The sequence below is a fragment of the Uloborus diversus genome, chromosome 5 (assembly GCF_026930045.1).
Source record: "Uloborus diversus isolate 005 chromosome 5, Udiv.v.3.1, whole genome shotgun sequence".
Lineage (NCBI taxonomy): Eukaryota > Metazoa > Arthropoda > Arachnida > Araneae > Uloboridae > Uloborus > Uloborus diversus.
This window is the reverse complement of record NC_072735.1, coordinates 161658989-161803167: the sequence shown is the minus strand read 5'-3', so window position 1 is coordinate 161803167 and position 144179 is coordinate 161658989. Positions and strand designations below refer to the sequence as shown.

Sequence of the window (144179 nt, the reverse complement as noted above, 5' to 3'; positions counted from 1 at the left end):
CGCCGTAAAAAGTTACATAAGCCTGACAGTTCTCTTCCGGAATTCTTTAGAAATATAAGTCCCAAAATCGTATTTTAAGCATTGTTTGATAACGATGGGCCTAAGAGCAGGCGGGGGTTCAGTGTGCCTCACGAACTGTGTTTTTGAAACTGAAGTCAATTTCAGGCTAGTTTGGGCAGGAAGCTATGGCTCCACGGAACCGTCTAAAAACGAAATTTTCAGGTATAGTGATTGCGTTGGAGAAAAGGGGGATCAGGGGTCTTTCCTCAAAATGATTCCTCAAAATCTTTCCCTGATGTTTGAAAAACGCAATTTTAGTTTGTTTTTCAATACGTTAAGTGAGAGGGGGTGGAATTAGGGGCTTCTCTAAAGACGCTAATTGAGACTCTCTTTGGTAGTAATGTTTGCGAATGGATTTCGGGGTCCTCCACTGCAAAAATTTCGAAAAATGCCAAAGCAATTTTGTATGACGTTTGATGATAGGAAGGGCTGTCGTCTGAAAACACGTTTTGGATTTTGGACCCAACATTTTTAGGCTATGTTTGATTAAGTTAAGGTGGAAGAGGTGAATCAGAGACTTAATTCGGTCCTTAAGATCGATGGTTCAACCAGCGAAATTTTCCGAAAGTAAAGTCCTAGAAACGCAATTTTAAACTTTCTTTAGTTTCGTCAAGGAGGTCATGGGATCCTTTTGGACCTTCGTTTTGGAGCTACAATTAAATTTGCTTTCCGGGGCAAGGGCCCTGTCCTCCTGTCTGATCTGAAACCGGGCAGTTCATTCAAGATTTTAATCAGAAAAATTGTCGTAAAGGGGGGAAAAGTACAACATTTTAGTTCGTCATTCATATATGTTACTCTCAAGGGAGTCGCAATTTTCCACTTTCTCTCCACGCATCCACGATTGTTAAACATAGAGTTTTTTACATAGTTTGTTGTTTGAAATGCTTGCGAGAGTATCTAATCAGTATAGCTTTTTTTTTAATAAATAAAATATGTCTTCATTTTCAGGTCTATAAAAGCTGGGGGGGGGGGGGGAAACATTAGTGGCCGCCCTCGGTGCTCCTTTTAGACGGTACCATTTCATGCTTCAGAAGGGGGCCTTTCCCCTCTCCTGTATCCATGCCTAATTACTGGTTCTCTCACAAACTTTGCAACCAAATGAAGCATGTGTGATAAGAGTAGATATTAATGGACAATGAACCAACACAATGTTCCCTAACATTCTATTTTTCTTAAACTATGCTATGCTGTCGGGAAATCGACACATACTTTGACAATTGAACATTTAAAATCAGCATATTTATTCTATTTATTATAAGTTATCTTGTGAGAAATTCCTGAGGAATTTTGCTTGATTATAAGAACTATATGATGCGGCCAGCGGTCGCACCTTGCTTTGGCCGCCCTTGTGCGGCGCACACTCTGCACACCTGCTAGGATCGGCCCTGAGTATGAAAATGTTCTTTTAATATATTTTAATAATGAAGACTCATAAAAATTAATGTTTATTGATCTTCCATTATTCATGCATGAGACTTCTTTTATTATATTGGGATAAAGTTCTTTGAAAGGTAAAAATTTGGCATTACATTTTTTTTATAAGAGCACAGAGTTACATGAATATTTTTTTTTTTTTTCATATTTTTATATATTTTCTTTTCTTGCTCTGACTGCATAGTCTATCGGGGATACTTGCATGATGACATTCATTTATGAGTACAGGTGATTAAAACCTAGATTCTATCGGGGATGCAAAAAGTGTACAGATATTAGCGCAATTTTATGCCTACTCTAAATGTTCTTGGAATGCTTTAGTTTTTTTTTTCCCCCTCGTCATTTAAATATTCTAGCGTTAAAATTGATATACACTATGCATCGCTTCAATGGTACATAATATATCTCAATGAATCTTAATCAAGGCCGTATCCAGAAAATTTTTTCGGGAGGGGCCCGGATTAGCACATTGCCCACACACACACACACACACATATAGTATACAGGGTGAGTTCGATCGAATCTGCCATACGAAAGGGGGTGATAGATGAGCCCAAGTGGAGCATAGAACCACCCATTATCGTGTCCAATCCTTAACCGTAACCGAGTTTTGGTAAATTTAAGGAAAATGAGTAAAAAAAACAAAATTCTGAGAAAACGGCCGATTTCTGAAACTTTTGTAGGACATACAAGGAAAATAAGTACATATTTGGAAAGAGCAGACTAAATCCTACAAAATGATACCTTTCGCATTAAGATAGTCGCATTTTACCGAGAGCTACAAGCTTTGAAACATTGGACACACTCAGAATTAAAATGGTGCCAACATTTTTAATCGACATTTTCAAAAACAACCGTAAGAGCTACAATCGGGCAAATCTACCAAAAACTGGCCCATTCCATTAGCTTTCAGATGATACAACAACAAATCATATTGGGCTTCATGTTCAGCTGAAATTCAGGCTTTTGTTTGAAACAGTGTAAAAATCTGCATTCGTTAAAAAAAGGAAAACCAGTGAAGAGTCGCACTTTTCTGTTTTGAATTTTCTGTTTCACGATAGCATGTTGCTTTCTTTGTTTAAGAAAATCATATTTTTATATAAAAATAATAGTTTTAACAGTTTAATAAAAAGAAAAAACACACGAGATAACGATTCGTAGAAATAAAATAAGCATTACTTTCCCGTGCTTTTCACAAAGGGAAAATCAAGAACAAAAAATGTTACACCAACTTCAATTAGTACATTTAATAAACCTTCAAAATTTGCAATAGCTGCTGAAATTGGTCACCGCCACACCTGATACACGCTCTTGCCCTTTTGCGAACGGAAACAACCGTTGCTCTTAAAGAAATTTCATTCCTTAGTTTCCTACTGCTTCAGCAAGCCGGTCGCTCAATCCTTGCAAACTTGCTACTTCTGTTTTGTAAACTTCTTGTTTTAAGAATCCCCAAACAAAGAAGTCCACTGGCGTCAGGTCTGGGGATCTAGGGGGGCAAGGGATGGGGCCCATACAACCAATCCATTGGGGATAGTGTTCAGTTAGAAATTCCCGAACGGCATTTGAAGAATGTGCAAGGGCTCCATCGTGTTGGAAAATGATTTCCGCTCTCTCCTGAACAGGAATAGAATCAAGAAGGACAGGCAAATGATGTTCAATGAACTCTAAATATGAACTTCCTGCATTATAAGACCTTAAAACGTATACAGACCCATCAAAAGACTTCCGATTACGATTTATGATTGTGAAAAATATCGTCTGAAAATAAAAAGCATTTGTTTAACAAAACAATTAATGATAAAAACTAAACAGAATTATTCATTTGTCATAATATTTTATGTATCGTTTGCTTCTTTCTGATATTTTGTAAATGTGTTTTGAAAATTGCTAGAATTATGATTCTTTTTACAGTAAGTCAGTAGAGAGTGTGTTTTTAGTTTTTGAAAGTTTTCGTTAAAGTTTCTAAAGATAAGTTGCTATATTCTTTTCTCGATTTTTGGGTATGTCTCGATTTTTTAACGAAGAGTATGCTGATATGCATTTCGTGTACGGATTTTGTGATGGTAATGCTCGCAGAGCCGAGAAAGAATACCGTCTCCGTTACCCAAATCGTTCTGCACCTAGTCGAGCTGTGTTTGCCTCTATACATCGAAAGCTCAGAGAGACAGGTTCATTTGGTACGTTGTTCGAGAGGGGCCAGGATCACCGTTCTGCCGATGTTGAGGAGTATGTGCTGGACCGAGTAGTGGAAAACCAAAGTGTGAGTTCACGCTCGATTGCTATAGAAGGTGGACTATCACAACGTAAAGTGATGAAAACATTGCACCAAAACAAGTATCACCCGTATCATTTTACTCTAGTACAAGAACTGCGCAATTCAAATTTAGAAAAGCGGGTAACATTTTGCAGATGGCTACTAGCCCGAGACACTGAAGATCACCATTTTCTAAGAAAGATATTGTGGACAGATGAGTCGTTGTTCACTAGAGGGGGCATCATATATTTGCATAACTGGCATCATTATACTGAACATAATCTTTTCTTAACCCAAAACTCATCATTCCAAACTCGATTCAGCATAAATGTTTGGATTGGCGTAATAGGAGATCATTTAATTGGTCCGTATGTGTTTCGAGGTAACCTAAAAGGAAACACATATTTAGAGTTCATTGAACATCATTTGCCTGACCTTCTTGATGCTATTCCTGTTCAGGAGAGGGCAGAAATCATTTTCCAACACGATGGAGCCCCTGCACATTCTTCAAATGCCGTTCGGGAATTTCCAACTGAACAGTATCCCCAATGGATTGGTCGTATGGGCCCCATCCCTTGGCCCCCTAGATCCCCAGACCTGACGCCAGTGGACTTCTTTGTTTAGGGATTCTTAACACAAGAAGTTTACAAAACAGAAGTAGCAAGTTTGAAAGAATTGAGCGACCGGCTTGTTGAAGCAGTAGGGAAACTAAGGAATGAAATTTCTCTAAGAGCAATGGTTGTTTCCGTTCGCAAAAGGGCAAGAGCGTGTATCAGATGTGGCGGCGACCAATTTCAGCAGCTATTGTAAATTTTGCAGGTTTATTAAATGTACTAATCGATGTTGGTGTAACATTTTTTTGTTATTGATTTTCCTTTGTCAAAAGCACGGGAAAGTAATGCTTCTTTTATTTCTACGAATCGTTATCTCATGTGTTTTTTCTCTAAATTAAATGTTAAAACTATTATTTTTATATAAAAATATCATTTTCTTTAACAAAGAAAGCAACATGCTATCGTGAAACAGAAAATTCAAAACAGAAAAGTGCGACTCTTTGCTGGTTTTCCTTTTTTAACGAATGCAGATTTTTACACTGTTTCAAACAAAAGCCTGACTTTCAGCTGAACTTGAAGCCCAATATGATTTGTTGTTGTATCATCTGAAAGCCAATAAAATGGGCCAGTTTTTGGTAGATTTGCCCGATTGTAGCTCTTACGGTTGTTTTTGAAAATGTCGATTAAAAACGTTGGCACCATTTTAATTCTGAGTGTGTCCAATGTTTCAAAGCTTGTAGCTCTCGGTAAAATGCGACTATCTTAATGCGAAAGGTATCATTTTGTAGGATTTAGTCTGCTCTTTCCAAATATGTACTTATTTTCTTTGTAGGTCCTACAGGAATTTCAGAAATCAGTCGTTTTCTCAGAATTTTGTTTTTTTTACTCATTTTCCTTAAATTTACCAAAACTCGGTTACGGTTAAGGATTGGACACGATAATGGGTGGTTCTATGCTCCGCTTGGGCTCTTCTATCACCCCCTTTCGTATGGCAGATTCGATCGAACTCACCCTGTATATAGACACACCAAACGCATAAAAATGTTAACATAGAAGACTTTTTGTTTCGATTTTTAATGATTCCACTGTTTGGACTGTTGTTATTTTAATTTCTTATTATTTTTCTTATTCACCTTGTAGTGATAAGGATAACAGGAGAGTGTCCCTTTAAGTCGGATGTAGAACATCCATAATTTCAGGGGGTCCGGGGGGTTTTCCCCCGAGAAATTTTAGAAAAAAAAAATCTTTATTTTGAGGCCTTATATTAGGTAATTGAGACTACAAAAATATGAAAAAAAAATAGGCAAACAAAGTCTTTTAAAAGTTATACATTCTTTTGCAAATCAAGATCAAACAAAATAAAAATTGCTTGTTCGACAAATCATAAGCACTTCGTCATCTGCTCATATCGGCTTTTAGTGAAGTTTGTTTTTGATACTCCTCCTACCCCCATTTTTTTTTCATTAAATGCCCTACAGTATGAAAATTGTACAAAATAGTATAAAAGAAATGGTGTAGACATTCAGAAAATAAGAACGGAAGAGTAATATTCTGGCGATTTGGACAATTCATACTTTATTTTCTTGATAAGATACAAAATTGAAGAACTTTTCAAGGAGTTTCAAAAACTTAAATAATTTTCAAAGACTCTCGAACAGTTGAAATTATTTGAAGCTCTTTATTCACTTTTCAGAAGTTGATTGCAGTCTTACAAAATGATTATAACTTTGTAAGACACACCCGTTTTAAGTTAAAAATAAATGCAACGAAATATTTCTCGAAACAAACTTTTTTTTTTCAATCACAAGTAGTGCAGAAAATGAAAGAGAGTAGAGTAAGTGTTTTTTTTTTTTTTTCTCATACTACAGGTATTAACAGTATGCAGTAGAAGTAAGAAAAAAAAAAAAAACAAGCAATAACAAAAGAACTTCCATGATACTGAATTCGGCATTAAATAAATGCAAGACAAGAAACATATCAGTCACAAAAATGATCTTGAAAATTATGCTACAAAAACGCGAGAATCGTGATTTTTGCATTTTTTACTCAGGATGTATCAATTAGCTGAATTTGGCACATCTTGGTAACAAGATACTCGCCTAATCGGAAACTAGGAGCCCAACCTTTGGGGAGTCCCCGGCTCGAAATCAGTACAGTGTAAGTTTTATAAGAGTTTTAGGGGGAGGAGGGCAGGGTCGCTCACAGAGGGGAGAAGGGACACCTGTTGGCCCGGGCCCGAGCTTAAATGGGGCCCAATATTTTTAAACCTAGGGTTGAAAATATGGGTAAACAATATGGTGGGAGCCCAAAAAAAGCATTTGGGACAGCCCCAAAATTTCTGTGCACGCCTCTGGAGGAGGAAGAGCACAGAAGTCAGTTCGGTAGACTTGAAAAGTCTACCGAACTGACAAAGGGCCTGCCTTAACCCTGGACTGCCCTGAATTGAATTGGGAAAGAGAGCAGGAAGTCCTAATTAAAGGTCCAAATTTCAAGTGTGCCTTGCAGCTAATGAGAACTAGAACTGCTTTTTCTGTATTTCTTCAAAATATCATAAATTTTGAATAGTAACAAAATTAAGAATAAAAAAAAAACTTTCATCATTTTTTTTTCTGACATTCGGATTTCGGGGGGGGGGGGGGGGCCGGGCCCGTCAGGCCCCCCCTCTGGATACGGTCCTGATCTTAATCAAGCAAGTTAGGTAGTAAATGAAGTTTTGGTTGACATAATGTTTCTAGACTATTTCGAAAATGTAAAATACTGAAAAATAATGATTACTGAATGAATAAAAAAAGAGCTACTTGGTTTTTTAATCCATGTAATTTTAGAAAAAGTTAGTTGGTCTGCCTTGTATATTTATATGTACCTAATAGAAAAGTTGCATTGATTTAAAAAAAAAAAAAAAGAAAAAAGAAAATTAAAAAAAAAAAAGAAAAGAAAGAAAGAAAGAAAGAAAAAGTATTTAGCAAACTTGCATTACCTTAAAAAATATAAGTTTTTTCATTTATTAAATTTGTAATTCATCTATAAAGCTTTGCTTTGCATCAATTAGATTTCACTCTTTGCAATAATGTGTAAAATTGGGAGAAAACGATGAAGTTTTTCAAAAAAAAAAAAAAAAAAAACATTTTTGAAATAACCACATGGATTTTTTTTAAACAACCACTTGGTTTAAACCATGGTTTAAACCAAACAACCCTGCTATCATTATTTTAAGAAGCTAAATATCCAGAAAAACTGACAGAAAGACGCAATTATCGTGTGATATTTGACTCACCTTAAGCTCATGAAATCCTTTATTTGTGTAACTGCTCTAAGAAATTGTTTCATATTTTTTCTAAGTTTTAAATTTCACAAAAATCGGGAGAAAAATAAGTTGCCTGCGCGAAGTCCTAATTCAATAGGTGGCGCTCTTACACTGTGACGTCAATAGAGAATCTTTATACATTTATCGCTACGGGCGAATCTTTTGATCAGTTGCCGTGTATCTTTCGTGATGAACGACGTTAGACTTGAGGCTCCTTTGAATTTCGGTAGTAAAGAAAGTTTAAGTCAATTATTTGAAACTATGCCTGCTATTAATAGTAATCCATTCTGTAGTGCCGTGAGGTAAGTAATTTTTTTTATTCAAACTTTTTTTGGGAAGGAAAAAAATATGCGAAATTACGTGCGTCGTTTGCTGCGAGAAACGTCACCAAGGGCAAAAGGATAATATTCGATCGATATTTTTTTTCCCTCATATCAAATGAGAGAAACTGGCCTTAAAATAAAGTTATTTTGTGCTTCATTTTAATTTGTAAGAAAACTTTGCATGTATCTTTCTTTGATCTTGATAGACGTGTTATTTCTGCATTCGAAGGTCTTGTGACGTCACTGTTCAATGACCGACTTTTAATTCTAGAAATATAATTTCTGGAAAATCAACTGCTTTATGAATAAGGCTTAGCAGACATCGGTTTTTACATCCTTCGCCTAGTCAGAAGCTTTTTTAACTTCCGAGCGATGAATCTTCTATAAATTAAATTTATAGAACCAGATTTATGTTTGCATTCTTTGATTTTTTGTAAACAAAAATGTCTGATCAATTTACTTTGTCATTAATTCTCTGGAAGATAAGGACAAGTAAATGTTTGTTTACTCTATTATTAATTTTAATTCTGCGCATGAATGTATGTTGACTGGCACAGAATTTTTTTATTTAAAGTAAACAATACTAATTTGTGTTTGATTTATTTATCCTACTTCGGTTTGAAGCAATTTAATATCAAGTTTACGTTCGAAGAAATCTGAAACTAAATGTCCTTTTTCCCGATCTTTTACTTTAGATATTGTACATATTGTTTTTTTTTTCCTCTAGTCTTCGACATTGCGTTTTAACTAAGTGCTTTGTATATTATGTTTCGAATTTGCTTAGTATTTCTTGTTTTACTAGCTCTTTTGAAAAAATATTTTGGCAGATGTAAATGAGTTTGGTTTGCATTTTCAAAACCAAAAATAATACTTTTGCTTTTATTTTTTGATTGTGTGTTATAAAATTGTTACTTTTAAAGAACTTTTTAATGTTTCAAAATTTTGACTTTAATTAAATAAGACACTTACGTGAGTGAAAAAAACTTGAAATTCATTGTAGTAAATTAACTTCATTCGTTGTAATGCCACGGAAATATTAGTGGAAATAATAAGAGTTCGTTGCTTGAGGGAGGGGGGGGGGTACCTAAATGAGCTTACATTTATTGTTATGAAATGAACTTAGTTTGTTTTGAAATGAACTTAAGTTTATTGTTTTGAAATGAACTTAAGTTTATTGTTTTGAAATGAACTTAGTTTATTGTTATGAAATGAACTTAGTTTATTGTTATGAAATAAACTTAGTTTATTGTTATGAAATAAACTTAGTTTATTGTTATGAAATAAACTTAGTTTATTGTTATGAAATAAACTTAGTTTATTGTTATGAAGTAAACTTAGTTTATTGTTATGAAGTAAACTTAGTTTATTGTTATGAAGTAAACTTAGTTTATTGTTATGAAGTAAACTTAGTTTATTGTTATGAAGTAAACTTAGTTTATTGTTATGAAGTAAACTTAGTTTATTGTTATGAAGTAAACTTAGTTTATTGTTATGAAGTAAACTTAGTTTATTGTTATGAAGTAAACTTAGTTTATTGTTATGAAGTAAACTTAGTTTATTGTTATGAAGTAAACTTAGTTTATTGTTATGAAGTAAACTTAGTTTATTGTTATGAAGTAAACTTAGTTTATTGTTATGAAGTAAACTTAGTTTATTGTTATGAAGTAAACTTAGTTTATTGTTATGAAGTAAACTTAGTTTATTGTTATGAAGTAAACTTAGTTTATTGTTATGAAGTAAACTTAGTTTATTGTTATGAAGTAAACTCAGTTTATTGTTATGAAGTAAACTCAGTTTGTAAATTGCAATAAAATAGACTCCTGAGGACTTGGAAAGTCAAAAAATATATCAATTGTAAAGGGGAAAATATAAATTAGCTAATGAATATTGATATACTTTTTGCTAAATAAGTGTTAAGATCTCAATTCTATTCCTATTAAATCTAGAATGAAATTTTAATGCAATCTCTAATTTTGTACTTTGTGTTGCAGCATGAAGCCGCAGACGTACTCTATATCCATTGGTACAGGGTCTCTGTGGTGTTCCTGATGTGCCCCATGCCGCCAACGTGTTGCTATTAAATGCAGAGGGCAGCGGTGTGGGGAAGTTTAAAGAGCCCCCTGTGACTGATGCAGTCTCAGTGAAGGTAAATATCTAATATGAGGGTCGTTCCATGTCAAATCAACCACAAAAATGGGATTTTAACACCCACCGTCTCGGAATTTGATCAAACTTCGTATACTTCATCCCTTTATGGTTACAAGCAACCCCCTAATTTTTTTTATTTCAGTATCAATGCGTTTTGATTTTACAGCCTTTTGAAATTTGGAGATTTTACATTTTTTGTCATTTTCGAGACATTCAAACTGAGATGTGGTTGTTTACAAAAAAAATTATTTCTTGGTAACTAATGCTATAATCTTTTTGAAAATTTTTACACAAAATAGAAAGACTTTGAACATGTTGATAAAAAATATTTCAATAATCTTAGCTTGTACAAAATTTTTTTAAAAAATTAGAAAATTGAAAATTTTGAATTTTTTTTTCAAAAAAAAGATGTCAGCAAAAAACTGAATTTCAACAAAAGGGTCAGTTTTAAAAATCATGATTTTTTTAAAAAATGATCATGAATATGTACTCTAACTTATCCAATGAAAAACATTAGGGGACTTTAAGGGATTCTGCCCCCCTCCCCCCAATTCTGGAAAAAAAGCATAAAACATCGTACAATCTCTTCCATATTCTTTAAAACAGAATTGTCAACAATTATGACAAAAATTCAAATATAATGTGTTGAATATGGAACTCAAATATAAAAAAAATATACTTAAGCTTCTATTTTATTTGAAATAGTTTAAAATTTGTCAAGTCAACCACAAAAATGGGATTTCAACACCTACCATCTAGATTTTGATGAAACTTGGTATACTTCTTTATTTTGTGGTTAAAAGCAACGCCTTAGTTTCTTTTGTTTCAATCTCAATGTATTTTAATTTTATAGACTTTTGAAATTTTTAGATTTTGCAGTTTTTTGTCATTTTCAAAGACACTAACTAAGCTGTTGTTAATGGGGGAAAAAATGTTTCTCAGCAACTAATAATATTACCTTCTTGAAAATTTTCAAAAAAAAAAAAATGTTAAGACTGAATATTTTTATAAAAAATATTATAATAATCTTAGTTTATACAAAGAATTTTTTAAAAATCAAAAAGTTAAAACATTTTGATTTTTTTTTTTTGGTCAAAAAAACCATTGTTGAAATTCTAAATTTTTAACATCAGGGTCAGTTTTAAAAATCATGATTTAAAGAAAAAATGATCATGAGTGTGTGCTTTAACTTTTCCTATGAAAAAAGTTATGGGTCTTTTAGGGATTCTGTCCCCTCCCCCCTAGAAACAACGAAAGCATCATAGAGAAAAGTTTTTCCATGTCTTTGAAACGAGTTCCCAGCAATTATTTAAAAAATTTAAATATAAAGTGTAATAAATATTGAACTCAAACATATAAATTTAATATTCAAGCTATTTTTTTATTTGAAATAGTTAAAAATTATTACAATTATATTAAATATAGACATTCTGAAAATAAGATATCATGAAATTCAAAAGTTGCAGACAACAATATCTGCATATGGATTACTGCATTTTAGTCCAGACAAGTTAAAACAAAAGTAAAGTCTTTACACCAATTCATAATCATGCAGTTACTAGTACTTTCAGGATCCACCCTCCCCCCCCCCCTTACGTTTGAGAAAAATTGCTATCGTGGAACTGCTTTTCCATTATAGTTTTACTGCTATACAATGACAAATTCATCTTTTTAATTTCTTGAAATTACATTTAACACCCCTTAAAAATTAATGGCCTGATTGTTTAGTAATAATATGACTAAATAAAGTAAATTACCTTTCCCCCTCCCCTCAAAGCAAATGAAAAAATAAATTAGTATTTATGCACCTCTCGTATTCAATGGATTTTTATATTTTTTAATGACAATTGGAAAACAAATTATTATTTGCATGGAATTTTTTTTTGTCCAGATTCCCCCCCCCCCCCCTCCAGTTTAATGACATAACTTGCAACTTTTCCTCAACTTACTGGGGTTCCAAAATTTTGTATCACTTATGCTTATTAATGCTTAACATTCGCATTATGAAAATTAATTTCAGTAAATGAATTTTCTATTATTTTTGTTTTCTTCCTTTTTAAAAACAATAATAGATTTGAATATCTTGTGAGGAATAAATACATAATTGTTGAAAAGAGATAAAAGCTTCTTGTTAGTCAGGTCTGCTAAAAAAACAAGTCCTGCTCACACTTATTTAGAAAACAAGTAATGGTGCCTTCTTTCTCTACACGCCTCCCATGGAGTACATTTTATCCTACCCTATCAGAATTGCACTAACAGCACAGTGGTTGCCGACTCCCCTGGATAAAAGATAGAATTCTCAGAAAGAACTTTTCTAAAATTTTGAGAAAAGGTCAATATGAAAGAATGAATTGAACTAGAATAACAATTAGATGTTGACTTATAGGAGTTCTAGCAAAATGTGTGACAAGCTAGAAAGCTTTTCAACCATTGAAGTTAGCATTGGGCAGACCCTAAGAATAATAAATGTCGAGTTACCTGGATTATCAGTGTGTCCAGTTACTGAAGTTTCACTGTATTTAAACTGGAATTATACATAATGTTTATAAATCATTTGTAGAAAATAAAAAGTGGCTTAAAAGAACATACTGCCCTTGACAAAACTAATGCAGCAGTTAAAAGAGGGATCAAGAAAAAGAAAGTGTATTTTAAATAAAAAGTAGTTACCGATCTCGATCTCACGGTCATAATATAAACAACTAACTATAAACGTAAACCATACAGCTTGCTAATCAGCTGTCATCTAATACCAGCTGTTCCTTTTTGGGGGCTAGTAAAGCAACCAAAGTTAGGGAGGTAACAGGCAAATATATTAAAAAGAAAACAAAACATCTAACAAAATTACTAGTGAAATGTAAAATAAAAATACCTGTCATTTGTACAAATGCCAGGTTATTAGGATCCATTTATGATCATAGAAACACTCAAGATAACAAAACACACTTTTAGGGTCAAATGAGATCATGGGCGCATATAGCAAAGTCGCAAGGGGGGGAGAGGGCTCAAATATTTTCCCCGTAGTTTAGCTGGATATTTTCCAGGTAGAAAACAATTTCAGGACAGATTAGAGTCATTAAAATTAGACATTTTTAATAACTTATTCATTAAAAGGTTTGGAGAAGAAATATTTTTACATTTGTGCAAAGATAAAAGTACTAAAAGCAAGGAAGTTCTAATTTGAAAAAGGGGGGCTCGAGCCCCCCCTTGCCCCCCTATATGGACGCCCTTGAATGAGATTGTTGCAAAGCCTTAATTATAAACATTTTGGGCAACGGTAACCATTTTAAACTCATACCCAAAAAATTGCTATGTTAAACCAAATCCAAGTTTCAGTTTGATATTGCATTCGATTAATGAATCAAGTTAAAAGCTCTGAGCTGGTATTTATAGGCTTTTTAATACTTTGTATAAACTGCCTAATTATAAATTAGAATTAGATAAAAAGTTTTAATTTCTATGTTGCCCTAAGTTTTACAATAATTTTTAGAATGCATAAATTGTTGAAGGAAAATTTCAAATTTTGCGATATCTTATTTTTATTGTTTATTATTAATTAATTTAATTAATTATTTACAATTCAAAAAAATCTTGAGTATTTAAATGTTTACGTTTAAGTTCAAACACCAATGTATTTCAATATTTAAATTTTCTTTAATGCAATTATTAACTTAGCTTGTAATATTGTGATCAACTTTTTCTCATTAATCAAAATAAGGGGCAGGGGGGCAGAATCCCTCAAAGTCCCCTAAAGATTTTCATTTTATATATTAGCACACATGTTAATGATCATTAAAAAAAATATATAAATTATTTTAATTTAGACCCTCATGCCAAAATTTTAAAATTTTTACTATCATTTTTTTATTGAAAAAATTTAAAAATTTTCAGTTTGTTAATTTTTTTAAATTACTGAACATAAATTTAGATTTTTGACATATTTTTTTCTGAAATACTTGAATTCTTAATATTTAATATAAAAATTTTCCAGATTTTTTTATCTTTAGTTATTGAGAAATAATTTTTTTTGCAAACAGCTGCTGTTCATTCTCAGAGAACTGTAAATGACAACTAACACAAAATCGCAAAACTTTGAAGGGCCAAAAAATAAAAACTATTTTTAATAGAGAAGAAATACTTTAGGAGGTTACTTAGGACTATGAAAAATAGAAGTATACAAAGTTTCATTAGAATCTGAGATGGTGGGTGTTGGGGTGTGGTTGAACTGACATGGAATGACCCATGAGCTAGCCCTGAATTTTTCTATGAAGTGTTTTCATCAGGGTTTCCACTACGGTCGCATTTTTCGCATAATGCGAAAACACTATCTGAATTGCGAAAATAAAGCAATGCATTTTCACTTTTTTGCTCAAATAAAAAATAAATTAGTTTTTTAAATAAAGAAGAAATGTATGATCCTAGAGAGGAAGCGTGCATGGCGATAATCAACTTAATCTTTTTTAAATCTTAGCTAAGATGTTTAAACTACAATTAAGTTCAATAACTATTAGTCTTATCCAGCATTATGTCCCCCCAAAAACTGCTTTATTAGGACGAGGGGACTGCAACGTTCAAAAAACCAATCATGTTTTCTTTTTTCATTTTATGTTTTAAAAAAATTGCTGTTGTACTTATTTCTTCAAGGATGTCACAAATGAAATATGAATTTTATTTTCAATTGGAGATGAAACACACTGAGGCATATATAAATATATGAGAATGTGTAACATTTTAGCATTTTGCTAACATTTTTCCATCAATTTTAGCTTTTATGCTAAAGAACTTTTGAACCCAGATTAAACCCTGGTTTTCATTTAAAATTTCTTATTTTAAAGTAATGTTTCATGATTCACATTTAAGACATGAAATGAAAATTCATTTTCAAAAGAACACTCATTCAAATAGGGGGTCTGAGGGTGAATGTTTTTCAATACAGTAGAAGACCATTATGGTACACAATTTGAGGACTAAAGGTTTTGCATTATATAGGTTTTATCATTATATGGATGATTTTATAAATGTAGAAAATAGTATTCAAAATAGATCGATATTTATACATTGAAATAAGTTTTATTACTGTGAATCTTAATGCTTAAAATTTAATGTAAATACTAATTATTTAAAAGCTTTGCTTGATGGTGAGACAGCAAAAATCTGGTATAAAATTTAACTTCCCAAGGAATTGTTATATTTGAAAGCACAATAAAGTACTTTTTTAACTGAAAAACTTATTGTTCAGTTCTGAGAAGTTGTGTATTTTATAGGTCTGCGTTGTAAGGTACAGTATGTTACAAAAATGCAGATTTAGCCTATGGTAGCTTAGGGGCTAGGATCATGATCTCATTACCCCCGTCCCTGGACTTCTTGTTTGAAACAGTCTCAGCTGAAAAATGATCATAACTCCTTTCAACTAATATATCAATTTTTTCTGTTAGTTGTTTATTTGGTATTGACTGTAAGAAAAATTATTTTGAAAATATATTAGTATCTGGGCATTTTAAGATTACATTGAACTTGCATACTGTCAAAAGAGATCCGTGAAAGTCACAGGGCTACCTACCTGGGGAGGGGGTGTTCTTGGTGCAGCCTGCACCGTTGAAATTTTTAGGGAGTGTTTTGAGGGGTAGTTTTTATTTTTTATGAGGGGAGCACCTTTAATGTTGAGGCATTGGGCACCCCTGAAAGTCATGATTGGGAAATGCCGCAGTGGTGCACAACATAGTTCTTTTTGCAGTAGTTAGAAAGTTATTATTTTGTTTTAAAATTTTCTTTTTCTAAAAATAAAACTCAGATAGAAAAATAACTTTAAGAATGCTTTGAAAAAGTCTACTGACTAGATAAAGACTCTACTTTTTCCCCCTGTATAATTAGGTTTGCCATGCTGGGCTTTAAATCGATAAAAATTTAGAAGGAAATTTGCACAAAAATGATAGTTCACATGTATTAAATAATATTTGCAGTGCAAAAAAAAAAAAAATTCATGGTTTTTGTGTGCGTCTTGTATACAGGATATCATTGTTTCCAATTTTCCTTTTTTTTAACTGTTTCACTCAAATTTTAACTCTTATCTATTGGTATAAAATAGAAGAAACTCTTATAAGTAATATGGAGTTATCCAAAATTAAGAAATAGTACTTCAATTAAAAACGTTATACAAAATGAAATATTTATTCAATTTCATTTCAAATTTATCCTGTCATTCTGGGTAACTTTCACCATGTGAGAAATAGGATGTAATAAATTATTTTATTAAAGTACAAACAATAAATTGGAATATTTTAATATTTTATAGTTTTTATTGAAACTATTATTTCATAGCATTTTGAGATTTCTTTAAATTTATTCTGTGTAGAAAATTAACATGTAGAACAGGAGATTTCAAGAACTTGAAACCTGCATTCAAGAGTAGCTTTCTAAAAGTAACTTTAGAATTATTGTATTTACACCTACAGTTAGTTAGCTGTGTTGCCAAACTATTTTATGAAGTAAAAAGTGGAAATCTTATTATAACCTTGCCAGTTATATAGACATTGGGCTTTCTAGTTTCTTTTGAATTCAAGAATATGAAGCGTTTTAAGTTAATCCATACAATTCCAAATTACCCTAAATTGCTGCATTGGCAAAATGTATGAATACCAACATCGGTTAGAATGTTAATACTTTTGAAAATAGAGGTTTTGTACATTGCTATTATTTATATAAATGAGATTATTTCTTAAAATTACAAAAAGTTCTAAAAAATTAAAATTAAATTTTCAGTTTAGCTTTCAAATGGTGTATGATGATAAGCTTGAAACTTAATTTAAAGAAAAAAAATATTAAACTGCTGAGATGTTATTAAAAGTAGAAACCCCCTCATGCCTGTAATAAATATTTAAAGTTTCAAATATATTTTAGAAAGAAAGAAAATATAAATAGCAGTAAAATGTTATTTTTCTCATGCTGCTTGGGAAATATTTCTTTGATAAAGAGTATATTAATAATGAAGGTTTTAGATCATTTTGCTGATTATTGTTAGATTTGATCTGTCTCACTTCTATTAATATTTATGTTTTTATAGTGGGATGAAGTGACAAAACAGTCTGTCAATGAGGCCGCGGTGTTGGTTTTCAACTTCCAACTCACGGACTCGAAAGTGCAACAATGGAACTCTATCTTGTGGAAACGGAGGCTTTATGTCACTGTACCAGACAGTGGCATGACCGATGGATCAAAGGAATCGTAAGGCTTTGATTTTTCTTTTTCAGTTTCCGAAATTATAATTAAATTGGGTATGTGTTTACATTCCCAGCCAGGCATGGAAATAATTAATAAAAAGATACTTTTCCAAAGAAAAACAAACATGAATTTTGTTGAAAACCGCAGTATCCTTCACGTGTATGCCACATGATCTTCTTAGGGGCCATCCACAAATGTCGCACTTTGAGGGGAAAAGGGGTTTGTGGAAGTGTGACGTCTGTGACAAGGTTGGGTAACTAGAAATGAGGCATCACACAGTTTTTGATGGAAATATGTTTGAAAAATATCCTGACATACGACAAGTGAGGTGAAATGACATGTTTTGACTAAGGGAGGGGAGGGTCAAAATGTCAATAAAAGAAAAAGTAATTTATGCACTGCCCCCTCATACACTGGACTGAGCCACAGTGAAGCGTGGCAGGGCTTAGTATGTTTGCAAACATTCAGCTAGTGAAGTACAATGCTAACAAATCAAAATGTTGCTTTAAATTTCAAAGTTCAGTGAACTTGGAATTAAATATTACTTTTATTCCAAGTCAGAATTTGAATTAGTTGAATCAATGCTGCTAGGAGATCTGGAAAATCAAATCTTGAACTTTTGTTAACTTTCATGCGCAAGGGATTAAAGACTGATTTGACTTGTTAGCATGTTTGTGAAATTTCGAGCAAGGAACGCCACTGGTAGTTACTAACAGAACTTCTCAATAGTAAAAATTTTCTGCACATATTTCTGTGGAGAGAAATAAAACTTAGCCAGAATACATTTAAAGTTTTATCTTTGTATGCTCTAAGAAAGTATAACTATTAGAGAACCCTATTTATTTGTAAAAAAATACTGCTCCATTTTTTCAATTGATTTTTTCGGAAAAAAAACGAACTGTTTTTCCCACTGCTTCAAAATTTCTGGAAATTTTAAATATTTGAATGCAAATTTGAGATGTAATCTATGTACTTAATCAATATTAATTCTGCTTATATTAGATCTGCCGATTCCGAATAATTCTAATTGTTAGAAACCTCTTTCATTATCTGCCAAATAATTTGGACTTGCTCCTCAAAAATTTTGTTTTTTCCCTTTTAATCTTGAAACATAATGCAGATTTTAACTCTTTAACATTTTTGATAAAAAAAAAAAACCTTATGGTTTGCCTTTATAGCTTAAAATTTTTAGGTTTGTCTTTTGTTCAAAATAAAAAGGCTTACTTAACAGCTTTAACTTTTGGTAGTTGGATTTTTAAATAAAATTAAGGCACTATAATTTGTATTTAACTTTGAAAAATGCATCTGAATCATCCTCCTTGCTCCATGCAATAGTGTTATTATTATTGTTGTTATTATTAGAGTTTTCAATTCGTTGGACATTTTGAATTTTAGCTTGAAATGTTACATTCTAATTTTTAGATTTTTGACTCTCTTGGAATTTGCTGAAGATGATTTACAATGCTCACATGTCATTGTATGTTTCGGAAAAAGCAGACCAGATAAAGGTATGGTTGCCTGTTTTGATGATGCATATTTGAATTTAGCTTACAGAGCCGATTTTTTTAAATATGTTTGGGAATATGAATGAAGAAATTAAGTATTATATAGAGTTAGCCTATTTATTCTTTCAAATTCAGACCTGAAATTATACATATTTTAGAACAATCAAAGTTCAGTGGAAAGTTAGTGTATGTCACATACCTGCCAAGCCTTCCGGATTTCCCGGAAGTTTTACGGATTTTTGTCCTTTTCCGTTTTTCCGGTTATGAGCAAAATCTTCCGGATTTTTCACGTTTTGTAGGAAAAAAATTGTATCTCGCCAATTTTGGCGCTAACGATTCTTTTGTGGAATGCGGCACCCCGTTTTAGGCCAAGTAGCCAAGGAAAGGTTGCCGTAGGAGAATGGCACGAGAAGAAGTGAGGCAAGATTATGACGTCACGGAGTGATACAGCGCATGACTTCATCGGGATCCAATCAAAGCAAGCGTCGCGCCTGGCAACTAGGGGCACAATTTCGGCGCCGATTATCTTCTCGTTCTCTCAGTTCGAGCTGTTTTTGCTTTGTTCTTTTTTTAAAATGAGTACCAAATGTTATTTCCAAACTTTTAACGAAAGCAATAAAAGTAATATTTACTAAACGAAAGTAAGTTCAATTGATATGAAATTCATAACTAATATATTGTTAAATGTAAAGAGGATAGGGGTCCTGTTTGATTTTATTTTGCGTTAAAATCTTGTGGATAAAAATTAAAAAATCTTCCGGATTTTTTGATTTTTTTTTCTCGGAGGTTGGCAGGTATGATGTCGGTATTTATTAATATTGGGGGGAAAAAAATAAGTCTTGAGTGTATTTTAAAGTAGTCAATGGAACTAAGCTTACAATGCTGCTTATATCCTGAAGCTTTGCAACATTTTATCGTTAAAAACCCTTGTTACCAGGGGTTAATTTCGCTGCATGTAGCCTACAGATTGGCTTAAATTTAATCACTCCTTTTCCCAGAAGCAGAAAACTACCTCGACTTTATAACGCAAATTAAAGCCTCTTGAGTTTGCAAGATCTGATGCAAAGATGTCTTAACAAAATCTCCACCCCCATAAAATAATCACAAATTGTTAAAAAGTTATTGTAAGAGAGTTAGGGTTAAGTGAAATGGTTCAAATAACTTATCCTTTTCAAAATGAACAATGCAGCTCATTAGAAAAGATCCTTTAATTTTAGAATAAAACTTGCATTGAAAAATTATTTTAGTAGATATGTACCTTTAAAAAGAAATTTTAAAAGATCACCTTTTTTTGTCATAAGTTAAAGTGAAAAATAAAATGTACCTATTGAAATATTTGATTATTAGCACTATCTTTGCTCAAATTAATGAACAGATGAAACTAGAAATGAATAAATTCACTAGAAAAATGAGTGACTAAAATAATGATTGAATGAGAAAATAAGTGAATGAATGAATAACTAAATGAATATGCAAGTGATTTTAAAAATGATTGCATAATTAAATGAACTGTTTCATTTTGCCCTGTACGCACTTGGCTAACTGTACAAAATATTTTAAATAAAAAAATGCGTAATATTCTGTAAATATTGCACAGATTATTAGTAGGTTTCAGTTTAGTATTTAAAGTTTTTATAAGATCATTCTATTATTATACAAATAATTTGGGAGTTGCAGAAAGATATAATTGAGTATCAGTTTTTAAAAATTGCTTGCATTATCATAAACATTTTCCCAATTGGAATAGACTGTGTTACTACAAAGTTAAAATATTACCAGATAGGTGGTATTAAAAATTGTAAATGTTTCGCTTTGCTCCACATTTCCGTTTATTTATACTTTAAAAATGAAGTTCACTAGGTCCAACACTGGATCCTCATAACCCTTTATCATTTTACCTTTTAAAAAGATCAAAGTTAATTTCAAATTCTGACAGCTTAATAGTTTTTTATGCTTATTGTTTTGCAATGTCTTTGTCAATAATTGCTTTTAGAGAATTATTTCTATGTTTATAATTGATGTATAGTGAACCAAACACCTAAAGAAAATGTTCGCATTTAAGTGATTTCAAGTGTTTATAAAAACTTAAAATATGTAGTTTTTTGGCTGCTATAATTATTTGGAACAAGTAGAGGTTTGTAGCGATGTAATCAATTTTCAACAAAAACCAAATATCGCTCTTGATAAAGTACTCAAAACCCACCAGAACAAGACTCATTTTCGCATAATGCTATTTGAAATGCAATATGAATGAAAGTCCGAAATGTATTCCTTTTTGTAAAGATTTGAGATTTTTTCAATGAAAAAAGTTTAGAAAATTATATTAAAATAGCATGGAAGATTTAAGAGAATTAATAGGTTTAGTTAGAGCATTTTTGGTTTGCTAAATCCATTTGTAGTTATGTAAAGTAGGTAGTTCAACTGTCTTGTCTTTATTAATAGTATATTTACAGTATTTGCATCTCATGATCATTCTTTTGTCATATTTAATTTAACAGATTATTTTTTTAAATCTCTGAAGCATGTTTTGAATTAGATTCTAACCCAAAGGTTCTGGTTTTATTCTACTGCTATTAATTCTAGTACATATAATATAGTGACTGTTTGTATACTTTTCAATAATTACCTTTATACATTTATTGGGAGAGCTTTTTCTCTTACATCCAACGAATTTCAAATTATTGTTTAGGAATCACGTGGACCAAGTATGTAAAAATTTTGATGCAGCAACAGTTTACTTAAAATTAAATTTTCTTTCCAGTTGCATTAGTGCGCACTTTCATGTTCCTCGGTTTCTCCATGTTGGCCCCAGGACATAAGCTTGCTCCCAGCAATGCAAGTGAAGATACAATGTGCATGATCTACATCATCGAAGAGGGCTAAATTGTCACTTTACTGCCATCTCACGGGAGTGTTTGGAAGTCATCTATTTACTATTCTTGGACTTTGACACCTCTTAAAAGAAGGGGCTCTTGAATTTCCCCATACTTAACTTTCCAAAGTACTTTGGCTTTTCTCTTTCCCCCTTTTAAAACTTTGTGCTAAAAGAAGTTGGCGGCTTTTGTGTATCATTTGAGCATTTTAATGCAGACTTACAGGAATATGTTGCATTTTGCTTGTAAATTTGAAGCTTGCTTTAATTTTTTCTGTGTGAACTTGTCTCGTATAATTTGGGGACCAAGTCTGGCATATGCTTTTTTTTCCTTTCCCTAATCCTTTACAAGCCCCTGTTCTTTGGAGAATTGCATTCTGTATTTGTAGTTTAACATGTTTCGCTTGTAGTTTTTAAACTTTAATAAATGTAGTTACTGTTCATTCCAACATAGATGTTTTGTGTCTATTAGCATTCATAGATTTGTGAATTGTGGTAGTTAAGTGTAATTTTTTAAAACACTTTGCATAATATTGTTTAAAGTTTCTGTAATAAAACAATTTTTTTGAAATTTGTTGTTTATGTATTGCACCTGTTTTATCTTCATAAAAAAAGTGGTGTTATAACAGTATTTTTTCCAAAAAAAACTTAGCGAATCTTTTTCCTGCAAAAATGTAGGAAGTTTAATTTTCAAAGAATTATTTCAAATAGTCACTGAATCTAAAATTACCTGAAGAAAATCCATGTTCAGAGAATTTTAAGGCAACTGGTACAGATTTTTTTTTTTTTTTTTTGCATAGTTAAAAGCCTTCATCATTCTTTTTCACTGATTTTAATATTTTAACTCATTAAAAGGATTTACAGGTGTCCCTTGAAAACAGGGTTAATTTGTACTGCGTAATGTAAACACATAGCCGATTACAAAAATGTGCTAGAGATGAGCCAAGCTGAGAGAAAAACACATACCAGCTAAAAAATTGTAACTTAAATTAACATTTTACATAAATTTCCCTATACTTACATTGAAACTTCGTCAATCTGAAATACCCCTGGCATATACAAATTGAATTTCCCCGTAGGCGCTAATGTTAAGTTTTTTTGAACTGTTCAGAATTGAACAAAAAATAGTTCAAATCAAAAAGTGAAATATGAGAATGAGGTGTCCTCGCCGAGATCTTTCGAACAAAAAAAAGTTTGTTCGAATCGGACTATTTATTCAATAGTTATTAGGGGGGGACATACAGACCGACAGACATTTTTTCCCATCTCAATACCCTACTTTCCAATTTTTAATTTTTCAATATTTATTTATTTTATTTATTTCTGACTTTTTTTTGTTTTTTGCGATATTTTTAAGATGCATTAAGCCTTCTTTCATGCTTTTTTCTTCTTTTTCTGACTTTTACTGGGAAAGTAGGCTAAAAATTCAAACAAAGTCATAATACATATTAAAAGGACATCAGATTTTCTATCAATGAAAAGGTCGCTTTCCAGTAATTCTTCCAGGGGTCTTTTATAGACTCAACTCTTGAATATCATCTTGTGTCACTCAGAGATGGTTAAGTAAAGAGCCTCACGATGTACTTGTTGATGTGAAAGTATTTTTTTGATGTCCGATGTTTTTCAAAAATAGCAGATGAAAGCATATTTCCATGAAAGCATCGAGTTGCTAAAATGTATTTCTAGTACAAGGCATCAATGAACACTTAACAGCTAAACATTAAGTTATAATATGAGCATAAAAATTATTGTAAAATGACATGGAGTTTACGCATAAAAAGGCGCAGTCTCAATACTGTACGGGCATCTCATTCCATTTGCACCATCGTAACATACTCGCAGGTTATCTAAATTGAATTTACCCATTTTTTTTTATTATTCTTAGTGAAAATTTTAGGGGTGCAACCGCCCCCTCTCGCCCCCCCCCCCTATTTGCCACCCCTGGGTACCATCGTTCTTCTGGGGGCCTTAACTAGTTAGTATTCTATGGTATTGTATCTAGGGAAGGGGGAGGGCACTGCTGTTGTAAGAAACAAAAACAATGCTAGATCGTGTTAATTGTCAAAATGAAAATATGTACTAGTTATTGGATTTTCAAAATTTTGATTGAAACATTTATTCGTGACTTTTCTTTTGCACTGCCTTTTAACACGTTGCGTTTCCTTTCTTTTTTTTTTTTTTTTCATTTTAATAAATTCGAAACAAATGACTCACTTGTCCCTCTCAAGGTTGCCGCCAAATACAAAAATAGAAATGGCGTGTTCAGAACTTTTCCTGAGATCGTGAGCTCATCTCTGTTGATCCCGAAGACTTTATAAGACAAATGGGAAAGAGTAAGTGTCAAAATACTTCGTGAAAAATAACATATCGAGAGAGTGAGGGGAAAAAAAGAGGAAATTTAGCGTTTTATAAAATCGATTGTACCGGATTTAAGTTTTCTTTTTTTAGGATTATCAGTAAAATGACCACGAAAACGAACTAAGGGGCAGTCCATATGATGTCGCGCTTTGAGGGGAGGAGGGGGTTTGGGGAATTTTTAAAAAGGGGTGGGAGGGGGTAACAAGAAGTGTGACGTTACGCATTTTTTGAAAAGAACATGTTATTAAAATAGCTTGACATGCAGGCTCGCGCCAAGCCTGATCGGCGCCGTCGTGCAAATGTCTTTTGAGCGCCTTAATGCAGTAACATTCGAACAAAATATAGTTAACACGTGGGATGAGGTTTTGTAGACAAATGTAATATGGGAAAAAAATACGTTTGGCATTTAATTTATCAAAAGAAAAACAATCTGTAAATCTTTAATTTTGGATCACAGTATACGTTTTTTCTTCCCATCCCGAAGTTATTTCGAGTGAGGGCGGATATAAGGGAGGGGCTATCGAAATTGGTTTTTAAATCTTAACTTTTTCTCTTGGGGGGGGGGGGAAACCTCGCATTGAGCTGCTGTTAAAAAAAAGAGATGGCCAGTTTCAGTTAAAGAATTTTAACCCACAATAAAAAAAAAAAAAAAAAAAAAAATCTTGGAATTTGATTGAAATAATTATTGCTTTTTTAAGTCTAATAAGTACTTCAAAAAAAGTAGGGGGGGGGACGTCTATTATGCAGCTTAAATTTCTAGTATTTGATATATTATTCAGAAAAAAAGAAAGATGTCTATTTCTGGACTTGGTATTGATCAATGTTTAGTTTGTTTCTGAAGAAAATGTAGAAAATTGTGAAAAGTCACTTTACGGAGATAGTGGGTTTGTTCAAGTATGCCTGCCCGACAAAAAGCGAGCGGGTTTTTTTCGGGGTGTGCCCGGTTTGACGAACCCTGCCTTTGATATGCTAATGCGTTTTTGGAAAAAGAAAACATTAAGTCAAAAATTCTACAATACGGAACCGTTACAAAAGGCATTGAATTTAATTTTCAGCAAGTCACCGCTCTATAGCCATATATATATATATATATATATATATATATATATATATATATGCCTTATCTCAGGCAGAAATACAGGAAATACACCTCCAGCTCAGTCACTTTCCTATCCCGGGCTGACAAGTACTAATAAGCGCGACAATGCAGTCCTCGGTTGGAATGACTGAACTGGCGGTGTATTTCATGTATTAAATTTAATATCGAAAACAAATACATAGTCTCTCCAAAGCATTTTTAAAAATTTAATACACGAATAGTTAAATAAAAGGAGGAGGAGGAGAATCGTGTAACTATAGTCAATTCGTTACTTTTCTAAACTGAAAAGCTAACCTAAATAATAGGCAAATGTGCTTACCGTACTTTTTTATATGCGATAACAAGAAGCAGTGGAATTACTATGAATTAAAAATTACGAAAAGATTATAATTGCACAAATTATAATACAAGATATTCACCGCACGAACTAAAATGGTGTATAGCAAATTTCTTGCGCCTCGTATGCTCAACCTTGTGTACTATAGAATAGCAATACCGAAATAGCATTCGTGGCTAATGTATACATTTCTTAGTATCAAGTACTTTCAGCGTAAAAGCTTGCGCTTTTGAACAACATGTTTAGATACTACAAGGCTATAATTTTTCCTTTTAGATTCTCAGCGAGACCGATTGATTTTTTCAATGAGCAGTGTATAATTTCACCGCCCCCATTAAATATAATAAATAATTCTTTTTTTTTTTTTAATTTTTGGTTTGAGGGTGTTTATTTTTCCCCAATTCATTTAGAGCTTTTTTGATCAGTAGCGCTTGGCGCTTTTTTGACTCTGGCGCCGTCGTGCGCAGCACGACCTTGCACATAGGGACGGCGCGGCCCTGGTCTAACATATGACAAAGGGGGAGGGCGACACTTTGGTGAAAAACGTGACATTGTGTGAAAAAGAATGGGGAGGGGTAAGAAGTGGAACATCATTTATGAACAGGAATTTGTAACGACAACATTCTCTGCTCTGAAAGAGGAATGAATGTTTATGATTTCACTTGATTTTTTGAGCAATCACGATTGCTAATTGTTTTCATTTGACCGTCCTTAATGTTCGGTTCCTTTTTCAACACCACCGTCCTCCCCCCCCCCTGGCGCGGCTCCTCCCGGTAGTCGCTGCTCCTGGTCGGTGGCGTCCATGTCCTATACACACAGGCACGCTAATACACATTCACACACATACACACACCGCGCCTTTACACACCTACACACACGCCAATGTGCATACACACAGCTCTATGCACACACACAAACCTACACATACACAACTATACACACGTAACCGCCCAAGAGGAGGGACAGGAACCGTTTCTAGAAACAAGCGAGTGGGAGTTACCAATGAGTAGGGTCCTGTCGCAACTCGTGATTGCGAAAAACATAATTTTAATTCAAAATTTCAGAATTCAAATTAATTTCTGAGTGTCGCCAAAAACGACTTTAATTCACCCGAGCATTATTATGAACCTCAACCTTTACATATCTCGCTTTGCTCATCTGCTAATCGAAAACCCTCCTAAATTTAATAGATCTGTGATCAGTATAAGCATTCGTCGTTGTTTCCAGAATATTTGAAGAATTGCATCAAAATTAACTGAGACATTCAATACGTAGGTATAGTGATTGTAATACCGAACCCGGTATTTTGAGCAACTTGGCAATTTCATAATACCGGTATTTGCTGAGGTAAAATACCGGTATTTTCAGAATTAGCAAAAAATAATAAATCATTTCAATTAAATAATTTTCAATTAAAATATAAGTAGATTTTTAATAAGTTCAAATGCATATTGAAGCCCAGTGCCTCAGTGGTAGCATTTTGCGCTTCCACGCCACAGGCCAGTGTTTTTTTTTCTGGACAGCCCCTAATTTGTTATTCGGAAATTGTTTTCCACAATATGGAACTTCCTTTCTTTATTATGCTAAAAGTAGGGGATGCTATCATCAATGTCGATATTTTCGGACCATGGATGTTTTTGCTACCGATGTTGATGTTTTGCATTCAGTGTCCATATGAAAAATGATCAAATAAGCCTTTTGCTGTAATATGATTTAAAGTGAAAAACCAACGTGACTGAAGCACTTAATTCTCAAGAAAATACAGCATATAGCTATTTCAAGACTACAAAAAATAAATAAATATATATTTTTTTTAATGCCAGAATTAAAAGTGCAAATGAGCTTCTCGATTTTTATTTACCACAGTTGCTATTTAAAATGAGCATAACTCACTTCCGTTTGTCCAATTTCTCCATTTCACACTTTTCCCCCTCAGCACAAATCAAGTTTTCGTAATGTAGGTCAAGTCATTTCTAGAGACGAACTGCTAACTTCACTTGGTGTATCCAACCTTGAGCTAAATTTTAAATTGTTTTGCCCCAAGTATCTTTATTAAAGACTTCCAAGTCGTACGGAAACTTGTTTTGTAACGACAACGACAACGTTCTCTGGTCTGAAAGAGGAACGAATGTTTATGTTTTCACTTGATTCCCCCCCCCCCTAAGTTGACAAATCTTAGAAGAATGTGTCAAAACCTTTTTTTTTTCCTTTAGGTTAATTCCATTTCTAACTGCAAAAATGGGAAGGAAAGTTTCAAACAGAGCAGTGAAGCGTTGATAAATTGTGAACCCCTGAGGCTCACAATCAATCAACGTTTTACTGCTCACAATAATTGAGCCTCAGATTAAATATGTATTAGAATTTTTTTTTTTTTTTTTAAAGTTTTTTTTTTTTTTTTCTTTTGTCGTTGCTGCGAATAGTGAGTTTGTCGAACAGTAAAAGATTTATACACTGAACTTAAATTTTGGGAAGGGGGAATTTCGCAATGTACCGAATGATAAAATACGAATATATGTACTGTACACATTCCACGCCTGCATAACGTCTGATGAGAATAGACATTACTCATCAATAAAGAAGAACTTTAAAAATTAAAAAATCAAATTAATCGCGATGTTGCAATTCTGTCTCCAAATCTACCAGCAAAATACGCCGAATAAGGAGACTAAGAAAACGGGACATTCTTGCGTCCCGACACAATGTGCGAGGAAAACGGGACGAGCTGGCTAAAAACGGGACATATGGTCAACTTAGCCATACCCCCCCCCCCCTCGCTCCCTCGTTAGCACCCTTTGTTTTATTTAAGGGAAAAAAAAATTGTTATACCTACAGTGTGAGTGCCAATTCGCAACTCCAATAAACTATAGGGGGCGCTGCAGCCACTGTCTAATGGCGGATTAAAAAGGTAAAACAAACAAATGTCGTAACTTATAACTTGTTTTGACGCTTTCTGAATGACAGTAATTTTTCATCGTTTTTGTGGGAAGCTTTCTTTTCTATTCTTCTGAAATTACATTACACCATAAACTGTCTGAAGCCTGTAATCCACGTCAAAGAAAACACGTGGAATGGAATGTTTTATCTCTTTTGGTAGTATTGTTAATCGCCGCAAGGTAGCGTATTCGAGCTCTGGAGTTGCGAATTTTCTCTTGTATAATTATGTATTTTTCTAAAATTTAAGCATCAAACTAAATTTTTGTGAACTCTCCCATACATGAGAGCCATAAATAAGAACCAGTACATATTTGCTCTTAAGCATGTTACAAACATTTCTCTTCTGTCACATATTTTCAACCGAACATATCCAGAGTGAACAATTCGTCCATGAAAATTGGCAGCACAGAGAGGTCAAAAAACTTGCTAACCTTCCATATTCTTTTTTTTCCTCTGCGACCTTGTAACTCAGGTGCACCCAAAAATTCAAAAGAAGAAAAAGAATCGGTGCAAGTCGAGAACGGGGATTCTATTTATATTTTTTGACGTCATTATCTCCTGTGTTTTTCTCGATGGCGGAGCTCGAAAGAAATGAAAATTGTACTGGAATTTGCCCCCAGCAGTTGTGTCCGCAAGATGTTCTTAAGTCGCTTAGTTCTCTTATTCTTGCCAACAAAGTCTTTGATGATGTCTGGCATCTCATCAGTTGTAGACCAAACAACATCAAAAAGTCATTACTGAATGCGTTCTATCGTTACCTGCTTTTTTCGCGAAAGATATTATCTTGTGTGTGTTTTTCTTGGCCTACTGTTTAATAATAAATAAGTAAATACTGAGTGCAAAGCGGTGTGGTTCAACCTTTATAGTTACCGGCCAATCAAACTTCAGCATAAGAATGTGAGCGTATGATCAGGAGCGCCCCGATGAGAAGGTCACTGTGACCTCCCAAAAATATCCTGATTCTGCAAATTTTGTCTGAGATTCGACAAATTTGGAGACAACATTGTAAAATTGCAATTTTCTAGAAAAAAAAAGACCTGTAATGATGCAATTCTCATATTTTATCATTCGGTAAAATTCGGAACTTCATTCGGCAAATTGAAAATTTCCCTTCTGGGGCATTCCACGGTATTTTTGACATTATGTAGAGTCCGTAACGTGACTTTTTTTTGCCATAACTTTTTAATTTACCGTTTGATTTGCAAATTATTTTAATTTGAGCTGGTGTGTTGGTAGGAAAAGATCAAAATAAAATAATATGCTAATCAAACAGTAAATTAAAAAGTTATGGCAAAAAAGGTCACGTTACGGACTCTACATAAATGTCAAAAATACCCTGGAATGCCCCTTCTTCCAAAAATTTAGGTTCGGAGAGCCCCTGAGCAGGGGCCTGCACAGAAATTTTGGGGCTCGCCGTCACATATGACTTTTTTGCCACCCCCCCCCCACCATAGTGTTTACCCCTACGTCTCTTCATATTTCAGTCCTCATTTTAAAAACCTCCTGCCCATCCTCGGGCCCGGGCGAACAGGTGTCCCCCCCCCCCACGTGCACGCCCCTGCCCCTGAGCCTGACACGTTCCAGAAACAAATCGGATTGCATACTTTTATCAAAATTAGAAAAGAACTTAAACATAATACTAACTTAATTCCAGCTCATTTTACAGTCTAGAAATCAAATTAATGATTAGATTGGTACTTCTTTTCTGATATAAGTTTATCTAACTGTTAACTTATGAATGACCGTTTGAGGAGAAATGAAAATTGTACTGCTTAGGAGAAATTTAAAAAAAAAATCGAGTAGTATTATTATCTAAAAACTCTAAGTAGTTATGTGGGGAGGGATTTGCTCTAGTGAAATATTTATCGTTTGCAAAATTCAGTCTCAAAAATGGATGTTGCAAAATTTGCAGAACGAACCATTTTTCAAAAATTGCAATCGAGAAAACAGTCATCATCAGCAAAATTAAGTTTCTTTATTGCTTAAAAACAAAATTTTTTAAATATTACATCATGTTCACGCATGAAGATGTAGTGTCGGTTAATGATGTTCCCATCAATGTATCTGAGAGTATACTCCCAGTAATACATTACACACAATGTGTGTATGCGATCATGTACATAATATGTCATAATATGAAAATTTTTGAAGCTTGAGGGTATACGCTATATGTCGAAAAAAAATTTGAGAATATACGGCGTATATGGAGTACACCCTATGGGAACACCACTGGTGTCGGTGCCCGCATAAGAGTTTTTGTTATTGGATCATGATGCAAAATGTATGGTTCGTTTACCTATTATGTGACATAGTGAGTATTTTTACATTGCAGTTCTGCGAATTGATTTATCACGATTTGTCTCTATATGCCTATTTGTGCGTGAGCGAATGACGCACCAACATGAATCTATCTGACTTGTAAATAATCAAGAAATTCTGTTTCCGCAGCTGTAGATCCTACATTTAAAGTCTTGTGTGTTTTACTGTACGTTGTTGAAAGATTTTCTTGCATAAGTTTTTGACAGCAGCAAAAAGCACAAAACCGTTTACTAATAATCTTTTCAGTAGTGACTGCTGTATTGAACCGACTTTCATCAAAGATTTCTTTCTCCGATTGGAAAAGGAACCTGATCTCGATATATAGTAATACTTATTGAAAATTGGTAGTAAAGTTTAGCCATTCTTTTTTGTACGACCTGCATAAGACGACTTTTAAATTTGAATGAAACAAATTTTATTCAAAATTTGTCGATAACTAAAATTGGGCTGCGGAGTCGAAGGAAAAATGACGCTTCCGACTCCAGAATTTTTTTATCCTTAGACTCTGACTCCGACTCCTTTACCCCAAAATTAGCCCGACTCTGACTCCGCAGCACTGCAGAATTGTGAACACGGAGAAAAATTACCGATTCTGCCTTTTGAAATTTTAAAGCCTTCGACTCCTTTAACCCTGAAACCAGTCGTACTCTCTGACTCCGACTTCGCAACAAGGGCGCCCATATGAAGGGGGGGGGGGGGGGCAAGTGGGGGCTCAAGCCCCCCTTTGAAATTAGAAGTTCCTTGCTTTTAGTACTTTGTTCTTTGCAAAAATGTAAAAACATTTCTTCTCCAGCAATTAATGAATAAGTTATTGTAAATGTCAAATTTTAATGACTCAAAATCTGTACTGAAATCGGTTTGCATGGGGAAAATATCCTGCTAAACCATGGGGAAACTATCTGAGCCCCCCTTCCTTAAAATTTTGCATATGGGCGCCCTGCTTCGCAGCCCTGATTTAGAACATTTGTAATAAATATACTTAGGAGCCCATATGGTGGGGGGGAGGGGGGGGGGGCAAGTTGGGACTCAAGCCCAAACTTTAGAAATCGAAATTTATTTGCTTTTAGTACGTTTTTCTTTGCAAAAATGTAAATACATTTCTTCTCCAGCCATTAATGAATAAGTTATTGAAAATGTCAAATTTTAATAACTCTAGAAATCGGTTGCCATGAGGAAAATATCTGCCCCCCCCCCCCCCGCCCCCAAATTTTGCATAAGAGCGCCCATGTAAATATATTAAACTATTCTTCACCAAAGCTAGCCAAATTCTAAACTATTTGAAAATTGAAAGCAAAATAATATTCAAGATAAACACTGAATTTTATTCATTAATTATAATAACATAAAAACATCATATAGAATTATGGTCACTCGATCACACATACCCCATGTTACTTTTTCAACTAATCATCATAATTAAAGTTTCAAAGACTTAATTGAAAACGATGAAAGAAAAAGCTAAGGAACAACGATTCTGGAGTTGGAAGAGGAAGAGATCAAGAGTTTGGGGGCTTCTTTATTAAGTTTCTGTACAGTATAAGTTTTGAACGTTTGGGGGGTTTGTAAGCACTAAACGTTTAATATTAACACTATTGGAAAATCGATAATTCTATTGGAAAATTGATGATTAAAGGCGAAAAAATATTGATATGATTGTTTTTTTTTTTCCCCAGCTGACATATTGGTTAATTTTGGTTGGAGAAATCGCGGTTAAACAGGGTGCAAAATGAAAATACATTTCCCGCGATGAGTAAAACATTTCAGAATCTAAGGTTAAAAGTGTTTTGCATATAAATCTGAAAGGCATTTCCTCTAAAACTTCCAATCAGTATCATTAGCATTAGCAGTTTATTTCAACGCAAAAAATACGCAAGCGCCTTTGTTTTCTTGTTTTTTTCTTCCAACAAGTCGATTCGAAAAGTTGCAGTGAATAAGCAGATCGTCGGAGAGAAGTTTAATAAAAGATTATTTTAATCTATAGATATGGACGCATATGTATCGTCTGTGATTAGTGCAAGTTTAAAAATTAAAAAAAAAAATCTATTCAGTTTCAAAAATTTAAATCACAAAATTCATTTCAGTGTCTGTGATTATTTTCTCCAAAAGTAATGTGAATTTAAATGCTTCAGTAATATTAAATCATTACGCTCAAAAATTGTAAACACATTTTTATACCTGTACCTACCGCACAGCTAAATTCCAATTATTTCCCGGAATTTCAACATCAAACGACGCTTGCGCCTTAATAATAGTGTTCCTCTAGTGACTTAATAATAGCTACGGTCAAGTCATGAGAATTTAAAAGTTTGTTTATTTGTCTGAAGTGAAACTTGTGATTGCCTTCCTTTATTCCTTTAACATTTACCGAACCTAATTTACAAAGAATCTTTTAAGGTAGCATTGGATTTTGCATTCATTTGTGTTTTCACTTTTACGTCTAAGAGAAGGGTGTAAGTTTGACCTCTTGTACGTTTTCGAAATTCAAATGCCGCTGCACTTTTGCAGTTACTCTGTGTATCTTTGCCATACCCGCTGGTCGGTTTCTACACTAAACATAAAAAGAATAATAATGACAATAATAATATGTTAAAAGAAATGAGTAACAAAAAGCCATTTCTATCCAAAAATAATCTTCTGCTTTTCTTTTCGCGCTCGAGTTTCGAAATAAGCAACAAAAAATCGTTTCATTCTGAAAATAATAGTCAGGTCTTTCTTTTTTTTATTTAATTCTAAATTCAATCCATGACCTTTCTCAAATTTATTTTTGTGAATAATTTTGGATGAATTACGCGGTTGAAATAATTTTTGTTCTCAGAAAAGCAAAGTGTTTATCCAGCGATTCTTTTCAGTCCATTGATCCTTGCAAAGCAACTTTTTTTTTTTTTTTTGCTCATTTTCATATATTAATTTATTCTATTTTTCATTCTTGCACTATTGACAGAGCGAAATAGAATGGACTACGAAACAAGACACACACACACACAAAGAGAGGCTTCGCTAAATTATTTTTTTTACGATTGTTCTAGAATCATCTTTGAATAATGAGACGATTTGCATAATTTTTGTTCAAAACTAAGAGAAATGTGCATCGAGTCGTATCCTTAGAATTTTCTAATTCGCTTAGTAGGTGAAGATTACAAATGGGTGAGAAACGCCCCCCCCCCCTTACCCTCATTCTTCTTGCGCTATTTTATCAATTAATTTAACATCAAGTAGTAGAAGTTTTTGTGCAGAAACGATATGTGAACGTTTATCGTAGTGACGCACAAAAAATCAAAATACAACTCGAATATTTCTTTATCTCGAAGTTTGCATCGGGTACCAAATTTTGGAGAATGTAGTAGAAACTTCCCCTTAACTCGAACTACCAATAACTCGAACGTTTTAGTCAGTCTCTTCGGTCCTCGAGTTATCGAGAGTTGACTTTATAGGGTTTAGAATGAGAATTGAGTTTGCCACCACTTCTCCCGCGCCATGTGATAGCACGTAGGAATCCTAAGGTTTCATGTTAAAAATAAGCGAGATGAAGGTGAAAAATATTGAATTTTCGATATTTTTAAGGGAGAGGGAATAAAGGGCGTGAACTCAATGAAATTTTATTAAAAACTACATAACCAAGCCCACTTAAAATGTAAAACGTTAGTTTTTTTTAAAGTAAAGGGGAACATTGCCCCCTTCACCCTAACCCTGAAAGAAAACACCTGGTTCAAGGGGTAGTCTTATGCCGTTGATGTGATTAAAAATTCGAAGTATTGCAGCTTAGGTATGTAGCTACTGTGTCACTCGTATTTAAGGAATTTTATATAAAATTCTCAAAATTCAGACTTCTTGCCAGAGCAGAAAAAATAACTCACAGGCTTGATATGTTACGCAGTAGTTTGTGTTAGAAAGTTAAAAAAAATACCGCACTAAGGATTAAAGTTCAGCGGAATTATTTTGTAAATTTTCTCTTTATTTTGTTTTTTTAAAAATCTCAAAAATTAGAGTCTCTTGCCAGAGCAGAAGACATTAACTCAGAGTCACGAAATTTTGTACAGCAATTCGTGTTAGGGGGTCATAATTTTTTCCGCACTAAGTCTAAAAACTCTGCAGAATTTCAATTTTTTCGGCCCACTCTAATGCTGTAGCTGGAAAAATTAAATAACTTAAACTTTTGACATGCTGAAATGGAACCTGCGATTTTTGGAATAAAAAAATATATTTTACCAGTCGGCAACTGAGAAATATCTTATAAAATGAACTATAATTGCTGAATGCATCTAAACCTGAATAAAGTTTTTCAATTCATTTTTCATAAGCATATTTTCTTACTTTTAGATAAATTTAGTTATCTTTCCTTCAAAGACTAGAACTGATATAATGAAACAAAACGAATGTAAGTGAGTATGTCGTACAGAGAGATCACCTACAACTTTTTTAAATGAACGAAGTCGTTCAAATGGACGAGTCAAATGAACGGATCAAAAGGATGAACGATCCTCTGATGAACGGATCAGTAAAAAAATTACAAACTTCATAACAAAATATTAAGAAAATCTTGACTATAGTTCAACACGAGTTAGTATTAAATTCAACACTAAAGAGCGCCAAAGGCACTGTCCGCAGTGTTTTTTAATTGGTTTAGTATGGAGTACAAACACAAATATGTATTAACAGAAATATTTACAAATTAATTTTACACAAGTATTAAAAATTTTACACAGAACAATTATTGGACTGTTTGACTCCAGAAAAAAAAAAAAAAAAACCACAATAACTCGCATTGAAACATTCAATAGTATAAAAATTACAATACAAAATCCCTCCCGGTTGGCAAGTCAGTATATTTTATCAGCTAAAAATTAATTGCTGATAGAATGTCATTATTTTGTATATATTCATTGACCCCTTGTTTATATTTTTTAAAGTTCTTCTCATTCCTAACATCTTCCGTTAGTTCATTAAACAGCCGCGGTGCCAAGTAAAAGAATTGCTTTTTAATAATCGTTTTATTTGGTTTTATAACTTTATATTGTTTACCTGAAATTCGAGTATTATATTGTTTTTCATTAATTTCAAACCAGTTATTGTTGTTATGCAAAAAATACAATATTCTCTGTGCATATATTTCTCTGATATTATAGATTTTCTCTGACTTTTGTAAAATACTATCGTTTTTATTAAGTTCTTGTTTAGATCCATAAATTATTTTCAAAATTTTTGCATAAGTTCTATTTAAATTTTTAAGATTTGTTTCATAATCACCTCCCCATGCACAAATACCATACGTAATTATTGAGTTTATCCAAGCATAAAATAAACATCTAAGAAACTTTTTCCCAACTATATTTCTCAATAGATAGAGCCAATGTATTCTACCTCTTAATTTCTTCACAAGTTTATCAGTATGGCATTTCCATTTTAAATTTTCACTAAAAGTTATACCTAAATAATTTATATTTTCGACTCTTTCTATGGTAGGGCAGTTACAGTTATTTGTGCAGTCCAGTGGTTGGAAGTAGCGCGCTACAAGTAGCGACGCTACTGTAGTAGCTACATTTTTGAGTAGTTTGTAGTGTAGCGCACTACTTTTAAAAAAAAGTAGTGTAGTGAGTAGTTAACTACAAAAAAATAGTAGTTTGTAGCGATTTCAGGAAACTACTTTTAACTAAACTGAAAAAAAAAAAAAAAAAAAACCAAAAAAAAAAAATCAAGTTTCAAACGAATTTGACTGGCGCAAATTTTACACAAGTACATCAGTGAATGCAATGAGAAATAAGACTCATAAAAATACGAGCTGACCTCAGGCATCTCATTTTGACCCCATACGTTCTATCTGTTCGACGCCATTAGTTTGTTTGCCGTCGTAATTTTCTTTATTTCACCAATATTTATATTGAAAAAAGCACTTATTTTCGCGAAAATGAAGATATCAGTGATTTCGCGAGTTGAAATTTGGTGAATTTTATATGAACAGACCGAAGATTGAAAAGCAAAAATATTTTAGCGAGGCTTAAATTTTCGACAGTATTCACCAAATGAAAAGAAGCTACTGAAACTATTATAGAAAAGGATTAAAATGAACTGTTTTGGAGGACTTAATGCGAGCATTACAGTGTATGAGAGTATGATAAAAATCGAATGTTGATTTTTCAAGTCGCACACTCTCTTATATTTTATCCTTTTACGTCAAAAAAAAAAAAAAAAATCATATAATTTGAACAACGGCAACAAGTGCCGATTATGTCTGAAAGTGTGAACCAGCACTTGTATAGTGCTAGACCAAATTAAAATAAAATGTTTTGTTAGAAACTCAACAATTCTGTTGATAAAACGTTGCTCCTACACCCCATATATGCACCACAAAAATATTTATTCAAATTAAAAACCATTTAGATATCCCACACGTGGCCTAACATTTATAGTTTCTTCAAAAAATTAAGTTTTTGATACATATCATCAGATATGTAAGATTTTATGAAATTATCAAGCTGAAAAATATAAACAGTAAAGTAGAAAAGTAGGTAATTACGTTAAAAAGAAATTTTTGCTTTCCTGCAATTTTTAAGTCTCCCACATAGTACTCAAAGATATGGATTTTTTCCAGGTTGAGTTAAATTTTTCATTTAAAATATATAATTTTTTATTATTCGTTTGTTATTGTTGATCTGTAAATGTGTTCGCCAGTAATTTTTGAACTTGATATTCTATTAAAATTTATATGTAATTTTTTAAAATATAACTGAAAAATAAAAAAAAACAATTTTTTAAATAAAATTATAAATTTTAGGTCAAGTGTGACATATCTAATTTTTTTTTTTAATTTGAATAAATGTTCTTGTGGTACATGTGGGGTGTTGGGAAAAGGGCAGCGTTTTTTCTACAGAAATTTCGAGTTTCTAAAAAAAGCTTTTTTTTTTCGATTTGGCCTAGCATACAAGTACTGTTTTACACTTTCAGGTGCAAGTCGGCACGGGTTGCCGTTGTGCAAATTTTATGAAACTTTTCTTCACAATTGTTTTGACATAAGATGAAAAATACAAGAGTGTACGCGACTTGAAAAATCGACTTTCATTTTTTGAGGGACAACCTATTGTGTATGCTTTTTATTTACTTATTTTTTGGAAAGTAGCGAAGTAGCGACTACATTTCAAAAGTAGTTTGTAGTTGCTACATTTTGAAAAAAGTAGTTGTAGTTGTAGTTAACTACATTTGTAACAAAGTAGTTGTAGTTGTAGTTCGCTACAAAAAAAATGTAGTTTTTCCAACCACTGGTGCAGTCACATGTTGGTTCGTGATATTTTATGCCTAAATCAATTTTATTAATTCCATTCTTTTTTAAATCAAACTTTATGTATTTTGTTTTATTTATATTAAGAGATAACATATTGTCAGTTAACCATTTATTTATAGCAGTTAAATCAAGTTCCATTTGTTTTTTTATATCATTAATGCTCTTTGCAGAATATGTTAATGCTGTATCATCTGCATATAGAGTAATTGTACCGTATAATTTAATGTATGACATGTCATTAATATATATTAAAAAAAGTAATGGACCTAAAATTGATCCCTGAGGGACTCCCGTTTTTGTTGTTTTATATTTGCTTATACAGTTATTTAGTTTTGTTGCTTGTTTTCTGTCCGTGAGATAGGATAATATCCATTTGTAAGGTATTCCTCTTATTCCAGCATTGTATAACTTTTTTATCAAAATCTTTATGCTTACACTGTCAAATGCTTTACGTAAATCCAAAAATACTGCTGAAGTTTCATAGATTTCGTTAATGTTCGCATAAATTTCACCTGCTAATTTTAATACAGCTTTTTCAGTATTTCTGTTTTGCCTAAATCCGTATTGTGCGTTATGGAAAAAATCATATTTTTCTAAGAAATTCATCAACTGAGAGCTATAACATTTTTCCAATAATTTTGAGAATATTGGTAGAACTGAGATAGGTCTGAAATTATTACAGTCATCTTTAGCACCTGATTTGTGTATCGGTGTAATTATTGCTTTTTTTAGATCTTCTATGAATTCCCCTCTTTGTAGACTAATATTGATGATTTTTGTCACAATTTCTATATGATAATTAGCAATTATCTTAAGTGCATTACTTGTAATTCCGTCATGTCCCGGTGTTTTGTCATTTTGCATATTATCGATAATATTTTTAACCTTACTTATTTCCATTGGGTAAATATACAAAGAATTTGTTTGGTGTGTTATGTTGTTATCATAGTTTGATGCTTTATCGCCGTTTATTTCCACACAACAATTTATAAAAAAGTCATTAAATTTTTCAACTAGTTCATTGCTATTATCTACATCGATGGAATTCTTATTCTTAATCCCTGTAATATCTTTAATAATATTCCATTGCTTTCTTCCATCTTTTCCAGCATGGACAAATTTTTTATGAAAAAAATCCTCTTTTTCTTTTTTAATCAACTTTTTTAATTGTTTATTGTATTCTTTATAATTATTTTTATATTTCTTATTATAAGGAAATTGTTTTGTTTTTTTATATAATTTTTCTTTTTTATTGATCATATTTACTAACTTTTGTGTAATCCATTGTTTTTTTAATTTATTAGCTTTTTTTTATCTTCTTGTTTTTTTTCCATGAATTCCTTAATTTTACTGATAAAAGTGTTATAAATCTCATTTATCTCCATGTTTTTCATCTATTAAGCTAGAGAAATTAATTTCTTTAATATCCTGTTCAAAAGTTCTATAATCGATGCATGTTTTAATTATTTGCTCGCTACTCCGATTACGTTTCAAATGTTTTTCTAATAATTTTTTGTTATCAATTTTTACTAGTAATGCATAGTGATCAGTTATTGTTGTTTTATGTACTGCAGCTGTTACTGCTCTATCTATTCTGTAATTACATTTATAAAAGACATGATCAATACAGGATGAGCTTAGGTCATTACACCTAGTTGGTATATCAACATATTGCTTGAAACCCATAGTGTACATAGTATTAATATAATCATTTGTTGTCGTGTTATTCTGTAAAGTATCAATGTTTATGTCACCAATATACAAAATGTTTTTACATACAATTCGTTTTACCTTTTGTTCAAGTTCTAATATATAATCATTTATACTACATTCAATAGCCCTGTAAATAAAAACTATAAAAAAATCAAGTTCCTTATTATACAAGTATAATGCCTCAGCAGTATTCATTAAAATACTCTGATCAGAAAAGTAGTATTTCTTTTTAATATAAGCTATGACTCCCCCTGATCTATTTCTTTCTCTTGTATTATAAAGTTTGTTATACCCCTTAAGATTATAATTATCAATTTCACATTCCTTAATCCATATTTCACTTAATAACAAAATATCTATATCCATATTTTCAATTGTTATCAAGAGTTCATCTAAATTTTGCCTTATGCTCCTTATGTTCAGATGATAAATGTTTAATACCGCTGTATTGAATTCATCACAACTAGTTGCTGCAAATTTAAGAATCAATTCTAATTATGAATTCGAAGTGTTGTAATGATTGATTTGTGAAATCATTGACAGGAGATATAACCTTCAAGCTGACAGTCGTTACCTAGGAAATAAAATCTGTTCCGTATTTGCTATCAGCATTCTTTTTTTTTCCCTGCATCTTTTTCAGCACCTGGTTTTGCTGAGTGAGAAACTTAAATCCGTCTTTGCGTCGTTGAATAATTATTAGAAAGCTTTCGTCAGTTATTCCCGGTTGTAGCCGGTGGTGTTGTGTCACCGCGAAAGAAGCCGTTTGCGCAGTTGGCACAGCTTCCCACAACAGAGAATCGCGCCAGTTGGCTTCTTTTTGTTGACGTCTGTGACGAGCTGGAACCAGCTTTGTTTGAAGAATAGAAGTTTTGTTAACGCTTTTACTCATGCATTTAGACTAGTCGAAGATGGAATATTTGCTGGGGAAAAGTTCAAATAGTTTTCGCATTAAGGAGCGTTAAGTTTTAAATACACTGTTTCTCGTCTTGTAAGAATAAATAAATCAAACAGTGACGCAACAATGAAAGAGCAAGGGGGCTAAAAAGCAGGCTCTAAATTTTGTGTGAACTTTCTCCAATTCCATGCATAATATGCAAAATTTATGATGACGATGAAACGATGAATGATAATTACAGGAGCACCTCCCTTGGTTGCGTTAATAAGTTGCGCCAAGAATTTTATCAATTGACATCAGAGCCCAATTAAGATATCGAGGGGCCCTAGGCCAAATACTTTTTTCGGGATTCTGTATTCAAACTTTACAATTTTAGCCATCGGCTAAAACGATTTTTGCCATAGACAGAAGTAATTTCAGCCATTTAGGCGGCTCTATATAGCAGGGACTCTACGCAACGGCCAACGGCCCAGTTTGCCTATTCAGTAATTAAGACGTGACTGAGATAAAGAGAAACAATAGTACTATAGCAGTTATCCTCATATATAAAACTAGCAAAAATACCCGGCGTTGCCTGGGTCAGTAATAATTATGAGAAAAAATCATTACTTGCTTTTGTTTTCTGGATTAAGTGAAAGAATTTAAAACACATCTTTTTGACGTGATTAAAAATCGAGTTTCTTCCTTACCCATAAAAGTAAAATAGCAATAAGTATAAAGAACAAAATAGTATTGATTTAGAAACGAAAGCACTATATTTAAGCATATACAAATTTCCAAAACATGAAATTATTCTTCTCATGTTTAAAAAGATTAATCTGTTGACACTTTTTTTTTTAACATGGAGTCTAAAACCTTCTCTGTATTGCTATTGAAGTTGCTCGTAATCCCCTTGTACTTGCTTTAGTTATTTTGGGAAATTTCAATCATTGTGGGCTCTTGGTGCGATTTTACCGAATTTGCGGGAATCGTTTTGGGATACCTTCGATGATGCTCCCTCCTTCTTTCCTTACTTTGTAAAACGATATGATATTAATTTTCGTTACAAAGATATTATCGCCAGGTGCTGAGATACTTTTGGTCACCATAAAATGGTGCTAAAGAGTTTCATCCGAAATGTTTCCAAAATAGGTAGTAAAATTTGGCGATTGTTTGAAATTGTGCAAAAAGGAAAATTAATGGAAGTTTTTGTGCTGTTTATGGATTTGCCTAATTTATTTGCTGAATTATTTAGCCACAGTAAAGAAAGTTTTTTAAAGATTCTTTGATTGGCGATATTTTGTTTACATGGTGCAAGCTGAGAAACATTATGACGTAGTCTTCGGCTTCAAAAACAGCGACGTTGAAAAAAAACTGCCAAATGCATCAGCTACGGAAATTTTTCTGCAAAAATTTTGGCTATCTGCTGGTTGATTGGATAATGAGTATGTGTTCAATCAGCATAAATAATAATAAAAATCATTAATTACATTAAAGTTCCGTTTAAATGGAAAATGATCAGCCAAATCATATATTATTTGCCAATCTTGTGCAAAAATCTTACTTCGAGATTTGACTTGAGAAAAGCCTTGAACAGTCACGAAAAGCAAAGATAGTCAATAATACAACAATTGTCGCTATCGACAGGGAGTTGAGATGATACACTGAATACTGTATTGAGTTTAGGAAAGCCTTCGAACATGGATCTAAAAAGCTCATAACTCGTTTTTTATTCTACTTAGAAATTTCGAATAGGTGCCATCTTCAGCAGAAAAATCAGAACTTTCGATGGACATATAATGTAAATATGTGCAAGTATTTTTTCACCCCTATATTAGAGAATTTATACAAAAATTGTATTTTATTGCTCCCCTAAGGGGGTTTTGCGCCCCATAACGGGACGAAAACTACCGTATGTGTTATTCTGATGCATAAGCTACATTATTGTAAAGTTTCATCAAAATCCGTTCAATAGTTTTTGCGTGAAAGAGTAACAAACATCCATACATCCATACAGACAAACTTTCGCATATATAATAGTAGTAAGATAGCCAATGATTGAGTAACACGCGAGTTTCAACGAGGAAACTCCCGCCACGGCATGTTAATTTGACCCGTCATACCTTGACGGGCGATTTTCTAGTTTTAAGAGATTTTTGTTTTCGTTGCGAAAATGGGTAGGTGATGTTGGTTACCTCCAAAATCCCCGACAAAATCAACTAACCTCTATTCGTACAAATTGCTCTGATTCTTGAGTCTGGTTCCTTCTACTTTCTTTTAGTAAGCTTTTTCGTAAACGAAGATACCTCTGAACTAAAACATTTTGTAACTACATACGTATAGTTATGGTTATATAATTCTTATTTTGCTGATGTTGTAAGCAGACAGTATGCTGATTTGTATGGGTTTCCTTCGCTATTTTGGACCCCATCCATTGATTTTTATTCACACGAAAAGTCATACGAAAAGAATGTTTGAAAACTATACCATCTAAAAACTCAATTTACAAAAAAAGTTTTTTTTTTGTAGTATTTAATTAACATCACCACTAGTAAAAGCCCCAACAGGTGATGAGACCGTTTAAATGGAGTCCTCAAAATTACCCGAATCTTTTGGTACCTGTGTCGAACCCTAACTCTTTTCTGGTTTGTTTAAAGGATGGTTTTGAAAAACATAACTTCACTTGAGATGCGAAGGAGACAACAAGCAATCCTTGATTGCTAAGAAAGAACTGTCTTATAAAGCCCTAACATGGGCGCCCATACGCAAAATTGTTAGGGGGACTCAGATATTTTCCCCATAGTTTAGTAGGATATTTTCCCTCAGGACAGATTAGAGTCATTAAAATTTGACATTTTTAATAACTTATTCATTAATGGCTGTAGAAGAAATGTTTTTACATTTTTGCAAAAAAAAAAGTACTAAAAGCAAGGAAGTTTTAATTTCTAATGGGGGGGGGGGGGCTCGAGCCCCCTTGCCCCCCTATATGGGCGCCCTTGAGCCCTAACACCTCAAAAGAGAGAGAGAGAGAGAGAGAAAGACAGAAAAAATATGCTTATTTTTCTCACAAAAAATTCTTTGGTTGTGTTTTTGAATGTATGGACATAGACATGTCATGTTAATGCTATAGGAACATGCTATAGGAATCCGTACCATTGATCATTTTAGTTTCGATGGATGTTATGGTATGAATGTTTAGAATAGTCTCTATACGACTTACATTTTGGCACTATACAATGAGAATTATTACTATCTAGTAACCAAGGGTGTGCACAGAAATTTTGGGACCCGTCACAAATGACGCCCCCCTCCATATTGTTTGTCTTTATATTTCACCCCTAATAGTTTTAAAAATATCCCCTTCAGGCTCGGGCCCGGGTCAACAGGTGCCCCTTCTCCCCCCCCCCCCCCGCCCATGCACACGCCCCTGCTTGTAACCAGTGGTTCTCCATATACACCGTATACTCTCAAACATTTTGTAAACTTATAGCGCAAAATTTTTCGTATTATGACATATTTTTTTGTGTATGATCGCATACACATGTTGTGCACAATGGATTACTGGGAGTATACCGACAAAAAAAAATTGATGGGAACGTCACTGCTAGTAACATAAAGACAATAAAGAAAACGAGAATTCGAGACATCAAAAAGTCCAATGATTAATATCGTTCATGGCACAAGAAACAATTGAAATTGCTTTTTTTTTTTTTGCAAATCGAAAGACGATTGTTTATTGAAAAGCAGTTCGTGCTTCAAACAAAAGATGGCTATTGTTCTGAAAGAGGCTACGACTGTAATGCACAGTAATATTTTGGTTTTTGAAAGCTTTTGATAGAACTGTGAATGGACTAATAAATTAAATTTTGAAATTGGAAAAACCACAAAATACAGTCATTCAGGGCAGGGTATCATTGACCCACAGTTTCTCTATTTTTGCCTGCCCCTGCCCCACTCATGCTTTGACAGAAATTTTACATCTATTGGCATAAAACTGAAGAAAAAAATCCTGAAGTATTGTACAGTTATCCAAAATTAAGAAATGATAACTGGAAACCATTTAAAATGTAATATTAACTTGGTTCTACGCTGTCCTGTCCTGCTTCATAGGTTAGAGTTACTTTGAACCGTGTGAGAAATGTGAAGTAAAACAAATTAATAAGAGTAATGCAACTTTGACCCAGAAGATTTAAATTCTTATGTGATTAAAATATCTTTATTTTTATTGCACAACATCACAAGATTTTTACAATGCACTTTTTGCATAGCTACAAGAGTCTCCAACCTTTCTTACTCAGTGCGCAAATGTAAATTCTTGGAGGCGAGGAGGGCCAACCCATTGAACTACAATACTAGTATTTCAGTTCAGATGGTCTAGTTCAGCCCATTTTCTTTTTTTTTTAATAGTTTTTTTTTTCAGAAGTTGGCCCAGGGTTTGATTACAGCGCAGACCCAGTAGGCCTGGGCCTAGATCTCCATCTTCCTAATGGGCCCCACGATTTTGCGAAACTTGGTGCATAGCATTGAAGAATCATGTATTTTCAAGAAAATAGCAAAAAACCAATGATTTATTGTTTGGGAAAAAGCTCTTTTTCCCAATCAATACTTCATTAGTATTTATCTTATCTAGATGGTTCTTTTTTTTTCATAAATAAACTGACTAATGAACCGAAGATGTCTCTGAAAAAGAAAATGTTTGATAAATGATCAAATGATAAAAAATTTTGTCCCGTTAGTGTCCGCATTTGAGGGGTTTTACTTATAAGAAAGCAGTGGTGATTCTAGGCGTGGGCAAACAATGCGATTTGCACAGAGCCCGCAATCTAGTACCGTCACTTCGGAAAAGTTAAACATTATTTTGCATGACCATTGACCAATGACCAGTAGCGTAACTAGGGGTTGGAAAGAGTGGCTCTTGCCAGGGGCGCAGCAGTCAAGGGGGGGGGGGGCAGCATTTCGACTGATTAAAAAAAAAATTTTATAGATTTTTTTTTTTTGGATCATAGAATTTGGAAAATGCTTTTAAAAAATTTAAAAGAAAACTCTCAAGAAAAAGAGCTAGAAGGGGTATATAGATCTATACATACACATAACATCTACTGAGAAGGGACATTGGGCATCACTGAAAACAATTGTAAAAAAGAAAATAAGAAAAAAAAAAAACAATGCTGCTTCTTATTTGTCAAATAAATTAATCAAAATGTTTAAAAAAATATTTTTTTGGAGGTCACAATGACCTCCGGTGACTTTCTATGTGGGTGACCCTGGGGAGGGGGTGGGGGCGCAATTTCTTTAGTTCGCCAGGGGCGCTAACCCCATAGTTACGCTACTGCCACTGACCTAAAGTGATAGAATAGAGAAGTAGTCTCCAAATTATTGTGGGGGGGGGGGCCTTGGTGGGCTTCACTTATAGTTAGTCGAGCCCTGCGCTTGCCCGTTTACTGGGTGGTTTCGTATGCCCATTTAACTGGTTTCTCGTTGTGCAGGTAATACTACTTCTATGGGGACCACTTACGGGTTTTTACTCTCTCCTACATCATTTGCACAGACAACAAACAAACATGCAATTTATTTTACAATTTTTATGCGTCTCATTTTTGGTTTCTCGTATTTATAATCACAGGTTGTGATTTTTGTGGCATTAACGATTCCATGTTTTTTCCTCATCCCTAATTTACAATGGGAACATCTAGAAAACCAGTGTGAAAATATTTTCCAGTATTTTCTGTGAAGTATTTATCTGTAGCAAAGAGCGTTTTCCTAAACAATGGCAAGCATCCGCCTGGAACAAGTTTCGTCTGATAAGTTATCGTTGCCCACGGAAAGTCAAGAACGAAAGACAGCGCACGATACCTTTGAGCATTGGACGTTATCTACGAAATAAATAGAAACCCTTTTTCCTGTCACACTTGAATTGATAATGAACTGCATTTGTAAACTTCTCTTACCTGTTGATGGTGTTTTTTTTCTTTGTTTTCTACCTCTTCTAGCTAGATGTATCTGAAGGTTACTAAATTTGTAAACGTTGTTAAAAATGAAATATTTTCGCTCTTGTTTAGGTTTCCGATGCACCACGTGACACCTGGAGTATGTAGCTGGTTTATAGTGCACCCCAGAATTGTTGGCGCTCGTCCTTGAGCGAGTCCATTGCAAAACCGGTTGAAAGCGAGAGAAGAATACGTTGATATAATCAAGCCAGATGTGGATACGGAGGGGTGTCATGCCATCCCCTTTAAATCCGTCGGTTTAAATTCAGAAAATTTTCATAATTGAAGTCTTAAAAACGCGATTGTAGGCCATGTTTTGTTACATAAAGGGAAAGAATTAGAATTAAAGAGACAGGCCAGGTATTTTTCATAAACTGCAGGTTTAAAAACGCACTTTTGGGTGATCTTTGGTAATTTAAGAACAAGAGAGGTTCGGGACCCTGTGCGGAATATTTTCGAAGTTAAAGTCTTAAAAGCGTGACTGTAGGCGTTAAATACGCACTTTTAGACGATCTTTGTTCAACGAAACGGAAGTGAGGTTGTCAGAAGTGGAAGAATCACCCCTAACAACTTTTCAAAATTGTAGCTTTAAAATTGCACTTTTAAAGCATATTTGGTGATGTTAGGTACCAACAAGAGGTTCAGGCCCCTCCTCCAAAAAATTTCCAAATTTGAAGTCGTAAACCCATAAATCAAGTAGTATAATTATATACACAACTCCGTAGCGGCAGACGTAGTCTACGAGGAAGTAACCATTGGTTTCCCGCGAATGCAACGCTGTTTGCATCCTCGTATGCTACGGCAAAAGTTGTTTGCGCACGTGCGCTTTTCGGACGCTTGCCCGTTTACTAGATGGTCTCGGTTGCCCGTGAAGCCGGTTTCTCGTTGTGTAGCTAGTTAATACTGCATTTAGGCTGAATACGTAATTGAGCAGCCCATCTTAATAACGAAAGGGAAAAAATAGGGTTCGGTAAATCTTCCCCAGCTATTTTTTGAAAGTGTAGTTTTAAAAACGCAGTTTTAGATGACCATGTTTGGGGAGGAATGGTTCGCATTTGAAGGCCTTTGATGACGATGGAGAAGATGGAGTTTATTTTAAATTTATAATGTCAAGCGCAAATGCCCTTTCAGCCCCCTCTTAATCAATAATAATAAAAGCATCAAAGATTTAGAAATAAATAAACATTTAAATCTCAATAGTCGTTTTCGTCAAAAATAAAGTCCCTTTTTTTGTACGATAAGAAAAATGTTCAAAACATCATGTTTTTTTTAGTCAAATCTAATCATTTTATCAGTCTATCAATTTTCAGTTCCTCATTCAACGTTTGGGTTGCAAGCAAAAATAATTCTTATTCGTTTACACTGATGGCTCCCCCCCCCCCCCTTTCTTAAATTAAACTATGGCGCACACTATTTATGGGCCCTCAAATGGCAAAAAATGTTTTAATCAATGGCTAATTGTAAAGCTTGAATACAGGGGCCCCCCAAAAACTATTTGCCCTGTCATTGAGAAAGAAAAGTCTTTCACTGAGTTGGCAAGAGTGGCTCTCGCCAGGGGCGCAGCAGCCAGGGAGGGGGCGGCATTTCAAATGAAAAAACTCGCAAGAAAAAGAGCTAGAGACACATACACAACATTTACTGAGAAGGAACATTGGGCATCATTGAAAACAACTAAAAAAAAATTAATTTGAATTTTGACATCTTGTATTCAAATTATATTTTTCGCAATCTCGAATGTGTGTGTGTGTGTGTGTGTGTATGCGTGTGTGTATGCGTGTGTGTATGCAGGGTCTGATTACCGCACAGGCAACTAGGCCTGGGCCTGGGGGCCCATCTTCTTCAGGTGCCCCGATTTTTTAAAAACTTATGCATAGCACTAAAACAACTTGCATTTTTGTGAAAATAATGAAAATTAATTAGTGATTAATTGAAAACATACCTCTTTTAAATAATGTTAACCATAATTTTGCATTGACTTAAAGTGATAGAATAGAGGGGGGCCTCCAAAGCATTGTGGGCCTTGAGCCTCACATTTAGTCAGTTGGGCCCTGTGTGTATGTAGGTGTGTGTGTTTGTACGTGTGTGTGTGGCGCAGGCATGATTGTGCGTGCTTGTGTCTGTATGCAGGCATGATTGTGTGTGTGCGTATGTGTGTGTGTGTGTCTGTGTATGTATGTGTGTGTTTGTGTCTCTGTGCAGGAATGATTGTGTGGGTGTGTATGTGTGTTTGTGTCTGTATGCAGGCATGATTGTGTGGGTTCGTATGTGTGAGTGTGTGTGTGTGTGTGTGTGTGTATAAAGGCATGATTATGTGGGTGCGTATGTGTGTGTGTGTGTGTGTGTGTGTTTGTATCTGTGTGCAGGCATGATTTTGTGGGTGCGTTTGAGTGTGTGTAGGTGTGTGTGTAGGATATGGACGCAACCTGTAGATGGTTTTCGCTATAGGAATAATGAGAATGCTGCTTTCCCACGTGGCACGTTCCCCTCGGGGAGGGCGCAATTTCTTTGTTCGTCAGGTGCACTAGACCCCATAGTTACGCTACTGTTCACTATTTGTAAGCTCTTCAGTGCAATATTGAAAGAAGGGACGAATTGTGCTACCATAAGGATCGCCATAAGGAAGCCGTCCATGAGGACAGCTTCGAATGGAGCAGTAGCATTTCTGTTTTCAGATTTAACTTTCAACAAAGTGGATTATCTTTCAAAAAGCACAAATGAAACATATTGCTTATTTTAGATTTTTTTTTTCGTTTTTATTACTTCCCACGAAAAACGTAAAATAAGGGAAATTCATAAATGAGGAACTTTAATCCGGGTTGAATAACATTATTAGTATGCGGAAAAACTGGGACCTGATGGGAAAAACATATATTCGGGGGACGTAAAATCGGGGCCTCACTGTATTATTTTTATCGTTAAAACATGTAGTAACTGTCTCGTTTTCATCAATACAGCCCTATAACCCAAACCCGAAGAATTTCAAACAAAATCTCAAAAACTCATGCAGAGGCGTAGGAACTATATAAAAGTAGGGGGAGCTGGGGCTCATGATAGGGATCCAAGGGACAGAAGCAGTAGCACCACCAGATTTTTTTTGGGATTGGAGCACTTGAAAAAAAATTTCTTATTTGAAATGATTGTCGATCCTTTCGTCTTCCTCTCTCTTTTCCAGTAATGTTTCCAATCATATCTAATATATAAATTCAGGCAGTCAGAAGCAAAGGGATGTAAGTGGACTTCAAGTTTTGAGTAAAACGTATCAAGTAAGCCTTCATTGATTTTTTTTCTAAATCATGCTGTACAGCAGCACCTACCAGGGCTATTAGTACAATCTCTTGCCCCAAGACAGAGGAGAGGTCCCTCTACTATTTGAACTGGTTATCTCCAAATTTTTAATTTTGCCACTTACATCTTTTTGTTTCTCACTGCCTCAATTGTATATGGAGAGAATGAGGTAATAAAACTTCTGGTTTTTGGAAGGGGGTCGGTCAGTTCTCGAAGATGCGCACGTATCAATAGGGGGGTCCTGGGGCTTTAGCCCCAGAAAATTTCTGAAATCTTAGTTCTAAAAACGTAGTTTTAGACGGTCTTTGGTAGTGTTAAGGAGAGAAAAAGTTGGAATGCCCTCCCTGGAAAATTTTCGAATTTATGTCTTTAAAACGCGAATTCAGACCATATTTATGACGTTAGGAAAAATGATATGACTCAGGGATTGTCCTCGATCGATTTACATCTCTTTCCCAATATTTCAAAATTGAAGTTCTAAAAACGCAATTGAAGACAGTCTTGAATGATGTCAGGGAAAGGGGGAGGTTCTAGGGCTCTCTGGAATTTTTTAGAAACTGAAGTCTTAGAGAGCGTTCCTCAATGAGGTTATTGGAAAAGATTCCTTCTCCTTAAAGTTTTAGAAATTGTAGTTTTAAAAACTGAATTTTCAACCTTCTTTTTTGATATCAGAAAGAAGAGTTTCGGGGGTCGCTCTCCGAAAATTATTCGAGATAGATCATATTTGTTAATGTTAGAGGCATAGCAATGTTTTGAAATTGAAGGGAATATTATATAATCTATCATATTGTGGAGGTCAAGGTATTCAGTCATGGGTTCTCTTCCGGGAATTTTCAGGAAATAGCTCTCTAAAAACAAATGTTGCAAGGCTTTTTAAAATTTTAGGAGGTAGGGGAGGGCTTCTGCAGCGTAGCATTTAGAAGATTTTCTTTTATGAGAACTAGAAACAGAGGAATAAGTAGAGAAACAGTGCGCCTGAAATGTGTTTAAATAAAATGTTCGTTGTATAGTTCAGATAAATGTTAGTAAAAGTACTTCAGAAAAACTATGAAATATTGTTGGTGCTTTTTTCTAACAATAATAAGTGAAAAGGAAAATTTTTAATCGTAAAAATGGATATGAAAAAGTTTCCCAGAACCTCAAATATTTTGAGGGGTGCTCGAGTGCCCTCTTCCACATGCATTTTTTTTAGCATGAAAACATAGCTGTGACAAAAAAACCCCTTAATTTTGAGAAAGCAAAAAAGAAGAATAAATGTAACTTCATAAAGTCTAAATGTTCAAAAAAAATTTTGTTTTCAATAAACTCGCACTGTTTTTAACATCGTAACAGTGTTTACAATTATTTATTAGTGTTACAAGTTTTTTTTAAAAATATTCTAATGAAGATTTCACCGATTTTGATTAGTGAGAATTTTTGTTTCTGTGTCGTAGTACCTTAGAATTCTTTAAATTATATTTATCTTTGCAAATTTTTAACTTCATGAAAAAATTAATCCCTCAGGGTTTTAGATATAACAAAATAATGGAGAAAAAGTTTTTTTTTTTTTTTTTTTTTTTAGTTTTTACCGTGGGATAGTTCTGGAAATTGTGTGTGTGTGTGTTTTTTTTTTTTAATCACAGTAATGATATGTATCCGCAAAAGTAATTTCTGGGTATGTCACTTATTTAGGTTGTTTCTTTTGACAATATTTACAATCAAAAATAATAAATGTAACTTTTATAGAATTTTAAAAATTTGTTCGAAGAATTTGTATCTCAGGCTTTTAGTCTATGCCCCCTGTCAGAAGATCACTTTTGGTTTCGATAGACCATCGAACAATGATATTTTCGCTATCTGATCGTATCTTTTGATCGAAACATGGAATTTAACACCCGAAACATACGATCATAATCCCTCGAAAATTAGTTTAGAACTATTTTTTGTTCTAAAACTACATTGCTAATCTTTTGAGAACTCGCTAAAGAATTTTCTTTGGTCGGGGCTGAACTTTTTATGAAGAAATGAAAAAAATAAAAAAGAGAAAGAAACGATGGATAAAAAATGCTAAATAAATATGTTTGTACATTGGGCTTTTTTCTTTTCTCCCCCCTCTTCTCTCTCTCTCTCTGCATTGTTTTTCTTTTCTTTTCTTTTTTTTCCCTTTTCTTTCTTTTTTTTTTTTTTTTTTTGATAATTGCAATACATAAAAATATTATATGATCACTCGGTATTTTAGTTTCACTTTCGTGTCATATTTTGCAAGTTTATTTTAATCAACGAATCTAAAAGGATTCGCTGGAAATTCTTTAAATAGCGTCCGGGAGTTCAGATAACTTAAAATGAGATAAGTTTCTGTAAAGCTAAAATTGAGTAAGTTTACCTTAGAAACCTTCTTTTTGATACATGTCTGGAGCACCTTCATATTTCAATGCCAAACTGACTCACAATTATCTCTTTTTAGCGAAAGTGTGAGATACAAATGGCATGCAAAACTAAGAACATTTAAACTGAGCTACGCTACAGTGTAATGTGTAATACACGTGCGAAAGACGAGCTCGAAGTGGAGAGGGCGGAAAACAGCCCTATGTAGATAACTTGTCTTTAATACTTTTTTACTTCCGGGAATCGAGAAGTTTGAAAAGAGGGAAACCCAAATGTACTGATCATACTAACCACTCCATCTCTCCCCTTTCTTTGTCGGTTATTATATGGAAATTCCTAGAAAAGGTAGATCGCATTTTTGAAATCAGATTTGAGGTAGACAATGTACTGCAAAAAGCTATACTGTGAGAATTTTTTAGGGGGAGCTGAGCCGGTCTGAAATATTATAGAGGGAGCTCAAGCTCCCCCAGCTCCCCCGCTTCCTACGCCTATGAACTCAGGATCTCTATCGAAAGCTAAAGATTATGGGGGGAAAACCTGAGCTCTGGCAGCACCGGTTCCTACTCTTCAACCGGTATGGTAGTGTCTGGCTGGGCAGTGTCAACAAAGGGGCAGTTTATCAGCAGCGAACGTGTTGAGAGCCGAATCGTGACCCTCTCGAATGCCACGGCCGAATCCAGCATTTAAATATTCTCGTTCTATTTTTAAAAGGAAAATGGGTCAAATTCGAAGAAATTCAAAGGGTTGTTTTTGCAACTAACCGCTCCCAAGACGTGCCGTCGATAGCTCAGTTGGCAGAGCGGTGGACTGTAGCTGATAAAACAGTAATCCATAGGTCGCTGGTTCGACTCCGGCTCGACGGAGAAACTTTTTTTCCTTGTCCATGCGGTTTTTTTTTTTTTTTTAATGTTAAGCTTACTTTCAGTATTTGCAATTGTGAGTTCTCAAGTACAAAAAAAAAAAAAAAAAAAAAGCGCGCTATGCTTATTATTATTATTATTATTATTTAAGTTAAGCTTGTTTTCAGTATTTGCAGTTGTGGGTTCTCAAGTGAAAAAGAAAAAAAAAATAGTGCTGTTAAAAGTACATATTTTTAAAAAAAGTTTTTGTTTTTGTCCGTTTTATTTTAAAAACACGTTTTTATTTTTTTGTACTCGCTTCTCTTTATTTTATACGAATACTTTTTTTTTTAAATCTTTTTCACTCAAAATGTTGTCTTCCTTTTGAAGGGGAAATAATGAATGTTTCCTTTTCATAGAAGTAACCGTTTTCTGAGAGATTTATTTTTGATTTAAATTTCTGCTTTTAAATTTAAATGTTTATCTGTAATTGTGAGTTTCATAAAACAATTAATAAAATTTAATAAACAATAAATAAAAAAATCGGTGTTAAAGATAGTTAAAAAAAAAGTTAACTGTTTTCTTTTTTTATGGATTTGCCGAGCATTACCTATTCTAGAAATTCACCAATCATAATATGACGGGTGCAAATTTCTTAGCCATTTCCATTCCATTTCATTTGTAGAAACAAGAAACTCAACAAGTATAGTGCAAGAAACATCATTTGAATTCAAGACATACAAAAAGAATATAAAGCCCTACAAACTTCTATTGGACAGGGGCTAGTTTTGCAACTGCTTTTTTTATATAGAAATAAAGTTTACAGAGTGAAATGTATATAACGACGTCGTTTATAATCAGGCCTTTTCACTTTTAGCTCCAGCAACTCGTCTGCGCAATATTATTTGGGGCATGATAATTTAACATAGTTCATTCGTATATATTCGCAGTTCTAGAGCTTTGATACGCCACCTTGTGGTGATTTAAGAAATTAGCCAAAGATGTAAACATTTGAATTTTTCGCGGATAATGTCGACATCTCATTGGACAGGTCATGTCCTAGGTAAGTAGATTCTTGGTTTCACCTCATTAGGCCACATCAGCCAGAGACTGCAGCTCCTTCTTTAGTTTATTTGAATTGAAAATAGAGACAGATCGAACTTACAATTTGCGATTTTCTCTGAAATATTGTCATTTTTGTGCACACACTCACACAAAATCCAGCCCAGGGCTGAATTCCGTCTCATGTCGCCCCTCAGCAGATTTCAAATCCGCCACCCCCTCCCCTTAAAAGAAGCAAAAAAAGAAGCATGCAAAAAAGTGTTCCCGAAATTTAAACTGTCAAGTTTATGAAGAGACGATGTTAGTATGACTAAGCATGTTAATATTTTCACATAAGACAGCATCTTCAGTTTCAGAAAAAAAAAATAACTACATAATTTCTTTGTTGTTTCATTATTTATTATGGTTTGCTCAAAAAGATATTTTAATTAAAAAAAATAATTTATTTTTGGCATCTTGAATTCAAATTATGTTTATCGCAATCACGAGCGTATGTGTGTTGAATGCGCGTGTGTGTTTGTGTAGGCGCATGTGTGTTGGTGCGTGTGTGTGTGTATGTATGCATGTGTGTGCGTGTTGTGTATGCAGTGCTGTGTGTGTACGCGTTTGTGTGTGTGTGTATGTAGGCATATGTGTTTGTGTCTGTGTGCAGGCATGAGTGTGTGTATGTGTGTGTAGGAGTGTGTGTTTGTGTCTGTGCGCAGGCATGAGTGTGTGTATGTGTGTAGGCGTGTGTGTGCATGCATGTGTGTGTGTAGGATGTGGACGCAACCTGGAGACGGTTTTCGCAAGAGGAGCATCATCGTGAGGCCGGTCGACGTGACGGTGGTTCTGGCAGAGGGTGCTGGTGGGAAAATAAAATGATAGGAATTCAAAACAGTCAAATGAGAACAATAAACAATCGTGATTGTTCAAAAAAAAATCGGTTACTTTTTTTCAAAAGGTACGTATTAGTGCTCTTTTAGTCAAATCATGTTTCAAAATCGAAACTAGCTTCGTTACTTAATATCTATGTGGCTGAATCTTTGATGAGCACTGAACTTCAATATCTTGTGCATTAACCATTTTATCAGTTGTCATCTTTATTTATAACAGCATCTTTAGGCTGTTATTTATTTATTTATTTATTTTTTTTTTCATCTACGAATCAACGGTTTGAATAATTTCCTCTGTTATTACGTTCACTTACTTGTGTTCTTACCACCCCTAACTGTTTGATGGTATTTCATTAGTAAATTGTAACTGGATTACTTTGCAAAGGATTCAAAGTTTCCGCTTTTGAAAACTGCCCATTTGGAAAAAATATGCCACGTGAAAAAAAAATTTGAAGACTCTTTTGTTCTTCGGTTTTTAATTTAGCATATTTCCTTTATTTTAAAATTATTTAGCCTTTTTCACTCGTCACTCATTTTCATTCACCCCCGAGACTTAATATTAACAGAAAAGACTTTTTAAATATTAAAAATGTAAAAAGGAAAATAAACTTCAATCATTCAATAAAGAATCAACTTTAGTATAACACTAAAAATCTTTAGTAGAACTCCAATCTTGTTTCGACATTTGGAAAGTGTCGTTGGCACTTTCCCACTTTTCGTCTAACACCCACTTTTCGCCTTCAGTTACTATATTACGCTGATCTATTACCATGATTGAAAAACATTTGATTTTCATAAAATGTGTGAAAGTAATCATTATTAAATTACAAGAAAAAATTGTCTCTGTGAAAAATGAAAGAATGCTAATATTTTACTTTCAAGAATAAAAAATTCATTTTAAAAATATGTGGTTAAAGCAAAATTTGCCGCCCTAGGCGGCTGCCTACTCTGCCTATTGGGAAACTGGGCTCTGATCCAGCCACCGGCTTTCATTTGAAACGTCTTGAATTCAAAACTACGTTTTTCACAGTCACGAATTACGATAGGTCCCTTGTTTCTACAAATGGAATGGGATGAAAGTAGAGAAGAAATTCACATCAATCACATTATAACTGGTGATTGTCTAGATTAAGGCATATTTATCAAGGAAAAAGAAATAGTAATTAGGAGGTGGTCATAAAGATAGAGTTATTATGACCAATTTGCACTCATACACTTATCATAAATATTATATTCACAGCGTAAACTGTTATGGTATGTATTTTTAATTCTTACCAATCTTAAATGATGGAAATTAGTAAGCTGAAAATTCTGTATTTAGAGAAAGTTTTGCTATATTAGTTCACCTATATAGGTGTTTTTCTTGAAATAATTGATTTTACACACAGACAAAAAAAAGTATTTTTAATGAAAAATTTGCTTGAGTTAAGCCTTGAAAATGCCGCAAAAGATTTGCAACCACGACGAAGAAAATTAGTCATCTAAATAAATATTAAAAACAACGAGGCGGGCCTATTCTAGTTGTCATGGCAATCTGAAAAATCAAAGGAACATCAACTACGGTCAAGGAGTCAAGCGAGGTTAAAAGGAATTCATATGATTGCTCAAAAAAAAAAAAAAAAAAAAAAAAGAGAGAGAGAGAGAGAGAGAGAGAAAGGGAAAAAAAAAAAAAAAAAACCGCAGTAGAATCCGAGAAGCATACCAAAAATAGAGGACTTTCTGGCAGTTTTACTAAAAACAGTGATTTATGTATTTTTGAAATTTTTGTTTCTACTCATATTTTTACGAAATACTGTCATATGCTACTTTTATTTATTTAAATGAAAAAAAAAATCGTTTTTTTAATGAGATGAAAATGTTAAAAACTGGTTGCAACATACGACCCTTACATGAAAACAACTAGACTTGATTAGCATCATTGACATACATATTAGCAAAATAACATTTTGTTGATTTACATTTAGACCATTAAACTGTAGGAGCTTATGTCTGGACCCTAGTGGGCGTATCAATTCACGTGATTCAATTGGCTAACCAGATGGTTTGTTTGGCTAGTACTTGAGAAACTGCGTCATACTCAAAATGTAGTTTATAAAAGTACAAGTAAATAAACAAAATAAAAAATTTGTTACTCATTTAAATAAAGCTATCACACCTTTTACGTAGTATTATTGTATTTATTATCAGACAGTTCACTAAAAATAAAGAAGTAAATTAGAACGCTTTGAACTTCGCCAGACATTGTTTGAATTATCTTTTTTTTAATATTAAAACGAGAAAAAGATGCAAATCATTCTGACTTGTAATCATTAGGTATGTTTATCAAAATATGTGCCTAACTGTAAATAAATATTGCATCATATGGAGACTTTGAATTTCGATAACTATACATGCGTGCTACAAATGGTACGATAGTATTCGGGGCTGCTTTGTCAGTTGAAAAGTTCTTTTTGCGCATGAAGTTGGTGGAATAATAAGATACGCAATGTGGGTTATATCAGGGGTGCACATCCCTCCCTAGGAACAATGGCACCAATCCCCCAAATAAAACGAAGATCACCCAAAGAACGAGACCCCCCCCCAAAGCGAGACGAATGCTACTGAAAATAATCGATCAAATAATTATTTTTTTGACGATTTATGAATTATCCGCTAAATGATGTAGGAATTTTTACGTGTGAGGTGTGAAATTCCCCTGAATATGTTTTCTACCATACCACGAATGGAAACAGGAAAAACAGATTTACAGAGATTTTGATTGAGAAACACGCTAAATCTCACAAATGTTACAATTGATATATCGCTATTGAAAGCTAACCATTTTCTCTGGCGACATTCTACAAATGTTAGTCAACTTAGGGCTTACCAGATTTCTGAAATGTTCAACCGGGACATCGGAATGCCCCGGCTTGTACAACACACTTGTGGCTGGTTTTTTCAGTGTTTCATAGGGCAGTATTTTCTCTATGCTATGAATAAATGGTTACTAATTATGAATCTAAAACAGGGGTAGTAAAAAATGACATAAGCAGATAGAATGTGAACATTTCACTTCTTAGATGTAAGTGTAATCTTTAAAATTTATTTTAATTAGAAAAAACACTTTGAGGAATAAAAAACTGAAAAATATTTAGATAGACTTTTCATTTTATAGGACTTTTTTTAGACAGTCGCTTTTGGTTTTAATTTTGTTGTAAATATCCTCTCGAGCTAAACCGGTATTAATTTTACAAGTCCAAGTTACAAATGATAAAGTAATTATCCTAAATAATCAGTTAAGTATTTTTAGACCTTTTTGATCATTCGTAATCAAATTTATCTTTTTCCGGGACGTGAAGTAAACCGGATGGGACACCGGGATTTTCACTGAAAACCGGATTGTCTCGGTCAAACCGGCCCGAGACGTCTGGTAAGCCTCTCAACCTCAACGTCAACCAAAGGCTCCTATATAAAGCTGACTAATCCGACATTTTGGTTCCAAAATTGTCGGGCGAAAAAGATAGTATTTGTACAAAAGCGTCATTGCAGAAAACTGGTGTCCAAACTTTAGATTTGTTGCCTAATGGGTGTTTGATTATTTTATTCTGTAGATGAAGACGATTTAATTAATGCAAATTAAATACAAATAAGGTGTGAAAATGAGGTTTATTACAGCAAACATTTCCCGATACATTTTTGTTGAATTTGTGAACAAAGTTATCTTTCTAGATTCACCTTAAGTGTCATTTTACTCAATTTATCATCAATTATTTTACGACATAGCAACCAGCGAATATTATAACGTATTTATAAATAGTCGAAACGAGATTGAATCCAATTCTGTTCTGGAATTAAAATGTCGGATAAGTCAGCCTGTCTGTTTCAAGGGGCTCTACGTCAACACGAGGACGTGGTTACATTTTGTTAACTGGAAATCAATCCATGGAGATTGATTTATTTTGATTCCGAGTCTGAGACTCCTTAGTTGAGATATAACTGCGAATAGTACATGGAGATCTTGCAGCCCTCAATACTTTACAAAGAGCAAATTGATCCAAGGTGATTTTCGGAGGTTTGAATTTTTAAGTATAGTTTAGTGTTTTTTTTTTTTTTTACTTTCTCTGTACAGATAATAAATATAATCAGATAAAAATATTAATTTTCAATTCAACTTCTAATTATTTCGAGCTTATTTGAAATAAATAAAACACGTGTGCATAAAATTCGATGGAATCTCTTCCTGTTCTTCGAATTGCATTCCCTCTTTCAATCCAGCAAGGAAAATGTCATTCAATTATTTGAATTGAAATTTCGATCAAATTACATACAGCGAAGAACCAATAACAAAACTTTCAAAACTTCCTTATTCGAATTCTAATTTCTTTCTTCTGTCGTGGTTTCCTGTAGAAGAATGCGATGTAGGGGTTTTCCTCAACGCAATATGTCAGCGAAATGAAAGAAAATAGATTAATTATTTCCAGTTCACAAAAAAAAATTCTTTAATGTTCTTCACGTATTCTCAAAACTCGAACTCCTATTCCCCAAAAGCGAATGAAATCAAAACCAAACCAAGCACGACGACATGGTTCCACTGTTAGATATACTTTTTGCTACTTATACTGTTGATTATTTTAATTTCATCACTTATTTGTTTATTATTAGTATACTATTAGAAAATCGCCCGTCAACGGGCGAAAATTGCCTTCTACATTTGAACGAAGCCATTGCCTGTTTGGTGATATTTTGATAGTTGAAATTTTAATCCTAACACCAGTGGATTAACCCTAAACTCCAGTAGATAGCGGTAATTGTTTTCGTTTCTTCATTTTCCTGAAATGACACAGTCTTACCAGTAAAACTGTTAAGTTGCCGGATCGAGTTCAGCCTACTCAAAATAAAGCCTTTCCGTTTATATGTTAAACATTACCAAAACATATTATCAAATTATCATGCCGTGGCACGAGTTTCATTGTTGAAATACACGCGTTACTCGATCATCGGCAATTATATATATGAGGATGAATAGACAAGAATAAATAAAGTAAAATGTTTCACCTTCTGTTTTCAGCACTGCCGAATTGTTTCAGTAAAAAGTATCCAAGTACGAATTCCAAGCAAATCTGCAGTGATATGCTTTGTAAAGTCTATTATGTTCTGTTTAATAGCTGCAGTACCGCGTCTTATTGGATAAACATAAAACTCTCGGATGTCTAGAATACAAATTAGGCTTATTGCATCAGCGAGAACATTTTTACAATTTTAATACCTGCATTGCCCGACTTTGCATAGTCTACATCGAAAATTAAAGTTGTGTCAAGTGACATATCTGCAACAATCAGGCTAAAACAAAAGAAAAAAAATGTATAAACTTTACCGTCAATATGTAGAAAAGAGCAATTTTATGGCTCAAAATTTAAATTTAGACATCTTTGGATGTTTTTAAATTGTCAAGTAAGCATTCCGTTACACGAAAGTTCTAGAAACTCCCCCCCCCCAAAGCTGGTGAAAAAAATAACTATGAATTCCTGTGCCTCAAAAGGCAAAAGTTGGGCAAAGATCCGACGTAAACTGAACCTTAAGGGACATGCATTCACACACACGCACACAAACTGTGTTACAGAAAAAAGAAAATAATAAAGTAATTTATCAGCACAAGTAGGGAGAACATATTCAGGGCCGCAGACAGCCCAGGCGAGCCACTTGTCAGTTATGTTGCCGGGCCTCTCGGCGCTTTCAAAAAAGAATTTTTTCTTTTTTGGGAGCGCAGAGGAGCCAAGAAAAGGGGGAAAAGGAGAAAAAGAAAAGAAAATGTGGGTAATGAAGAAAAAAAAAGGAGGAGAAACAGAAAAAAAAAATCAAAAAGAGGTAATGCAATAAGTTGTTTTTTCTAAGTAAATCTACCCAAGTGTTAGAGAAGTTGAGGGCAGAATTTCCTACAAATATTTTCGGTTTCAAACTTATTAATTTTTCTTCACACTATGATGAATTAGTTTAAAAAAAAATCAAAGCAATTCGCAACTCAATAGCTCGAATACACTACCTTACGTAGATTTAAGAAACTACCTAAAGAGGTAAAACATGCAATGTAATTTCAAAAGAATAGAGAAGAAAGAACTCTATTAGTACGATAAAAAAATACTGTCATTCACTTAACTCAAACGCATGTATTTCTTTGCTTTACAGTACGGTACGTTACGGTATTTCTTTGTTTTACCTCTTTCAGCCGCGATTAGCCTGCGTAGCGGATACAGCACCTACTATAGTTTATTGGAGTTGCGAATCTATGTGATTTGAATAAACTCCAGTTTGTGAAAATTGCAACATCATGAAAGAAGCATCATAGTTGAATGAAATTTAATACACAGTTGAGTAGTAATGGTACAAATAAATGATTACGTTTTCAAACCAAACAAACAATAAAAAGAGATAGAAATAGAAATTTTGTGTGGCCACCACGCGCCGCAATAAGAGCTGCTTCAAGACTCGGCATGGAGTGAAACAAAGTTTGAATATCTGCCTACGGAAGAGTATTCCATATTGTTTGTATGCGTAACCAAAGTTCGTCTGTCGAAACAACAAGACGAGGATCACGAGCGAGACACCGCCCAACGAAATCCTACACATGTTCAATTGGTGACATATCTGGGGAATATGCAGGCTAAGGAAGAAGCTGTACCTGCTGCGAATCAAGGTAGGATTTGACAATCCTGGCGACATGTGGACGGGCATTATCCTGCTGGAATACCGCCCCTGGCAATCCTTGCAGGAAAGGAATAGCTTAGGGCTGTAAAACGTCGTTAATGTATCGGGTACTGCTCAAATTGCCCTCAATTCGTAGCAATTGTGATCGTCCATGATATGCTATGGCACCCCAGACCGTAACTCCGGGTGTTCGTCCACTGTGGCGTTCGATAATGCACTCCGGAATGTGCCGTTCTCCGGCATAGCACCTGACACGAATTCGGCCATCATGGTGCCACAAATTGAAGCGGGATTCGTCAGAAAAGACGACCTGCTGCCAATCAGCACGCCAGCTCCTATGCACATTGGCCCATTGTAGCCGCAGGCGGCGATGGTTTTGCGTGAGAGAAATCCTGTATAAAGGAATCTTTGCGCGCAGCCCACGCTGCAGCAGACGTCTCCGAATTGATGAAGCACACAATGAAACACCTGTGGCTGTTGACCACTGTGCTTCCAATTGTCTAGAAGAAGCAGTGCGGCCCGTCAGCCCCATACGCACCAGGTGTCTGTCATCGTGAGCTGACGTCACATTTCGGGGTCCACTCCCGAATTTCCGAGCTGTCCGACCCTCGTCCGTCTACTGCTTCCAAACACGCATGATTGTGCTACTGTTACGCTGCACGCGAATGGCTTCTGCACGATAAGACAATCCAGCTTCACGAAGGCCGACGATTCTGCCCCGTTCAAACTCCGAAATTTGCTCAAATTTCGCTTTCTTTCGTCGAAGAGGCATAGTAAAGATTCAGTTAACATTTACTCTAGCATATAACCACCGATAATCATACACGCCTCGCTACAGCCGTCTATTTATATTCGGTTCGATCCGCCGTTCAGAGAGCGCTGCTCAGCATACGCATGCGCTACCGGTCTGCAATTCTAATCATTTGCATATCATGCCCTACTTTACATTTTCTGCAATTTTCAGCTCTCTCGAGTAAGTCCTTCGTAGTGTTGCAATTTTCACAAACAGGAGTGTATGTTTCCTTGCATGTTATACATCTCCCGAGGGCCCCTTGTTCTTATCATTGTTGCATGCTATACAGGAGGATATAATGTTTTAATAAGATTCAGAAAAAGTACAAGTAAATAGGAAGAATATATTTTTTTTTATTTTAAGTTTAATTTTGAAAATGTTATATTCGGCACAGAAAATGGCCGAAGTGTTTTAAATGATCAACAAAATAACCTCCAATCAGAAAACGATTGGCGGAATTCAAGAGTTTTGTGCAGTCTCAAATCGGACCATAATTCCTCCGGGTCCACTGTAAGCCGTTAAAAAATAATTTTATTCATCTCTCACAAAATTTGGCGGAATAAAGCTATATCAAAATGTTAAATGTAAGCATTTTTGTGCAAGAGGATTTCTAGAACCTGTCAAGTTTTAAATTCTATTTTAGAGAGAAATGCTGCCAGGTCAAAGGAAAAACAAAAAAAAAAAAAAAAAAAAAAAAAAAACGAGCATTTAAATTTATATTTACTGCTTTGCTGCAATTTTTAAGACCTGTTCTAAAAAAGATGGGAGGATGAAAACAATTGTTCCGAGTCAACTCCGGATGTACAGCATAAAAAGAACGAAAGTTATATCGTCATTATTTTTCACAGAATTGAGAAATTTATTGGCACAATAATGGCAACTACTATTTTTAAAAGCAAAGGATTTCTCGTTGCACTGCACTGGTGAATAAACTTCAATCTGCTGTGCTTCTCTAGCACCTATTGCAAAAACGACAAAATATTTGGAGCCGGATTTCTTGACACGCCATTAGTTCTACATAATTTAATCAACTCGCCTTATCGTTTACTGACCTCAGGTGGAACGTTGATTAAAAATAGATGACGATTATTTTGCATAGGAGAGCCAAGTTTCAGCTATGACATACAACGTCGTTAAAAAAAAAAAAAACGTTTAAAACAAAGTAGTTATACTTTGTTCGAAGTAACGTTTTTTTAGTGTTATTCCCAAACTAATTTCACAACATAAGTTTCTCGGAAGAAATGTTTTTCATGCTTGGCCCCATAAATAGGCCATGTTCCCATAGAAATTCTTTCAATATTTGTTTCAGTTTTATGGAACTAATTCTTCAATCAATGAGTTTCATTTTTAATCAGTTTATCCTCCATTATTTTTTTATATCGATAGTTATTTAAAAGCGAAATTTCGAAGTACTCCTTTTTTTGGCTTTACAAGAAAATGACGGATTCTCCGCTCATAACTTTTTTTTTTCCTAGGAGAAAATATGGTCAAAGATACGAGACCTGTGAAAAGCCATATACCTTCCCAAGGTAATTCTGAAATCAGTAAAATTACGTTCTCAACAGGGTTGTAGAGACTAGAGTTTTGGAATAGTTCGCTGGAAGCAGCAGTTATTTACTCTTTATCTTCTTTACTAATAATTAAGCTGAAAGTCTATGTCTGGATCTCTGTCTGTCTGTCAGAATCTGTGTGACGCGCCTAGATCGTTCGGCCGATTTTCATGAAATTTGCCACAGAATTAGTTTATCTCATAGGGGTGTGCAACTCGAAGCGATTTTTCGAAAATTCGATTTTGTTCTTTTTCTATTCCAATTTTAAGAAAAAATTTTCCGAGCAAACTATCACAACGTGGAGGAGTAAATTACCAAATTATCATAACGTGAAACCGTAACATGAGCAAGCAAATGAACATAGCAAATTGGCGAGAAATTCATCATCCATTATTTGTAAATATACAGGCGAACCAAATGACCTTTCAATTTTCTAACGGGTACCACTAGTTTGCAATAAAGTGAATAGTTTTCGAAGACCCTTGGTCTTCATTAAGGTTTGATAAATTGACTATAGGATCAGCCTAGTTAGCCTGACAACCTGTTGCTAGTAGTCACTTTTGTATTCGTACTTGTTTTTCAGTCAGTATATTCCGAGTCACAACTGACTACAACTGTATTTATGTCGAGGACTACATACTAAGTGCCTTGCCTCCAATTTTTTTTATACCGATAGATGGCAGCACCATCACCGGATCGAACAGTTAATGAGAATTTAGAACTAGACCAGGAGCTAATAGCTACCTGGTGCTAGCACCCCCAGAGGTATCGTTTCACTTGGCCATTGAGCCATTGAGACCACGAGCATATTTAACGTCGCCCAGTCCCCTTTAATGACGACGGTGGGTCTTCGACCATCGAGGTTCGAACTCAGGACCCTCCGGCCCCAAATCCGACACTCAACCGATCGGGCTACCACGGCCCCCAGTCAGTATATGCCACATAAGTCCCATATGGTCTAGTGGTTAGTCCTGATGACTGGTCTTGAATCCAGTGATGGATCTCTGGCATGGGTCATGGGAATGAACCCACCGGTCGTACAACAATCCTAAGGCTTCACGCTAAAAGACAGGCAGTTGGTGGAGACACGTGAGTACGTCATATCGAATTCAATAATTTAATTGAACAACACGGGTTCGATCCTCACTGGTCGAAGACCCACCGTCGTCATTAATGGTGACTGAGCGACGTTAAATATGCTCGTGGTCACAATGTCCTCCAAGTGAAACGATACCTCTGGGGGTGCCAGACTAGGAAGTTATTCGGCTCCTTGCCTGGTTCTAAATTGTCTCTCGAACTGTCCATAGATGGCACCACCATCTATTGTGTTGTCTTTGTGATGTCCTGGAAAAACAAAATCCTGAAAAATTGAACAACATAGGGGAGTATAGAATAGATTGTAGGGAAATGGAAAATGAATTAACACAAAGCTCGGATTTTTAAGCATAAGATAGAATTTGCTCGAATTTTCCAAGATAATTAGAACTTGACAACGTGAGTAATAATTGTTTTAAACTAATTTCAAGCTAAAGTGATAGCCAAGATAATTAGAACTTGACAACGTGAGTAATAATTGTTTCATGGGCGCCCATATGCAAAATTGTAAGGGGGGGGGGGGCTCAGAAATTTTAACCATGGTTTAGCAGGATATTTTCCCCATGGAGGCAGATTTCAGGACAGATTAGAGTCATTAAAATTTGACATATTTAATTATTCATTAATGGCTGGAAAAGAAATATTTTCATATTTTTGCAAAGAAAAAAATACTAAAAGCAAGGAAGTTCTAATTTCCAAGGGGGGGGGGGGCTCGAACCCCCCCTTGCCCCCCTATATGGGCGCCTTTGAGTTGTTTTAAACTAATTTCAAGCTAAAATGTTGGTAAGCCTTCAATTAGAAACAGCGGCCATTGTTGAACAATAATTTATTCTATGTCATGAGGTTTCATCGATTTAATTGGCTGCTCTGACACCATCATTACAGTTTTATACCATAGTAAGAAATCTCTTACTGAACACACACAAGTTGGTCTTAAAAATTTGAAACAACATATTGTGCTCACAGTCCATTTTATTGGATATTGATCAAATGCATAATTTTGATAGAACTATTTGTGAATCCAATGTCATTATTTACAAAACTAGAAAATCGTCCGTCAAGGTATGACGGGTGAAAATTGCTTCTACATTTGAACGAAGCAATTGCCTGTTTGGTGATAATTTGATAGTTGAAATTTTAACCCTAACTCCAGTGAATGAACCCTAAACTCCAGTAGGTAGCATTCCTTGTTGATCATTTTTTTCGTTTCTTCATTCCGCCTGAAATGACAGAGTCTTACCACTAAAACGGTTAAGTTACCGTCTTGTTACAATAAAGCCTTTCCCTGCAGGTTAAACATTACCGAAACACATTATCAAATTATCATTCGTGGCGCGAGTATCATTGTTGAAACACGCGGGTTACTCGATCATCGGCAGATATTTATATGAGGATGAGGATAGTACGGCACTTTAAATAAAATTTGATTGCAATACCATATATATCCTTACATAGGCGGCTCGGACGAGGGAGGGGGGGGGGGGGTAGGGGCACAACTTCCTCATTTCCAAAAGTAAAGGGGCCTTGTCCCCTCACTTTTTAGCGTAAAAAAAATAAAAAATGAATTTTTACAGGGTGATGGATTGGTTTTTTATTTCACGAAAGTAAAAAAACTAAAAATTTCGTATATAAAAGAAAAACTTTTCTCGTCTTCTTTACTAATAATAAAGCTGAAAGTCTCTCTGTCTGTATCTCTTTCTGTCCGGATCTCGGTTTGTCTGTCAGGATCTCCGTGACGCGCGTAGCGCCTAGACCGTTCGGCCGATTTTCATGAAATTTGGTACAGAATTAGTTTATATCATGGGGGTGTGCACCTCGAAGTGATTTTTCAAAAATTCGATTTTATTCTTTTTCTATTCCAATTTTAAGAAAAATTTTCCGAGCAAATTATCACAACGTGGAAGAGTAAATTACCAAATTATCATAACGTGGAAGAGTAAATTACCAAATTATCATAACGTGAAACCGTAACATGGGCAAGTATATGAACATAGCAAATTGGCGAGAAATTCATCATCCATTATTTGTAAATATGCAGGTGAACCAAATGACCTTTTAATTTTATACTATGGGCAAAGCCGTGCGGGTACCACTAGTAATTCATAAAAATGGAACTTTGGAATGGAAAAATGGAACCGCCATCCTCCGCACCATCACCGTCGACCGGTTCCTCACGATGCTGCTCCTATAGCGAAAGCCGTCTCCAGGTTACGTCCATGTCCTACACACATGCGCATACATTCACAACTACACACACTTACACACACATACATCTACACATACTTACACATACACAAACACATTCACACAAACATACATACATATAGACACATACACACACAAAAACACACAAACACATATGCCAACACACATACGCATACCCCGCCACCACGCACACACATTCATACACACAACTACCCACACACTTATGCCAGCACACAGACACAAACACACATGCCTACACACACGTAAACATACCCTACACACAAACACACATACCCCCACACACAAACACACACGCCTACATACACACACTCGTGATTGCGAAAAACATAATTTGAATTCAAGATGTCAAAATTCAAATTAATTTTTCTTTCTTTTTTCTTTCTATTTTAGCTCTCTTCTCTCTCTCAACATCTTTTATTTATTCATTTTTGCAAACGTTTCCTAAAGCTAAAAACCATGTAATAATTTTGGAATCTATAAGAACCATCCTTTTTAAATATATGTATGTAGCAACCGTTTTTATTTTTGAATAATGTTAATAATTCACGACTAACATTCAATTTGCGTAAGTGATGTCGACATTTCCTTTCCGGAAGTTCAACTGCGCGGTTTTCTCAATTTGCAGAATTGCAGACGATTGAAATTTGCAGGTAGACGTTAAACCAGACTATCTGGAGTGTCTTCCTTTTCTTTGCTTCAGGAAGAATGGAGTCGTATCCTTTCACAGCAGCTCTCATTATTTCCAGTTTCGTTTAGCACGCCGCATTGAAAAACTTTCTAAATGGCTCACTAAAAAGATGTCACACTTTCTGAGAACATTTTTGATCCCCTTCCCCTCTTTTGTCTTAAAGCGTCACATTTCACATTACCCCCTCCCCCTCCTTTTGTCAAAATGTATCACACTTCGCACCTTATCTCCCTCCCCCCTTTTGGAACAAGTCACGCTATTTTTCATAAACATGTTTTTTTTTTTTTTTAAGTAATCAAGATTGCTTATTGTTCTCACTTGACCGTCCTTGATGTTCCGGTTCCTTTTTCAGCTTGGACCAGGGCTGCAGCACCACCGTCCACCGGCGGCGGCGCGGCTGGTCCTGAGCACTGTCCACCGGAATCCACTTTTGCTGGGCGGTGGCGTCCATGTCCTACACACACGAACGCCTACACATACACACACACACGAACGCCTACACACACACACACACACACACACGAACGCCTACACACACACACACACACACACGAACGCCTACACACACACGAACGCCTACACATACACACACACACGAACGCCTACACACACACACACACACGAACGCCTACACACACACGAACGCCTACACACACAGAAACGCCTACACACACACACACGAACGCCTACACACACACACACACACGAACGCCTACACACACACGAACGCCTACACACACACGAACGCCTACACACACACACACGAACGCCTACACACACACACACACACGAACGCCTACACACACACACACGAACGCCTACACACACACGAACGCCTACACACACACACACGAACGCCTACACACACACACACACACGAACGCCTACACACACACACACGAACGCCTACACATACACGAACGCCTACACACACACACACGAACGCCTACACACACACACACGAACGCCTACACACACACGAACGCCTACACACACACACACGAACGCCTACACACACACACACACGAACGCCTACACACACACGAACGCCTACACACACACACACACACGAACGCCTACACACACACACACACACGAACGCCTACACACACACACACACACGAACGCCTACACACACACGAACGCCTACACACACACACACGAACGCCTACACACACACACACACACGAACGCCTACACACACACGAACGCCTACACACACACGAACGCCTACACACACACACACACACGAACGCCTACACACACACGAACGCCTACACACACACACACACGAACGCCTACACACACACACACACGAACGCCTACACACACACGAACGCCTACACACACACGAACGCCTACACACACACGAACGCCTACACACACACACACACGAACGCCTACACACACACGAACGCCTACACACACACACACGAACGCCTACACACACACACACGAACGCCTGCACACACACACACACACGAACGCCTACACACACACGAACGCCTACACACACACACACGAACGCCTACACACACGAACGCCTACACATACACACACACACGAACGCCTACACACACACACACACACGAACGCCTACACACACACACACACGAACGCCTACACACACACACACACACGAACGCCTACACACACACACACGAACGCCTACACACACACACGAACGCCTACACACACACACACACGAACGCCTACACACACACGAACGCCTACACACACACACACACGAACGCCTACACATACACGAACGCCTACACACACACACACGAACGCCTACACACACACGAACGCCTACACACACACACACACGAACGCCTACACACACACACACACACGAACGCCTACACACACACGAACGCCTACACACACACACACGAACGCCTACACAGAAACACACACGAACGCCTACACACACACGAACGCCTACACACACACGAACGCCTACACACACACACACACGAATGCCTACACACACACGAACGCCTACACACACAGAAACGCCTACACACACACACACGAACGCCTACACACACACACACACACGAACGCCTACACACACACGAACGCCTACACACACACGAACGCCTACACACACACACACGAACGCCTACACACACACACACACACACGAACGCCTACACACACACACACGAACGCCTACACATACACGAACGCCTACACACACACACACGAACGCCTACACACACACACACACGAACGCCTACACACACACGAACGCCTACACACACACACACGAACGCCTACACACACACACACACGAACGCCTACACACACACGAACGCCTACACACACACACACACGAACGCCTACACACACACACACGAACGCCTACACACACACACACACGAACGCCTACACACACACGAACGCCTACACACACACACACGAACGCCTACACATACACACACACACGAACGCCTACACACACACACACACACGAACGCCTACACACACACGAACGCCTACACACACACACACGAACGCCTACACACACACACACACACGAACGCCTACACACACACGAACGCCTACACACACACACACACGAACGCCTACACACACACGAACGCCTACACACACACACACACGAACGCCTACACACACACGAACGCCTACACACACACACACACGAACGCCTACACACACACGAACGCCTACACACACACGAACGCCTACACACACACGAACGCCTACACACACACACACGAACGCCTACACACACACACACACACGAACGCCTACACACACACGAACGCCTACACACACACACACGAACGCCTGCACACACACACACACACGAACGCCTACACACACACGAACGCCTACACACACACACACGAACGCCTACACACACACACACACGAACGCCTACACACACGAACGCCTACACATACACACACACACGAACGCCTACACACACACACACACACGAACGCCTACACACACACACACACACGAACGCCTACACACACACACACGAACGCCTACACACACACACGAACGCCTACACACACACACACACGAACGCCTACACACACACGAACGCCTACACACACACACACACGAACGCCTACACATACACGAACGCCTACACACACACACACGAACGCCTACACACACACGAACGCCTACACACACACACACACGAACGCCTACACACACACACACACGAACGCCTACACACACACGAACGCCTACACACACACACACGAACGCCTACACAGAAACACACACGAACGCCTACACACACACGAACGCCTACACACACACACACACGAATGCCTACACACACACGAACGCCTACACACACACACACGAACGCCTACACATACACACACACACGAACGCCTACACACACACACACACGAACGCCTACACACACACACACGAACGCCTACACACACACACACACACGAACGCCTACACACACACACACACACGAACGCCTACACACACACGAACGCCTACACACACACGAGCGCCTACACACACACACACGAACGCCTACACACACACGAACGCCTACACACACACACACGAACGCCTACACACACACGAACGCCTACACACACACGAACGCCTACACACACACACACGAACGCCTACACACACACACACACACACGAACGCCTACACACACACGAACGCCTACACACACACACACGAACGCCTACACACACACACACGAACGCCTACACACACACACACACGAACGCCTACACACACACGAACGCCTACACACACACACACGAACGCCTACACACACACGAACGCCTACACACACACGAACGCCTACACACACACACACGAACGCCTACACATACACACACACACGAACGCCTACACACACACACACACACACGAACGCCTACACACACACGAACGCCTACACACACACACACGAACGCCTACACACACACACACACACACACGAACGCCTACCCACACACACACACACGAACGCCTACACACACACACACACACGAACGCCTACACACACACGAACGCCTACACACACACACGAACGCCTACACACACACACACACACACGAACGCCTACACACACACGAACGCCTACACACACACACACACGAACGCCTACACACACACGAACGCCTACACACACACACACGAACGCCTACACATACACACACACACGAACGCCTACACACACACACACACACACGAACGCCTACACACACACGAACGCCTACACACACACACACGAACGCCTACACACACACACACGAACGCCTACACACACACACACACACGAACGCCTACACACACACGAACGCCTACACACACACACACGAACGCCTACACACACACACACACACGAACGCCTACACACACACGAACGCCTACACACACACACACGAACGCCTACACACACACACACACGAACGCCTACACACACACGAACGCCTACACACACACACACGAACGCCTACACACACACACACACGAACGCCTACACACACACGAACGCCTACACACACACACGAACGCCTACACATACACACACACACGAACGCCTACACACACACACACACACACACGAACGCCTACACACACACGAACGCCTACACACACACACACGAACGCCTACACACACACACACACACGAACGCCTACACACACACGAACGCCTACACACACACACACGAACGCCTTCACACACACACACACGAACGCCTACACACACACGAACGCCTACACACACACACACGAACGCCTACACATACACACACACACGAACGCCTACACACACACACGAACGCCTACACACACACACACACACGAACGCCTACACACACACACACGAACGCCTACACACACACACGAACGCCTACACACACACACACACGAACGCCTACACACACACGAACGCCTACACACACACACACACGATCGCCTACACATACACGAACGCCTACACACACACACACGAACGCCTACACACACACGAACGCCTACACACACACACACGAACGCCTACACACACACACACACACGAACGCCTACACACACACGAACGCCTACACACACACGAACGCCTACACACACACACACGAACGCCTACACAGAAACACACACGAACGCCTACACACACACGAACGCCTACACACACACGAACGCCTACACACACACACACACACGAATGCCTACACACACACGAACGCCTACACACACACACACGAACGCCTACACATACACACACACACGAACGCCTACACACACACACACACGAACGCCTACACACACACACACGAACGCCTACACACACACGAACGCCTACACACACACGAACGCCTACACACACACGAACGCCTACACACACACGAACGCCTACACACACACACACGAACGCCTACACACACACGAACGCCTACACACACACACACGAACGCCTACACACACACGAACGCCTACACACACACGAACGCCTACACACACACGAACGCCTACACACACACACACGAACGCCTACACACACACACACACACGAACGCCTACACACACACACGAACGCCTACACACACACACACGAACGCCTACACACACACACACGAACGCCTACACACACACGAACGCCTACACACACACACACGAACGCCTACACACACACGAACGCCTACACACACACACACACGAACGCCTACACACACACGAACGCCTACACACACACACGAACGCCTACACATACACACACACACGAACGCCTACACACACACACACACACGAACGCCTACACACACACGAACGCCTACACACACACACACGAACGCCTACACACACACACACACACACGAACGCCTACACACACACACACACACGAACGCCTACACACACACGAACGCCTACACACACACACGAACGCCTACACACACACACACACGAACGCCTACACACACGAACGCCTACACACACACACACACACGAACGCCTACACACACACGAACGCCTACACACACACACACGAACGCCTACACATACACACACACACGAACGCCTACACACACACACATACACGAACGCCTACACACACACACACGAACGCCTACACACACACACACACACGAACGCCTACACACACACGAACGCCTACACACACACACACGAACGCCTACACACACACACACGAACGCCTACACACACACACACACACACGAACGCCTACACACACACGAACGCCTACACACACACACACGAACGCCTACACACACACACACGAACGCCTACACACACACACACGAACGCCTACACACACACACACACACGAACGCCTACACACACACACACGAACGCCTACACACACACGAACGCCTACACACACACACACGAACGCCTACACACACACGAACGCCTACACACACACACACGAACGCCTACACACACACGAACGCCTACACACACACACACACGAACGCCTACACACACACGAACGCCTACACACACACACGAACGCCTACACATACACACACACACGAACGCCTACACACACACACACACACGAACGCCTACACACACACGAACGCCTACACACACACACACGAACGCCTACACACACACACACACACACGAACGCCTACACACACACACACACACGAACGCCTACACACACACGAACGCCTACACACACACACGAACGCCTACACACACACACACACGAACGCCTACACACACGAACGCCTACACACACACACACACACGAACGCCTACACACACACGAACGCCTACACACACACACACGAACGCCTACACATACACACACACACGAACGCCTACACACACACACATACACGAACGCCTACACACACACACACGAACGCCTACACACACACACACACACGAACGCCTACACACACACGAACGCCTACACACACACACACGAACGCCTACACACACACACACGAACGCCTACACACACACACACACACACGAACGCCTACACACACACGAACGCCTACACACACACACACGAACGCCTACACACACACACACGAACGCCTACACACACACACACGAACGCCTACACACACACACACACACGAACGCCTACACACACACACACGAACGCCTACACACACACGAACGCCTACACACACACACACGAACGCCTACACACACACACACGAACGCCTACACACACACACACACGAACGCCTACACACACACGAACGCCTACACACACACACACGAACGCCTACACACACACACACACGAACGCCTACACACACACGAACGCCTACACACACACACACGAACGCCTACACACACACACACACGAACGCCTACACACACACGAACGCCTACACACACACACACGAACGCCTACACACACACACACACACGAACGCCTACACACACACACGAACGCCTACACACACACACACACACGAACGCCTACACACACACGAACGCCTACACACACACACACGAACGCCTTCACACACACACACACGAACGCCTACACACACACGAACGCCTACACACACACGAACGCCTACACACACACACACGAACGCCTACACATACACACACACACGAACGCCTACACACACACACACACGAACGCCTACACACACACGAACGCCTACACACACACACACACGAACGCCTACACACACACACGAGCGCCTACACACACACACACACACACACGAACGCCTACACACACACACACACGAACGCCTACACACACACACACGAACGCCTACACACACACACGAACGCCTACACACACACACACGAACGCCTACACACACACGGGAACGCCTACACACACACACACACGAACACCTACAAGCACACGCACGTACACAACACTCACTCACACACATGCATACATACACTTATGCACCCACACACATGCGCCTACACAAACACACACGCTCGTGATTGCGAAAAACATAATTTGAATTCAAGATGCCGAAAATTCAAATTAATTTTTATTTTTTTTTTTAAAGCGTGGTGTCACACTTCTTGTTATTCCTTCCCTCTCCCTCGTCACAAACTGCCCCAATTTCACGAATACTCCCCCTCCTCCAAAAAAATAACGCGACAAAAGCGGCTGGCGCACGAAAAAGTGGGGGATCAAAAGAAGCGTTAGGGTTAGGGGCGACCCTTCTGAAGCCGGTTATTTTTTTTTTGGGGGGGGGGGAGGGAACTTGTGCTATATTATGTGACACGCATTAAATGACGTCTGAAAAATTTGGAATATGGCCTCAAAAATCGGGACAGCTGACCACTGTGGAAAACGTACCCCCGAGTATTAGTCTTTAAGCAGAGGCCCCCAAGGCTATTCTTCTCCAATTTAAAATTACATTCTTATGAAATCATACGAGAAAAATCCATTTAGTATTTGAAATTTTTAGTTTTTATTTTCGTGAAATACATCAATCGTCCTTGCAAAAAAATCACTTTTTAATCGATCACTAATTTTTAAACCTGAAAAGTGAGGGGGCAAGGCTGCTTTACTTTTGGAAGCGAGGGGGCAATTTTCCCCTCTGCCCCCCCCCCCGTACGAGCCGACGCCGCCTATGAAACGTGACATCATTTGCGGACAGACCTTAAGCATCAAAATTGTTGAAACGTGAGCCATATTCATCACTCAAATAAAGTGCGTTCTGTACATCATATGAAAATTATACAAATGAATAAATTTTTCACAAAACAAAAAATAGTTATTCAGTATAACTTGGCACCAAGTCAAAGCTCCTATTACAGAAGAACCTCGTTTATCCGGACCTCGATCATCCGGAAGAAATTTGGAGACTTTTTTTATATTGCATGTTCACCAAGGTAAAATTTTTATATTTTGATGGGAGACATAACTAAGCACCAAGGGTGCCCATATGCAAAATTTTAAGGGGGGGGCTTAGATATTTTCCCCCATAAAAACCGATTTCAGTACAGAAGAGAAAAATTAAAATTTGAAATTTTTAGTAACTTATTCATTAATTGCTGGAGAAGTAATGTTTTTACTTTTTACAAAGAAAAAAGTACTAAAAAAGCAATGAAGTTCTAATTTCAAGGGGGGGGGAGGGCTTAAGCCCCCACTTGCCCCCCCCGCTATATGAGCGCTCTTGCTAAGCACACCAAACATTCATTTTTTGCTTACTTTCCCGTAAAAGTCAAAGAAATAAGAAGGCTTAACGCATCTTAAAAATATCGCTTAGAAAAAAAAATCGCTTTAAAATGTCGTTAAAAAATAAAAAGTGTGTCAGAAATATATAAAATAATTTTTTTAATATCGGCAAGTTAAAAATTGGGAAGTAGGGTATTGAGATGGAGAAAATGTGTTTGTCAGACAGGGCCCGATTTCCCAATAGGCAGAGTAGGCAGCTGCCTTGGGCGGCAAATTTTACTTTGATCCGGCATTTTTATTCTTTTATTATTATTCTTGAAAATAAACTTTTTTTCCAGAATTCTTTCATTTTTCATAGCGACATCCTTTTCTTGTAATTTTATAATGTTTACCTTCACATGTATGAAAATGAAAAAAATTTCAAGCATGTTAACAGATGTGTGTAAAACAATAAGTGTGAAGAAAAAAAAAAAAAAAAAAAACAAGAAGTTCTGTCTATAACTAAACGAGCCTACTTTCCCATATACCCATACTACTTTCTAGTACCTGATCAATATTCTCAAAAATAGCTAAAATTTGCAAATTGTTTGAAATATATTTTTTAAATATTTTAAGCTGATTTCTAGGAATAAAATATTCCTCACTCATCTTAAAAAAAAAAAAAAAAAAAGCAGCACCTTTTAAACAAAACATCTAATACACTTTTTTCCATAAAATCTTTAACAGCTTTCAAAACGAAAAAATAATAATTAAAATTAATAAGCTTATTAAAACAAATACATCATATTAAAAAAATCGTTTCTTTTTCCCCTGTTGCCAAAAATAATTTTTTAAATGAATTAATGAAATTACCAAAATAAATAAAAACAATAAAATGTCAACTTAAAGAAATAATTTTCATTGTAAAAAAAAAAAAAAAAAATCGTCTGCGTATATATTTATGTAGAAACATGAATGACTTCGTGTTTATTCGCCGAAAACTGAATACCTAAATTAAAACTTTAGCGTGAAAATAAAAACAAATCATACCAACAGTAATTATTTCACAGTTAAAACCATAGCTGCGGAGTCGGAGTCAATCTCATTTTGGGATAAAGGAGTCGGAGTCGAATATCCAAAAATCAGAGTCAGTCATCTGTCCTCCGTGTATAAATTTTTGCCAAAGCTACGAAGTCAGAGTCGAAGTCGGGGAGTCGGAGTCCGATTAATTATCGGGCACAGGAGTCGAGTCGGAGTCAGGTGCCCCTAAATTCTCCAAGTCGGAGTCTGGAGTTTGGCGTCAAGAGCTGTTTCCAACAAAATTTGTTTGAAGTAAATCCGCCTTCAAGTACGGAATCTACATTGACTTTCAGTTTCCCCGTAGGCGCTAATGTTAAGGGATTTGAACTGTTCAAAATTGAACGGAAAATTGTTCAAATCAAAAAAGATATTTTATATACAAGTTTTTCATCAAAAGTTTTTTCCTACAAAGTTTGTTTGAAGCAAATTCACCTCACAGTTCGGAATTGCCTTGAATTTCCCCGTAGGCGCTAATGTTAAGTTTTTTTGAACTGTTGAAAATTGAACAAAAAATAGCTCAAATCAAAAAGTGAAATATGGGAATGAGGTGTACTCGCCGAGATCTTTCGAACAAAAAAAAAGTTTGTTCGAATCGGACTATTTATTCAAAAGTTATTGGGGGGGGGGGGGGGGGCAGACAGACAGACCGACAAACATTTTTCCCCATCTCAATACCCTACTTTCCAATTTTTAATTTTTCAATATTTATCTAACTATTTCATTTATTTTTGACTTTTTTTTGTTTTTCGGGATATTTTAAAGATGCATTAAGCCTTCTTTCATGCTTTTTTCCCTCTTTCTCTGACTTTTACTGGGAAAGTAGGCTAAAAACGGCGTTGTGTGTGCGTGATTGAAGAAAAGCAAGTGTCCTTGCGTTTGACCAGACGCCCCAACAAGATCGGAGATTAAGATTTTTTGTGCCACAATAAAGTTTATTCCGTTGTGGTTTCTTCTGTGATTTACGTGTATTTTCTTTTCTACTTAGTAATACTTGAAAGCTCTTCTTTTAATAGCAAGTCTCGGCAGTAAATGAAAGTGAGCGACGAACGAAAAATGCTGAATGATCTTAAATGAAAGAAACATGCTAAATAAAAAACCGAAGAAATGAAAGGAATCTTCAAAATGAGATACATATTTTTTAAATGGACAATTCTGCTTTTAAAAAAACAGGATCTTTGGAATTTTTAAAATGTAATCAAGTAACAATTTACAAGTGAAATACCATCGAGCAGTGAGGGATGGTAAGAAACTCAATAGAGTGAGCGTAAGAAACATAAGAATAATACTCAAATTGTTGATTCATAGATGAAAACAAATCTTAATTTGCGGAATAAAGTTCCTACTTTTCAAAATGATAAAATGCAAGCATTCACGAATATTGTACAATACATAACACCCAATCAGAAGGAACGTTAGTCATCATTAAAAACAATTCTAAAAACTTGAAAAAAGAGAATCTCAAAGTTGCAATACTGTCTTCAAATTTTTTTAATCATCAGCAAAGTGTGCCGAATAAGGAATTTTTTGGGAGGTGGCAGTGACTTCGCAACGGGGTCCCTGAATGTAAAACGCCATTATTTCTTCTCATGCTTAAATTTCGGGAACACTAGTTTTTGCGTTTTTTGAGCCAACGAAATTTTATTTTTTTTTTTTGGGGGGGGGGGGGGGGGGGGGACGGCAGATTTCAAATCTGCCTAGAGGCGGTTTGAAGCTAAATTCGGCCTGCTGTCAGGCGGTTTGTCTGCCCCCCCCCCCCCCCCCCCCCCCATAAACTTTTGAGTTAATAGTCCGATTCGAACAAACCGTTTTTGTTCGAAAAATCTCGGCGAGGACACTTCATTCTCATTTTTCATTTTTTGATTACAAAAAAATTTCGTTCATTTTTTTTTTATTATGATGAAAATTATTTCTTAAAGTGGACATTTTATTATTTTTGAAAGTACATTTCTTTCTTTATTTTATCGATGTTTTGAAGCTTTTTCATCGATGTCGCACCTTTAGAAAAAATTTCATACTCGTAAGATTAGAACTCGCATTATTTTAGTCAAATCTCGAGAGCTGGAAGTCCCAAAGGACCAGCTAAAACCTTCGAGTTTCTGGTAATAGTTCGAGTTATGGGAACTTCCCCGTAGCCCCTTTACAAGCTTGGAAACCAATGAAAACTTTGAGGTAAAGGAATATTCGAGTTATAAGGCATTTGAGTTATTGAGATCGAGAGTTGACTGTATTTCCTTTACTTCCACTGGTCAGGAGAGCCGTACTTCTTTTGCATATGAGGAAAGAAAAAAAAAAGGATTTTAGAACATGCTCTTGACTGAAAAGGGAAAAAAACAAAAAAAAAAAAAAACATTTCGCCGTTTTTATTTGCGTAAAGGTACAATATGATTACGCTGAAGACCCTCTCCAAATCTTCTCAGCCTTATCTCCTTCAAAATAGATCTTTCAACTCCATATTGCAGATTAAGATGAGAGCGCACTCGGCATCGTATTTATTTATGCCACGTGATGCTTAATATCGTCCCCCTTCGAATGATACGCTTAATATTATCAGAACAAACAAAAAAATTCGATCCTATGGCGGAAATGACGAATAAGCTTGAAAATGTAGGACAATATAACAAACACAACTGCTTTCGATTTCGATTATAAATTATCGTTGCAGTCGGTAGGTCTGAAGTTCTTAACCTGGGGGTGTAGAAGAATTTCATGGAAGGCGTGATTGTAAAAAAATTAAATAAGAGTTTAAAAAACTAAAGGAGCACGCTTTTGTAGCAACATGAACTAAAATGAAAAAAAAAAAAAATCTTTGGACAATGATAAAATAATTGACCAAACAAACTTTAGTGTAAAAAAAAGTAGGGGAGCTGTCTATTAACATTTTTGCAAGGAAAACAATGGAAGAAAAGTAAGACAACTGATATGAAAGCCCCCCCCCCCCTTTTTTTTACATTGAAGTTAATTGTTTGGACAATTATTTTTTCATACTTAACGTTCAAAGATTATTATTATTTTTTGAAAGTTCATATTGCTACAAAAGCATGTTTTTTTTAGTTTCTTACTCTGACTTTTTTTTTTTTTTTAGTTTTACGAAAAAAATCTTATTTTCAACATAATCCATTAACCCCCCCCCCCCCCCCAAAAAAAAAAAAACCGACTAAAGGGCTTGGGCAACATTCGAAAAGGGGATCTTTTGAACTTCAAGTATGATACTCTAACAGTCGAACTCTAAAAACGTTCAACTGCTGCGATAAATTGCCTGTTGAATAATTGTCTACTCCAGCTAATCCATACCAGTCATCAATGCGTGTGTTTGTAAACCATATGCACATTGCTTTAAAATTAGAGATACATTTTAATAAAATCATTGTTCAACAATGACCGTGATCAACAATGAATTTTCATTTGAAGGCTTACCCAGGCTGGCCACTCTCCAGGCAAATTCCCCGAGATTTCCATAGTTAAATTTCTGAAATTTCAGACACCATGGAACGTATTTCCGACATTTTACTTTGGTTTCAAAGCATAATTAAACTACTACTATATTATACAACACACACATATATATACACTGGGGTGCAAAAATTAAAGACGAGACGGTTTTTTCAATATAACTTTGTACAAAAGCTTTCCAAATCAACACATTTAATACCGTAAGATCCCCAATACGTAAGGACATGTGTAATGTAAGCAACACTTACTAAAAGAGAAATCAGAGGGATAAAAAGAAGCTTTATTGAAAAAGTTGCATGGAGCGCAATGCGACTGAAGGCCGAAACATCCCTGTGATGGGTGTCCAGCAAGAAACATCCGGTCTTTAGTAGGGGATATGATATCCCCCGACTGCTGGGCAGGTTTCGCAGCGTCTGCCCATGCTGAGAATGAGGGTGTCAATGAGTTGTTGAGGCATTGCTGCCCATTCGTCTTGCAGAGTCAATCGAAGCTCCCGAATCGTTACTGGTGGTAAGGTACGAGCTGCCAAGCGTCTGCCTAGAAAATCCCATACATGCTCGATGGGATTGAGATCCGGAGATCGTGCCGGCCAATCCATACGTTCAATATCCTTACTCTCTAAGAGCTGTTCGGCAGCTACTGTGCGATGACATGGTGCATTGTCGTCCATGAAAAGGAACTGCGGACCCATAGCGTCTCACGCACATATGGAAGAAGAATCTCCGATGGGCAGGCGTTAGAGGAACACACCGTATAGGGCGTCGTGCAAACAGACCACCACCGTGCAGTCTTCTGGCCATGGTAAAACGCGATGTCGGTCGTCCAGTCACCTGTGTCGTGTGTCTAGCGATTTCTCCCGCCTGTTTCTTCTGGCCTGTAAGACAATATACCGGTCATCTGTGGGTCTCGTTCCTCATGGACGACCACTACTGAACCCCCGGATAGCTGTTCCTGTAGTTTGAAATTGTCTCCAAAGTCGTGAAACGATGCTGTGAGCAATTATGAACTCTGCAGCCACACTTGTCACACTGCGGCCTTCCTCCAACTTCCCAATGATTCGACCTAGGGTAAAAGCATCCAGATGTCGTCTAACAGATTGATTATTCGTCATTTCTCGCTGAGGCAGCAACTCGGTGTGATTTTAACTGCTATACGGCGTGCAATCTCTTTGCCAGAAATACTGATCTTACACCGACAACATGCTTTATACTACTCAGACACTCCCCCATTACGTCTGCCTGCATATCTGCGCATGTACTACCGTACATACATCACCTTACTTAATCTCCTCATTGGTCTTTCTGTCCGCTCTGCCTCTTCGTTCAGCTGACATGCTAATTTTTCGACTTCGTCCTTAATTTTTGCACACCAGTGTATATATGTACAAACATACATACACAACCATGTGTAACGTCCCCTAAAAGTGTTTTTCATGCTATGTATTCTAAATAAAAATTGCTCACATGTGTCCCCCTTTCCCCTATATACTATTGAGGTAAAATTTAAAATATCACGAAGAATGTCATTTGAATTTGTTCTTTAGATTAATTTAAATAGCATTAGCCATTTAGCCAAGTTAATATTTCCTCACATTTTATTTTACTTTATTCATGATTTCATAGCTGCCAACCTCAAGATTAAACAAATAAGAGACTAAAAGAAACAAATAGGAGTACCTAGTGAGGGCTGAAACAGAATCGGGAAAATTAAAATTAAAAAAATACAACTCTAATATCACCGTCGACAAAAGCGGTCGGATGTCTTTTCATCCATAAGCTCATTATTTTTTGCATTGAAAAAGGCGTTCCCTATAACGCCGAAACACGTGTCTGCTGTAATTTGCAAATTTGTGCTTCTTCTAACGTTGTTGTGTCTTACTTTAATGTACTGATTAGTTTGATAATCCTTAAAGTATTCATGACATTGGTGCAAAAACTCAGATGGATTTCAGCCGAGAAACAAATGCTGCTAGGTACAGTACTTTCTGATCATTTGGTTAGGAAAACCTTAAGCACCGATCCGGTCACATGGTTCAACTACGACAACACAACACACGTTTTGCGTGAACCTTCCAGTACTTTACTTTAAAATCTATCAGGGGACCTAAAACCATTGCTTTCAAGAGAGAGAGAGAAATGAAGGCTTCACTCTCTCTCTACGTTTTATCTATTCTCAATTGACATATCACAGTAAGAAATTTCATTACAAAACGCAGAGTTGGCTTTCTTATTGTTCTTTGGCAACGGGTTAAATATTTATTTCAGTTCTCGCTCAACAATAGGTTAAAATAAATATTATTCATTTGGGAGATATAACCATTCAATTCAAAAAAATTATTTCATTTGTTATGCATTTTTTTGTTGCTATAACTCCTATACATGCCCACTTATACAAATTTATAGGATTAATAATGTAATTTTAATGGTAACTGCTTTTTCTACCAAGTAGTACTGACGTACAAAATTTCATAAAAGTTTATGTAAGCAAAAAGGGGAAAGGGGGTTGCCTAGCATTTACTTACTTACAAGGAGGGGGGGGGGGGTACAGAATGAACAAAAATGTGCTTAGATAATACTGGAATACTCCCATTGCATGTTCCCATATATGTTATTGAAATCAGACCAACTTCACCTACAGTACAGAAGAAAACACAGAAGTGGATTGCCACTAACAATTTTGCTTCAACAGATAAAAGTAAATGCACCATATTTTTTGGCATTAAGAAAAACAAAATTTGACTTGATAAGATACTTACAGTTTATGGCTAAAAAAGACAGGAAGCAAAAGTCCAAGAAAAATCAACTTTAATTTAAAATATACAAATATGTACAAGAAGAATGACAGCTGAAGTTCATAATTTCTCGAAAATAAAATATCACCCAAGACATCATGTAAAAAACATGGATATCAGTATTTAAACATTTATCTCGTTTAGGAATGATGAGTTTATGATGAGTCTTTGAATAGTTTATTTATACTTCGGCTATCGTCTCCATGAGCGATCCTCAGGATCTTCTTCCTCTTCCTCTTCATCATCAATTACCTTAGGCTCCTCCTATAAAACAAATAAGAGACAACTACAAAGCAGTACGGGCTAATCGCACAGAAAATTAAATATTTTGTCCTGCATATGAAAGCCCCAAATTTCATTTAAAAATGAGTACAGTAGACACTTGTTACATGCGGATTCGATTATATGAGTTTTAAGATTTGACCCTTTATTTTATTTTATGCGGATGAGTTTTGATTTTACGCGGATGCGGCATTGTAAACGGATAAAATTTTCCTCTCATTCAAAATCCAAACTTTTAAAATTGCAGATAACACCCAATAATTGCATTAGGAGTGCTAATAAGCGAGCTTGGGCCACTGGAGACATTTTTTGTGCTTGGTTCCCGAGCTCTTTCCAGAAGTAAAGTAATTAAACTCACACAATTCAGAGCATCAGAGATCACTGGAAGAAGAGCTTTAAGAAATGACAAGAGAGAACAAAACCAACGAGGATACCGACATCAATGAAACACATCCAAAAGCCTTTCACATTGAAAATTTTGAGCCATTCCTTGACGATGTCAAAAGATCCTTGTTAGTGCTTGTAGATCCTGTCATGGAAAGGACATGACGGGAGTGATCTGGATGTGTCAATGCCCCACAAGGAACTACTGACAAAGAAAATTAATGACTTCCAAAGAATGTCATAACCAGCTTTAGGAATCGTCAGACAAAATTTGTGGAATAAGGAAGTATTTGGAAGGTTACAGTGAACTCCAATAAAAGCGCCCTCTATATAAGATCTAGTTTCAAAATTTTTAATGACTTTTCGCTAGCATGACAGTAATTTGTTAGTCAAGTTTTTGAAAAATGCATTGGTTTTGGAGTTGAGTAAGGCTGTTTTAACATCTTCTCTACCTTTTCGCATTTTTTTCCTGCCAAGAATTTTTGCGAATAGAAAAATAAGGAAAAATTAGGATGGTGCAAGGTGTTGGAAGTGTGGCGGATGCAAAAGAATTTTCCATGGATTTACAAAATGCCATCACACTAGCAAGAAGTCACAAGCCACGATGGTAGTTGTGACAATTTAATTGCGTAGAAAATATTGTTGAATGTATCAAAAACTGCATCATTTCCCTTCTTTTTATAAACAGACAGGACTTTCCAGTAGCTTGATACATAGTTTGATATTTCTTCACTTGAACTGACAAAAAAATAATTATGTAACATACAGAACTAGTTAAGCAGGAGAGGAGGGGGCACTGTTTCAGAAAAACATTTGGGTTTTCATTACAAAAATTTGCAAGTTAATGACAATTGGTTTGAAACCACCTTTTCTTTTGGTGCGATCTTTACATGTTCAAATAAAAAATATGGAATTTTTTTTTTTTTTAAAGGGTCAGGGTTCATGTGTGTAATCATAACAGGAATTGAAACTCTACCACTTAAAAGAATTTCTTAAATGGTCCACAAAGAGTAAATGTTAATTTTTTAAAATATTTTTTATCTGAAGTGAAACATTTTACTTTTGCTTCCCCCCCCCCCATCTGATAATGACCCCTCCAAAACCAGAAGGATCTGCCCATAGTTTAACCAAACTTCAGTAAGAATCAAGTACTTAAATGAAAAAAATAATTAATTATTAACTTTTTTTTTTTTGACTGAAAGAAGATGCATTTTATAAATTAAAAAGTATTTCTACATTGTTTTTTTTTATCGAGCATTTTTCTCTTTTTACCAGCAACCCACATAACACAATAGACGTACAATGGGGCCACATACACTCGTGGGCTTTAGGTTACCAACTCATTCCTTACAATACAACTACACAACTAAATTTAATAAAACAGCAAAATCATTTCAAAAAACATGCAAATGTCAAATTAAAAAGCATACCGAAATTGGATTAACAACAGGATCTTCTTCTTTGTCATCATTACTGAGCATAGGAATAGCATCAGCTTGACTTTCTGGTAGATTACTAGGAGTGGATACTTCTTTGGGTGATTGATCAGGCAAAGATGGAGGTTTATTTTGAAATGTCACTTTTCGGTATTGAGGGGATACAAATCCTTTTTTCCCAAGCTTTTTAGACATATGCAATGAATTAAGTGCTCTTACCTGAAAAACACAAATTTAAAAGTGGGCAATACTCAGGCACTGTTGTAACTAATAGAGAGGATTATTAATAATCAGCCTAATTTAAAAAGCTTTTCTCACAAGCATCATTAAAAAAATTAAAGGAAATGAAAAATTAAGTAAACACTGAATTTGACACTCTTAACATTTAAACTTGTGTAAAGGCATTTATAATTATATAAGTATAGTAGTTTCCTCAAAAAGTGATTACGTTGGGACAAAATGATTTTGAGAATAATAACCATTTGATAACAAACGAGTCAAGAAAATACATTTACTTCCCAAAATAAGCAACACAAACTGAGTTTCTAAGATACAAGACACTAGCGCAGTCAGAATTTCCTTTTGGAGAGTTTTTTTTTCTTTTTTTGATAGGAAGTCCTGATATGTATAAACTATCAAATTAGGATTGACAACAATGTTAAAACCAAGGTCTTTGGGAGCTGTTTAAACCGCCCTCCCCTCCTTTATTGCACCACTGTATTAAGATCATACACTTGTAATACATGATAAAACTCATTTTTGTTCATATAATTTTCATTCCTTTAGTGAAGCAGCTTCTCAGATCTCTTTCTAGATTTTTTCCCCTTAACCCTTGAAAGGATGTTTTTAGCTTTTCAAAAAATTTTAAGAAAGAATGCAGGTTCAATAGAACCTAGATTCAATGTTTTCTCAGTTTTAACCTCTTTTCTCATTGGTCCTGAATTTTTTTTAATGTATTCTAAGATACAGCGGTTGACAGACTTACAGTATTTTAGCAAACTTCATGGTGCTTTCTTCAGGCATTATGCTATAGAAAGCCATTCATAAAATGGGGACTCATTAATATGACCAGCACTTCCTATAGAGGCACCAGGGGGAGAAAGGTGCCAAAAAAAATGACAATTTACAATAATTTAGAAAAGCGGAGTTTTTGATACGTGAAAATAGCCAATTACTACTTCAAAAAATAACAATGGCAGACGTCCATGGTGGTTTCAAAATCTTTCCAGTTTACGGTATTTCAGCAAAGCTGAAATTCCTATATAGTGTTAATCAAGGCATTCTAAGGCTATGTCCAGAGTGGCAGACAGCACTTGCGGGTCCAACATTTAGGTAGACGACGAAATACTGCCACTGTCATGCATCATATGATGGGATATTTTTAATTGTGAACAATTAAAACCCATTAAAGATTAGTTTTTGACAACAGACAATAAATAACCATAGAAAGTATTTATGTTTGATAGCAGATAATAAACATTCTGTGAAAATATTAAATCAAAGAAAAAATTTTGCAGTTATATATATAAACGACATTCTCAATGGCCCCAAAGATGACTTAGATTTGCTCCCTTAAAAATAAAAACCAATTCCCATAGTTTTGTACTGAAAACATATGTAATAATCATTTAATTGCTTGTAATTGCAATTTAGTTTTCAAAATTATATTTTGATTGCGTTTTTAAAATCCAATCAAAATATATTTTTATTGGAAACTTATCACTATTCACTTGTTAACATTCTGTTTTTAACATTATTTCTTGTTATTAATAATTCAATACCATTAATTATTATTTTTCCTATTGCTTTGAAGTAGAATAACATGATATCATAAGCGCCTAAGTGTATCAAAATGTTTTCAAATTTTGGAGTTTCAGTACATTGAATCTGAAGTGTAGTTTTCACTTTTCTAAGTAGTGTGCAACATGCTTGTAAGGTTGGTTTAATTCAACTAAAATTCTAATGCCTTGTAGCTTTCTTTCTAAAACAACAGCTGTAGGGGAAGTTAGGGTAACAACACTTATAATGCAATCCACTCTTCCTCCTGCTCACCCAAGTATCTCCAAATAAAATATAGTTAAAAACTCGCTATTGGTACACCTACATAGATATAATTATTGTAAATTCATTAGCAAGGATACAGTCATGTTGCAAAAGGTGTTTAGCACTTACAGAACAAAATTATCGAGTCATCAATAATCAACGTTGGCTGCTCAATTGCTGACAGTTCTGAAAATTCGGTACTGAATTGAGTAGATAATAAAAAAAAAAAACTTTTGTTTTCATGGTAGTCTAAAACCTGTTTAATGTTGTAAATACATTATGGCAAGAACGCTGATATCTTACATCCAAAATTTTCCGTGACAAATCGATATAGTTACACTTAAGGGCATAAACAAACAATTTTTAAAAGCTTCTTCTGAAAATAATTGTTTACCTTTTAATGAAGTACGAAATACATTTTTAATCATAATGATTAATATGATTCAACCATCAAAAAATAATACATAAATCTAAAACAAAGTCAAACTTCACATAACTAAATATCTTGTATAACTTACATGATACTTCTCTTTTCTTCTTCTAAAATTCACTTAGAATATTAAAATAAGCCTATTATATGGCTATCAAAAATTACATGAAATACACCGCTAGCTGAGTCATTCCATCCGAAGACTGCAGTTTCGTGCTTATTAGCACTCATCAGCTCGGAATAAGAGGTGATTGAGCTGGAGGTGGAAAACCTCTTAAAGAAGCCAAGAGTGCCAAACAAACTGGTAGCTAATATAGAATTAGCACTGACTAGACAAGTGACTGAAGCAATGGTTCGGTTCAACACGAAAATTGAAGGCCAGGCATTGTATTTTCAATGAGTTACCGCCCTATAGCCCGGGCTAAGGCAGAAATACATGAAATACGAGGGCTGTTTTTTTTCAACTTCCGATCGTGCCGATAGATGGCAGGGTGAGCGGCCAGCAATGCTCAGCAATTGACTGCGCACCTCTCCCACTACAACCTCACTCGTTTTCGGGCATCCGACGCCATTATCAGTTTATCTAACGACACATAAACATGGCTACCATGATAGAATCTCCCGCCAAGTGTGAGATTCACCGTAGAATGAAATGAGTATACGGTGAAAGATTTATGAGTGAAAGTGCAGTGCGTGATTGGTGTAGGAAATTTAAAGATGGACGAGGTGACATTCATGATGAAGGGGGCCAACGACGAAAGTCAGTCGCAAACGAAGACCTCGTTGATCGAGTTGACCAAACCGTAAGAAGCAATCGGAGGCTTACGATTACGGACCTATCAAATCAGTTTCCTGAGATTTCAAGGTCAGCCCTATACAGAATCGTAACTGACAAGTTAGGCTACAAAAAACGCCGTGAAAACCCATCTCAAATTATTGGCGGCAAACTTCTATGAAAAAGGTATTAAGAAGCTTGTACCCATGTATGAAAAATGCCTCAATTTGAATGGCGATTATGTTGAAAAGTAACTAATGATGTACCTAACTTTTGATAATAAATTTATTTACTTATTCTCACTAGTTTTATTTTTATACCACATCGGAAGTTGATAAAAAAACAGCCCTCGTAGCTAAGGCTATAATAATCTGCAGGGCTATAGAGCGGTAACTTACTGAAAATATCAAAAATTAGTCTGTATTAAAATAATTGCGTTGCCAATTTAGGCTTCCCCCCCAAAAAAAAAAATCTATAATGTAGTCTAAAATAAACGAAAACAATTTTGAACTGCATAAGTTTTTTTTACAAATAAATATTTTTACCCAATACTTATCATCTGCTATCAAAAATAAATATTTTCAAAAGATATTTATCCTCTGTTATCAAAAACTAATCTTTAACAGGTTTTGACTGTCCACCATCAAAAACATCCCACCATATGATGCAGTCTTTAACCCTCGACAGCAGCAACATTTCGTCGTCTGCCTAGATGATGGAACCGGAAGGGCTATCTGTCACTTTGAATATCGGCTTGGAATACCTTGATTAACAATATATATGAATTTCAGCTTTGCTAAAATATTGTAAACCGTCAACTGTTTTTTTGGTCTTTACCAGTCGTCGGCCAAGACTTTGGCACTGCCATGGACGTCTGCCATTGTTATTTTTCCGCTTTGACTTCCTCTCACAATGATTTAATTTTGTCTATCATTTTATTCAGCAACTGCAATTAAAAAACATGATCAATAAAACATAACTTCACTACAGTTATAAATCTCTAATTCAAAAGTTTCTATTTACATTCTTCAACTCTGTTTTTTCTTCAGGATTATTACTTTTGGTGAGTTTCTGCAAAAGTAATTTCTGGGTCTGTATTTGTTGATCTAATATCTCTTGCCTCTTATGAAGTTCAAGTTGTTTATCAACTGGATCCTGGGGAGAAAACTAAGAATAAACAACAACGTAAAGAGGAACAGGATTTCCTCCCAGAAGTAAATTTTCTCATTTTCTCTGAAACTAATATAAAATTCCCAACATTAGTCCTTAGTTGGCTATGGCTTTAAATTAATTCATGCTTTTAAAATTATTAAAAAGTAGCTTTTTAAACAAAATTTTTACTTTAAAAACACAGAGCTGGGATGCATTTGTCCCAGAAATGTTTTCTCTCAATTCACAACAAGGGTTCCTTCAGAACAATCCTTAAGAGGTAATTTAAGGTGATCAATTCGGTTTTGTGGTACATGCCTCAAGGAAAACAGTTGAAAGTGCTCATCTGGTTTCTGCGTGTTCTTATAGTTTTGATGACCCCAGGTTTATCCTGCTCAGACATGTGAGGAGTCTATTATGGAACTTTAACATTGTACTTATTGAGGGAAAAGCATGCCACAATAATTGATTGCCCATACAGAAGGCTGTTTTCCCATCTTCAGTCCTGATAGGATTGCCGTACTTTCAAATGTTATTTATGATTTGTTATCAAAAAATAATCTTAAACAGGTTTTACTGTCCACAATTGAAAATATTCCACTGTATGATTTTTGCATTTTTTAACCCATGGCGGCGGCCAAGTTTTTGTTGTCTATCTATTCGTTAGAATCGCAAGAGCTGTCTGTCGCTCGATATAGCCTTGAATATTTGATTGATGTAAACTGACTGTGATACTGTAAACTGCCAAATTTTGTTGGTTATTACCGGTTGCGTGGGAAGACTTTGGAATCGCAATGGATGTTTGCTGATGTTGTGTTTCAATAGTAGTAATTGATTATTTTAACATATCAATAAACTAGTTTTGCCAAAATACTGTAAACTCGTCTCGCTTTTGCATCTTTGGCACCCTGGTGACCCTGTAGGAACCACTGGTCAGGTTAATGAGTGTCCATTTCAAATGATATAGGATAGTGCCTGAAGAAAGTATAAATTTTGCAATAGTAAGCCTGCCGGCAACTGGCTCTTAGACTATTAGTCTTATTTCTTAACATATATGTTTCTTTTTTCACTGCGCATTCCTGTTTTGAACAATGTAATCCCCTTTCAAATAATGGCAATTTGATTTTGATTATTTTTCTATTACTATTTGATCATTTTATTTATTTTGAAACCGGAAACATGATTGAAACTAGTTTTCATAATGTCTTTTTGTTCAGTCTACTAAAAAAGGCATAAGAAACAGATTCAAGTATTATTGGCATTGCATTTCATATCCTCTGCCTGGAAAAATGTAACACAGAACTGCATTGCACATTGTTTCATGAAATGTGAATTACCATTAACATTGGATGGGGATTCTGATCATGAATAGGTTAAACACAATGAACACTGATGATTTTTCAGACATTGAGCTCTGTTTTGATTCATCGGAAAGCAAATTGTATCACTTCCCCCAGCTGTTTCAGAAACATGAGACTTGGTAGGTATATCAGACAGCAGAAGCAAAGATACAAAATTTGAATTCAGAGTTGCACTTCTGCTTGAAGTTCGGCAAGCACAGATAAAAAAAAATTGGCTGTCTGCCGATTCACTGCAATGATAATTATAATTCTACAATTTCTCCATCACCATTTTTTTCTTTAATTTTTAAGTTTGACTTTTCTGAAAAAATTAGTTTATTTCTGTGACCGTGAGCCAATAAACATATTAGTTGTAAATAAAATTCCATTGTTAACCAGACAGTAAAATTCAAATATTTAGTTAATTGTCCATGATCATTGATCAGACGACACTTTAAACCAATTTGGGATGGCAGCCCATGGAAGATAGCGCTCTCGACTGTGCTAACAGCCGAGGCATTTTCTCCCACCAAAATTCGCAATTTCCAAAAGTACACATAACATAGTACTGGCTAAAATGTACACTTTAGGTATAAATGAAACCGTTTTTAAGTATTTGATTTAAGACATCATAATATCAAGCATAAACAGAAAATATTTAATCAAAATAATTGATAATTAATAATACAAATACAAACATTTTATTTCACCATAAATAGGAGGAACTAAATTAAATACCAAATGATGATACAAAATATTAAAACAAAAAACATTAAAAATATTTACACTTAACATGATGAAATACTTGAAGAATATTGTAACAATTATTTCAAAGCAGTTCGAAAAACCTCAAAGCGCGGACCAATGCAGAGATCAACACTGCACATTTTACTTTCAAAAGCAGTATTAGATCTTTTATTGTGCTTTGAGCAAATTACACATCTCCTTTTAAGTTTTTTACCATCTTTTTCAATGCACAATTTTGGAAAGTAGCTATTTTATGAAGAACTCCAATAATTTTGAGGTTTACAATCATCGTCCGAAAGATCCATAGGTGGATCATTCATAACTCAAGATATTTCTTTCTCAGAAAGATAACATGGTCTGTTAGCCATGGCCTCACAAATGAATCAATACAATACTACAATACAAGATCTGAAAAAAAAAAAAAAAAAAAAGTTTGAATAGGAGTATTATTTTAACAGCTTGAGGGAAGGCGAGGGGAACTGAGACAGACATGAATATGACCATAGCCAGATAATGCAGACGTACATGAGCATGCTATATACCGATACATTTGCTGCAGATAGGTGCACTGCCCAATTAACTAATATCAATATTAAACATTGGCTATCTTCAAAATCTGAAGATTAATTAATGAAAAAGTGCAGCTCTTTTTTTTTTCATGGATACATGATTAAAAGCAAAAAAAGTATTGCATTACTAAAAATTTTATCTACCCACTGTGTATTATTTTACATACCTGAAGATAGCTTTGAGTTGTGTGAGCAGATACTTTACATTTTAATTTTACTATGCATATCACCGTTGCACAACCACTTACCTTTTAAACAATAAAAAAATATTTACTTCTTGTTTAAGAATTCATTCCTGCATACTTATTTTAATTAAAACATTTTCCCGCCGATTAATCGGAAAAATCTGGCCTATAATCAATAACCTGCACTGTGGCCGATAACTCAGTGTATCTCTACTTGCTCATATAAAAAGAATTAAAAACTCAAAAAACCCTTTAATATTTATGGTTCACAAAATGAAACAACACTTACAGCTCTCTTGGTAATCAATAGGGCTCTGCTTGAGATTAAAACAAAAAAATCATCGAATGTTTTAAACCCAGATAAATTGTAAATATTCTATTTTATCAGACAGTGTATGAAATAAATGTTTATTAAATGAATATGTTGTAAATTTTTGTTACTATGTGAATCTACTTCCATTCAAATGATTTTATAGTACTTCCAAGAAAGTTTGGTTGACCCCCGTATAACGTTTTTCCTCGTCAGTCCCCCAAAGAACGTTAAATCGTTTTACTGTTCAGTATAACTTCGATAAAACGATTTCCTCAATTTAATGATACATTTCACTGGTAACAATTTGGCTGCATTGAATGTAATTGCTCCTTTATGTAACGATATCCTTGTCCTAACAACAACTTTTTTCAATCGCTTGAAAACTGTTAGATCAGAATTATACTGTATTTATTTTAACGTAAAGGTGCATAACCTGCAGCCTGCCACATAACAATGTGCGGCCTGAGAGCGCATTTAGTTTTTAAGAAAAGAAATTGAAAAAACGTTTTTTTTCAAAAACTTTTTCTGAAACAAAAAATGTTCAGAGAGAGAGAGGAAAAAAAAAAAAAAGAAAAAGAAAAAGCTTGTTTTTCTAGCCAAGATCTTAAACCACACACGCCAAATAAAAATGCTCCAAGATTTGTTTGAAGAAGGATTTCAAGACTTTGAACGGAAAAAAAGGAGATCTGAAAATTTAATTTTCAGATACTAGCTAGTGGACAGTAGACCCTTATAGCTCATGGGTCACTTCTTTAGTAAACATGATAATTATTCTAGTAACAACCATGCCATGGGGGGGGGGGGGATGGCGCCATTTTTCTCTGACTGGAAAAAAAAAGCACATGAGATTTTTTAACATTTTAGTGCTCAAGTAAGTTTGCAACTTAAAATTTAAAAAAATGTGCACATTTGGCTTTTTCCAGCTCATTTTTGTAACAACACCATAATTTCATTGATTTTTAATCAAACTTCTAAAGTAAAGCTTCATTTTAAAGACTTTTTTTCACCTCATTCAGCGAAAAATAGAGATAATTAACATTTTAGTGGTTTTTTTTTTTCAAAAAATTGATTTTTTTAAATTTTTTTAAAATCAGGTATTGCTTTAATGCATAATATCCTGAAATAGAGACTCATTGGCTCAGATAATTAGTATGTGTAGCTTATAATGTGAAGGTTATGCGTTCCTCATGGTCCAAAAAATATCATTTTGAGGACTTATTTTCTTCAGCAGAATTCTGAGCTACAGTTTTACTGTTGTTAAAATCGGGAAACAACACATTAATTTGAACACGTAAATCACCGTTTAACTTCAAAAAAAAAAAAAAAAAAAATATATATATAAAAATAATAATAATAAAAATAATAAAAAATATATATATATATATATATATATATATATATATATATATATATATATATATATATATATATATATACATACATATATATTTCAACAAAATGGTCATCAATTTCAATTTATTTTGTTGCTTTATTATGTATTCCTTATGTAGCAGCACAAGAAAAGAGACCCCTTAGCCCAGCTGGTAACTGCGTCCTGCTATTAACAAGAAAGTCACGAGATTGATCCTCTCATGGGACAGAAAATGTGGTTCTTGAATGATTATTTTTCCTCAGCTGAATAATGATGTTAATTTCCATGAGTATATAATCTTAACACATTGGGGGCAAGTTTCTGAACCGCAGTTCTATTTCATTGAAATCAGGAGGAGAAATTTTTTTATTTTAACCTCATAAATCACATAATTATATATATATATATATATATATTATCTCCCAAAGGTGTTTTTTTTTGAGCCCTTCAAACCAAAAAAATCATAACTTTCTTAATATTTCATCAAACTTCAAAAGTAAAACATCATTTCCAAGCATTTTTCATCTCCATCAGCTAAAAATGAACAAACAAGCACACTATCACTATTATTCAAGAAAAAAAAAAAACTTGGATAAACCAGGGTTTTGAATAAGGGTAAGTTCACCAGTAACAGGCAGCCATGAGTCATAAGTTTTGGACTTAAATAATATGCCTTTTAGGAGGGTAAACTAAGGTTATTGTGGCCCCTGAATACGGTGCAGCCATCTAGTATTATCAGAGTGAATTTTATGAGCCAGTAGGTATTAACGAAGTAGCGGTGGAAGGTTATGAACAGCCACCACAAGGTCAGCTGGTGTTTCATGTTCATTTGAATTCAATAATGGAATTGTACAGATTTTGAAGAGAAAAAGGGAATTTTGTCTATTACTCATCCTTTCCTCATCCTATCTGTTACTGGGTACGATCAGAATTGTTGGTGTCTGTTACTGGGGGGGGGGGGGGGGGTTGGACTTTTTTTTTGAAATTGAGCAAATAAGAATAAAATGAACTAATTCGGAGGATCCAGAAGCAGCCAATTGTTTGATGAGTTGCTGTTGCATGAGAGAAATAGTTTAAACAGTGTAAATACATTGAAATGCTCAGAAAATTGAGTTATCCTGAGAGCGATGTCTTAAGCATGCCTGTGACTGGTGCTGTTACCCTACTTCTGTGGAGCGCAAATGCTTCGAATGGGTCAGCTAGTAGTCCGTAAAACAAAAAGGAAAACCAGCCCTAAATTCAATGCAGACCCCAAATGTAGGATGTAGATTTCACATTTGATTATCGGAAGTAGCATTTATGCTAAAATCAAAGGCCACACTAATCATACGTATCTTTAAAGTTAATCCAAAGGAATGTGTTTTAGCTTACTTGTGCTTTCAATTCATTAACTTTTTTCAATAGCTGTATCCTTTCTTCGGTTTTCTCCATACCCTTACGCTCTTTGTTATACAGCTCTAGCTCTGCATCCAATAATTCCTTTGCCGCATCCTTTTTATTGATGTATGATTGAACATTCTCAGAATTGTTCTGCCGACTTCTGTTTAATGCAACTGACTCTGCTTTGATCTCCTCTTGCAATGTTTTAATCTTGTCTGACATTTCATTCATCAACTGCAATTAAAAAACATGATTAATAAAACATAACTTCACTATAGTTATAAATCTCCAATTCAAAAGCTTTTATATTTACCTTCTTCAACTCCTTTCTTTTTTCAGGATTTTTACTCTTGGTGAGTTTCTGCAAAAGTAATTTCTGGCTCTGTATTTGGTGGTCTAATATCTCTTGCCTCTTCTTTTGAAGTTCAAGTCGTTTTGCATATGGATCCTGGGGAGGAAAATTCAGAATAATCAATTATGTAAAGATTCATTTTTAAATATTTAAATAATAATTAGACAAACTGACTTTTGCTGCTGAGAGTTTGGGAGGGAAAAGCAATAATCATAAAACTTGAAAAAAATAGCCTAGCACCATTTAAGCATGTTTTACAACACTTGTGAAATGTCTTAGCCATCTCATAATATTCTCACCTTCAACTTTTAAGACTTCTACGATCAATTTGTAAATCACATGTTTTGAAAACAATATATGCAATTACTACATAAAAATCGTTCATATACCTTTGCCTTGTGACGATGTTAAGTTGTCAATCGAAGTATTTTAAGTTACCGTCATAGAGGAAGATTATGTAGTCTTGAACTAAAAAAGAAGGAGTTTTGAAGGAGTTAAAACCAAAATGAAAGAGTTTGAAGGGCTCTTCAAAAAAATTTCCTGAATGAAGGAGTATTGGAGGAGTTTTGAAGGAGCGTACGAACCCTATGCCCATATGGAAAGGCCTTTTTCCTGTGTTCAGTCCTGATTGAGAAGTTAATACAGTGACCCCTCGTTATATCGTGCTTTTCGGGGGACAAAGAAAAAGAGCGGTATATCCGAAAGTGCGATATAACAGAGGTCAATAAAAATAGTTATAAGTCCAATACACAAGTAAATTAGCATTCGTTCTTTTTGACATGATTTTCTAATGGTTTTGATGTAGTTCACGAATGTGCTATCACACCAAATTTTAATCTTGCTTAAATTTCAATACCAAAATTTAAACAAGATTGAAATTTAAGAAAATTTTCACCGTCAGAAAGTTGAAAACATCAAATGGCGAATAAAGACGACCTTTCTGAGCTGCCGCGAGACAAGAGTGAGCATTCCAATACCCTCTTATTCCCAATAGACTTTCTAATCCGTTTGACTTGCTGTAAAAAGGATGTGAAAAGTAAAAGTAACCACATTGTTTACAGAAAACTCTTTTGCCTGTCTAGATCGTTCTTCCTTTCTTAATGTTTCTTAATGCTTTAATGTTTCGGGAGACAGAAGAATAGAGCAATATAACCGAATGAGCGATATAACGAGGGGCTACTGTATAAAATTCATTCTTTGAAACTGAGGTGTTATGTTTTGAGCAAAAATTCTAGCGATCAATGCATTTTTTATTAGACACAATATTCATTTAAGTGCCTTTTTCAATACATAAGTTTACAAACTTAGGCACAACAGATTGTAAAACTGAATTATAGTAAAAACTTTCTCTAATATAAATTCTATAAATTTGAATAGGTAAAAAGTAAGGTAAAAACTTTTGTGCAACACTTTAGAAAGGAATATAACGCTATGTTATTCCACAAGAAAACAGTTTTGTTTACCTTTAATGTTTTGCCGAAAAAACTAAAATTGTTTGCAGTTCTTTGATTCTATGTGAGAAATAAAGGAATTCAAATTTACAGCACTGAATATTTTGACAAGGTTGTTTGAAGTAAATCCACTCGTTTGATAAGAATTTATACAGGATTCACACATGTTTTTTGTAGAACCTAGCATTAAGTTCTTTCAAATTATTCAAACCAAAAATTTAAACATGAAAATGTGATGTACTCACTATTTGTCTTTTAAGCAAAAAATTATTTTGCTCTAATTGGACTTTTATTCCAGCAAATCTTATTAGGGTGCTCTTGTGCCAGAACCCTACTTTCAAGTATTTTTACTTTATAAATATTTATTAAGTTAGCTTTATCTGCAAACTTATTTTTGTTTTAAGAGACTAAGCTTTCCATTGTACTTTTATTAATCTTTATCTCCACCCCCTATTTTTGTAAGAAATTACTTTAAAAAGAGATCACAGAATAAAGAACAATTTCATTAATTTTTCAGTCTTTATTGCACCTCGATGTGAGAATGTGCAGTTATGGGCATTAATTGTTGCATCAAAAACAGAAAAGCAAGAGAGACAAAATGAAAAAGCAGATTTTTTTGTTTTTTAAATCTTAAAACCGGATGAATTCTTGTACAAAATTGCAGGGCTCATAGCAAGTGGGAAAAACTATATAGGAGTTTAAAAGGAAAAATATACATAGGAGTTTGGTTGAAAAATATATGGGAGTTTAAAAAAAATATAGGATCTTGTATGTTTAAAGCAAACACACACACAAAAAAAAAGTTGAAAAATATATATGGGAGTTTAAAAAAAAAAGGATCTTGTATTGTTTAGAGCACACAAAAAAAAAAAAAAAAAAGCCTTATTATCAATACGATTCTACAATGTATGAATTTATAGCAATGTAAAGAGAAACAGATGTGAGAGCAAATGAATTTTCATACCCACAGGAATTAGTGAAAGTGAAACATTCAAACAAGAAAATAAGCGAATGGAGTACATTTGAAAAATTATTGTGTGAATCATATTGGAAAAAATTTTGATTCAATAAAGCAAAATAGTTTTTTTTTTTACAAGGAATACCACGCGGTTGGTAAAAAAAATTTTTTTTTTTGAAAAAAAAAAATAAAATAATTTTTTTGGTTTAAACCGGGTTTATTTGGTTTTTATTACCATTTCTAAAAAAAAGATAAACAATTTTATTATAGGAAAATCATGAGGATTTTATGAATTAATTGTTAAGAAACATTTAATATTCATATTTGTACCCAATTTCTTCGTAATTAATTAAATAATTAAGAGTAAACTCTTGTAAGTTCATTTCCTCATACTTAGAGATTTCTGTAGGAGAACATTGTTTGAAAATCTTTAACTATTATAAAAAATACAACATATAAATGGGTCTTGGTATAAATATTCAAAGAAATAATTTACTGTGATAGGTAAGGCATTATTAATTTGTTATTAGAACAAAATAACATGTTTGTTTGTTTGTGGGTGTGTGGCGAGCATCCCGGGAAAACGGTAAGGCCTAGAAAAATGAAATTTGGTATACCGGTGCAGTTTTTGCAGAAGATGTGCACCTCGGGCTTCGATTTTTGATATTTTAACTAGGAAAAGGGTTATTTAATGTTTTGTGTTTTTATGGACTCTTTAGTACTTTTTACTTCACAGACCCCGAACCAATTGCACCACACAAATATTTTTTGTACTATGGTGTCGGAAACTTAATTTTAAATATGATGAATGAAATTTTTTTGAAGATAGAGCAATTTTTGTATTTTTTATGAATTTTTGAAAAAATCTTTGATTTGCATTTTTTTCTGGGTTTTATTTTTTTTTAATATCATCCGGCGAGAAGTATCAAAGCCTCATTTCTGAAATTGAGGTTGGTAATAGAAAAAAACATTTCGCCCTCTTCAGAAGAAAAAAGTTCTTAAAAATACGCAATAGTTTTTTTTAATTTCCATGCATCGGTCGAAAAAAGGGTTCTTCAATCTTTTATGCCTCTGACGTCAAATTGGCAATTTTCATTTTCTTAGGCATAAACCATATGAAAATTAACACACAAGATGTAACATTTATATTTTAAATATAGTAAGGTTTTAAAGATAATTTAAAAATTAAAAATAAAATACTGATTTATGCTAATTTTATTTTGTAATATTACATTATTTGAAATATTTTTCTTTGATCTAGCAATTGATTGAACAGGAAGACTTGAAATGCAACAAAGATAAAGATATGTATACAGTTATAATTAGCTTTCTTACATTGTCCTGAGAGAGAAACAAATAAGCAAAAGAAAATTTTGTTATAAAATGGTACCAGCAGAATCCTTTTGAAAACAAAAAATTACAACAGTGCAAAAGTTTGTTTCAAGTTGCTTTTGAGCCGATTAAGCATCTACAAAAGCATGTTGCTCAAAATTTTAACATGATTTAAAACATTTAACAGTAACTATTAGCAGAATGCAGAAGTAGTTTAAAAATATACTTTCCTGTATAATTTTCTGAACTGGGTGGGCCTTAACATTATTCAACTTCATTGCAGCTGGATTGAAGACTGGCTTTGGAGGTTTGAGTACAATGGTCTTACTAACCGGGACAGCAACCTAAAATTGGGCAATATGTTGGTGAGATAAAAATAGTAAGTTGTAAAATCAGTAACAAAATCAAACAAAATGAGTGACACACTGATTTCCCCATTTAGACCAACAAACATGCCAAGTTTTGGGGTACAGATGGTTCATTGACTGAAATTAAATATGCAAAAAGCCTACATATATATGTACAGAACAGGGAAAGAACCTGCGGAATCAAGCTATGTGGCTCTGTCTGTGCCACATAACTGTTGTCAGTGGCGGCGATAGGGAGGGGGGGGGGGGTGCAGGATATCGCGCGCCCCCACTTTTTATGGTAAATTTATTGATTTTACTTTCCAATTTAGGAACCAAAACTAGAAATTATATAAAAAGCAGAAATGTCAAAATTTTCAGAACATAATTATTTCTTTAACTTTGTATATCTGCTTAAGAAACATTATTTAGCACAAGCAATGCCTTTTAGTTTTTGTATTGATTGTTTAGATATTAATAAATCAATTGTTTTACTGAAACAAGCCATACTTGTTTAATGAAATTATTACCAAGTGTTTGTGACACCTCAAAATACTTCGGGGAAAAATAATGCAAGTCTAATTCCTGTCCAAGTATTTCTTCAGAGAAAGGTATTATGTACCAAATCCATCAAAATCTCAAGAAAACATAAGTTGTTAAAAGTTCAAATCGTTGACACTAACAGTGTATCTTTACATTTTATTTTGTTGTTTTAGAGGAAATGAAGTAGCATTGAAAATGCTAAGAAACTGAGAAATAAGGCAGCTTCAGCAGCAGATGATGGTTATGAATAAAGTGGCCAGATGACCCACTTTTGGAGTGACTGTCCTAATTTCTGACTCACTGACCAGTGTCCCCTTTAACTATAAACATTAATTTTGCCTGTTGAACTGTCTCATTTGGCAGTGGTAGATCTTGGATTTTTTGCCGGGTCCAGCAGACACTTGATACTAATACGATCACTCATTTCAATTCTAGCTGAAGTTTTATTTTAAACTAAGAAAAAAATCTCAAAATTTTAATCTTTTTTGCAAATCTTGAAGCTACACATGGTTTAAGTTTTAGGTATGATTATAATATATGACAATGCTTGGCATGGTTGAGGTATAACCATAAGCATTGTGACAAATTCTGTAAATAGTAATTATTTTTATGATTAATTTATTGTAATCTGGATAAATTTGGGGTTTATTCCATTATTTTTCCTCTAAAATTATCTTAGTAACGTAAACTGTAAATAGTTTCTTATAATGAATAAACACCCCCCTTACAATTGAATGAAGTATACAGTCCCCCATGTTTGATAAGATTCCTGAATGAATAAAAAGAAAATATGAGAAATTGGTAGAAAGTAGTAGAATTTTCGGCGTGATCAGTGCTTAGGTCTCCTTTCAGTTGTTGCGAAGAAAGTGTGTATAGCTGTTATTCTGAAGACTTTGCGCTGTGTTTTTGCATATTTTAATGTAAATACGTGTGCTACCGTTGAGTTTACGGTGTGAATTGATATTTCCTTAATTGCAATGGTTAATTTAGCAGTTGTTAACTACATTTCTTGTACAAAGCTGTAAATAAATCTCCCGTGTTTTTCTCAAGAACTGTGTCGTAATAAAAAGAATTTCTTGAAGTGGCCAGACTCATAACAGTGTCAAAATGTTTATAACTTTATATTATGGTATAAGCAAAAACAAATGGGGGGGGGGGGGGGGTGACAAAATTAAGTTCATACAAAATGACCTCAAAAGTCATAGTCCAGACTATGTTTGTCTAAAAAAACGGACTCGGTTGGCTGATATAGCCAGCCTCAGACTAGCTGATATAGCAGCAGTTTTTGACAATAAAACATTGATCCATTACATATTACCAATCTATTATTTCATTATATAATCCAGGAAAAAAACATTAATTTCCGCCAAAAAGTCGGATTAAATACATGAATAAATATTTGACTCACTTGACTTTTTGCTGTATCAACAGGTGTTTCTTGTTTTTTATCCTCTGAATTTTCATCTTTTTCCTTCTCTTTAGGACTGTGGAAAAAAACTTTAATGAAACGATTATTGAGGACGGCACCTGAACTTCTGTAAGCTGCATGCGCTTCCTTTTCACTGCGGAACTGGATTAATGCAGCTTCGGGATCTCCATTATATTCCACCTGTTGTATAAAACTTATCAAGTTCTTAAAAATATTAAAACACACACACATCTCTAAAAAAATAATCTGTCTGGCCCTCAGTGCACGTGAATACACTCAGTGGTTCCCAATATTTTTTTATACTGCTTCCCCCTCTTCCCTTTAATCTAAACCAGCAAACCCATACAAAAATTGACCATTCTAAATTTACATGTAGTTTTCATGTTCTGAAATTGAAATATTTTTCATAAGTAAACCATTTGATGCGTCATTACTACATTTGATGTTGCTCATTTGACATTAAAAGTATACAGCTAAAAAAAATTTACACTAGGTTGATATTTCTACATTAAGTAAGACTTGGCTTGAATTAAATTGTAGGTTAGGCTAGGGGTACTATAAAGGTTTTTGTACGAGGACTCCCCTCAGTTCTTGGTGGCCCTGTATTTCATTAAGAAAACATGAATGAGCCCTTCACTTGTGATCACTTTTGATCTTGCTCTAAGTTATAAGCTTTTTAAATTTTGGAAGAAGCCTAAATTCTGCATTGTTAAAAATTTTAAGAGAGCTGTTATTAAAGTACTATTTAACTTAAAAGGCCAAAACTTGCACTGCTTTCTTCAATCTTTCATGCACTTTTTTTTGTAAAAAATAAACTTAATATGTGAAAATTCAAAATCAAAGTTTTAAATTTTCTTTAAAAAAATATATGTTACTAAACCTTCTGTTAGCAACATTTATTCAAAATTTCAAGATGGAACTCCAATGGTATCATGAGAAAAAAAAAAATCCCTTTCAAAAGTTTCTTTAATTCTTGTTGTAAAAAGCGTTTGTTTTATAAAAGAGTAATTCACAGTGGCTACTGCATGAAAACAAAAATATTTAGCAATTACAAGCATTCATACCAACTACAAACAATTTTTCTAGTCAAAAAGCATTAAAATTGAAAAAAAAAAAATTTTTTTTGAACCATTTTTTTAGCATTATTTTAATAACAAATTTACCATTCTTTTGTTTAATATATACAGTCAGGCCTCCACACATCTAAGTAGCAAGTTGCTACTTAGATGTGTGGAGTCGTTGGATATGCAGAAGCAAGTTTAATTTTATCATAATTACTACTAAAACATTAAAATTGAAACTAAGTTTATAGATACAACTCTATTTCTAATTTATTTGTAAAGTACGCTGTATGAAAAGAAAAATGAAATGCTTATTACTTTTAAATAAACAGTAATTCAAACATTGGTCACAATGATCATACATGCACTCCTGTTTGTGAAAATTGCAACACCACGAAGGACTTAAGCGAGTGAGCTGAAAATTGCAGGAAATGTAAAGTAGGGCATGATATGCAAATGATTAGAAATGCAATAGCCAGGCGTGTATGATTATCGGTGGTTATATGCTAGAGTAAACGTTAACTGAATCTTTACTATGCCTCTTCGACGAAAGAAAGCGAAATTTGAGCAAATTTCGGTGTTTGAACGGGGTAGAATTGTCGGCCTTCGTGAAGCTGGATTGTCTTATCGTGCAGTAGCCGCTCGTGTGCAGCGTAACAGCAGCACAATCAAGCGTGTTCGAAAGCAGTGGACGGACGAGGGTCGGACAGCTCGGAAATCCGGGAGTGGACCCCGAGATGTGATGTCAGCTCACGATGACAGACACCTGGTGCGTATGGCGCTGACGAACCGCAAAGTTTCTTCTAGACAATTGGCAGCACAGTGGTCAACAGCTACAGGTGTTTCATTGTGTGCTTCATCAATTCGGAGACGTCTGCGCGCAAGGATTTCTTTATACAGGATTCCTTTCATGCAAAACCATCGCAGCCTGCGGTTACAATAGGCCAATGTGCATAGGAGTTGGCGAGATGATTGGCAGCAGGTCGTCTTTTCTGAGGAATACCGCTTCAATTTGTGACACCATGATGGCCGAATTCGTGTCAGGCGCTATGCCGGTGAACGGCACATTTCGGAGTGCATTATCGAACACCACATTGGCGAACACCTGAAGTTATGGTCTAGGGTGTCATAGCATATCATGGACGATCACAATCGCTACGAATTGTGGGCAATTTGAACAGTACCCGATACATAAATGAAGTTTTACAGCCCCAAGCTATTCCTTTCCTGCAAGGATTGCCAGGGGATGTATTCCAGCGGGATAATGCCCGTCCACATGTTGCCAGGACTGTCAAATCCTACCTTGATTCGCAGCAGGTACAGCTTCTTTCTTGGCCTGCATGTTCCCTGGATATGTCACTGATTGAACATGTGTGGAATTTCGTTGGGCGGCGTCTCGCTCGTGATCCTCGTCCTGTTGCTTCGACAGACAAACTTTGGTTGCGCATACAAACAATATGGAATACTCTTCCGCTGGCAGATATTCAAACTTTGTTTCAGTCCATGCCGAGTCGTGTAGCAGCTCTTATTGCGGCGGGTGGTGGCCACACAAAATACTAATTTCTATCTCTTTTTATTGTTTGTTTGGTTTGAAAATGTTATCATTTATTTGTACCATTACCACTCAACTGTGTATTAAATTTCATTCAACTATGATGCTTCTTTCATGCTGTTGCAATTTTCACAAACAGGAGTGTACTTTCTTTAAAAAAAAAAGAAAAATAGAGCTATGAAAATTTTGCTGAATAGCCAGTTTTACGAAAAGTTCCAGAGGAAAGTTTGTACTTTCAGTTCACTGAAAACGTCACCAGGAAAATATTTTTGAACTGAAGTCCAGTATGTAATGGTTCAAACTTCCTATAACATTTCATTTTCTGATGGCTTGGTAATTTTTAGATTTTTACTGAAAGCTTAGCAGATTTAGGAATGAAGAACAACTGTTGGGAAAAAGGAATAACTAGAAATTTGTTTTACATAACAAAGTTGAAACATAAAATCAAAAACTACTTAGTTGTTTCGTTCTAAAATTTATAAGTTTCTCCATTTGTTTGTCCATCTCTGAACCTTGACTTGTGGTGTTTGTAATGACAAACATTGGGCTTCCTTTTTCTCCTGACTTTTATTTTTGTGAAGCAAATAGTCTAAACTAGAAAAAAAATGCCTCTCTATGTCCAAAAATAATTTTGATATATAGAGATTTTTTTGATACATGGAAATAACTTTTTTATGTAATGAACATTGAGATTTACTAAAAGTTCAATATGTAGAAGTTCAACTGTACATGTATAAAGTTGGACCTCGATATGAAGTCACTTCTCAGGAATTCACAAAACTAAGGGCAACCTTGTAACTGATTGATACTCATTTGCCAAGGTATGAGTATATAAATAGTATCATTATTTGTTAATTTAAAACGTCCAATGCTTTGCTTTTTCTTTATGTGATATGACAGGTGTCACATTACTGTCAATAGTCATAAACAATATCAGTGACTTTTATTTATTTTTTTCAAAGCAAGAAAAGAAAGTGATAGTGTTCAATGTACAAATAAAGCATCTTCTTTTTAAAGTTAATTTTTTACTACCAGTTTTTCGAATTTCCTTTTTAAACTAATGGCTGGTTAAAGCATTAATCTGGTTAAACAGAGGCTGGTTAGTCAGAAGTCTGCTGCATTTTCTTAATTTCATACAAGGCAGAAAAATGAAAATTGAGGAGAAAAATCAACATCAAAAATGGGGGGGGGGGGAATCAACATTTTTTGTAATGTTTGACATGCAGGGAAATGCTTTAGTTTGACAAGGCTGAACTGGATCCGTTAATTTAAACTGCTTTACTGGTAAGACTTATTTTAGGAGAATGAAGAAACCAAAAAGGGTCAACAATGAGAGCTATTTACTGGAGTTCAGGGTTCATCTACTGGAGTTAGGGTTCAAGTTTCAACTATAAAAATTTCACCAAACAGGCAACCGCTTCATTCAAATGTAGAAGCAATATTTACCCATTATACCTTGACAGGCAATTTTCTAGTTACATATAAATAATACATAATGTAAACTTACCTGCAAATTAACAACAGTTCCAAACTTTGAAAAATGACCAATTAAAGCTTCAATGGTATTTTGATGCCTGGGTACTTTTCTTACTTCTAAAATACATCTATTAGATGTTTTTTGCATTTTAGAAACTGGACCTCCAAGTCTAGAATAATCAAAGGACTTTCTCTTCTTTTCAATTTTGTTTATACCATCTGTAGTTAATACAGTAGAATCTTTAGTAGAATTTGAATGTTTTTCAGAATCTTTAGCTATCACTTTGGCTAAAAAAACAATGTGTGTTAGTTCAAAGCATTAACTTAAATTAAAAAAAAAAAAAGTAAATAAATAAATTACAATGCAACATAATGTATGTCTTTACATTATATCTAGTATTTTGAAAACTATATTAAACTACCTACAGAGACTACACAGATATACAGATTTTAGTAGTCCCTATGGAAATTTTCAGTAGTTTTGAAAATTTTCAATAGTTTAAAAAAAATTATATTTCTATAAATTGTATAACATTAAGAAATAAAATTAGATATTTTTTAGTGTGGCAATTTGATTCCAAAACACTAAGCTAAAATTTATTTGTAAATGGAGATATTTGCTTCAACTTTCCAAAACTGAATATATCTTTCAAAATTTCATTACCTGCAAACAAGTACAGTGAAATAAGTTAAGCACGAAAATGCTTTTCATAAAAAATCGGTTAATATGAAGTGATATAGTGGTCCGTACAGTATCTTGTGCACTTTAATATTCATCTTTTAACACGAAATTCTTTCAACATGAAACATTTTTTTGGTCCCTTCGGTTTCATGGGAAACGTTTTTTTACTGTAGTTACAAAGATTCAATAAATCACATGACTTACAGAAAAAAAAATAAATATATAAATAAAAATATTAGTGGCAAAAGATAAATATGTTTTTATACCAATAAACCAAAGTTTAGGAATATATAGCAGAAGCTTTCTAAAGAAATGAAATAATTCAACACTCGCCATTTAAGGATTGTAAATAAATAAAAAAAATGATGTAAACTAATAATACTATGAAAGCAGTTAGAACATACTATTATTTCATAAATGCTATCAGTTCTATTTCTGGTTTTGTGAGCAAAACCAGCATATTTCTGGTGCATTCTAAAAAGCATATGGCAACTTTGATCGTTGTGTCCGTTGTGCATGATACTAATATCCTTTGAACAGAATGTACAAAATGCTATGTTATCAGTTAAATTTTATTTAACAAGGAAATTCTTTTGCATATGAATGAATTTTTGACAACTGTTTATTTTTGGAGGATGAATCATCAGTTGCAGTATCTCAATAAATGCAGTTCATTTTCATGAAAAAATATACTGCACTGTTAAAAACAAAATGATTGAAAGTGCAGCACTCAAACAAGACCATTATTTCTTAGCCCTATTTTTAAAAATCAGTAAAGAGTCATTCCACGTCAACTTACTTAATTTTTCAAATCGCCCTCATTGGACTATCTCCGATTTTGAAGAAATTTCATGAAGGTGTACACATTATTTTAAATAAACCGATGCAAGTTTTCATCTTCAAATATGCAAACCTTGAGGATTTGGGATATTTGAAATAAAGGGCTCATGCTTGCAAAAAATGTGGTTACACTGCAGGATTTCAATTTTGGGAGATTTAAGTACTTTTGCTTATTAATACGTACAAGTATCTTAATGAGTTTAAGCTCACTAGCTTTTGTGTAGCACATATGTAAACTCTTGACAAAATGCAGTGGGCAAATTTTTTTTTTATTATGGAGTTTAGGTTGTCAAACTTTTTACAAAAATAACTCAAAAATAACTTGCTATTAGAAAGAACAAATGATTTCCTATCCGAAAATATGTGTGTGTGTATTTTTTTTTAAATGGTATTCTTTCAGATGACTGAGAAAATGAGCATGAAATACTGTCTCGTGTAACAAATTGACATGTTTAGGCTAAGCTTACAGAAAATGTTATATTTAAAAGAGAGGGGAACCCTGTTCATCTCTCCTAGCAGAGGATCAGGACTATTGCCACTCAATGTTAAACACCACCACTGTTAAAACCGTAGAAAGAACAAGTATACTCTGGCTTGTCACCAAGAGCGTTAAACACTGGTTAAGAAAAGTGGGTTTTAGGACTTCAGTAGAAATTTTTCCAAAATATTTAAAGCATAACATATTAATAATGCGCTATCAGAAATAGTACCAAAGAGCAACAAAGGGTTATATATTTTTAAGATAGTTTCACTGAATTGAGCCAGAAGTTTCACAAAAGGCAACCACAAAACTTATCTCCATTTAATTTTATCACTCACAAAAGTTCTTATAGCTTTTGATTTTACTTTTTATCTATGTGGATTTTTTCCACTTGTTTCATCTTTAAAAAATGTTTTCAACTTTCCAAGATTTTGTATATTTTTCCTCTTGTTGACCACCTGAGTTTTTGTGACAATCAACTATGCCCTGAGCATGTTCGGTAGCACATTATGTTTTGCCAAATAAAAAGTAAAGTCTAGGAATAAAAAAACAAATATAGGCATAAGGTGAAAAGAACAGAAAACATTTGAATCCAATAAATAAATTTTTGTTCTTATAAAATAGTCCTTTTTGCTATGCCCATGCATTATTACATATACAACTGTTTCATCCTTATTAGGGATATAGAAACTAGGAAACATTATACAGAGACTTTATACAAGTTCTACTCATATGAGCAATTCAAAATAAAAACTAGAATACTAGCATTTACAACAATATAAGATATCAATATTAATTCATGCCAAAATCTAAATAGAAATAGGTTCTTAAAGTAGTAATATAACAACCCATCCCTTACATACCAATGTCATCAGTTTTTACAATGGGAACTCCTATTAATTCCCTGGTTCTTTGAGGTTTGTACGGTGGAAATGAAGAACTTTCATATGAATTTGGCATCCCAGATGAAGGGGGTGGTAGACCAGCGATAGGAGGAGGAGGTAAATGCAAAGGTGGAAAAAAACTCATTTGTTGTGATGGAGGATTTATAGCAGGAGCTTCTGGATTATATGGTTCGGGGATGTATGAACCTGCAGAAAATGTAAAAAAATTATTTTTCCCCCTTTCTAAATTAACTTCATGGTTAGTACTATTGATATTTTGTAACACAGAAATCTGAAGAATAACACAACAAAGGATGCATTGCTAGTAATTATTACCTCAAATAAAGACAAACCACAGTGATACAGTTCTATAGTGTGACGAGAAATTCGTAAAGCATGCTACCAATGTGAATTATCTCATTGCCCATGACAATTAGTTCTGGACTGATCCTGGTTTTAACCAAAATAAAGCTGCAGATCCATTAGTTTGCTTCTAGTTAGAATTTCTATACAGTAATTTATAGTTATCGTTTTATGCTAACCTGTTTGATGTAGTTTAGGTTCAGGCCTGGATCTGTAAATTTTGGGCCCTCCCAGCAAAAAATCATCAGGGCCCTTAACTGCTGACTAGATTTCTACGTCACTCAGAACCACAGGCCCCCTTAGTACAGAGCCTCCCTCCCTCTTCTGCACTATGGGTACGTAGATCCAGGTCTGGTTAGGTTGCAACTTTATTTGCTCTTAATAAAATGCCAGAGCAGGAAGACATTTTTGACAGTCAAAACTAAGAAGTTAGAATCTCAAATTTTTAAAGATCCACACAAAATACATTTCAAAAAAATTTAAAATAATTTCTTTTTTATTACAGTACCAAATCATTCTAGAATTATTTTTGATTAGTTTTTTCATAACTGCAGTTCCCTCTTTTAGAATGAAAATTCGGAACATTCCGACTATGGGGTAGGCAATTAAATGAATCACAATTGACATCTTCGAAGGAAAATTTTGTACAATGTTCAATACATCATTTTGTTTAGTAAATTTTATTTCAAGTAAAACATTCAAAAAAAAAAAAAAAAAATCTTCATTCAAAAAAGGAGCAAATTCACCCACAAGCTCAGATCTTTTGTAATGAGTAAAAAGGTTTCTTGTAAGCCCAAAATCATATCTGAAATTTTTATTGCTATTTAGTGGATTGAACAATTGATTTTGATTAAAAACATTTTGCTACAAGGTAGTTTTTACTCCTTGGAGCATCAAAATTTAAGCACAATTTCTTTCCAAAAAAAAAAAAAAAAATTAAGGGTAAAAATAGTTTTGAATTTCTGTTTGGTATGCTTGATTTTATAAAATGTTAAAGAGATGTTGAAAAAGATAACACAACCAAAAATGATGAGTAAAAATACTCAAAACCTGAATATCTATATAACACATTAAACAATTTAAAAAATAGAGGGGAAAGTAATAAAAATTCAAACGAACATTTCAAAAAGCGAATAATATATTTATTTATACAGTATTTGGCTTGAAGACAATTCATTTCACAAGGAAATTAAAAAAAAAAGCAAATGCCTGCTAAAATTACACATGTTTTTTTTTCACAGGCAAGAGAAACAAAATATAAAAATTAGCAAATTAATACTGAATTTCAATAGATAAAAACCAAACCAGGGTAAAGTTTTACATTTAACAATTAAATATACAAGTTTCATCACTTTGGCCTTAAAAACTTAAGATATTAAACTTTTATAAACTGAACAAGTTTTATGAAACAAAATATCCCATAACTCAACTCTTAATTCCATTTACTTTAAGAAATACAAGGACATATTAAAATCAAAACTTGAAGCTTCAAACATTTTAAAGGGAAAGAAATCTTATGATTCCTGGAACAATACAGTTTGTTACATTTGTGTTTTTTCTACCCGAAACACTTGTTACGTAATTTTGAGCTAATTTCAGCCTTAATATTTTCATTTACAGTCAAAATTCTTAATTGCCAATCACCTTAGCGGATTTTTTACATATCTGTAACCTATTCCAATGTGTTTGATTTTTTATACCATTTTGTTTTTTAAATATGTAACTGATGAGTGTTATTTAAATAAACTCATTCTTTGGTTAATTATCTTTTTAATTTATAGCAATTGATAATTTAAATGCTTTGCACCCTTTCAAGACATTCCTGGATGTCTTCAGGGCAGGATGTCCGGCCCCTTATGGTTTAGAGGGGTGGGACAGGGCGGAATAGCTCTCCCTGGATATCCTGTATCCAACAGTACCAGTATTGACTTCATAGGCAGGCAATGCCAGCCCAAAGGAAATAGCGTTACAGACAGATGCACTCAGAAATAAATAGTATCCTCATTTATCAAATAGTCAATAATCCAGTAGCCCGAGAGTTTCAACAATGAAACTTGCGCCATAGCATGGTAATTTGATAATATGTTTTGGTAATGTTTAACATGCAGGGAAAGGATTTATTGTGACAAAGCTGAACTCGATCCGGTAACTTAAACATTTTCTCATAAAGACTCATTTCAGGGGAATGAAGAAATGAAAAAATGGTCAACAATGAACGCTATCTACTGGAGTTTAGGGTTAATCCACTGGAGTTAGGGTTACAATTTCAACTATCAAATATCACCATACAGGCAATGGCTTCGTTCAAATGCAGAAGAGTAGAAGCAATTTTCACCCGTCATACCTTGACGGGCAACTTTCTAGTACATAATAATAACAAAACAAAATTGATGTAAAATTAATGTAAATCAATATTAACAGCTCTTACTTCCCCAAGAATACAGATGTATTTATATTCTATCAAGAACATTGAAAGTCTTGTTCATGCAATAATTATAATACAGGGGTGAAGTGATCAACTTGTCACATATAGGACATTTTCCACAAAAAATATAGGACAAATATAGGACACATTATATGAATAGTTTCGCTATGAAAAAAGAAATAATACATACATATTATTTATCCTTATCAATGATTTTGTTTTAAAAAACCTTCAACCAAAATTATAACTTACACCTGAAATGACTTTCCTGTAGTTAAAAGAATAATTTTTGAAAAAAGTGTACTTTGTAGACAAAAAAAAAACGAACGAACAAAGTGAAATTTATTGATAATTAACACATCAACTCACAATTTTTGCAGGGATAGAAGTGTCACAAACATAGCTTATATAAATAAATAAAAAATCTTTGTGTTGAGAACTAACAGGAAATAACCAATGCTTTGTAGCACAAACATAGAGATATTTTGTTCTATAAAATTCCACAAAAAGAAAAGATTGCAAAAAGACTATTATAACATTCCGATCAGAAAATGCACTGAACACAAAAATATACCCGCGGAAACAAAAACAAAAAAAACCCCACAAAAACCAAACCAAAAAAACCACGCTGGAAAACAAAACAAACTGCTGTTGCCAAATGCAAAATTCTAAAACCAACTTCAGAATTCGTTCTCGAAACTCCATCCACTACAGTGACGTCATATTGCTGTGGCCAATGAGAGAAGATGCCTGTCGCAGGATTTAGTGAGTTGTGTTTTTTAATTTAAAATTCGTTTGCAGACGTACTTTCGTCGAAAAATCCGAAGTCAGATAGTTTGTTTACTGTTGTTTTAAAGAAATAAATTGGATAAAAAACAGGAATATAGGAAATATAGGACATTTTCCAAAAATATAGGAAATATAGGACGATTTTCATACTTTTTTTGAAAATATAGGATATATAGGACCACTTCGACCCCTGATAATACATACCTGGTGGCAAAGGAAGTAAACCAGGAGGAGGTATTCCAGGTGGAGGCGGAGGTGGGGGTGGAGGAGTAGGCGGTAAAGGAGGTTTTGTCGAAGGACCACCTGCTTTTTCATTGGCTGAAATTTAACAGAATAATATTTAATGAATAACATAAAATTTTTGAAGCATAATACACAAAGAAAAAAAAAGAAAATAGAAAGGAAAAAATATTTTTCTTTCACATTTAATATCAGAGATGGAAGATATAAATAATACACCAACGATTTATGATGATTGCTGAAGAAATATAATTACAGTAGAAGACTTATAATGCACAGCTTGGGACCAAAATTTTTGTGTTGTACAGTTTTTGGCATTATTTAGAGCATTTCACAAATTTTGAAACAAATATTCGGATCATATCCATATATTTGTACTTCAGAATTAGCTTTAACAGCAATGAGTATTGAAGCACTAATTAGACAATATAAGATATATATTGTCATTCATAAATAAATATATTTCGTAATCAAAAGAAAGTAAATTATCCTACACTTCTGCTGGCTTCATGTTTTGCATAACAGCTGCATTTTCAAGAGTAATCTGGTATTATTATTATTTAGTGTGAATAATATTTTTTTATATTTGAAAGCTTTGAATAAAGATGGATTTGTAAAAAATTGTTCAAAAATTTAATTTACCAAACAATTTATAAGCTTTCAAGGTGTAACAGAGGGCTTTTATTAACTGCACAGTTAACTATTTACTTCTGAAAGACAAATTTTCTCCCTTTATTATGGGATAATTTTTTTTTCAACATTACCTAATGTGTAGTAAATAGTTTTCCCTTTCAATGCAGTCACATAGTACAAATTAAATAAAACAGCTAATTTTTCTGAACTTTTCTCAGGTTTCACTCATTCCCTGATTGCTTACTACTTTTTAACTTTTATCACTGCCTCATATACAGTGGCTCCCAAAAGCGTTCGTACACTTTGAAATTTTTTAGTAAAACCAAAGTAACTCGAAACTGAATTCGAATATGAAGTTCAATATTTTTTCACATCATTCCTATGTCATTCCAAATACAAACCATTGGTTTCTTTGAAATATTGACGGATCTTCTTTTTGAAATGGGTCAGAAAACGAAGAGACAGAGAAATAACACGTCACAAAAGTCATCGTGCACTCAAATATTTTCAAATAAATTCAGGATTAAAATTATCATATGTCGTTTTTTATTATTTTTGCATCGAGTTGACACTTAAATGTCATTTGGCTTTAATTTTTTGCTTATTTATTCCTTAATATTGGGCTTATTACTTTAAAATGGCTGGTATTTGTAAAAAACCACAAACACCATTCTAAAATTGATTTTTTTCCTCACAGTAGTGGTAAATTGGTTTGAAATGTCTCTAAACTAGTTCATTTATTTCATTCTATAGTAAAGTGCTTGATAAAATGATTTAAAGAAAGGAATTGGATTGAAAACAAGGCAAGAAAAGGTCAACCGGCAAAGTTAACAAAGTGTGATCGGAGATTTACAGTTTAAAAAAATTATGAAAAACATACATTTAAGCGCTGTAAAAGTTTCTGCAGAGTTGAATGAAAACTTTTACATTTAATTTTCACCCAAAATTGTTGGCCAAGTTCTCTGATTAGCTGGATTACACGGGACATTTTCCTGCAGAAATTTTCTTGGCCGTGCGAAAAGCAGAAAGCTTACGCTTCTCGTCGCAAAATCAATGATAAATAAGCTGAAAACGTTTTGTAATTACGTCTTACTTACAGATAAAAATTAATTCAACATTTTTGGTTAAATTGTTGTATAATTGTAAGCAGAAGAAAAAAAATTAGGAACTTAATCTTAAGAACTTAGTTGGATCAGTTAATCAGGACGGTAGAGGTGTTCTAGTGTGAGGGTGCATATCAGCATCAGGACTTGATAGTTTGGCATTTTTTGATGAAATAATGAATCATGCTCTTCTTTTAAATATTTTAAAAACCAATTTTGAACTTTTAGCCAAAAATTTGGTTATTGGAAACAACTTTGTTTTTTATCAAGGTAACGATAAGAAGCACACGGTTTTCAACGTTTGCGTCTAGTGCCTCGAAAATTGTCCTTAAGTTTAGAAAATACCCCCTCAATCTCCAGATTTGAACTTGATGTAACGTATTTAGAGATATATGGAGGCTAGATTACGAAAATAGGACTTTAAAACGAAAATAGAGCTAGAAACAGTAAGACTCGAAGTGTGGTTGAACACTTAATCAGAAATTACGCAAAAAAAAAGAAAGAAAAAGAATGAAATTTATTTCCAGACGTTTAAAGGTGTTATGAATACTGCATGATATTCTACTAATTAATTACTTAATCAAAAGTTAGATTATTTAATAATATATAGATAATTTATAAAGTGTACAAAGACTTTTGTGAGATAAAAATTCCGGCACTTTTTGGTTTTTGATTTTTAAAAAATTAAATTTTAATATATTTTTAAAAATTCTTATGTAGTTTTGTTAAAAATTGATTATAGATCTTATAATTAAATATCTATTCTGAAATATTAATTCTAACCAATGGATTGTGGACTATTTCGTTGAAAGTCGTAGGTGTAAGAAGACTTTTGGGAGCCACAGTAGGTTTGACCTTAAACGGATTCAACATTTTTTACTACAACAAAGATTATTTGCTATTTTAGTGAAAAGGGACAATGAAATCTCTTAATAATGTAGGTTGAACAAACACATGTACAGCTAAAGAGTTTGAGAAGATTTTTTTTTAAATCAAGCTCTTCAACAATTGGTTCAAGTTTCTCTGTCACCAGGGTTGGCAAGTTTCTGCTGAGGCGGTTAAAACCACTGGTAGAAACCGGCATGGCAAAAACCATTTTCTGCCACTTTGCGGCAGAAACTGGCAAAAACTCACAAAATGAAAAATTAATTCTTGATATACAACAGAAAATACATGGAAAAAATAATTAATTGTTAACCAAAGTACTGTAATTTTTATTACAAAATTATCACAATTCAAAATCAAATGTTACATTGTTTGGACCCTGCAATTGCCTCTTAGAAAAGGTAGTTTCAAAAATCTAAACAAGTTCTCAATTTACTAAGCACAAAGAAATTTTAGAATATTCTTAAAACAGACGAGCTAGCAGACAATGCATCAAGGAGCAAGCAATGTTCGTGAAACTTTCATCTATTGTATAATTGGTCCACCATGTAGTAACTGGGGTCGTGGTAAAAATTTGACTGGAAAAATAAGTTTTGAGAAATGGGGCCAATTTGTTTTGCAAAGCTGTGACATTAGGTACAAAATTTAGGCAAGTAAATTCTGGCACTTTCTTCTTGAAGCACATGACATGATAATTTCAATCACAAACAATTTAGAGGACACATATAAGTGAGCAAATTACAATCAGTAATGCCTGTTTAATTCTGTATGTCACTCCTCTTTCCTAAGCACCCCTGTATTATTAATCAAGGGCACTAGCATGGGATTTTATTCTTTTAAATGATGAAATGATGTTTAATTTTTTAGTTTACTTAAACAAATATCATTTACTAATTACTTGAGGTATTAAAGACATTTTAAAGTTTTTGCCAGTTTCTGCCGGTTTTTACCGGTTATAACCAGTTTCTGCCACTGGCATGGCAAAAACTAGTTTCTGCCGGCAGAAAGCCAACCCAGTCTGTCATCCATTTTTAAGCATGAATGCAATATACAGATATATATCAGAAGGATTTGCAAGTTGATGAGTAATAAATATAGTACTGATAATGAAACAAAATGTTTCAGAGATTAAAGAAATTAATGCTTGAATAATTAATAAATAATAGGCTATTGACATTTTATTCATCAAGCTAGTCAACCATTTTGGAGAAGAACTGATAGCTTAGAAAGAGGGTTTGTTGATTTAAATCCAATGATTATTTTAATTAAATCATTGATTTAAATCAGTTCACTTTATATGTATAAATTAATTTTGCAGTTTTAGAATGCGTTGCTGAATAAAACAATCTTAAATTAAAAAGGCAAAACTACATGGATCCCTCTTTCTGTGCGTGAAACAGATTTCACTCTTGCAATATAGTTTTTACTCCGAAATTACAGTTCAATTCAGTGTAGAACCAAATAAAAATTTATTTTTTCTTATACACCATTACTAATATAGTTAAAAAAAGTAATTGTTCAGCATATTATTTGGCACTAAAATGCACATGATGAAAACCTTTTTTAATAAAGCATAAAACAAAATCACTTCTTATCTAAGTAAAATAACGCACTTTCACCTCAAAAATGTATTGGATAGTTAGAGAAGTTATCTTAGTTTTAAAAGTAAGCTGAATGAATTCATCCATTAAAGGAAATATATTACGTTTATAAGTGTAAAGTAATTAAAAAATACAAATTTTTGAAGATTAAAAAAATATGAATAAAAAAAATTCAATTTAAATTTAAAAAATTCGTTTTTTTTTAATTAAAAAAAATAATGAACCCAACTTAGAAACAGGGCTGGAACTACCATTTTTCCGAACCAGGGCAAATCTTTCCCATCGTCCTTCAAATTTTTACATCTAGTGACAATGAAGGAAAAAAAAAAAAAAAACAGAAATAGGGTGAATTTGATACCCTCAGTAGTTGCCGCACTGGGCAAGGGCTGGCTTGTTTCCCTTATATTCAGAAACAAGCCTTTTTTTTGCTAGAAACTTTGGAAACTTCTGCAGAAATTTTTCATTTTTAATTTGGAAACACATTTCCTAAAGTTGTTCATTATACTAGCGAAGAGCAGATTCTGGTTAATAGAAATAATCTTTGGATTACTTGTCAATTTTTATAACTCAAAGTTCAAATAAGTCTTGTTTTGAAGAAAAATCAAGATTTTCAAATAAAATAAAGAATATTTTTTGAAATAAAAATCTGGAATGATGATCTGATTAATAGAAGAGAAACAATTAGTCCCAAGTGACGTTACCGTGTTTAGCAGAATAGAACTAAAGATAAAATTTGCAGATTTAAAGTTCAAGAACTTTTTTCTCATCTTATGAAATCATTCTTAAATGTGTTTCAACTTGACATGATGACTTTTAACTTGTCAAAAAAGGGGGGGGGGATATAAATCAAAGTGCAGCACAAGTGCTGAAATAACTTCTTTAAAATGTGAAACTCATATGAGACTTAAAGAGACATTTGATTAATTGAATGTTAAAAATCTTTATGAAGTGTTTAAATATAGTTCTGTACCTCAGAGGGATACAACACAATGTCCATCTTTTTTCCAAAATGACATTACAGAATTAAAATCAGCTTTTCTCATATTTCCTAGAGGCATAGAGCACTTTGTCCAAAACCAGTTATTAATTAATTGATCTAGCATATCTTAAAATAACACCAAGTTAACTGTCACTTAGAGGGATAGAACACCATGTGGTTAAAACTACTCCCTTGTAAAGTTATGAAAATGGACATAGTGTTGTATCCCTCTGAGGCATAGAGTTATTTCATACCTTGGTTACCAGGCACTTGAAAATTTAACATGGAAACGTCATCAACAATAAGAGGGTCAACACCATGATCAAAAAGGCACAAACTTCCTAACATGCAGTATCCTTTTTCTGTAAAGAACAGAGGAAAAATAATGACACATAAAACTTTGAATAAAACATTTCATTAGCAATTATACACAAATATATACATTTTTTTCTTCAGGAAAAATTGTTACACCTGAATATGATTGGTCTTTAAATTTTTATATTTTGTTTTTAAGACAAATATATATTAAAACAATTATGCACATAAAAAATGAAATGCTAATTATTTTCTTTTGTAGCAAAAAATACAATTTTTTCCTCTAGCTAGGTACATTACCTTTTGTCAAAAATACGAATTGCATATGCAAATGCACAAATGGTTTTGCATATAATCTGGGCTCTAAAAATAAATATTCTAACATAAAACGGCGTTTGATGCAAAGAAAATAACTCTCAAGATTTGCTTTTGACTTAGATTTCTTTCTTCTACATTATTCCACTATCAAGCACAAAGAATCCCCCAAGTTTACAGCAATAAAGATGTTATTAAAAAAAAAAAATCAAAAAGAGCATTTAAAAACATGGGGTGTTGTGTGATACTAGTATTGAATAATCAAGATTGCTTATTGTTTTCACTTTGCTCAGTAAATGTGTTCAATCCACCATGTTAGTGACTGTTAGATACAAGTCACATAATCATTTAAAATGTTATTGAATAACTTCAACAAATACAATAACATAACCTTGTTTTATATGTTGAAATTGCTCGGAAGTTCAGCCCAATTTTTTAAAATAAAAGTTTCAAAGTTCTGTCAAGAACTTGGAAGGGTTCATTTTGACTAATTTATCATCTTTAAAACTTCGACAAAGGAAATTGTGCCATGTCTACAATGTAGGACTGGGTGATATCAGAATTTTAATACTGCGATATATCGCTCTTCAAATATCTATATTTTTTTATATATTGTTGGGGGGGGGGGAGAGCAAAGGTTATAGTTTGGAGCATTTTATATCGGAAAAACAACAAAAAAACATTTCCAGATATAATAAATACAATTATTTCTCTAATTCAAAACAATCCTGGGGGAGAGGGTATGCAAATGGTATAGCTCAATGCATGAGGAAATGAATAAAGAAAATGCAGCTATAAATTTTTGCTACTATCACACCATACATCCATAAAGCATACAGAAATATGAAATATACCTTTAATTTATATGTCACTAGCTGCATTATCCGATGTTGCACGGTCTACCACGAAAATAAAAGTTTCTTCTAGTGACACATGTTTGACAATCAGGTTTAAAAAAAGAAAGAAAAAAATAGCATAAACATTTCCCGTCAATGTGTAGAAAGCAATTTTATGACTGAAAATTTAGACATCATTGGATTTTTTCGTAAAATCATTCTGGATTTTCTGGTGAAACCCCCCAAAGTGGTCCCCATACATCCCATTTCAACGAAAAAAAACTTATGTGAATTCCTGAGCATCAAAGGACCGCTGCGCCATATTTGAAAAAAAAAATTCAACGTAAATTGGATTTGTATAAGGAAATCACCGTGGGGTGTTTTTGCCTCCCCCCCCATAGGTAGGCGAAAAACTCCCTATGAAAATTCCTAAGCATCAAAGAATCACTGATGCAAATTTGGCAAAGATCCGAAGAAACCTGTGGGTTTGTAAAAGGATATTCCCGGTGGGAGGTCCGATTACGAAAGAAAACTGCCCTATATGTGAATTTTTGAGTATCAAGGGACCTCTATGCAAAATTTTGCAAAAATCGGATGTAAACTGGATTTGCATACGGAAAACCTCCGTGGTGTGTTTTCACACCCCCTCAATCATTGGTAGGCGAAAAACACCCTATAAAAATTCCTAAGCATCAAAGAATCGCACATCCAAATTTGGCAAAGATCCAACGAAAACTGGATTTATAAAAAGAAACCCACGATGGGAGGAGGGAGGTCCAATTGTGAACGAAAATGCGAAACCCCCTTGTGGGGGTATTCGCACCCTGCCCCTTTCCTCATACGTAGGCAAAAACCCCTATGACAATTCCTGACCATCAAAGAACCACTGTGCCAAATTTGGCAAATAGCCGACGAAAACTGTGGATTCATAAAAGGAAACTCCCCGTGGGAGGAGGGTTCCGATTGTGAACGAAAACTGCCCAAATTGAATTCTTGAGCATCAAAGGACCTCTCTGCTGTATTTGGCAAAAATCTGACGTAAACTGAATTTGCATAAAGAAAACCCCTTGTGGGGGTATTCACACCCTCCCCCATTCCTCATAAGTAGGCAAAAACCCCTATGACAATTCCTGACCATCAAAGAACCACTGTGCCAAATTTGGCAAATAGCCGAAAAAAACTGTGGATTCATAAAAGGAAACCCCTTGTGGGAGGAGGAGGGTTCCAATTGTGAACGAGAAAACTGCCCAAATTGAATTCTTGAGCATCAAAGGACCTCTCTGCTGTATTTGGCAAAAATCTGACATAAACTGAATTTGCATTAATAAAATCATTATTTGGTTAATTAAAATATATAATACATTGAAAACTAGTGTTTTTTAATGATACACATATTTTAATATTGATTTTAAAAATGCAATTAATTTTTCTTCAGCAATCAAAAATCCATATTATTAGGTAAATGAATTAGCTCATCAATGTCATTATCTCACAAGCAATTTAACTGAAAAACAAATAAGAAAATTTCTTCACTTATTCAATTCCAGTAGTTGATGACAACATTTAAACTGAAGCCAAAAAATACCAAACATAAGAGCTGCATTGAACTACCGAAGTAATGCTCGGATTTGCTTCGCTACAATAATTAGCGCTTCAAATCCGTCATGGGTGCAAGTTTGGTGATGTGTTCAAGACGGAAAATATTTTCAGCCCCCCTCCCCCCCCCCGCCGCCCGCATGCGGGCTTAAGGAAAAATTTGTATGTATAAATGTTGCAGAGTTCAACAATGCCAGTTTTGGAATCTGTTTGATTTAAATTTTAAGCCTTAAAATTGTAATATTTAAGTGTTTTGACATAATTCCAAAAAATCTAAAATCCGGCAATAAGGGGGGGGGGGTTGTGTCTGGAGGCTCTCCCCCAGAAATTTTTCCAAATTGGAGTCCAAAAAACGCTGTGGTAGGCCATTTTGGTAAAGTTCAGGGAAAGGAGGAGTTCAGGGACTCTTACATCAATTATTTCAAACTGATAGTCCCAAAATCACAATATTGGGCAACCTTCAAAAAATATTAAAGAGGGGGGGGGGAGAGGAAGGTACGGGCTTTCCCGAAATCGAAGATTTACAAACGAAATTGTAATTTAAATTTCATAACGTTTATACGCTTTTTGAATGCACTATTGAAGGGATGGAGTTCAGGAACCCTCCTTCCGCAATATTTCGAAATTGAAGTTTCAAAAACGTAATTTTAGACGATGTTGGATAATGTAAGGGCTAAAAGCGTTTGCAGCACCCCACCATTTGTTTTTTGCCGATCCTAAACATTTTTGTTTGTAGCAGTAAAATCGCTAAGGTCATAAGATTTTCACTTTTGCAACATAAATCAGTTCTGATTCGAAAGTCTACCCAAGGTAGCGCCAACAAACTAGAAAAGAAGGAAAGGTGGGGAAAGGGTAAGGCCGACTAATGATAATGAACTGTCACCATTCCCCCACAGTCTTTTTGAAAAAGAATTCTTTTATAAGATACCAGGTAGTGAAATTAGCAATAAAAAATTGCTTCATTGAAGTAGATATATTTTTTAAACAAGGTACCCTTTCCAACATTCATTAATTAAAAAAAGAAATAGGGGAACTGAATCCTAACTCCAGCAGGGTTCCCGAATCACATCCCTCTTAAGGCACTCAAATATAACCTAAAGTGGCGCTTTAAATATTTCAGCATCAAAGAACTTTGGGAAGAGAACTCCCGAACCCCTTCCTCTGAGTTCACCACAAATGTCCTAAATTTCAATTTTTAAGGCTTCAGTTTCTAAATTGTTTTGTAGGAATAGTATCCCTCTTACCTATAAACATGACTTATGACCGCCTAAAAATTTTAATACTTTAATTCTGGAAACTTTTTGAAAAAATCTTCCTACACCCTTCCCCCTTAAGTCATCCAAAGATAGCCCAAAACAAAGCTCTTAAAATTTCAGAAACTAAAATATTTCGGACTTGGGGTGCGGAATACCCCCCCCCCTCTCATTGTGTTTACTAAACGCAGTGTAAGTTTTTGTTTAAGATTTATTTTTCTATTGAGAGAGCAACTCCCTTCCACACATCGCCAAAGACAACCCAAAGTTTTAAGACTTCAATTTCGAAAATGTTTCGAGAAAGACCTCTGAATTCCCTAACTCTTAACTCACTCAAAAATAGCCAAAATAGCATTTCAATACTTCGGGGAGAGAGACCCCTCCCCCCCCCCCGAACTCTTTCCTCTAAGTTCACTAAATTTTACTTAAATTTGCGGTTTCCCCTTTTCATCACCGAAGATTTAAGAATTTAAATTCTAAAACATATTGAGAGAAAGCCTTCGAATTCCCTCTTCTTAAGTCTTCCAAAGATTACCTAAAGCTGAGTTCTGAATACTTCAGCTTTGAATATTTTTTGGGAAAGGAGAACCCCTAACCCCAAGACGGTCCAAAGTTGCGCTTTTAAGACTCCAGTTTCGGAATTTCGCCTGAAGAGAGCCCCCTCCCTCCCTCTTGACATTGCCGAAGACAGCCTAAAAGATTTAAGACTTCAATTACAAACACTTTTCGGGAGAGGGTCGCAAATGCCCTTTAACTTAAGTCATTTAAGTATAGCCTCAAATCGTTTTTAATACATCAGCTACAAAATATTTTCATGTTAGAACACGAAAACCATCTCTCATAAATTCACCAAAGATTGCCTAAATTAGTGTTTTTAAGACTCCAGTCTTCCGATTCTTTTTTAAAACCCACTTTTACATCATTAGAGACAGCCTAAAACTTTTTGACTTTTAACTTTTTAAGAGTTTGCAGTGGAGAAATATTGAACCGCTCCTAGCTTCAAAAATATTTTCAATTCAGTTCTTCGATATTTTATACTATAACCCGTGAGTAACACCCCCCCCCCCTAGATTGTCCAAGATATAAACGTTTTAAGACCTCAGTATCCTGGGTTAATTTGCGAACAGATTACCCTCTTTGCAAGAGCAGCGTTTTTTCGCAAACTCGTGCTGCCGTTATTTTTCTCCTTTCCTTTCTCTCCCCCCCCCCACCCATATTTCCATTCTAGCGAGTGTTCGATTCAATGACATTAGAATTTAGTGATTCCTCAAGTCTTTGTTAAAAATGCAGGAACGGTTTGCCCATCGGTGTTTCCAACCAGCTTAAAATCCCCCCCCCCCCCCCCGATTATTTCCAAAATTTCCATTTTCATTAAAATCTTCAAAATCCTTGATAGTTTCTGTTTTACCTGGTATGTGGACGCCCTTTGCTGTGGCGAAAATATTTCATCTTGTCAGCAATCACTCTCAATCGGTGATGCAGATTCAACTCTTAAGACATTTTAAGAGCGTACATAATTTTCATTTATGCGTGTAAAGTTTGCAAAAAAAAAAAAAAACACAAATGAAAAAAACGAAAGGATGATCGAAAATAGCATGAGAAAAGGCTAAATTTTCAATTAGAGCCCATTGCTTCGAAAAATCAGGGAGAATAGTGAGAAACTCCTCGGTCTGCAATGCAGTGAGTTGGAAATAACAAAGCTATACCTAAAAAAAGTCAAACGGCGCGAGCCGAAAAGCCACTCCTCTAAAAGCACGTTGCAAACAAAACAAGCACATGGCGGAAAACCGAGAGAATGTCGATGTAAATTTGTGGTTATGGAACGGTCCAGTAATATTAAAGCATATTTTTCAAACACTCAATTTTTCTTTTTTCATTAAAAATTAAAAGAAAGTCATTGAATTTCTTTCCGTCCCGACCTCCGTCTCGGAAATTTTGTCAAGACGGAAATCCGTCCTGAGACGGAAGGTCTTGCACCCATGAAATCCGTTAATGCATACAATTTACATAAAAACCCTATTTTCATGCATGTAAAGGATCGATGGAAGTTCCGTCAACGGCGTATGTGCCGCTTATTTGGCGAAATTAAGAAGTTCAGTTTCGTTCTATTTGGGGTTGCCAGTGAAGCGAGATTTTGTCAGATCGTTTCAATGGTGCTGTATGTTATGAAGGGCATTAATATTTTTCCTCTTAATTTCGGAATTAAAGTTATATTTATTCGGAACTGAAAAAGATGAGCTGCACTCCCTCTAGAGAGATAAATGTGCGACATAAGTATTCTTATTGGGATTTTTCATTTTTTTAAAAAATAAAAATAATTCTGTTTAGTATTTTTCTTAAACATTTTATTCAGTGCAATATCAATGGTATATGTTTAATTTTAACTATGAATCGTATTGATACCTCAATTGGTTAATTTTTAATTGTTGCATTAAGATGCTTTTTTAACCAATACACGTTCACTTTTATGGGCCCACGAGAGGTCATGTCAGCTTTGTCAGAAAGAGAGTGGGGTTCCCTGGAAGGACCCCGCTCTGAATGATAGTAGTAGTAAGTTTTGAAAACTTTATCGGGAGAGGGGATACAGAGACCAAACTGACAAAGGGGCCCATTTACCTTCGGCGACCTTGTGATTTTTTTCCCTTTTACTATAATTCAAAATTAAATAACTATTTGAAGAATGCAGAAAATATCTTGAAATTTCAAACACTCACCCATCATACACAGCTATGAAAGATTATGTATTTTTAAGTCGGCATTTTAATTTCTCCGTACTTTTCTTTTGTCTATGTGGTAGATTATTTTAAATTTTAATGGAAATTATAGTGTGTTTGGAGGCCTAATTTATTTATTGATATAAATTTAATATTTTAATGTATTTCTAGGGATTACTGGTGCAAAGATTTCTGAAAACTCACCAAAACCACGTTACAGTAAATCTGCCTAATATTACAATTGTGTACATTTCTTACTGAATTGATCACTTCTTGGTAATTACTTCATGAATTAGGGTACAAATATTGCAATTTATTTGTATTTTTGCATTATAGTTGGTAAAAACAAAAGATAAGAAAAGATTACTTGACATTTATACAAAATTACAATTTTTAGAAATAAGGAATAACCACCCGACTGTAATCCTTGATTGCAAAAACTTGAATAGGTCTTAAACATTTTTTTTCCTTTTAACAGATTTCTTTTAGTTCTTGTTGTGAGTTAAGTAGATTGATTTTTTTATTGATCTAGTAGTAGAGGAGTTTCCCCATAACAGTTTTGGTTTGCAGCAATATGCACTCATGTTTGTGAAAATTGCAACACCAAGAAGGAATTATACAAATAAACTGAAATACACAGGGAATGTATAGCAGGATAAGATATGCAAATGATTAGAATTACAGACACATCGCTCATGCGTGGACCGAGTTATACTCTCTGAACTGCCGCATAGACTCTGTTTATAAAGGGCTGTAGAAGTGTTTTGGAATTATTGTATAATTATCTGATGATGGTAGATGATTCTCTAGAACTCAATATGCCTCGTCCAAAATGCAGAGCATCATACGAACGAGTAAAAGAGTTTGAATGTGGCCCTATGATCTGCATGCATGAGGGTGAATTTAGGTATAGAGAAATTAGTGCCTGCACGTGTCGTAATGCCTCAACTGTGATGCATATCGGTAAAAGATTGACAGAGGACGATGAAATTAGCCAAAGTACTCGCACCAGCCCACGCAACCGAATGACGCCACGGGATTCTCGACACCTCACCCGCCTAGCTACGATGATGGATCCTATAGCGTCCTCTTGTACGCTAGCACAACGTTGGAGTATGGCTACAGGTGTCACACTTGCTGCATTGACAGTTCGTCGACGTCTGCTGCTTCAGGGCCTCCATGCAAGGATTCCCTTTACCCTCAACCATTGTCACTTTTGGCTTCAATGAGCTCACCAGCACACCCAAGGCGTGCAAACTAGCAACAGGTTATCTTCTCAGATGAGTCCAGATTTAATCTGCATAAAAAAGATAGACGTGTACGAGTCAGACGTTACACATGGGAACATGTACTTCCAGAGTGTGTAATCCGACGTCATACCAACATAACGCCAGGCATCATGGTCTGAAGTGCCACTGAATATTAAGGGCAGTCCCATCTAGTCGGAATTATGGGTAACCCCAATTGCAAGCGCTACTTTAGGGACGGTGTGAAGCATGAGATATTACCATTTTTTCAGAGCATTTCTAGTGCAGTGTTTCAGCAGGACAATGCACGTCCACATGTCACACATAGCGTACAAGTGTTCTTCGGTGCACAACAGGTTACCCTACTTTTTTGGCTTGCTCGTTCTCCAGATATGATGCCAGTTAAGCATGTCTCGGATTGTGTTGGTTGGAGACGCCCATGGGACCTCATCCGGCAGTTGGTATGGATGAACTTTGGCATCACATTGAAGCCATATGGGATGCTATTCTCAATCATGACATTAAGCACCTGGATGATTCAATGACAAAATGTGCACAGGTTTGCATAGCTGCGCGGGGTCGCTGCATTCGATATTAATTTTCGTTTAATTGTAGCACTACGAGTATTATGTGCAGTAAATTTTATTTCTTTCCAATGAGTCCTTCATATTGTTGCAATTTTTACAAACATGAGTGTATATATATACATTTTTTTTAGTTACTATTTTGCTTACTTGAGGTTAATAAAAGCTCATAATTCGTACACATATTTCATGACTTATCACAGGAAGAATTTCAAAAATATTTAGAAACTTCAATGTACATTAAAAAGGCAGGTAGCGATTTAAAAAAAAATTATGTTGGTACAGTGAAACCTCCGAATAGCGGACAGTCAAGGGACTAGAAGTTTTGTCCGTTATTGGGAGGTGTCCGCTATTAGGAGGAACTACTTAATTTACCTTTTTCAAAATGGGCTGTTGTTCCCTTTGTAGAACACAATCGAAACAATTGCGAAAGGTTTACTACATTTTACGTCAAGTGTAATTAATCTGTTTTTTCTTAATAAAGGTATAATGACAGCACACACTTGTCTTAAAAAGCATTTAATCAATTAAAGTAATCAGTTAAAACAGTTTGACATCTCTTTTTGGCATTACCAACGGCGGCGATTCGGCGGAGCAACCCCCCTCCCCCCACACACTTTTTATGATTATTTTTTTTATTTTATCTCGAGTATCACTATTGCATGATTGACAGTTGCCAATATGACCTTGAATATGGGCAAATCTTTTTCATGTCTAAAAATTAAACAACCCAACGCAACGACAGTGCCATAAAGCCGACTACTACGGGCGCCGGTCTGCTCAATTGCATCTCCCGAGAGCCCCACTTAGAAAAAGAGCCCAGTTTCTTCTTTTTTATCTTAACTTTTGAATAGTTATTGTGTATAAAATTCATTAAAATCTTAAGAAAAACGTACGTTAATTGTTAGGCTGACATCAGTTTTCACTTATCTGCTTCAATAGTCTCAAAACTAGCCGTTACAAAATTATGACTTTTTTTTCTTTTTCATTTTTTGCTGCCCGAAAAAAGTACCATGCCTTTTAGTTCTTTTTTTTTCTGCCCCCAAACTTTTAAGCCCCAATCGCTGCCTCTGCCACTTACCACCCTTTTAATTCCAAGAAACAGTGATAAGGAAATGACGGGGTTGGGGGTGGAATATCAGTTGTGGAGGATGAAAAGCTTTGTAAGGCAAGCAGTTACTAAGATATTCTGTGAAAAGAAAAAAAATTGGAAGCGCTACGATCGCAAGGAAAATTTCTTGTGAAATAACTGTCCGTTATTCAGAGTGAATTACATGGAATGGCCTATATTGAGGGACTTGGACTTGCAAAAATGTCCGTTAATTAGAGGTGTCCGTTATTCGGGAGTGTCCGTTAAGGGAAGTTTCACTGTAATAAGATGTGTTAACCACATACAAAAACTTATTGAAGGAAAACATTTTCTGTGTTTAGGAATTCAAAGACTCATTAATCCAAAACTGGAATATTAAAATAACTATGCAAGGTCATCTTATAGCCAGTAATTGTAATATGCCATCGTTAGTTGCAAAAGACAATGGGTTCAACACACAATAAAGTAATTAGGAGAGTATTTTAAGTTCATCTTACATCGTAGTTTTAAAAAGAAAACTTACCATCATAATCTTTACACCTTTTGTTGTAGAGTCTTGCATTTGACTTATAGTTAGCATTGTCTCCGGTCTTTTGAGATGAAAAATTTTTAGGAAGTGGGTTTCTTATATCTGGTTTCTTTTTTAACTGAAAAAAAATGTTTTCCTTTAATATTAACTTGTACATAGCAGACATGATTTAACAGTAAAAACACTACAAAAGGAATGCAGCATAACAAATAAATAGTGCAACTCAAAGTTTTATAAGTGGCATGGAGTTCTAATGGGAAGGGGGGTCGGGACTTTTGAAGCATTTCCTAAACTAGAGTCACATGCTCAATCTATTTGCACGGGTGTGATTTTTATACATATATTTGCACTTTATTACTGTAATTTTAGATTTTGGCTTTTAATTCAAATATAATTGAATATAAGGAATTATTATGCGTCATAGTATGAAGTATTAACTATCTAAAAAGTTTTACTGTCTACATTAAAAAAGTAAAGTCAAAAGAAATTGAAAGGTTGTTGGAGCGAGCCAGTGTCCAGGACATCCCATAGCACTTACAGCCTTGAAAATAGTTACAAAATTACTTTGAGTTACGGGAGTTTCCACCTGGAGATTTATTTTTTTAAATTTTGAAGTAGTTTTTTCATAATTATTTTTTTCAACCTAAAATTTGACATAATATTGCTTACTGAAGGGGTGAACATTTTCCAACACCCCTTAACATCCTATATCATTTGAAAGAACTTTTTTTTCCTGCATCAGATGGAGCTTGTTTCCATTCTCTCAACTAATTAGCACAGCAGAAATAAGGGTTTCTAATTTAGCGAAAGTCCTCGACTCAACGCAGTTCAAGCCAGGAGCTAAAGACAGGGTTCATACTCTATTTGGATGAAAAAATTCCATGACTTTTCCAAGACCTTTTCATGACTTCAATGAAAATTTTCATGACCTCGTTACACGAAGAGAATAGCACTATTTAATCTCAAACTTGGTAATATTTAGAAATGAGCATTAGCAAAACGTCTATATGAATGCCACAGCCTCATTGAAGCACTTACTCGTAATGGAAAAAATATAAGTGCACACTTAAAAATCTAAACTATTCTTATTTGTCTTCATCATGTAAATTTAAATAAAGTAAAAATGCAGTGAAGCGAACATGATGATGCTTAAATGTCCGTTATTTTTTTTAAAAAACAGGCAGAATAACATTGAATGGGACAAAGGTGGAATGAGTCATTACTAAGTTTCAATAAATTTGCTTCAAAAGTTACCTTTTAGTGTCAATAGTGCCTTTAATCATCCACGTAACTTCACAGTATTTTGGTTCTTTGAAGTAAAGCCACATAGTTTAGTTCTTTTTTATGTTTCTAAACCAGATCTTTTTTGAAAAAACCATTCAGTAATGAATCAATCTTCTGATTCAAAAGTATACTTGTTTTATTTACAAATTTGCATATTTGCAAATCCATATAAATTAATATGTTAAGAAATTCCAGAACACGTTTAATTCCCGACATTGAACATAGCAGTGGGTCGCATGGATTAGTTTTGCGTGCCGTATGTTGGGCACTACTGTTTTAGAGCATTAGAATTCCTCTTTTTCTGTATTTTATCGCCTGACTTAAGATCTTTATTTTCTAAAACATTCAACAAATTAAGATAAATTCAGATAAATTTAATAATAAAGTCCTTCCGAAAAAATGGAATCGAACTCGCATGCAACTGAATTGCTTTTTTTTTGAGTGGGCGTGGCAAAGCTAAGAACATGAAATTTTGCTACTACAGAATATGAAACATAAGAAGTGTTGAAAATAACAGAAAATTCTAAATAAGTGATGTCCAGGCAGTAAAATCACATCGCAAAAAATGGCAAGCGGATGCGACAGAAAAGGATGCAATGAGATTTCAAAATTCAGATGTGATTTTTCGATCTTTCAATTTTCCAATTTTAATAGCTTTTATGCCCTATACTGTTAAATCACTCAAGATTTCTAATGCTCCTTTAGCTACTGTTCCTTTCTCTTTGTCCAGGAAATTTTTCCATGACTTGAAATAAATTTCCATGACTTTCAATGAAAATTTCAATTTTCCATGACTTTTCCAGGTCTGAAATTCTGTTATTTTTTTTCCATGACTTTCCAGGATTTCCATGACCCGTACGAACCCTGTAAAGAGTAAAATATTACTAGAGACTGAATTTGAAAGCTACTTTTCAGACATACAAAATGGCGATGTTCAAGAGGCCCTTAAGCTCCGAAATTTGATACAAGTTAGTTTGAATCTTGGGGAAGGGGTGCTTCTTGAAGCATTTCATGAAAATAATTTTGTTGTATGCATTTTTAATTAATTTCTTTTTGTGTTCGGGTTGAAAAAAGATTTTAATATTTTTCTAAATTTAATGAGCTCTTTACTGAAACACTTTTTTCTACAGGAGGGGGGACCATCATTTTTATTTTGTTCTAATTGTAAGGTGTATTTTAATCTGTTTCTTCTTAACAAGCACTTGAAATTTCCGCAAACCAAATAATTTTCCAAAGTAATCTTCAGGGATTGTTGAGAGGCAATAAGCAGGGGGAGGAGCCCCCTAGTTTAAAAAATAACTGATTTGTATGTGTAATGGGCGTGACTGTATGTTCACACCCGCAACACATACAGATCATTATTTTTTTAAGTACATAACGTTTTCTTATGTTTCCTTTATGGATGGCTCATTTATGGATATTCCAGCCGGACAATCTCTAAAAAGTATTAAACTGCAGTATCTGGATGATATAGACAGGCTGGTTGGTTTTTGCTTGCCATACAGGGGGTTTTGTTGCCGATGTTTAGACCACCATTCTGCCGTGAGCAGGTAAACACAGTATCTGCAAAAATGAGCCTTCAAGATATTTGAAGAAATGTGTTTTGGATTCAATTCTAACAATAGAGAAATACTGGAATTAGACGCTCCATGGGGGGCTGATTTTTTTTTTTTTTTTTTGTGTGTGTGAATAAAAATAGCTTTATAATTATAACAATAAGAAAGATAAATCGTAATAGACTGTTGTCTGCATGTTTCGCGTGATTTTAATTGCTGGAAAATGACCAGAAAATCACGATGATTTAAACTTTTTAACTGTTGCCATTTTGTGTTTGTTAACAAATAAATGTTTGTAATTATATTAAGCAAGACTTTTAAAATAATTTTCAATTTTCATTCTTTGCTTTGCTTTCAAGATAAATCAGGAATTGGGATGGTCGTCAAGTTTTGGTGTGTGTAATTTTGCTTTTGTTGGGAATATTGCTTCCACTTCAAGCATAGGGAGGGATCAGAATTATAAGAAAGACATAGAAGAAACTTTCGTGATGGCCACAACATACTAGTTTAAATAATGTTTCAGTTTTAGAATGTATTGTCAGCCCAAAATTTTCGGAAATGGCAGCCCAAAATTTTTAGAATGTTCACATTACAAACACTCCTGCTTTTCCCCTACTGTTGTAAGAGAACAATTTTTTTTTTTTTTTTTTTTTTTTTTTTGAGAAACATTTGTTAGACCTCTTTAACAGTTGTAAATAAAAATTATGAGAATAACTTCATTAAAAAAATTGTAAGAAAAATACTACTTCATGTCCTTTTGATGATGGAAAATTTCTTTCAGGAGATGAAACTAGTTTTGAATTAGCAGATGTCACAACAGAATCAGATGTATCCGATTTGGCACAAGATTTGTTTGATGAAATGTAGACTTTAGTTTTCAAAGTTTCAAACAGCAAATCTACAAATGCTTGAGTTTCTAAAACAAAGAACATGATTTAAGCAAAAGTTCGAAAACAAAATCAAGGCATTAAAAAAAAAAAAAAGATTTCAAACAAAAATTATGTTCAATATTTTAAATTTCTATCTGCAACATTTCATATATTTTATGCTTACTGTTAGTTATAATTTTTTTAAAGGAAAGATAAGTAGGTACTGAAAATAAATAAGTACAGATTTCTGTTAAAATCACAAATAATTTTCCTATGAACATCACTATTCTATGCTGAAAAAAGAATTTAGCAACTGATTCTACATAACAGTAAATTTAAATATATTTTTTAAATCTTTCTTATGTCTTTGTTTATTTAATTTCACAACACATTAAAAACTAATGTTATATTTTCAAACATTTGACCCCCACCCCCCTTTGCTGAGTAACTGAAACTAATACTGGTCAACATTAATTGACTATATTTTATAACTAAAAAATAAAATTAAGATTATTTAAGACTAAGACACTTTAAATCCTTAAATTTTTGAAACTGACTCAATACTTATCATATCAAAGTTCAAAGGAAACTGAAAAAGAAATTATTTCAACAAAGTAACAAAGATTTTTCAATTACCTTTCCCCAGGAATACTTCTAACTGGTCTAAACAAAAAGCTCGTGATTCTGTTTCGGGCTTTTCTTTCTTAACAAGAGCCAAAATATACTTGGCTAGGGCAGCAGGATCAGCATCGCAGCTATAAATAAAATAGTTACATAAATATACATATTTTCATTTTAAATAATAACAGATATAGATTTCAGCAGCATAGCAATGGCATGATAGTAGGGTTATACCCCTTCAATAAGGAACTAAGAGGGCAAAATCATCTCAAATTAAAACTTTTCTCAAAAATTCAAATTTGCAACGTAAAGAATTGAATGATATCTCAGTTAAAGCTTGCAGATTTTGAATACGTATTGATAATGCTTATTATACTTACGATAGATTTTTGGTTTTGAAAAACAGCAGTACATAAGGGTAATAAGTTAGACTATGAAAATATCAATTTTTTTTCCTTTTCACCTGTTTTATTTGTATAATATTCAAAGGTTCTGATTAGTTTATAAAGATTTTTTAACAATAATTTAATGTGTTTAAAAATGCTATAAATTTATTTCTTAGCAGATAACTCCCAAAATGTAGGCTTACTTTTTGTTTCAGTTAAATAATATTATACTGAAAAAATAATTATTATTTGATAAAAATAATTGGGTAAATCAATGGTCCATTACCAAATTATTCATTTTTAGATCTTCCATTTTTTAGATGGTCTTAGATTATTTTTATATTCTAAATACAAAAAACTTTTGTTTTTATCAAATCATCAATAATTTTATTTCAAAAAAAAAAAAAAAAAAAAAAAAAAAAATATAGGAATTTTAAAAAGTATATTTAAAATTTTTTTAGTTTTAAAATTAAAAAAAAAAGCTAAAAATTTTTGGTTATTTATCTTGGTAAAGTTTGTAGTACAGTTGACTCTACGTTTAAGGACTTTCAAGAGACCACAAAAAATTGTCCTTAAGTACAATGTGTCCTTAAATAGAATGCTTTTAAAACTACAGTGGAGCAATCTGGACTGTAAAAAGCTATCTTTAAATAGAGAAAATTGTTAAATAGAGAGCTAACTGTATTTATTTACACCTTCTTCCTCTTAAAATGACTCAATTCAAATTACTGAAAAAGCAACAAAAACCATTCTTAATTCATATGTATGGTAAACATGGTTAAAGTATGGAAAATTTGAAGTGCATGTGAACAAAGTTGTTTCACAGGTGGATTTCTTAAATTTTATTTAAAAGTCAAAAGAAAATTCAAAGTGCTCCCTGGGCTATGTGTTAGTTTCTCTTTAGATTGTTGAAAAATTAGAGTTTATAACCTATCTCATACATTGAAAAGTGAATATATTTTTAGAAAGAGTTTCTTCTCAGTTTAAACAATAACTTTTTATTTTTAATTCTAAATTGTTTTAACATGTTGACTGCCAACTGCGAAATAATTCTTAAATTGTGTTCTTTTCTAGGATGCCAACTACGAGTTATCTCGTACTTGTACATCCCAAAGCAGAATACTACTAAATTTGCAACATATGTTGCAGAACAGATGCGTGAGCTGCAGAACAATTCTGTTTAACTGTGAGAGAAAAACTCAGACAAATTTTCTGCAGAAATTCTTCAGATTTCTGTAAAATGTCTGCAGAAACTGCAGATTTTCTGCAAATACCTTTCAAATCAAGACAGAATTTTGCACAAATTTTGCAGATTTCTTTAAATTAAAAGTTTAATCTAAAACTATCGGAAATTTACGATAATTTGGCGGAAAGCAGCAAAAAATGTTGAATTCAATAAGCCATCTGCTGGAACTTTAGATTTACTTTGAACTTAAAAGAAATCTGCAGAATTTGTGCAAAATTCTATCTTGAGTTGGAAGATATTTGCAGATTTTATATAGAAATTTCATATTCTAAATCTGAAAAGATTCTGATTTTTCTAGCGTTTTTGGTAGCCCCCTTTCCTTATTTTCACCAATCGATCTTCCTCCACTGTAATTTCCTCCATAAACAAATTTTTTGAAAAATGCCAAAATTGAACACGTCCATCGGCGAAAATTGCATGTGTTTGTTTGAGATTTCAATCTTTTTGCATCCTAAAAATATTTCCATTATTTAGAAAGCTTTGAAGTGTTTTTTTTATATGCTACCCTAACACGACTCATTTTATTTATTATTTTAATAATTTATTTATTTATTAACATTATTTTAATTGCTCCTTTATGCCACGTAAAATTAACCAAAACAACGTGGTTTGACTCCTAGGTTCGGATTTTTATAACAAACATTTATCATTGCTCTCTCGATGCATTTTAGAAAGCACTTTAAATATATTTAGAGAAACTCATTTAGTTTGGGTTCCACAGAAATGCATAGCAACAGAGAAGTAAAAAAAAAAACTCCTGTGTGAAATAATTTTGATTTAGGGCTCCCTATTTGTGGAAAAGGTTACGTTAGTTGCTTGTGTAATGTGTATGCAATGCTTGAAGTACTTGCAGTACAAGCTTGGTCAAATGATTTTGCGTTGCAGAACATCGTCAAGTATTCTGCTTTTGGGCTTGTACAATGTGATTAAATCAAATTGTCATTTTAGACCAGACTTCTAAAAATTGCTCTGGCAGTCAAACGTGTTAAAAAATTAAAATTCTCAAGATTGCTTGAAACTATTTTGTAACTTTTCTTCTGAAAGGAATGTTTGATGGTATTGGGGGGAGCCATCAAGGTATAATTAATACTGCATCAGAATTTGTTTTAATTGCAATGGAGAACAGTACAAAAATACATATTTAATCTGATGCAATTTCAATAACAGCTGCACCTAATACTCTAAGATTACATTACATGAAACCTATATAAAAGACTATCAAATTCTTGTACCTGATAAGTCTTCAAGAATAGATAAAATGAAAGATTGGAAAATGAAACAGAACAGCATGTGAGGAGGATGAAAATGATCCTAATGCTGAAACATTAGGATCATTTGTCAATGTTAAAATTGCAACTAAATGCAAAGAATTATTATTCATAGCTGAACTTATGAATCTGATTTGGGGGGATGTTAGATATGAGGAGAAATATTTGAAGAAAACTAAAAATATAGCAATATATTTATTGACAATGGACCCATAGGTCCCCATATGCAAAATTTTAGAGGGGGGGGGGGGGGCTCAGATATTTTCCTCATGGTTAAGCAGGATATTTTCCTCATGGAAACCAATTTCAGTAGATTAGAGTATAATAAAATTTGACATTTTTAATAACTGGTTCAATATAATGGCTTGCAAAGAAATGTTTTTACATTTTTGCAAAGAAAAAAGTACTAAAAGCAAGGAACTTCTAATTTCTAGGTGGGGGAGGGGGCTTGAGCCACCCCCCCCCCCCCCCATATGAGAGCTCTTGAATGGACCTGAACATTATCATTCACTATGCTATTGCTTTATTATGACTGTGAACATGGATGTTTACTTTTTCAATTATTGACAACCATGGTCGACATTTTCAAAATCCCGTATTAAAATTTTGATTTAATCATATGTACACCTCTTTGTCAGTTTTCATTCTTATTATCAATCTTTTGGAAAAGGTATGTCTGTTACCACTGTTACACTGTTAATGTGTCTGTTACCAACACAAAATATCTTTTTTCATTATAATAAAAAAAACAAATTCCTTAAATGATTTGATTGTTTTTAGATCATAGTACATTAAAGTCAGCAAGAAAAATATCCTTTCACTTGTGAGAGGTAGTAAATCAGAAAATTTTGATCAATACTAGTCTCATTTTGAAAAATCTAGTCCAAAAATAGTACGTCTGTAACCATTCACAAAAATGTATTGTTCTGAGATTAATTTTATGCATGAAAATGAAAACTTGTACAGGGTGAAAGGAAATGTTAGGCTAGATCTAACATGACAAAATTTTAACCAGCAAATCAATAAATGAGCTATAAAACATCATGAATTACTTTATTTTTCTTGCAAATGGTACATCTGTTACTTTGATTTTTCCCAAAATTTATACTAGTACAGCACCAGTCAAAAAAATCTTTTTAAATACATACAATTCCACAGTTACCAACATTAAAAGATAAAAACCAGGGAGAGTTATGTCCAAATTAAAGAGATTTTGTATAAACAAATTTACAACCACAAAAGTTCTGAATGCAAAAGGGAATTTTAAAAATACGAGGGTTGATCCAAAAGTAAGGATCTCATCAATTTTACAAATACACAGCACTGTCTATTTTCATTGAAATTCACATCGCTGGAAAGGAAAAACGTTTCTTTATTTTTATACATATTCGTCATCTTTTTCTGTGCATTATTGTCAACGGCGCCCAAACTTCTGTATCGAATGTCACAGAATTCCACCACTAACCTGTTGCTAAAGTGTTTCACCCCTTTTTTGACTTTGTCGTCGCTCTGAAAACGTTGGTCATTAAAGTGTTCCTCAAACTTGGGAAACAAGTGGTAATCACTAGACTTGAGCTCCTGACTGCAACCAAGAATGGAGTGGTTTGTTGACTGTCATGTCCCACTCTGGGGGGGGGGGGGGTCTGCGACACTTAATACTGAAATTAAGGTACCGTCAACAATAATGCACAGTAAAAGATGCGGATTATGTATAAAAATAAGAGAAATTTTTTCTTTCCAACGATGTAAATTTCAATGAGAATAGACAGAGCCGTATATTTATAAAATTGATGAGAACTTTACTTTTGGATCGACCCTTGAAAAGGATAGATTTGATAAATTAGTATTGTACAGGACCGAAAATTGGTCGTTCAGAAATCTGGGAGACCAATTTTTATACTGGGGTAGGAAAAGTTTTTCTTTATTATTTTTTTATACTGATCGTTTTATTGTAAGGATTTCAAAAGAAATTCTATTCACTGAAGTATTGCGTTTTTAGAGAATTTTGTTGTTTTGATGAATAATCCATTAGACATTGTCTTCCCCCAATTTGACATTTTTTTCTTGCAAAATTTCTAATAATAGTGATGAAAGCAAAACCATTTTCCTTTTTTTAGAAATTTCAGCTAATATACTTTCACCAAATTCAAGTTTCTTTCGTCGAATTTACCATCTTAGTGTACTAGATCGATCAAGATGACAAAACTAACAAAAGAATATCATTATCGGTAGGTCAAACATTTTCTTTTTTTTTCCAGGTGGTGGGGGCAGGGGGGAGCAAAGGGTATATACTCAACAGCCGAGCAGCCAGAACTTACCTTCTATATGGGGTTCGTTCATACATGGTCTTATATACTGCCAATAATCCTAAAGTAACCGTATTAGGATTGGCAACTTGTAACCAACGTGTAAAAACCAAGGGAACCCAAAACTTTCCTCTAGCTGATCCACTGATCCACAATGTAAATAAAACTATGCACAGAAATAACCACACCCTCTTACATGTAAGTACATACATTAATTTTCCCAAGTTATACATAGAAATAACCACACCCTCTTACATGTAAATACATACATTAATTTTCCCAAGCCAAGAGGGGGGGGGGGGGGGGCTGCGGTCTTGATTATCAGATTTTACTAAAAATGAAGGGGAGGGGATTCAAGACAGAATGATTTTTCAACCTTTGCATAATTCGCATCATAAACCAGTCTTTTTTTCTTTTCAAACAAGATCTTTGGTTTGTGACCATTTAAATTCAAATTTACAAAATAAAAGCTGGAATCAATTAACTATGAGAACAAAGATGATATGAAAACAAAAAGAACTGAAATTAAGGCAAAAGAGAAAGCAATTAATACATTAAAAGTTAAGTGGAAAGAAACAGATATGGATAAGATTTATAGGGAGTTGGTCATTTTAAATTACATGGCATGTGAGGAACACAAAAAATTGTAAGAAACATGAGCCTTACATTTTAGAGAGATTTGAAATCAACCAGCTCTTTAGAGCTTCAGAGTCTTCAATAAGCATAGTAAATTCAATTTAAAAACTTTGTCCTCAATACAACTATATGATTCTTAAGTATATGTCTATTATATAGTTGTTCTACCAGATGATAGTTCGTCAATATCAGAACCAAGCCGCTGCAAAAACAGCTCTCTGCAGTATTTTATACACTCACACAAAAATAACTTTTAACAATAATATTAAATTTCTAATATATAACACGACTCGATCAGATTCATTCCGAACAGACCACAGCGGTAATAAATTGTTGTTAGTTGACCGGTGAATGGCGATAAAAGGTTATTTTGGCGTCCGTTAATAAGACCAATTCCTAACTTATTCAGTGCTCACAGCTCTATGGTTGTCATAAAAAGTAAGAAAATTGGCTACATAAGCGAATCGAGAAGATCGAAAACTCTCCAAAAAATTTAATTTCGATTTGCTTCACTTCAGTTCTTTGGCAGACCATGTCAAGACTTAGGAGAACGCGATAAAGGGAGATGTCATCTCGAAACGGTTGACTTTCATCTCGATTTCCAGTCGAGTCCCGACTTACGCGAGGGATGGGTTCCAAGACTCCTCGCGTAAGTCGAAATTTCGCGTTGTAGAAAAGGGTATGTATACAATTTTTTAAAAACATACCAAATTATTTTAGACACTTATAAGCACCCCTCAAACTGCTTTAAAGCATTCCTCAACTATGTGTGTGAGTGTGAGTGTGTGTGTGTAGGTGCTTGTGTTTGTGTCTGTGTGCAGGAGTGTATGTGTGTATGTGTAAGTGTGTGTAGGCCTGTGTTTGTGTCTGTGTGCAGGCATGAGTGTGTGGGTATGTATGTGTATGTGTGGGTATGTGGGTATGTGTGTGAGTGTGCGTGCGTGTATGCTTGCGTGTGTATGTAGAATATGGACGCAACCTGGAGACGGTTTTCGCAATGAGGAGCAGCATCGCGAGGAGCCGGTCGACGGTGGTGCTGGCAGAGGGTGCTGGTGGGAAAATGAAATTAGCGTAACACCAAAAACAGTCAAGTGAGAACAATAAGCAATCGTGATTGCTCAAAAAAATTATTCATCAATTTTTTTTTCCTTTACTTTTAACTAGCTGCATTGCCCGACTTTTTGCACGGTCTCCCTCAAAAAAAAAAAAAAAAAAGTTTTGTTAAGTGACGCGTGTTCAACAATCATGCTTCAATTAGAGAAAAAAAAATACTACAAAATTTCCCGTCAAAATGCATTCTCAAAGTAAGAAAACGGCAAATCAAAAGTTCCCGAAAAAATTAATATTATAATATTATAATACTAATATTAATATTATAATACTAATATTATAAAGAGAGAGGACGAATTTTTGTGTGTTTATATGTTCGAGGTAATCTTCAGAACCACTGCACCTATTCGAAAAATTCTTATATAATTCGATAAAAATCCGATAAATAGTTCTTTTTTTATTCCAATTTAGGCCCAAATTTCACATAAATTGCCTATTATTGGCTATTAAAGGGGTGAAAAATTACTTGCAAATATTAATATTTTATATCGTTGAAAAGGGTAGAATTTTCCGCGTTCTAAGCAATTTGTTTCAATGCTCTAATTTCATTACGACGGGAGCAATTTACGTTTTTATTCCGAACTTTTTTAGGCTTAGCTGAAATTTTGGCTATACTTTCTTCATTAAATCTATCAATAAAAAGAGAAGGAATTGTCCCACAGTTTTCTTTTTGACACCGTTGGAAAAAGCGACATTTTTAAAACCAGAAATATCTCGATCTATGGTCGAAAAATAACCTTCTATCTTCAAAGGAAAAAAAGGTACAAGCCGTTAAAAATAAAGTTCGAATAAAACTAATCTGCATTAAAATTACTGATTTTTACTTTCTTCTATATCTAATAATATGTAGAAGAAAGTATTGGATTCGTGCAAATTTTCGAATTTTGACGAATTCGAACGCTTTGGGGTGTGCTGAGTCCATTCCGACTATTTTTGGAAAATGTGTGTGTGTGTCACGTCTGTGTGTGACCAGTTTTTTGGGGCCGCTCTACAGCAAAAACTACCGCATGAGAACGAAATTTGGTACACATATGTGCCGCTATGTGAACTTGTGCCATTGGTTTTTGGCGCGAATTTCTCCAAGGGGGGTGAGCAATGGGACGTTTTTTGAGTTACGCGTGCTTGCTATTCCTCAGGAAGTGGCGGAATCAAACAAAATTTGCTCCATATGTTGCCATTAACAGGAACAGATGCTGATTCAATTTTGGTGTCAATAACTCAAACGGGGGTTGAGCTATAATACGTTTTTTGTCATCAATTGTGACTGCTGTATCTCAAGAAATAATGAACGGAATGAAAGAAAAATTTATCGGCAAGTAGTCCTTAGTGGGTATAAGAGCTGATTTTATTTTGGTGTCAACAGCTAAAAAGGGGGTAGCGCAATCACCCGTTCTTTTTTTCCATTGTGAGTGCCCTATCTCAAGAAGTAACCCAGGTAGCACAAACCATCGGATTTACGTTGGAGAAAGGTTGAAAATGCATCGTAATGGTTAGAAATATGTTTTGGTTAGATATTGGTTTTTTTCATACGCTCATCCGATCATTCGAAGCATCGGAGGATGGTTTAAAACCAACCTATATCCGACTAAACGCATTCCCAACTTATTTCTAACCTTCAAATCTGTTTCACATTTACGCCCATTTATTGCAAGCTCGTTGCTGATTTGCACGTTCAGCGAAGCGTGCGTAATGCGTTCCATAAGCCCCCCCCCCCTGCAGTTTTGTTAAGACCCCAGGACTTGAAAGGGGTGAGGGAGGGGTGCGCCGGAGCATAGCCATTTTCTTCTTCATTCCAGGGTCTCATACACATTCACACGTGTCGTACTTGCTAACGGCGAGTGTTGAATCCTCGCAAATACTCAAGTCTTTCAAAGTAAATCAATTCATTTTTTCAACTATTTTTCTTTCTTTCAATAAATTTAAAACTAAGATAAAACATTGTTTTTGTGTGTGTGTGTGTGTGTGTGTGTGTGTGATTATTAAATGCATTCTACATTTATTTGTTTTCCAAGCATGACAAATCATTGTGGGTGTGCAGGCTCAGATTTTTTCGTTTTAAACTACTTGAATTTTTTCTACAAATTCTTTTTGGCAGGGGTTTTTAGGGGGAGGTTGTTTCAAGGGGTATTTTCTCTTTTTCGGGGGGGGGGGTGTCTCCGATGAATCAAAATTCTTAAAATTTTTGCGCATATTCAAACTGTTTTTTTTTTTTTTTTTGATAGATGCTGTAACTAGTTTTCTGGGGAATTTTGTGAATGCTTTGAATTCGTTTCAGAATTTCGTGTTGTTCTTTGTTTAGCTTCGGTAATTTTTAACCGACTTCAAAAAGGAGGCGGTTATCAGTTCATACCGTATGTATGTTTTTTTTTTGTTTGTCCACTCATAGCGTCTCACCTAGTGAACCGATTTTGAAGATTCTTTTTTTAATGGATAGGGGATGGCTCAACTTAGGTCCCATTACTTTGTTTGACCATATTTGTTCTTTAGAAAAAAAAGTTATGGGCAAAAAACAGTAATTCTTATGCAATTTCCCTATTAAATGATATTGCAGCGAAGTTCGCACTTTTCATCCGCGGATAACGGTGGCTCAGTGGTAGAATTCTCGCCTCCCACACGAGCGACCCGGGTTTAAATCCCGACTAGGACAAAGTGAATTTTACTAAAATTTCGTTTCTACTGTTTTCCGTATTTTCTCGAATGTTCTATTAATTTCTGTATCTTTCCAAGTCTGGAAAGTTCCAGCACTTTCTCAAGTTGTATATAAGGAGATGTAGCGTTCATTCGTGGTTCTGAATAAAGATCTCGAGTTGAGATTAACGAGTATTCGCTTCATTTGGCTTTCACATTGTCTTCGCTATCTTCATCTACGCGACGATATGAAACTCATTGTTATAAAAGTTTGGTGCCATATAACAGTAACATTAATAGTTATTGTAATGATAATTTTGAATAAAGGCTTTTCTAAAGCAATACAGTGATATAGAGCCGCACTTCTTACTAGGTAACTTCTTACTTTTACTGAAATATCTACATTTACACTAAAAAGAATGAAATTAAAAAATTTTGAAAAAAAAAAAAAAAAATAGAACCGACTTCAAAATTGCTCTAAAAAGTGAAAAATATTTTTATTCTTTAAACACCATCGATAAT

General features: G+C 34.8%; 1 protein-coding gene, 1 long non-coding RNA gene and 1 other non-coding gene across 4 annotated transcripts; 2 read left to right on the top strand and 1 right to left on the bottom strand.

Annotated features, from left to right (window-relative positions):
• Nucleotides 1-17138: 17138 nt before the first annotated feature.
• Nucleotides 17139-22240, top strand: LOC129222326 (uncharacterized). Its single transcript, XR_008580582.1, has 3 exons — nucleotides 17139-17295; nucleotides 18715-18800; nucleotides 21559-22240. It is a non-coding gene; the product is annotated as an uncharacterized LOC129222326 (long non-coding RNA).
• Nucleotides 22241-52988: 30748 nt separating this feature from the next.
• Trnay-gua (transfer RNA tyrosine (anticodon GUA)) lies at nucleotides 52989-53075 on the top strand. Its single transcript is given in 2 exon segments — nucleotides 52989-53025; nucleotides 53040-53075. It is a non-coding gene; the product is annotated as a tRNA-Tyr (tRNA).
• Nucleotides 53076-84453: 31378 nt separating this feature from the next.
• On the bottom strand, nucleotides 84454-140371 carry LOC129222231 (RNA-binding protein 26-like). Of its 2 annotated transcripts, XM_054856709.1 has the most exons (15): nucleotides 139950-140371; nucleotides 134093-134211; nucleotides 133334-133503; nucleotides 129742-129865; nucleotides 119523-119630; nucleotides 114032-114145; nucleotides 110230-110457; nucleotides 107395-107651; nucleotides 103254-103454; nucleotides 101189-101299; nucleotides 97176-97313; nucleotides 96854-97096; nucleotides 90831-90962; nucleotides 86554-86778; nucleotides 84454-84721 (listed from the first exon to the last, which is right to left on the bottom strand). In XM_054856709.1, exons 1-15 carry the CDS (start codon nucleotides 140006-140008, stop codon nucleotides 84650-84652), a joined length of 2301 nt encoding a protein of 766 aa, XP_054712684.1. In that variant the 5' UTR covers nucleotides 140009-140371; the 3' UTR covers nucleotides 84454-84649. The 2 variants fall into 2 exon arrangements, with proteins under 2 accessions (XP_054712684.1, XP_054712685.1); XM_054856710.1 differs by lacking the exon at nucleotides 90831-90962.
• Between the last annotated feature and the right edge of the window lie 3808 nt (nucleotides 140372-144179).

What these genes read in the sequence shown, in the direction of transcription:
- LOC129222231 (XM_054856709.1), bottom strand. Translation starts at nt 140,008, where the DNA reads ATGCTTATTGAAGACTCTGAAGCTCTAAAGAGCTGGTTGATTTCAAAT. An exon ending in ATTTCAAATCTCTCTAAAAT is followed by an intron (nt 134,212 to 139,949) that starts GTAAGGCTCATG and finishes TTTTATTTATAG; the next exon opens with CTGCGATGCTGATCCTGCTG. An exon ending in AAGGTGTAAAGATTATGATG is followed by an intron (nt 119,631 to 129,741) that starts GTAAGTTTTCTT and finishes TGTTCTTTACAG; the next exon opens with AAAAAGGATACTGCATGTTA.